This window comes from Barbus barbus (genome assembly GCF_936440315.1).
Source record: "Barbus barbus genome assembly, chromosome: 27".
Classification (NCBI taxonomy): domain Eukaryota; kingdom Metazoa; phylum Chordata; class Actinopteri; order Cypriniformes; family Cyprinidae; genus Barbus; species Barbus barbus.
The window spans coordinates 10,267,020-10,382,158 of NC_136755.1; the positions used below are offsets into that span (position 1 = coordinate 10,267,020).

Sequence of the window (115,139 nt, forward strand, 5' to 3'; positions counted from 1 at the left end):
ATGCACATTACAACAGTAAGAATATGTGAGTAAGTCTGAAAGTGAAACCTCACAACTTGCTCTTATTTAGGGGGGAGCAGGCTACCAGGAAGGCTTATATCTATAATTAGATATACATTTGTCTCAGTCTTTTTTTAATGTACTACCATTACACTGGTGGAGACTCATGCTAGTGGTAAGCATGTCTAAAAGCATTTTCACACTGACACACACACACACACACACTTCTACCTCCACATGCTCTTGTTCTTCTCGATTTCGACAAAACATTTTCATTTTTTGTTGTACTTTTCCACAAAGCATGATTCACCCACTGACGTCTCAAAACACTATGCCATCTCCCTGAATGTTCTGATGAAATGAAAGCAAGTAACTCTGTTAAACTGGAACTTTTTCATCAGAAAAAACAAACCACCTTCTGAGTTTTGAGGCTTTTAGTCATCTATATGCTAGTGCAGAGACCCTCAAACTTGGTTTCAGCTGAACACCTTTGATGTTAATTGCAATACCCCTCAGATTTTAAGTTAGTATTTCAAAAATGTAACAACACATTCGCATGTTCACAATTCTCTGATGTCAGGCACTGGTTACATCAGAATCAGAAATTGGCCAAGTATGTTTACACATACAAGGAATTTGTTGTAGTGACAGAAGCTCCACAGTGCAACAGAAAGACAGTAACAGGACAGGACACAGGTAATAGAACAAAATAACAAGAAATAGCCAATAACCAATGTACAAAGCAGCAAAAAAATAAAAAATAAAAAATACACAATATATAATATATAATATAGGCGACTACATACATAGTCGCCTATATTATATATTGTGTATTTTTTATTTTTTATTTTTTATATTACTATAGTACATGACATACTGTATGCAGGTAAACAAAAAGAAAACAAATCTTTAGTAAAAATCTTTATTGTTTTAATTTTAAATTTTTACAGTGTAATTGGTTAAATAATAACTTATCATCAGCTCACAAATCCCTAGCAATTTCCCCATGAATCACCATTTTGGGAAACACTGAGCTAGAATATTCGTATTGACAAAATGGCATATGCACAGACATTTTCTTCCAGTAAAACAGACTGAAAATATTCATGCCTCATCCTGCACTTAGGGGCGTATCCAAATTTGTGTCCAATCAGATTCTTTCTAGAATAATAATGCCCCACCTACCCATATTTGACTAGCAACGTCATCTCGCATACACTAAACACTACTGGCTTTTTTTCCTGATAGTTTCCAACTTACTGTTTCAAAAACAAATATGTCAATGCAAAGTGTATCACAGACAAAATGACCTTAAAGGGTTACTCCACCCCAAAATGAACATTTTGTCATTAATCACTTACCCCCATTTCGTTCCAAACCTGTAAAATCCCGTAAAAGGTTTGTGACTGTCCCATTGACTGTCAAGTAAATGACACTCTCAATGCCCAGAAAAGTATGAAAGACATCGACCAAAACCCCCCAAAACCAACGACTTTATTCAACAATTCGTCTCCTCTGGTTCAGTGTAGCGCCATTTTGGAGAATATCCGCTGGATGCAAGTAGTGTACGTTTTCTGTGTCAGCCGCACCGCACGGATACGTCTTTACATTTGTTTACGCTTTGATGTGAACGAAAACAGCGTATCTGGTATGCGGCTGACACAGAACAGCGTATGCTGCTTGCGTCCAGCAGATACTCTCCAAAATGGCGCTACGCTGAACCAGAGGAGACGAATTGTTGAATAAAGTCATTGTTTTTGTTTTCTTTGCGCAGAAAAAGTATTCATGTCGCTTCATTAAATTCTGATTGAACCCACTGATGGCAGATGAACTATTCTGACGATGCTTTTCATACTTTTCTTGGCATTGAGAGTGAAAGTTTCTTGGCAGTCAATGGGACAGTCACAAACCTCCTTTTTCATCCAAAGTATTTTACATTGCGTTCCAAAGACAAATGAAGCTTTTACGGGTTTGGGACGACATGGGGGTAAGTGATTAATGACAAAAGTTTCATTTTAGGGTGGAGTAACCCTTTAATATATGTTGCCATCTGCTTATTTAAAGTACTTAAAGCAAGTCAATATACAGAATGATAGTTTGCAAATGCAATGGAAGCGGGCCATTGATGTACATTTTGTGTAGAAACATATTTCTCTCAAACATTTACAAAGAAACGGCAAGCAATACATTGAGTTAATCATGCAAATTTGAAGTAGAGAACCCAAAACAATATTTTCTTGTAAAACATACTCCAATAATTTTTCTTAAACATATAACTTTTTTTTTTTACAGTCTACTAGTCAAAAATAATTTGGTTATCTCAACATCCTGTAGTTTGCTTTGATTAAACAAGCATTTTACTATACCTCTGAATAAATCTTCCCTAAACATCAGTCCTGTGATAGTCTACATGGCTAGATGACTTCATGTATACATTTGTGTATGATTCGTGTGACAACCACAAACAATAGCTATCCTGGACACTTAGGCATGCCTCATTTCACCTTCCCCATTGCCATCGCGACTCATCGCCTTCTCGGAGGGGCCACGCCGCCACGTCCATGTCACCCACCAACACAAACACACCTGCTGTTGCAGCCTGAAGGAGAAGGGTTAAATCCCCCCACCCTTGTACACACAAACAAACACAACACTCGTGCAAACGGTCCGCTCGCATACTCGCACACTCCCCCAACCCCAGTCCTACACCAACAGTCAGTTGTTAGTTAGGGGGAGGGGGTGTGAAGGGGAGAGGCTAGCGGAGGTCTTTGTGAGAGCGAGAAAGAGAGAGAGGAACAGAGCGTTCTATTTCTCATAGATGAGCAGCTGCTAGGCAGGTCTTGAAAGCAGAGAGACAGTGAGAGAGACCATTTGGTGCCTGAATGTGAGTGAGTGAGCGAGCAAGGGGAGAGAGAGAGACGCACACACTCAGCGTGAGCTTGTGGTTTAAGCAGACACTAGCCGTGCATTTAGGGAAACCCACTGTCTCAGCTCCCTGGGATAAAGGAGTGTTGTTTCTGGCCCTGCTCTTTTCCCCATTTTTATTCTGTTTTGTTTTATTCCCTCCATCCTTTCTCTTCTTCCTTTTGCCTGCGGAAAGAGCTGGACCGCAGTTACCTCCCTGATACACGCCGAGCCGGTAAGCGGGCATTCTAACTATTTCTGTTTCCTGTTTTTTGTGTGTGTCAGCCTTGTTGTATCTCATTTCTGCTTCATTCATTCTAATTGCTTGGGTAGAGAGAGAGGCTAGCGTGATACCTAGGTGATGCTGTACCGGCATCCGTCGCAGCCGGCTGGGTGCGGAAGAAGAAAAAGCGAGGGATTGGAGGAGAGAGGGAAAGGGGTGTTCTACTTTCTCAATCCCAAGATCGGTCAACTGGGGCTCGTGCTCTTTCACTGCAGCACATGGCAGCCTATACACACACACACTGACACAAACACACAACACTCCAGTAGCATCACACTTCCTGTAAAACTAACCGTCTGCTTTAGTGAAGCTAATTAACGCACCTATTAGCCTAATCAATACACATCCTTTCACATTAACTGAGGCCAGTGGTGCATAAGGAGGCGTTATGGGCAAATAGTCATGGGCGCATTTATAGGCGCACTCTACGAGCGTTTTCTTTCCCTTTAAGCGAAGTGATAGCTTGATCTTCATAGAAATGGCACTTTATTCCCCTGTGGCATTTGCACAGGCATTCGGTGCAAACCAGAAACCACACAGGGCTAATTAGGCTGCATGCGGTTGTATATGTGCATGCTTGTGCATTGTTGTAGCTAAAAACATGTAGCATGTGAAGGGCTGAGAGAAATGAATGAAACCATGAATGGAGAGACGAACCACTCCTTTTTTTCGATCCTCGCTCGCTCTCGTGTACATGGGAGAGGAAATTCACACCTGAGGGGGGAAGAGAGAGGTGGATGTATGAATGAAGCCCTAAAATATGGAGTCTGGTCATACATGTCAGGATATGCATGTTTTTGGTTGCCAGACCTCTGACATGTCGGGAATAAATTTACTGGTAATGAATTTGTGAGGGTGGTGAGCTTTCGTTTTTAGTCATTATATAAAATCACTGTTCCTGGCACAAGTACAAAAGACCGTAAGCATGTATTAAAAAGAACTTGAATCACACCAAATTTGACGTGTAACCTATTCAAAATTAATGCAAATAAATGCAGCTGACAGCAAATATATGAATATATATATTTTATTACTACTAGGAATGATCTAAAATGCTTTTTAAATAAAAAAAGTTTTGAATTTGACCATCAAATTATTATATACCTCATTAGTTGGTGTCAGCACCAAATACACATCAGTTTATCACAAATATATGCTTTACCTTTATATATAATCAATCTGAGGCTGAAAATGTATTTACTTGTCTGTTGCTAGGACACTCCCTTTGAACATTTTATACGAGGCCTCTGATTGGCTGCAGCCAATGATGCAAGTTTCTCACCCCAAATCTTTCCCATTCGCCCATGGAAACATGCCTGTCTGCATTTCTTCCTTTCCATCTCTCTACCTCCATGTCAGAGACCATCTGAACCTCTTCTCCATCATGCATCTCTCTATCTCTTCTTTGTTACAATCAGATAGCGCTGACTGTTTTCTCTTTGTTGTCTTCCTATTTCAGATAAATTGTATAAATCAAATCTACTGGCAGTAAGAAAGAAAAATCATTAAAGCTTAATACATTGTCTGTTCATTCTCAGCGTTCTGCTCTCTGATGATTTGTGATTTCTGGTCCTGTGCTGGTGGCAGTGACTCTGACCCCCACCTTCCACATGAGCATTATATATGTGCCGGACTGTAAGTGGGTCAGGGTAGAGAGTGTGGCATGTCATGTGTGTCTCAGGGAAGTGGCCTGAAGCTGGACAGTCATAGAGCGTGGGAATCAGGAGAGGAAGGGGCTGAAATGTCTTTGCTAACCTTGGGACAAGCTTCAACCATCACCGCTGCAGCTTGACCCATACATGCATTATAATGCATATGTATCAAGCTCAAGGGCTGAATAATAAGCAGAACACCGAGAACTTTCTTTTGTGGTATTTATAGGGGCAGTTCACCCAAAAATGAAAATTCTGACATTTATATCTTTACCCTCATGTCACTCCCAGGGGCGTTTCCAGCGTTTCATCAGTACTGTGGCACAGGCCCCCATATTTTCTGCCCATATTCTCAAATTTTCAAAATCTTATTAAATGCTGTTTTGGATACAAATGGATATAAATTGTCTATACCTGCAGTAAAGAATCATCTACAAGCTGTGCGGGCAATAAAGAGCTGATTCGTCAAACAATACATTTGCAAGTTTTGCTTTCTACAATGGAAAACAAAAAGATTTTGAGTAAATGAATGAATCCAAATGAATCACAAACAATTTCAGACCTTTATACAAACTTGTTTGGCCAATTTGAGTGAGTCATTTGCGAATCCGGCATTACTAGTTCTGATTCTAAATTGCTAAACACTATTATAATATTATAAGAAAAATTATTCTCAGGTCAGTATACAATAATCTTCATTGACATATAAAGATTTCTTAATATTTTCCTGGGGCACAGCAGTACTTTAAAAGGGTGTAGTGATGCACGTAGTCGCTCCAAATATTCATGACAATTTATTTTCTGCAAAACACGAGAAGATATTTTCAAAAACGTTGGAGCTCAGACAACCATTGACTTTCATTTATGGACGAAAACACATTTTTCAAAATATCTTCTTTGTGTCTATGAAATACATGACTTGAAAGGAACACCTTGGTCTGCTATCTTCAGCTTGGTGCCGCTTATCTCCATGAGAATGCTGACATCTTTTATAAGAGGCGTAATGGATTAAATTTGAAACATCAGTAAAACACGAGGCTAATTTTAAACGACCTGATAATACTAATGAATCAAATCTAACCAAATCCAGTCAACTGATAACCTGTGTGCTATGAAATTGCTGGATTAATGTCTACACCACTAACTTAAATTCAAAAGACATTTCAAATCAAAAGATGAGGGATTACAGAGCTATTGTAAAGTGTAAAGACACACATACTATTTTTAATAGCTTGTCTGATCCCCTCTTAAAATCCCACTATACTTTCACTTCAATGATTTACAGGAATAATATCACAATTTTTTCCAATGGCTCTTATGGCATATTAATGAAGTTTCAAAAGGAAGCTTAAAAATTTGTCCCACTTAACGAGGTCAGGCTTTTTATCAAACTTTCTTTAATGCCCATAATTAATTGAACAAATTTGCAACTTCATTTACCCTCAATCTGTTTAACTGTAGGGAACGTAATTGTGATTGATTTTGCCATTTTCACGATCAGTGTCTTGCTTCAAGTGCGTTTTGGCACTAATCCTTCAAATAAATTAAACTCCATTTTCTTAAGTACATACAAAAAGTAGCTACACAATATGTACATCGCTCAAAATGGCTGTCACAGGAAATGGTTACGGATACTATATTAGGTCGCGGTGACCTGTTTCCACATTTTGATTTCCTACAGGCCTGAAGCGAGGGCAACGGCTGAGACAGCGCTATGTGAGACGGTATGTCTATCTGCATCCATAGCATAAAGGCCAGACACTTTACACTACTGCAGACTCACAGATCTCTTTCAGAAGGGCATGGTGTGTCTAGATGACAGTGGATAGTCTCTGAGACCATTTTATGCTTTTGCATGCATTTTATGATCAGTGTATCACCAGATACGGAAATATGAGAGATTTGCAGAGGTATTGTATGTCCAAAACCGTCAAAATGTCCATTGTCCACAAACTTTTAAGTGGAACAATCTTGCATAAATTCTAATACTGAAAGCTTCAACTATGTAGCTTCATTTAACAAACAGAATAGCAAAAATGACTGTTTTCAGACAGGTTTTGCCAAAAGGCTCTACTGGCACATTGAGAACCAGACCGCTGGAGGATAAAAGCAAGACTGAAACTTTTTATTTGGCAGACAGGCTCTGTGAAGCAGAGGCAAAGTGAGTGATGTTGAAGCTGATACCTGGGTTCTCGTCTCCTCATATCGGTCTATCTGCCCTGCAAAATCAGACCAGCGAGAGCAGGAAAGTTGCTGCCAAACTTCCAATCAGAAGCTTGAGGAGCAAGTTAACACAAATCCAAATATCCTCACTCCAAAGACACAAGTTCATGTTGAAATTTCCATTAGTTATGGGTATCAAAAGCCTCCTTGTGAATGAGCTGTGCATCCAACCACACTGTTTTTTGGTGTAAATGTTTCTGTCACTTAGTAAAAGGCAAATAAAACGTGCACAGAGTACATCACATGCCCTCACTTTTGAAAAAACATGAACAAAACTACCCAAGATCAAAAATATATGACCTAGATGGCATAAAATGAGGTTTCACAAGGTCCAGGGGGCGTGGTTGGATCCAGATCCAACTCCTCCCACTTTACATTTACCTAAACCTACCCATCTCCACGCCCTGATCCCTAAACCCACCCCATCTCCACCCCTAAACCTACTAATATGATGTCACACTTGGATGTGGGCGGGGTTGGATGTCCACCTCAGGATGCAGCGAGCCCTACTTGCAAAAAGAAGAAGTGCATTTGTGTCAGTTAGGAAGGAGATGAGAGACACTGGCATCCAGAATTTTATTCTATATCCTGCAACGCTGAAGGTCATTCTCAATCAAGGTGAACCTAAATGCTAGTCCAAGGCTGTAGGTTTGCTTTCGACATTGGTGGGGACAACCCCCCGGTTATAATTCATATTATTAGCTCGCAGAGTTACTTTCTTTCTTTTTTCCTTTTTTTTTTTTTAAATAGTATGTTTAACAGACAATAATTACACAATTCTGATTTTGTGAACCAACACCATCAGCATGAGAGCGCTGGGAGTCTTAATCACACATCACTTTATTTTAAAATGAATCGAATTGGACCCAGGATGATTCTGAAAGAATACTCTGCTGTTGCTGTAGTGACGAAACTCGTGCGCATCTGATTGACACATAAACTGCAATATCAGTGTTGTTTTTTATTTTGTGGATATTTCAACAAACAGTTTGATTTGTACATTCAGTTGAACAACATTAATTTAAAGTTAAAGACTGTCCGCGGCGACTCAGGATGCTGTTCCAAATCCTGCTGCACCACAGAGTGCCACTTACATAGTTTACCAAAAAAAATTAAATTACATTATATTTTTCCCAAATTATTGTTGATGTTCATGACTTTATCCTAGGCTGAAAGATTGTGTATCATTCCGCACAACGTTTGTCTTTCTGTCCGTATGCTTTATATAGGGAGCTAATAAGGCATAGATCGTGCTTTCTCTTTCCGTTTGCTCTGTTTTGTCAAACAAACACCACTTCAAACTCATCGATGCAACTTTGTTCATTCCTGTAGTGGGCTTTTATATGAGCTGTTTTGGACTGCTGTCTCGAATTGGGAGCAATACCTGTGAGTTGTTCTAAACGCGGCTGCGCTTCTCGTCCGGTGTGTGACTACATTTACATTTACGCATTTACATTTTACATTTATGCATTTAGCAGACACTTTTATCCAAAGCGACTTACATTGCATTCAAGTTACAGTTTTTACATTTTATCAGCTCTTGCTTTCCCTGGGAATCGAACCCATGACCTTGGCGTTGCTAGCGCCATGCTCTACTATTTGAGCTGCAGGAAAGCGACTACATAACGCACATGGATTCAATGCGCGTCCTTGAGAGCGCGCAGTTTTCTAACGTATTTACTTTAAAGGTGCCATAGAATGCATTGATACAGTATTTTAAATTGTTCTCTGATATCTACACAAAGGTATGTGGCTTAGGTAAGGGCAAAAAATCTCCAGAAACAGTTTTACATGTCCATTTACAACCCTAGGATTTCTCCCCAGAATGAAACTCTGTTATTGGCTTATTTGGCAGGGTCATGAATAATAATGAGCTCTGTTCTGATTGGTTGTTTCACAGTGCTGCTCAATGTTGAGCTCTGCTCTGATTGGCTGTTTCACAGTACGGCTCATCAGCAAGAAGGAAGCACAGGGAGGAAAATATATATTTAAATACTTTCTCTCGCAGTTATATCGTCGGGTAATTATACTGTATATAAAACGCGGGCATCAGGGAGCCGTTATTAATATGCGAGGCATTGAAACTGCTTTTGAACGATCCATCGATCGCGTTATAGTTTCACTTGCAAGAGACGCGATCACACAAACTATGTTTACATTACGGAGCAACAGTACTTACCACACATTTCACAAGATCAGATGCTTGTCAGTGGTGCTCAGGATCTGTAAGTCATTCGCCATCATCCTCATCTCTCCTTACTGAGAGTGAAATCTTATGTACTGTAACAGGCTACCGCTAGCAAGGAGCTAACCATGTCCCTTTAGTGGCTCGCGTTATTTGCTTTCTGTGCCTTTCTGAATACAGACACCAACCCATCCCTGCACTTCACACCCCCTGCACGGCCTGGAACATAACATTAATTTTGTTATTTTCGCTGTTGTCCGCGCTTGTTTATTTACAATACCTGCAGAGCTTCTGATGGTTCGGCCGGCTTAGAACAAGGGCGGGTTTATGCAAATGTTGGGGGCGTAGTGATCCCGACTGTTGCGTCACAGTCGGTGTTATGTTCTGATTCGCCTGTTTTTCAGTGGTCTTTTTTAATCACGAGATTTACATATGAAGGAGGAAACTATGGTGTTTGAGGCTCACTGTATGTCATTTCCATGTACAGAACTGTTATTATTTAAATATGCCAGGGTAAAGACAGTTTTTCATTCTATGGCACCTTTAACTTGTTGGGTAATATAAATGATAAATGACGTTTCAGATGCGTCTGAAATGACAAAAGCAAATATTTAATTATTTGCTCAAAATGATTGCTAGGGACAGTTTGGTAGTGGCTGTATATTGGTAGGGACCCCTCCCCCCCATTCTATGCCCCTGCTATACTCCCCAGAAGAGGAAAGAGTTTTTCTCAGATCCCATTCATCCACCAACTCTCAGTGAACTCCAGCTGGACATTTGCTGTCTAATCAGAGAAGAGATGCTCTAAAAATGGTGGGGTGACTGTGTCTTTCACTGTTCACTTTAATGTTCACTTCTTAATTCATAGTTCATTGTGCATACAGTATCACTTACTGATTATGATGTTATTTTATTTATGTTTCTAGTTGTAGTCTTTCTCTCTCTCTCCCTTTTTTTATTTATTTATTTTATTATTATTTTTTTAAATAGAGATACTACCTAGTCAGTATGTGACTATGGGGCCAAATGTTGGTGCTACAGTAATGTGCAGGGTTTTGTTGACGCCACGGACCATATTAAGGGGTGCTGGCAGATCAAGGTTTATTCATGGTTTGATCTGCCATAGTTCATGGGAATGTGTTTATGTTTTTTTGAATGGTAACGGGGAGGGTGGTTTAATGGTAGACTCAACTGGTTTTATTCTCAAACTTTTATTTTGTCTTATTATGCAGTAATTCTGTTTGATACCTATGACTGACCTTAGTATTCGGAGTTGTAATATTAATGGCCTAAATGGCCCTCACAAACGTACAGGTTTCTGGATCTTTTGCGAAGAAGAAAGATTGATATAGTGTTAGTTCAAGAATCCCATTTGAAAGAGGAGGATATACACAGGTGTAATAATAAGTTTTATGAAGTGGTATCGCACTCATCTTCAGATACTAAAACCAAGGGTGTCCTAATATTGGTGCGGAATTTTAGACAAAGTTTGTGATACAGACGGCTAGAATAACACATAAAAACAATAGTGGAGAATAGGAATATTGTATTTCGTTCAGTTTATGCCCCTTGTACTCCTGACCTTACTTTTTCTTGGTTTTGTCAACCTATCTCTTGAAATTTTCAGATTTTGAAATTGTATTGGGTGCAGATACGAATTCTGTAATGTTGCATAACCTAGATAGATCTGGACCAAAGGAATCACACTCTCAAGGTTTTATTTTTCTGAATATGAATCTGTCATCTTCTCCTAAGTGTAATCTCTTTTCGCAAGGGTCTTTAGGCACGTTTTCATATTGTTTTATTTGGGTGTGCCCTTCTCTCTCATCTTTTTGGATTCAGCTCTCCCAGGACCTGTTATATTTGTTGGGTACTGAGATTTGTTTGACTCCACGCCATTTTTTCATCAATGACTTTTGGGACTTCACCTTGTCCGTCCAACAAAGATCTTTACTGTTAGCTGCTCTCACAGCATCAAAAAATTGCTAGTCAACCGTTGGAGTCCCCCTCACACAATGGACGGACGAACCTGGACTTTGTGTTTGTTGGACATTGTCTCGGTGTAACTCAATTTCTCATGTGCATGGATCTAATGTGGAAACTGTAAGTTTGTGTCATTCAGCGTTTGATGTTGTGTCATCTTTTCTGGAATCCATGTGAAAATTACTTTATTGTGGGTTAGGGTGGGTTCTGAATTTGTACAGTTGGTTTTTATTTGTTACTGCTGTTTCAGGAAGAAAATTTAATAAAGGTTGTTAACAAAAAAAATGTAATTCATTGGAAAAATCCAAAATCTAAAGCTTCATTTTGTGCTACAATTAATTCCACTCATCAAAGGGAATGAGCAAAACGATGAGAGATTCTCTGCGATCAAGACTTTTGTCTCCTGTCAGCCCTTGAGCAAAGGCACACAATGCTAATTTGCAATTGCCCTGTGCGCTATTCTCCGGTCTCAGCCTTTTTTCTTCCAGCATGGTGGATGGAGAGAGCATGGGGAAGGAGAATTGTTCCCTTCTTTCTCTCTCCTCTTCCCGCTTCCTACACTAGTATGTTTTGCTATTCACTAATATTAGTGTAGGTGACAAGGGGCCAATGATGGCCGAGCATCCTCAACCCTGTCAGCTGTAGCATTGGATTTCCATTGATTCGCTTAATTCGGTGCTGACGCTGCCATCTCCCATCAAACCCAGAGGCGAGCCCACTGTCAATACCCATTTCTCTTTGAGGACCTGCCATGCTAGGCTAATGCTATCTCCACACACTGTAGAAGCTATAATGATGCTCATTAAAAAAAGTTGGACATGTCATAGACAGGAAGCGAGAGGGATAGGCAGGGTGAAAAAGAAAGGAGAAATCATCACTATTATTGTTCCCTGACTTCCCTTGTGAAATAGAAATACACTTAAGCATACAGTACTTTTAATGGGATAATTAAATTAAAATTTCATTAACACTTTAGTATAGGGACCAATTCTTACTATGAACTAGTTGCTTGAATTAGCATGCCTATTATTAACATATTGGCTGTTTATTACTTATAAAGCACATATTCTGCATGACCATATTCTACATCTCTAATCCTACCCAACTACCTTACTAACTATTACTAAGCAGCAAATTAGGAGTTTATCCAAAATGTTTTACTGTTTTAATGCAAATTATATTAAATGCAACCAGCCTTAGAATGTTTTTCTCACCCACTCTAGGAGGGCTTAAGTATGTTTATATGTAATTTCATAATTCTTCTGTATATAAATATGGTAATGTTTACAGTTGAATGTACTGACAAGGATTTATGGTGAACTAAAATATACTTAATTGTCATTTCTATTGAAATTTGTATATTGTTTATTTAAATATATTTTAATTACACATTTGAAAAGATTAAGTTGCAATTAAGTACATTTAAAATATATTAACTTTAAATGTAATATTGATTATCACTGATCAAATGATAATTAAGTACTTTACATGGGCTTTAGCATGTTAGTCAACAAATCAAATTAAGTGTAGTTTTTGTACTTCAAAATATACATCAAAGTAAAACTTTTAAATTGACATTATTACACTTCTACACTTAGGTGGCCTATTATTTCATTAATATTCATTAATATATCTTTTTTCACAAGGGTTTCTCTGCCTGAGAATAAAGAGTTTAAGAAAACTTGACAATAAAACTGAAAAAGCTTTTTGCTCTTTGTTCATTTCTCTCCACTATCAATATACACTTTCTTTATTCTAATAAATATATCTGTTTTTAAGTGCTTTCAAAACATGTTTGTATGTTTTAAGAATGTTAAGGAGCCGTTTTTGATAGACAGGTAAAATAATGTGCACTAGTTTATCCCACACCCATATAATACCTTTATGAATTAAAGATGCCTCCTTCTAAAGGCACATTCTGATCAAGCGGGTGCCTCATTCAAAGTTAATAATGTGTTGGCTTGGAGGCTTTTAAAGTAGTTTGACTCTAATTTGCAAACAGCATTTTCACATACTTAAAACCTATTCACATTAAGCCTGAATGTTCATTGTGACAATATTTTGAAAAGAAAAATTGGACCTATTCACGTATTTACATTTATTCATTTGGTAGATGCTTTAATTCAGAGACTTACAAATGAGGAACATCAGAAGCAATTTATAGAGCCTACAATATTAGCAGAACACAATTCTCAACTAATGTGTTTTTTTATGTTTAATTTATGAGCATAAATTGTACCTTTTTGAGTACAACAGCTTGTCACTGCGGCAGTACCCTTAAAGACGCAATGTTGTGTCTTATTTAACCCTAAAAAGCTTGTAGTAGTTCCTCAAGATTACATTTTAAAGTACAAAAATACTCTTTTAAAGGGGTACAAAGTTGCTCCTTTAAGGGTACTACCCAGTGGCTAGTTGTTATACTCCTAATTTTGCACATCTATTTTCTGAGAGTGCAGTTTGTTTAAAAACTGAACAATAAAAGAGATTTCAGTTTTTCTGGTCATGTTTCATGAGCTGCTGTGTTGGTGACTCTTAAAAGGAGGTGTATTTTCATTTAAAAAAATGCTCTTTTAAACAGCATAGAGTCGATTCTCACTAATTTCTGTTTCAAAAAACAAAAATAAATACGGCGTTAGTGCAAATGGAACTATAAATGGGCTTTAAACGGGCCAAAACAACTTTAAAAGCCTTCTATAAAGAGTGGATGCAGAAGAAAACATCTGTTCCAGTTTCTCAGAGAGCTCTTTATTGTAATGCAAGTCCTTTAGATGAAGTCCTTTTGAAGTGACTGCGTCCTGCCGCAGCATTGTTAGGATGTTGCTGGCAAAGGTCAAAGTTCAGTAAGAAATGCTTGACCTTGTGCTTTGTTTACTGTGACATGAACATCAGTCAGACCTATATTGTACAAATCATTAAAACTTTATCCTTTGACATTTAAACACTCTTTTTCTTCTGTGGGTGGACAGGCTTGATCTATGCACTAGTTTGCTCTCAACGACATTTCTTGGTCCCTGGTGACCCTGGATAACCCTGTCCTCTGAATGGTCAATAAGTCTGAAGTTTCTCAACGCTGCAGTGAATTCAATTGCAGGTCATATTCTGCTGGAGTACACTGAAACTCCTCAGCATGCATCCAACACTTTAAATATTGCTAGTGACTTCTGAAGAAAAACATATTGTTATACACTACCGTTCAGGGGCGAAGTTTCGTGTTACATGTCCCCTACGTATTCTATACGCCCATATGTACCATTTATAGACTAATAACTACTAGTTCTAGACTAATGGTTATACTTTATTAGCATTCAATTAATCAAAAGTGACAGTAAAGACAATTTTAAGGTTACAAAAAATTACATTTCAAATATATGCACAAAACAACTATAGTATGATTGAGAAACTGTTTTTATTAATATTGTGAATCAGTTTTTAATTTAATATTTTAGTCAATTTGTTTGTAATTTCTTTTTGTCATTTTTAGTTGTATTATTATTATTATTCATTATTAATTAAAGAATTCATTAAAGTATTACTGACCCAAACATTTGAACGGTAGTGTAAACATTTTCATAATCAGTGTAATTATTTTTTAAAGTAAAGAGTAATTTCATTGGTAGATTCAATGACATATACATTGAGTTTACATTAATTAAGTGAAATGAACCTACGTATTTGTCTCTGCACATTAAGCTGTGTATTTTAACATCTAAAATGAACACACTTCAGTGGAACTACAGTAGAACTGATCCTGAGTCAGTTTACATCATGTTAGTGTGGTAAATGATCCCCAGATGTTATTCTAGATGAAGAAGGATCATATCAGTCATAAAGTCACTGCAGTGAGCAGATCGCTTTTTGTGCTGCATGATGCTGCACACTGCCTCAGTGACATTGCCGCATAATGCATTGAGCTAACTGTTATCATGCCTCCTTATTTGGAGGGTGATACTGGGTGTGTATGTGTGATGATAGATTGGTGGCTGGCCGTGCCACTCAAGAAATGAATCAGATTGTGACCTGTCGAATGTATCCCATGAATCCCTCCCCAGAGGTTTATCACTATATTGTCTGCCTGAATGACTGCTTTAAAACAAGCCACTGTAAGCAAGCACATCCATAACTCAATATTCAGATTTGTGGTCAAATTAATATAAGTTTCAGTGACCAGTTATTACACTGTGTAGGTAACAAATATTTAACAAAGACTCATATTTTGCCTAAAGAAAATAAGTACTGCTAGCCTATAGAACCAATATATACATTTTCTTCATTCTGACCAATTTCTTTCAAATTGTTTCATTAGTTCTATTATTCTCAATTTTTAATGAGAATTTTAAAATAGGTGCTTGTATAATGCGTATTTTTGCGTTAATGGGTTGCACTAATCTTGTTCTCAGAAATAAGAATATTTGTTTGTGCTTTTTTTATTACAGTAATGAGGATTTGATGAGGTTTGCATAGAGGTTATGAAAATAATGTCATTAATAGAAGAAAAGAAAAAAATCCTAAAAGGCTTAATTATCTCTTAAGCAAAATTTCAAAACATATATGGAGTGATTTTGGCAGGAAAAATGCAATAGCATGTTGATCGAATTCTGAGGCTTTTTTCTAAAATATGTTAATCTGACCATCTCTTTATTTCTCGTTCTTTCTCTCAGGTAGCGGTGGCTGATGCTGTGATACTGCAGGAGAAACATACAGGCTCTCATTTGATGCAGTGAAGTGCTCCGTGAGGAAAATCGCAACCAAAGGTATGGACCAAAAACAATGCATCCCTATTTGTCAAGCCATATGGCACCATGTGTGAGAAAAAGATGTGAAAATACAAGGCAAAAAAAAGGGTCTGAAAGCAACTGCATTCTGTCTGCCCACTTCGTGATGGCGCAGCTCTTCTCAACGGTTTCAGCACAAATAGCAGAGTCACAACTCCAATCAAAAATAGCCTATGAACAGATGCCATTCAGAAACATTTATAGATATTAGTTTCCATCTTTGAAGCCATGCTTATTTAGTGCAGTCTGCCATTCATCTCTTTATGCAGTAATGAAACCAACAGATATTTGAGACAAAATCTTTAGTGTTAAAGTTATGCAACATCCTGGATGTGGCATTACAATAAATATGCATTTCCTTGGTCAGGTCTGGACTAGTTGGAGCGGATCAGAAAAGGACAGTGTGATATCGCTGTGTAAGCACAAGTTTTTGCTGTAGTTTCTGTTTCAGACAGTTGCGATCCATTTTTGGTTGGCCCAACAAGCTGCCACCGGGGTCACTTCCTTATAACTAAGTACACTGGGACTCTGTTCTCAATATTTAGTTCTACAAAGTCTGCTTTAATGAATTTCCTTTTTTTCTTTCACTTTATCCCAAACAAAAAGTGTAATACCACAGATAATTTTAAACCAGAAAAGAGCAAAAACTACAAAAGATTAGGTACTTTCTTTTACTACAGAGCACAGATCGATGACTGTGCTATTCTATATTCAGCAGAGGATATGTTTTGTACACAGGAAACTGCAGCTAGAGAGCTCAAGCTATTGGTAAACCCCTGCACTAGTATAAGCCAGCAGTTCTCTAACCTCTCACCCTAACTAAACCAAGCATACATGTATAGTGGTACTACAGAGAAACAGTTTCACCAGGCTCTTTTAAATTAAGCCCTGCCTTTAAATAGCTGTCAGAAAAAGAGAAGTGTGAAAAGAGCAGAGCGATGTTGAACACAGAGCTGCAGAGGGGACCGTTGGTAAGGCTGAGAGGGTTCTTGTGGGGCTGTACGGCACCAGCCGCATTAAGACGAACGCTTCACAGCTGGGTTCAGGGACAGCTCTGGAGGAGGAGTACAGACTCGGATAGGAGTGGAAAACTGAGAGGACTAGCACAGTGAGGCTTTATTAAGGGAAGTCGGAAGAAGTAAGGCAAACATTTGCTGGCTGGTAAGTAAAGGACAGTCATATGTGTCAAGCTGTATGCTTTTTGTTGACGTGACAGATATGGAAGATTAATTATTGGTTGACAGTTTCAGTTTTTCATTCAGAGCTTTGGGGAGGCAAAAGATTGTTGGATCTGAGGTTTACATGAGAGCTTCTGTTGGAAAGAGGCACAAGGGATAACTATAGAATGATAGAACGATAAATAGATAGAACAATAGATAGAACGATAGAAAGAACGATAGATAGAACGATAGATAGAACGATAGATAGATAGACAGACAGACAGACAGACAGACAGAGACAGACAACAGATCCAGTCAGACAGACATTTTTCGTCAGACAGACTGTCAGACAGACAGACAGACAGACAGACAGACAGATTCAGTCAGTCAGACAGACAGACAAATAGAGACAAACAAACAGACAGACAGAAAGAATGTTATATACTTTAGACTAGGATTTGGCTGGTAGATGATGAAAGCCTCAGAGAGAGAGAGAGAGAGCGAGAGAGAGAGAGAGTACAGGCGGGAGAGGCAATGTGGTCCAGCCATGGAAACAGGGCTCTACTGGTGGTTGCCAGGAGACAGGCAGAGGGGGATATATTGCCTCTTAAGTGATAAACAGGCTGAGAGGAGCCATCTTTGCGTTGTGTGCCATAAGAAAAGGATATGGCTCGATATGAAAGATTTAAACGCCTAGATATGAAACAGACAGATTCTTATTTCGAACACTGCCATTATGCGCATTTGTATCTCTTGGGAAATGCCATGATAGGTTTTGTGTTATCATCAGTGCCACAATAATCCAGCTATTTTATTTCATGAATGTTTCTATATACTACTACGCTGTCCAGAATTATTCCTCTAATGCAAGCTATTACTTGCACCATTTGGTGTCCATTGCTAACTGCAGTTGATATGTAGTGCATGCAAACTGATTTAACAAACAAAACGGTTATGTTGACGGTACAACATTATATTCTGACCAAATGCAATGCAAAAAAGCAACTAGCAGCAAAGACATTTATTCTAAGCAAATCAGAGTTTTTGTCAATCATTTAGTTCTATTTATGTTATGTTGAGCTGGTTAGACCTGCCCATGATGAAATCTCATTGGTCCAAAATCCCACTTCACATAAGTGATTATCTATAAATGTGTCATCATGTCACATAGGATTTTCGCTTTCAGTATGGACAGTCAGATTTGCTATAAACGCTGAGTCACAGCTGGTTAGGACAGGCAGATCTCAGCTATGTGCTACTACACGGGGTTAATGTGAATTCATGTAATATTACCATGCCATTATATTAAGTTACTATACATCTCAAGTCACACCATGCTAGATCATCACCAAAAGGTGTTTGTTCCTGCTTGTGCGGTTTGTGTCATGATCTTTGAGTTATTTCTGCTCTTTTCCTGTATTATATTCAAATGCTGCATTGCAACAAACAACATAGTGGAGGATAAAGACTAACATAATATTCACATCTTTAAAGGCATGCATTAATTTTAGCACACTGCCGTAATGAAGAAAAGTAAGGAAAATTGATTTTAAAAAATAAAAAAATTTCTGTCCCCACAACAAACACTGTATTACAGCAGTGTTACAGCACTTTGTCAGAAGGATTATTTTGTTGAATCATTTCAGACACAAACAGCCATTTTATTACGGTCTACCCTATGAAAAAACTAGCAGCATTTTCCAGCTTTATGCAATACACAGTCCGTCTCTTACCACGGCATATGACAACATCCAGTGTTTTTGCAGTGAAAATACACACTGGCAGTCTAGGAGTCTTGCTAATGAGTATCATCTAGGTTGTATTTCTTTGTACTGTATGTATTTGTCTTCCTTGCCCAGGTTTGCCGGCCATGGGGAACCTCATTAAGGTCCTTGGCAAGGATTTAGAGAACTGTCCTCATTTTTTCCTGGATTTTGAAAGTAAGTTTTTCACTGGTGTATGGTGTGTGTACGTGTACTCGGATGTGTGTATGTGTGTGTGATTGGAGATGGAGGTATCAGGGTTGGAGCAGGTGTAGACATATCCTCTAGGTGGATTAAGACAGACTGAAGATTTTTTTGTTTGTTTTTGGAAGCTGTTTCTTTTTGCTCTCTTCGCGATTGTGTTCACTCGTTTCCGTTCATGTATAGAAAGAGTGCAGAAAGAGGGAGTTTCAGTGTGACCATGTGACCATATCAACATCACGCGAGAATCTCGACACCTAAAGTCCATCCCACACCCTACGTGCCCCGACCCCATCCCAGACTCCACACACATTCACATGAACACACACCCAACACCAGACACACATCTGCCAAATCTCCCATGACCCACACGCTTCTCCCTTCTCTCTGTTCCAGGGGGATCATGGGAAATCTCCTGAAAGTGCTGGCTTGCACCGAACTTGAGCATGGCCCAATCATTTTCCTTGACTTTGAACGTGAGACCATCAGCTTCTTATGTTTTGAGTTTGCTTTTCTTTCCCGTTTGATTACAGTTCCTCCTCATTCGCTGTCCTCTACATTTTCACTTCCTTTTCTCCGCCATCCCTCTGTTTGTGTATCAATGCCTGGCATTCAAGACTTTTTCGGTGACCTCGATTTGTGACATGACTTTTTTTGCGCTCCTCTCCAGGTCGGCTGTGATCCGCTGAATTAAAGGTCGTCGTACGAATGCCATGCTTTTTTTAGCAGTTAGAGTGGGATGGAAAGCATAATCACATAACACTTAACTTAACTTATCTTCTCTTTTTCGCCCAAACCTTTGCAGATTTGTAAAGTGTGTTGGCTCCATAATCTGTTCCTGTGTGTCCTATGCATCTGGATGTGTGTGTGCGTGTGTGAATGCATTATTAACCAGTCTGAGGATTTAAGGAAGTGGGAATGGAAGCTGCCTATTGAAAGGGGAGCTTCAATTTCCTTTTTCTCTGATGTCGTGTTCCCTTTTAACCCTTACCTAAGCATTTCTCTCCCTCCTGAGTAATCCTTCCTTTTATGACACCTCTAACAGCTACATGCCTAACATCTCCTTTTTATGGAGGAAATAAAACTCCTGTCCCTCAAGTGTGAGACCCTGGAAGACTTAGAGTGGTTGTTGTCTAGTCTATAACATAGGTTGTCTTTCCTCTAAGAATATTTCAATTGTTTGGAGACATTCTTGAAGTGACACAAGAAATACAGTGCAATGCATTTGTCTGTAATACATTATAGGGTCAATGACATAGGTTCATTTTCTTTCAAATATATTGATCTGAATACACCTCTTGTATGACGGACATATGTTCAATTTATAAATGTTTAAAAAAAATAAAAAAAATAAATTGTTTCTGAAAAAGTGTTATAATAATATTAATCATCTTTAATAAAATCATTAAGACAATTTTATTTAAAATGATTTTATATTATTAATAAAATATTGTATAATTGGTGTAAACAACATGTTGCCATAAGACAAGAAAACCATAAAAACAATAAATAATATCACAGCGATGACCCATGTAGACTTGCATAACATTTAAGTTCCTTAAAAATATCAGATAATTTGACATTTTAAAGGCAGAAAGATTGGTTGGCAACTACTAAAACTTAATTGTATTCAAGAAACACTCTTAAAAGATAAATAATAATAATACTGTTATATAAAAATATCTTTTACTTTCATTTTTTTTTAAAAATGATAATTATTACTCGCATTTAAGTTGTAAGAAAATATGTATATATATATAGATAACCTGGCATGTGTGTGTTTTTAAAAAGTCATCTTGACAATTCTTGTCATTGACCCTAAAGCAGAATTTGCATAATATAAAGAAGTAATATCAAAATGTTGAATACAACAAGCAAAAAAAAAAATAAAAAAATAAAAAAATAAAGGACAACAGCCACTCTCCCGATCTGTACTTTGTGATTTTGTGACAGCGAAACAATGATCACCTACGTTACACCGCACTGGTTTACATTTCCTCAGTTCTGAAATGGGGTTAGTGTGCCACTAATGGCGTTCATAAAAATTAAATATCTCAAATACAAGACACAGGCATAGAAACAGGCTTTGAGGCTCTGATACATGTGATTAACCAAAAGAAAAGGTGTGTGTGGTGCACAGTAAAAGTGTGCAAAAGGGAAAGCAAACAAACATTATATTGCTACTGTAGCATTGACGCCTGTCTTCAGACTCTGTTCTTTGAAGATCACAGGCAGGATGTGCAAACAGACCTGGAGGTGACATGACTGGGAGGAGCCATTGGCAATTACACTGAAGTGTAGAGTGTGTGTTTGCTTGTACTGAAGTATGCTTGCTCAGCTGATAGCACAAACAGCTATGTGTGTATTCAGTCAAACACTGACAGAGAAAATGCATCAAGGACCTATGATAGGGTTAACTGCTTCTATATACATTACAGGATAAAGAAGTGTGCTTGTAAATCAGGCTGAGATGCCCTGCTTCACAGGTCACTTACTGTACAGAGGCTTGAGAAATAGAAATCTGATCTGGCAATTAACAGCATTTCCCAAAATTCCTCCTGCTGCAGTTTTTACGCTGTGTACACCATACACAGTGTAAAAACAGATGTTATTTATTGGCATCTATGGTTCCATGAAGAACCTTTAACATACATGGAACTCTTCCATTCCACAAAAGGCTCTTTATAGTGGGAAAATATTTTTAAAGCATTCTTCACACTACATGAGCAGTCAAATTCGCAAAAAGTCAGTGAAATTGTGTGTGCAAAAACCAATCGTTTGTCCAATGTATGCACAGCTCTCACAGAAGTCACTTTCAATCCAAGCACCTTTCTGCTGTTCAGCGAGGCAAATTTGTGTGACCAATTTAGGAATACCTTTTCGTCTTTAGATGAAATTCACGATCAAATACATTCCAATTGAAATGGTTAGATTTCACCCACAAAAATTGTGAGCACACCTTAAAGGAATATTTCACCTTGCTGAAAATTTACTCAGAACATCCTAGATGTAGATGAGTGTGTTTCTTCATCAGAACGGATTTGGAGAAATGTAGAGTAATTCCATCAAATGCTCACCAATAAGTGAATGGGTGCCGTCAGATTGAGAGTCCAAACAGCTGATAAAAACATCACAATAATCCACAAGTAATCCACACCACTCCAGTCCATCAATTAACATTTTGTGAAGAGAAAAGCAGCGTTTGTAAGACACAAATCCATCATTAAAATGTTTAATAATCCACATAACCTTCCTTCAGTGAAAAAGCCTACATCAAAATCCACTGAGATATTTTAGTACTCTTATGGACTGCTATCATTTGGAAACAGTGCTTGATATTTCTCTCCTGATTCTGACGAGATTATACAGGAGAAAGCACTATTTTAAATCAAATCCATCTTAATGATTGATTTATTTCTCATAAACAAACAGCTTTTCACTTCATAAAACATTAATTGATGGACTGTAGTTGTGTGGATTACTGGGATTATTGTTATGTTTTTGTTGGCTGTTTGGACTCCTGTTTGGATGTATTGCATATCATGTGGTTAAAAACTAAAAGCTAGAGACGTCCACCAGAGGATGATATTCTGTTTGCTTTCCTGCCTGCTATCATCAGCTTATTAATCAAATGCCTGTTGCTTGCTGTGTTAGAAGCTGACACAACTCTTTAAACCCAGCCTCGCCAGCAACTCCATATGGAGCTGCCTCATTGGCCGTGGCCTTTCATCGACATTTCCCACCAGAGCTGTTAATATCAGCCCTAACAAATCCTGATACACACCGACACAACTCAAATCCTCCTCATGTACTTCCGACTCACAATAACACCATCATCATTACCAGATTAATCCATATAGATTTATGGTTCCTATCTTTCAAAGCTCGTTGGAAAGCGCTTTCCCCCTCCGGGTGCCAAAAGATGATGATAATCCAATGTTAGCACCAAATTAACTCACACCGTGAAGCTTTCTTGTAATTATTGGTCCAATTTTCTGATGTAACTGACTGGTTGAATGCAATCCAATTTATCCGAAACAAAACCCATCAGGACAAGAAGAAATTATATCAGTGTGATAGTGTGACAAAGGTGATCTATAACTCAGGTTGGCCGAGGAATTGAAAGAGGACTGTGTATATTTTGAGCATTTATGTATATCTGTCACATTCTGACCGACTCGATCTGACTTCTGCCCACAGATGCTCAGCCCACAGAGGCCGAGACAGCCGTGTGGAACCAGGTTAGTGCAGTGCTGGAAGAGGCCCATGGGATACTGGCAGAGTTACAGTCTTACAATGGAGCAGGACAAGAAATAAGAGAGGTGGGGCTATTTTTGCATTTATTAGTTGTGCTTACCTTTGCAAAACCTGCTGCTACAATGCTGGATTGCTCTAGGTGGTTGCTATGGAGTTTAAGGCTGTTGCTAGGGTGTTCTGAGTGAAAATATTGTCCTTTTTTTTTTTACTGTTTTATCATCTCCCAGGATAATATTGTAAGCCTGATTAGAAAAGAAACAGAACATGTCTTATCTAAAAACTGCATGTTTTGAGATATCGTGCATGTATAGTACAATTGTTGTGGGCAATGCCAATCACTAATGAAAAATTTGATAAATAGACAAAAACTGTCATTTGTGTGTGAATTTCAAAAAATCAAAAAAACAGTAATACTGAAATATCAATAAGAAATATATCTTATTTTAATATGCACTATCATTCAAGATTGTTTAAAATGTTTTTAAATGAAGTCTCTGATGCTCACAAAGGCTGCATTTATATGATCCAAAATACAGCGAAAACATTAATATTGTGAAATATTTTTACGGTTTAAAACAGCTGTTTTCGATTTGAATATATTTTAAAATGTAATTTATTGTTGTGATGCAAAGCTAAATTTTCAGCATCATTACTCCAGTCTTCAGTGTCACGTATATAAGATCTTTACTTCACCTTTGACCAATTTAATGCATTCTTGCTGAATAAAAGTATTCATTTCTTTCAAATATGTTTGCAACAGTAGTGTTTTTCACCCCTTTTTTTCAATTTAGTGAAAACTGTTTTTTGCCTGGGTTATTAGTACAAACCCCTAACTTCAGTAATAGTGTTGCTTACCATAAAAAGATCCACTGATATTTATTCATCCTGAGCCAGGAGTCAATTCGCCTGTTATAAAGCACCTAGGAATTATAAAGCATAAGGTTTGAGCAGTTTTCAATCATTCTGATCTATAAACAGCAAATGTGCAGTAGTTATTCAGCTGTGAATGTTTCACATTGCTGAATAAATCGCACAAATGTAACTTAATTTAAAGTCTACAGATGACCTTGAGTTTATAGTCAGTGTAAATGAAGGTTGTAATTTCAGTTGTTCTCGCTCGTCCTTCTCTCCAGGCGATACAGAACCCCAATGACCTCCAGCTGCAGGAGAAAGCTTGGAATGCAGTCTGCCCACTAGTGGCCAAGCTCAAGAGATTCTACGAATTTTCTCTCAGGCTAGGTAAGTGGGTGGCCATTGTTTTCCAATTCTCTTTTTTTATAGTCATGTAATGGGCCTTGCGTGCACGAGTTGTCCAACGCGCTGACCGTGCCTACAATGAGTGCTGCAAGCATCCGTTTCTGTCCTCCTCTGCAGCTGACCTCGTAAAGAGTTGGCATGGCAACCGCGGCAGCAGAGCGTAGAGGCTGCTGCGTTTCTGCCTCCCATGCGCGCTGACAATTCAGTATATGGTTTGCAAAAGTCGATCAGCTGCCTCTTTTTTCACAGCAGTGCTGACTAGTGAGAAACACAGATCACTGGCCAGACAGATAACATGCAGATAAGCTTTTCCCTGCCAATGTATGGCATCGCAGTGACTCATTAGAAAAAGAGGCCCCACCCTCCTCAACACATCCTGCTATCCGCAGTATCTGGTCCCTGGCTGATAGAGTCAGGTTTCTCAGTAGGCCTCCAGATAAAACATATCAGTTTCTTATTTATAGTAGGGCTGCTGCATATTTGATGAGAGGAAAGGATAGCTCCTCTGGAGACATGCTTAGGCATACTAATGACATTCAGGCACGGCTGAGCTCTGACGGTGAAGCTGTACATCTAGTCGCCAAGCAGGAAACAGCTTTAAACAGTACAGCACAGACCTGCAGCATGAATTCACTATGATATGTTAATGCAGTGATAATATTGATGAAACTGCATTGGCACTGCTCATGAAATGTCTCTCTGGAATACTTAATTCAATAATGCCATCGAGTGGTCATATATTTTTTGTATAATGATGATTACACTGGATATTTCACTGTCATTCATGACAATATCCTAATGCTGCTTTCATAGCTGTCATATATTGTAATACGGCCTAGGAGAATTTCAATGTTTATTGCAATTTTTGATAGATGACTAGAATTTCAGAAATATCTAGTTAAAGCAAGAAAACCATATAAAAATAACTGGGATAACGTACAGCCAGCTGGTCATTTTATTCCCTCTTAATACATTGGTTTGGAGTTTGGTTATTAAATGAGTTTTAAAAGCAGTCAGAAACATGCATTAATGATCACGGTCATATACTGCAGTTGGAAGTCAGTAATGCTTGCATCAGCTGCGGCTTCCAACGTTCTCCAGTATCCAGGCAACACTGACGGGATCACGGGTTCTTACGATAAATTGCAGCAATTAAAAAAATACAAAAGAGAGGCGTTAGAGGTAAATACAATGGTAACTGTTGTGCTGGTAACCATGGAGATCAAATACACATTGCAGTGCTGCGCTTTTGATACATTATGCAGGTATGCCGTGTGTATTTCAAATCAGATTAAAGGCCAGAGGTGTGGGGGGAGAAAACAGATGATAAAAGGCTTCGGAAATCTTGAGGGACAACAACAGCATTCACTGTGAATGAATTTAAAAAGATAAATTACAACAGAGAAATGACTTTCAACTGTAAATCTGTAATCAATCTGTGTTTGCAGAGAACGCCCTGCGCAGTCTTTTGGAGGCCCTCACTAGCCCACCTTACGCTCCCATGCAGCATCTGGAGAGAGAGCAGGCCCTCGCCAAACAGTTTGCAGAGATCCTACACTTCACTCTCAGCTTTGATGAGCTCAAGGTGAGCGTTTCTCACACATTACTCACTTTGATTTCATGTGGCATGAGCTCAGGTAAAATATTTAGATCTGCACTCAGTCAAGACTCTCACATTGAAGTTCTTAGAGAGTCACGTCGAGTAAAATGTCTATATGGCAACACTGTTAGCTGGTCTGCCTCTAAAGTGCACCCTTGAGAATGGACATCTAGGAAATAAATCTTCACAGCGAGAGGTGTGATTTGCCTCAACATTTCTCTCAAGTTGGTAGTCTCCATTATAATCTATACTGAAGGCGCTTTGACGTTTCTAAATCCTGTCTTTACTAGATGACAAACCCAGCCATACAGAATGACTTTAGTTACTATAGGAGGACCATCAGCAGGAATCGGCTGAACAACCAGCAGGTAAGTTCACAATTGATATTACTACACTGTAGAACCAATTTTTTACTCAGAAAATGCTAGCAAATTCCACAAACAGTACAAAGAAATGGCAAGTTAACACACTGAATTAAACATCAAATTCTGAAGCAGAAAACTGAAACAGTATTTCTTGTTTAGGAGCATTCACTCTGACAAAAGGAGTCATTCATTTTCAATTAAAGTTGGTTACTTCATTTGAATGAAAAGCTTGTTAAGAATGTGACAAAGTTCAAATGCAGACAGTGAAGCTCATGTGATCTGCCTCATGATGCAGTTTTATTGTGTAATGCACGTATTAGCAACCAATAGTTTGAGCTAATTATGATTAGTGTGCATGCCCCTAAAAGTAAACATACTAAAGTTATTATAATTGACTGAGCAGAGAGTGCATTTGTATGGGAAGGTTAATGTGTTACTTAAGGTTAAATCATCTGACACAACATTTTACATTTGCATTACAGTTAGAAGCTGAGAATGAAGTGAATAATGAAATGGCCAATCGGATGTCGCTCTTCTATGCTGAAGCCACACCCATGCTCAAAACTCTGAGCAATGCCACGACTAAGTTTGTGTCGGAGGTAATTCATGATTTCACTGAATCTTCTGTAAATACGGGATAGTTCATCCAAAAATACTTTTGTTCCAAACCTGTGTTTCTTTCTTCTGTTGAAGACAAAAAATATATATTTTAAAGAATATTGGTAACCAAACAGTTGACGGTAGCCATTGACTTCCATAGTATTTTTTTCCATACTAAAAGAAGTCAATGGCAAATGTTGACAGAATTTTCATTTTTGGATGAACTATCCATTTAATGAAGAGTAGCCTACATATAAACAAACATGTCAATGTCAGGGGAATATACAGAAAAAAAGGGGGATAAAATAGTTTGTATTGGTTTTTACTTTTAGATATTATATCCAAATACATTTTAATGTCAGTTTTAATTTATTCAGTATAGGTCTTTTTCCAACCTTTTGACTTCCTGTGAAATGGAGAAAACAGAAATGTTGTCGCCCTCTAGAGGCTCGGTGTTAATTTCTATGCATGTTGCAGAACAAGACTTTGCCAATTGAGGACACCACAGATTGCCTGAGCACTATGGCCTGCGTGTGCCGTGTCATGTTGGAGACTCCGTAAGTTCATCTGATTCAATAAAACATTGTGATTATCTGAACATTTATTAATGTCAATTATCCACAATACATTAAATTTTGCTTAAAGTGATAATTATTTCCTGTCCAAAGGGAGTACCGGTGCCGTTTTACTAACACAGACACCATGCTGTTCTGCATGCGTGTGATGGTGGGCGTCATCATCCTTTATGACCATGTTCATCCAGTGGGTGCCTTTGCCAAGACCTCCAAGATTGATGTAAGAACACTTTATTAGCTTCAGGTACACTGGACCCTAAACGTATTTAGACACTTCAGCCACACTTAAAATATATGAATGTCATTGGATTGGATTTTTAGCTAAATATTTCACATTATATAGTCACATTGTACTGTTTAAAAATATATCTAAATGTTAGTGGACCACATTCACAGTTAATGTGATGAAGTGTGAGAATTTGGAAGAAATTATGTCATATATTCACTTCACCGTGAGACTAATTGGTTTATAGTTAAACTGCAAAACTGGTTTGTAAAAATGATGCCTAGTATAATAAGTTTGCACATGCTTTTTTTTATCTGATAATGTCTAATGCAGTGAAATTAATACATTTAAATGTGGCTAAATTGTCTACAGGCAAATGCAACCGCTGCATGTTTTTGTGAATATTACATAACTGAACTGCTTTCTTAAATGTACAGTTCACCATGAAATAATTTACTCACCCTCATGTTGTTCCAAACCTGTATGACTATTTCTTCTGCAGAAATAAATGACAGATTATCCACTCTTTTCCATATAATGAAAGTGAATGGGGACTGCTTAAAATGGGTTCACTTTTACCAAAAATGATTCTGAAGAATGGCCATAGTTGTATTATAGCTTTTGTGTGATATACTGTAGTAAAAAAAGTTTAAAATAAATAAGAGTTTTTAAAATGTTTTTGAAATAAGTCTCTTATGCTCACCAAGACTGCATATATTTGCTCAAGGCTGCATTTATCTGATTACTGTAATATTATGTAAAAACAGTAAAAACAAAACAAAAACAGTAATATTGTAAAAAATATTACAATTTATTCCTGTGATGACAAAGTTGAATTTTCAGCATCATTATTCCAACCTTCAGTGTTACGTGATCAGAAATCCTTCTAATATGCTGATTTGCTGCTCTATTATCAGGGCTCAGTTATTAATAATGGTTCTTATTTTCAATGTTGAACAGTATTATTTGCAATGTAAGTCTTTTGTAACATCATAAATGTCTTTACATAAAAAGTAGTGTCTCATGCCATGGTTTCCACAACTATATTAAGCAGCATAACTGTTTTTAACATTGAAAATAAGAACCATTATTATTAGAGCATAAAAATGTCTGAAGGATAATGTAATACTGAAGACTGGAGAAATGATGCAGAAAATTCAGCTTTGGCATCACAGGAATGATAAATTACAATTGAACATATTAAAATAGAAAACAGTTGCTTTAAATTGTAGTAATATTTCACAATAGGACTAGTAAATAAATGCAGCATTGGTGAGTAGAAGAGACTATAACTTTTTTTTTTTTAAACTCCAGCAAAAAAAAAAAAAATTTGATTTCACAGTTCATCACACAAAAGCTATTGTGTGACTTATAGCACACAGGTCATGTGGCCTACTTTTATGGTGTTTATGTGTTATATGGGGCCTATTTGCTCTTTTATAGAAAAGAGAAGCCTGGGTGATTCTATCTAGTATCTCCACACACTGTAGTACTTCTAAATCTAGAGCAGTGCTAGAGGGGTTTGTAGTGGTTCACGTATGCTTTTTTTTGGGTGTGTGGGTGGGCGTCCATGATCACAGTCGGGGTGAGGGACAGAAAGGGGTGACCTTTCTTTTAAAGCTGTGTTTTTGCATGCATGTGTGTGTGCGTTTGCAGATGAAGGGCTGCATCAAGGTGTTGAAAGAACAGCCTTCGAACAGTGTGGAGGGACTGTTGAATGCACTGAGGTGAGTGTGCAGTACAACACTTCCCAACTGTACATGGATAAAAAACATAAATGCGCAGAACATGCATGAACTAAAAGCTTCTCTCTTTCATCCAGGTATACAACAAGACATTTAAATGATGACAGCACCTCTAAACAAATCAGGGCCCTGCTTCAATGAGAAAGAGTGACCGCAGAGAAAGAGACTGACTGTCAGAGAACAAACGACGGTGGCTGGCAAACCTCTGAAACCTGTTTGTTTACAAGAGCAAAATGCAACTTGATCTCAAATTAAATAAGATATTCTAGAAAAGAGAAAGGAATATGAAAAATAAATATATATATATATAGATTGTTGATGGTTCATCATCGTGTGTCATTTTATAAAAGCAGGAAAAATAGAGATATATATGTATATTAAAATTCAAAAAGCAAACAAAACTACTCGATTCAAATGTCTTACAAAAACATATTAAACTTTAGGAACTGAATTAAAACACGATAGTTAACAAAATGGTTCATATTCCAAGTTACGTCTGAGAGTATTTTTGCACACTTGAAAAGGAATCCCACTTCACAGGAAAGACTTTAACGCGGCTTGAAACCGTGTATAGTTCAGATCCATTTTCATGCGTTTAGACTCTTATTTGATTTGATTTGAACACCTTTGCCTCATTATCCTCGATATGCTCCATCCAATGCATTCTGGGAATCGTGGGTTTCCTGATAAAACTGCAGTCCATGGCATTTCCCCTTTGGCACAAAGTCTGTTACAGAACAAATGTAAAGATCACATACTTGAGACACATCTCAAACGCAAACTATAACCATCTAGCTGTATATATTCGGAAAGCACAGGATAGTTTTGTAAAGAAATGAAGCGTTTTGTTAGACTTCTTCACTAGTGCTGTACAGCAATACTCTACCGAGGTGACAACTGCGAACACGATCATTTGAAATGCCGGATAATGCTAACAGCTCGTCTGTGGAGGTTAAAGGACAGTTGTACATATGAGACGAACAATCCTTTAAATAGCTTGATTTTTTTTTCGCTCTTGTAAAGTTTGGATGCTAAACAGAGCAAGTAAGCCATGAAACTGTAATTCAGACGCAAACACACATTCTGCCCTGTGCCATAGCTGCCTGCTTCCCGTACCACTGCGTCTCATTTAGAGTCCACATATTACAAACACCATCTGTAGAAAGCGAGGAACAAATAAACCAAACCACAGCATTGTGGATTTGCTTTCCTCTGTATACAAAAGCAAATCATTGCCAAATGAGACTGCAACATTGCCTTTTAGATAAATAGAAGTGGTGCGCTGTGTGACGTTCGAGTGATTCGTTTTGTCATGAACACAATCTTAATCTTGAGATACATTATATACACTCAGAAAACGACAGACTTGAAGCTGCAAAACACGGTGTAAATAAGAGGAGTTTTCTTGTGGAATTTTATGAGGCCTAAACAAATGTTCAGTAGAGATTCTTTCTGTTAGAATTACAGAATTAATAAAAATGGGTTGAAAAACAAAAGAATGAATCAAAAAGATTAGCGCGACAAACGCAGTGCTGTATTTTGAGTGTCTCTCGCCATTAGTCGAACTTGATTTGATCTTCTAATACGTTTTGTATATGGAGTTCTGTTGCAAAACAAAAGCTCTGTATGAATATATAGATGGCATGCTGTAAAAGTTCAGACAAGACTGTAAATACGGTGTTTTTATTCATTTTTAATTGTTCGGTGAATCTGAATTGGGTATGTGTTGTCTCTAAAAACCATGCGTTTTGGCTTGGACCATCGGACTTGCCGTAGACATTTGTTCCAGATCTTCAACTTCATATCAGCGGGGAGTTCAAACAGGGCAGGGAGGAGGGTGGGGGGGCGGGCTGTCCATTTGCTTGTTATTTTGTACATTTTGTGCAAGAAATAAACTTGTCATTTACTACATTCAACATGGCGTTTTGTCATTGAGTTGAGCTACTCTCTCAGACTATGCTTCTCATAAAAGGTTGTTTCACCTTCAGCATCAAATGAAGCACAGAATGTATTTCCAAGGTTAAATGAGATAATGAAGCTTTGACTCAAACTGACTGAATGAGTTACTGTCCATGGTGCTGCTTTCTGAGCACACTACACTAAAGCGAATCGCTGCAAAGTCAGTCCATTTCATAACCAGTTCAGAGAATTAATGCAATCCAAAATTATCAATACAATCATGTCATGCATTTCTAACAAAGCACTTACACAAGCATTATATATTCATGCAGGATCAGATATATATTATTAATTCATCACCAGTTACATTTTGTGAAAGTACATGAACATTCAAATGTTTGGCGTCAGAAAGATTTCATTTAATAAAAAACAAATATACTTTTATTTAACAAGGATGCTTTAAACTCATCCAGTGTGACAGTCAAGACATTTTGGTATATAATGTTAAATGTTACATACAATACAAATGATTTCTATCTCAAATTCAATGCTGTTTTTTTCAATAATACCGAAAACAGTATAATAGTTTTCCCAAAATTATTAAACAGCACAACTGTTTTCAACCTTCATAATATTAAAAAAGAATTAAGCATAAATGCACTCCTAAGAGACTTATTTCAAAAACATGAAAAGAACATTACTGTTGCCAAACTTTTCAACAGTAGCGTATACTGAAAAACAAGCATAATATATTTTCACTCAAAAATCTGATTCAACAAACAAAAAATATTACAACAAAATTCATACGAATTATTTTAGGACCTAGATTATCATTTTGCACAGATTTGTGGAATCCACACTATTTCTTATGTAATTCAGCAAAAAGGACAAACCAAACAGATTTTTGCTATGATTATGCTAACAATAATGTATACAGGTAATGCTTTAGATTAGGGAACACTAACCAGTGGGTTTGTATATTAGTAGCCTATAAAGCACATATTACACATATACATAGGATGACCATATTTTAGATGCTTTAACACTACCCCATACCTAAACATAACCACTACAACAACTACTAAACTATAGTAGAAGCAGCAAATTAGGAGTTTAGATGGAAAAATGCAATGTGCAAGCTTTAAGTGTTTTCTCTACACCTGATTTTCAGTAGACGAAAAAAAGCTTCATGTAAAGGCTTTGTTCTTCTCTTGGACTAACTCTAGTATGTTGGTATTTTTGCAGTAGCAAGTATTTAATCCGTTACGCTATTTCCAAAAACATGATTTAATGCAGCACAAAATCTCAGCACAAACACTGTATTTAAGTTTTACATCTAACCACAAGGGGGCAGCAACGTACTAAAATTGAGCCGTCTTGTCTATATTCACGGCCGACAGTATCAAGGGGCCCTAAAATTTTTATAGCTTCATTTCAGCTCTTATTAAAACATTTACACCCACATATTTCAGGTGTACATAAATGTTACCAAGTCTTTACAGAAGCCCCAGTGAGTCTGAGGAAGGTCTGTCTGATATAAGTGCAGAGGAAGCTTTAGTAGTCCAGGACAAAAGAACAGCAGCAGATGAGAGACAATGTGTGCATAGTTATTATTGGAAAGCTATGAAAAGAGCTAAGACAAAGTGGACACATGATTCATACACAGGCCTTTGTAAAAATTCAGAAAAAAAACTCTGCTTTTCATACTGAAAATGCACCAAGTAACAGGTTGTGTTCATATTTGTGTTGTTGTGACACTAAACTAATTAAGTAATTAACCACTTGGTTCTTGAACACACCGTTAATGTAATTACAACTGAACAAACTAAAGCTCACTAGTCATTGGCACTGCATTATTCATGGGTGGATTAAATGTTTACCTTGTACCTTTGTACATTCAAGACTCTCATCCACCTGAAAATAATGATTTTATCAGTGACTGATTATCTTGTTATAAACCAAGCTGAGAGGTCTAGACACGTCCAGTGCTGACCCAGTACAGATGCAGGCAGTCCATCATCTCACATGTGTCCATTGAGACTCTATAGCTATATCACCCTTCCTGCAGATGATGCATGTTGGACTGGGATCTGCCTTTGGCTGCATTTTTGAGACATTTCCAGGATTAACTAGTCCGTTGGCAGGTTAACAAACCAGCCCAACATGAACCAGGCCGTTCCACCCCCGACATCAAGGGAAAAACAAGGAAGAGAGGGAAGTAAAGTGTGAGATTTTCTGTCTGGAGGGCATGGACCCTGTGACAGTTACCGGCTGTGTTTTATGACAGGGGCCCTTAAGGATTGATGGAAGCGTGCGTCTGTGTCATTTAACTGCGTTTGATTTGCCTGCTTTATCAGTACACTCCCATAACTCACAGTCTAGGTAACTAACAATGTAGTTGTTGTGCGTATCCTTTTTCTTTTGTTCGAGGGAAACCTTGGCACAGGACTGTAATAAAGTGCGGTTATATTTCCCAACGGTCATCACCTCCACCTGCCCTGTCCACACCCACTGTAACAACAGAGCGTTTACACAGCGTATCAGAGCCAAAACATTAACAGGTACGCTTGCTTGTGTCTATGAGGAAACAAGGTAAAAGTCATTTTAAAAATTGAAAAAATTATTAAGTAAAAACACACAGTAGCCTATATCTATCTATCTCTATATATCTATATCTATCTATATCTATCTATATATCTATATCTATCTATCTATATCTATATATATATATATCTATCTATCTATATATATGACACATACTGTCTATATAGAGAGTAGACACATTTGTATATATACTGTAATATAATATTAATATATAATGCGTAATTAAAATTGAAACATTTACAGTTAGACAAATTATGTATACATTTTATACAATAAAAACTTATATATTATATAAAATTATATAATTATTTTTGTATAAACGTGATTGTTTCAATTCTAATTAAAATTACATTTGTTTTTGCATTTCATTTAACAATTTAAAATGAATATTTAAACTTGCATAATTTCTACAAAATATTTGTAATTGTTACTCTAAATTTAAAAAGTACACACACACATAAATATAAACATATACAAGTTAAACATATACAAGTCAATACTTATAATACAAGTTATTATAATATATTATAATAAAATACATTTTGATGAAAGCATTTAATTTGATGTACGCATAATTTTTTAGCATTTAAAAAATTACAAAGATTTTTAATTGCATTGCCGATAAGCCTCGTTTCATTCAAACACACACACATTATTTATGGAAAAAAGCAGTCTGTACATTCTTAAAAAAATACTTCTTTTGCATTCTATGAAAAGTAAGTAATGTTCAGTTTTGGGTGAAACGTTCCATTAATTCCTGTGCATCTGTGACTGTTCAGATCTCATTCTAGTGTTAAAGCACAGGAACTCATACTGCAAACAGAATAGACAGGCTCTCCCTGAGGTGACGCTGCAAAACTTTAAGTCTACAACAAAGACAGTCTCTCTCAGGGCCAACACAAAACATTCGCACAACCTTAACTTCAGAATATGGAAAGATCATTCAGATCAAAACCCAGCGGACTGACTTGACAACTAGGCTACTTAACCTTAAGAGCTCTGCATGCACATTTCCTGCACTAATTTACAATAAAGACCATAACACCCATTTACACCTAAACCCAGAATTAAGAATATGTCTCCAGACTTGGTAAAGTCATTAACCTCACACCTAAGTTCTTTGTTACTTATATTAGAAGTTCACAGACACATACATGCTGTGAGAGCTAGAGTTTCATAAGTTACACAACATAAGGCGAGACAGCGTGCTTATAGAAGTCATCTTTATGAACTGAGGGGTTATATAGGATTTGTTCCGGCACTGAAGGAGTTAACCGTGCAGCAAACGGCTGAATGGCCCTCCCACCCGGGCTTATTTACATATGAGGCATTTGGCGGGAAAACCTCCTCTCTGCGCTCGGTCTTTGTGCCAAAGCCCCTCCCTCGTGGCGGGATCTGATGGCGGGAAAGCGAGCGCGCTAAACTGCAGCAGACCAGCTCTGGCCACGCCCATGCCTTGTCTCCCGCGGCAACCGGTGGCCAACGGCCCCGCTGTACCCAGGCAACCAGAGAAAACATTCAGCCTTGATCTAGAAACACACAGGCGCTAACATACACGGCTTGAGGAAGGAGATTGTGTTGAACAAACACACCCATATAAAGACTCGTACAGTAGACCGCGATGCCACACACAACACACAGCGCTGTAGGGGTTAAAGGGATATGTTTAACGTCCACATTGTTCTGTCCCTGATTTTGGCGCGAAACAGGGTGAAAAATAAAAGGTTATTTTAAAAGTGAGGACGAGAATAATTTTACTGCATATTGACCCATATATTGACCAAACTAAACAGACGGTGAGGGAAAAACTGTTCAGGTGATATCTTCAATCTAAAGGCTGTGAAAAACTGCTCTTCCCTCAACTATCTGCAAAGATAAGAGCTTTTTGGCGGGATTTAGCCTGTGTGCGCGCGCATAGTCTTTCATAAAACGAGTCATTCCAGTTTTGCAGTGCCTTTAAGCGGTGCAATTTATTAAAAATGTGGATGTGTTGTAATTTAAGGAAGTGCTTCTATAAAATGGTACTTTCAGAAATATGATCTACTGAAGCTCAAAGTTTTTAATTACATCCTATTTACACAATAGCATTAAACGAGTTGCTAGGAGATTTTCTGCAGAATAACTGCTGTTAAACATGAAAAATAGGTTAATAATGTGGGCTGATGGGTTTCAACGATGGAATATATCATTGGTTAAAACCCTGTAGTCAGTCTGTGTTTAAAGGTTTATAAAATCACTTAAAATCAGTTCACCTACTGAAAAAGAAAGGAATTTTAACATCCATTAAAAATATAGAGTTATTTTAAATATTTAAATGAGAAAACCGTACATATAAAATATTTAAATATAATATAAAATATATTTAATAACTACATTAGTTAGGCCTATGCTAAATGTCATGTAGTCTAAGTAATGTATTTTATTATACACAACCTGCACATACGAAAATATTTCTATATAATTATTTTTATAAATGTGTAAATGTTTCAATTGTAATTAATATATTTTTATATGCATGCATTTACATATTTTTTGTATTTAAAATGAATATTTAAACATTTAGTGATAATATATCATTGGTTACTACCTTGTAGCTCACAGTCAGCCTGTGTTTAAAGGTTTATAAATTATCATTAAAATTAATTCACCTATTGATAAAAGATTGGAATTTTTACTTCCAGAACCTGACTTGAACTCTTTACTTACTGATGATTGTGCAGTGATGTCACTTCCAGGTGGATGATGACATGATGTAGTACTTAGCTTTTGTTAACAGGATTTTATTAAAGACAAACAGGATTCAAAGTGATAGAGAACAAAGCAATTACATTAAGAAAGAAATACACCCTGGTGTTATCTGTTAAAGGGATTATTCACCCAAAATGAAGTTTCTGTCATTATTTAACGTCTATTCACACCAAGGATGATAAACATGATGCATAAGGTCTGTCTTTAGTATTGCATACCACTATAACGCTAACAAAAAGAAAATATTTCATTGTAATCACTTTCTATGAAACCATGATCCGCACTCGCAAAAGCCTTTTTTTACTCAAATTTTTTTTGCAGGCTAATGAACAATAAAAACATTGATAGCAGATCAGAATTCATCCTGCTTCATTCAATTGAAGCATCAGACATATGTAGCGTGTGCATATTATAAACAGTACATTAAGTGTGGAAACTAATACATCTTCATAGTCATCATTCTTGATGTGAACCAGGCACCAGCCTTTATTCTAATGTTATTACAAATCTTTTCAGCAGAACACAAATCATGCTTTGAAGAATAAATGTAAAGTATGAACAATAAAAGTGGATGGTGGAAAAAGAAAACGTAAAATTGGTGTGGACCAGCTTTTTTATTAACTGCATAACACCGGGACATGGAAACATACATTCAAACCAAAGTGCTACAATTAAACCAATGAGATGAAAGAAAAGTAATATACTTTTCATTTAGTAGACTATAAAAACACATACGATTGGGAACTGCAAACAAACTGCTTGGACTGCCTAAACAGTGTTGTGGTATGAAGTGAATGTGACTGGGCATAGAGTACTGCCATTCCTTCAGCTCTTTCCCACACTTTCTAGCCACAGGGCCAACAATCACACCAGACCAACCGCCACACCTCTACTCCACATTCAACACACACACACACACACACACCCACACACGTTGGTTTTTGTGGTTTATGGGGACTCTCCATAGGCCTAATAGTTTTTATACTGAACAAACTGTGTGTGCTATTGCCCTACACCAATCCTACACCTAAACTTAGCCCTCACAGGAGACTTTGTGCATTTTTAGATTTTCAAAAAAACACCATTTAGTATGTTTTTTAAGCCTTTTGAATTACGGGGACATAGGCAGTGTCCTCATAAACCACCTTCATATTGTAATACCTCTGTCATACCCACGTCATTATACAAATTTGTGTCCTCATAAACCACATAAACATGCACACACACGCACGCTCTGTCCTATTAAATGTTTATGCACTCAAAGTTCCAAAAGGGCCTTTTGCAGTGATGCCAAAAAAAGAACCATTTTTGTCTCCTGAAAGAGCCACTCAGTCAACAGCTCGTAAAATAACCATTTTTTTCTTAGTATGAAGATGATTTCAATAATCTATAAAAAAAAACCTTTTGTAGAACGGAAAGGTTCCACTGATGAACCATAAATTCCAATAAAAACCTTTATTTTTAAAGGTGATGCTATCAACCCAAATATGACCCTGGACCACAAAACCAGTCCATAAGGGTCAATTTTTTGAGATTGATATTTATACATCACATGAAAGCTGAATAAATAAGCTTTCCATTGATGTATGGTTTGTTCGGATAGGACAATATATGGCCGAGATACAACTACTTGTAAATTTGGAATCTGAGTGCAAAAAATCTAAATAGAGCAAATCGCCTTTAAAGTTGTCCAAATGAAGTCCTTAGCAATGCATATTACTAATCAAAAATTAAGTTTAGATATATTTACAGAAGTTTACTAAATATCTTCATGGAACATGATCTTTACTTAATATCCTATTGATTTTTGGCATAAAAGAAACATTGATAATTTTGACACATTCAATGTATTTTTGGCTATTGCTACAAATATACTCGTGCTACTTATGACTGGTTTTGTGGTCCAGTGTCACAAATGTCTTACACTGATAATAAAATGCATGCTTAATTTAAAAGCCTGGATAGGAGGACACTGTGTAACCCTAAATATGTGGAATAGTGATGCTCGCCTCAGCAATACATCACAAAAAAAGACAAGAGCAGAATACAAAGCACAGGGCATATTCCGGTTATGATATCCTAAGTGTTTATGATGCAAATTATTTGTAATACGTGCAGAAAGGCCAAGTTATACGCTGGGGAATTGGGGGAAAACCAGCTCTCTGTGATTCACAGTGGGCGTATCTTCCAGCTGAGAGCCTCTCATCCTGTCTCTGGGAAAGGGTTCAGTGGGCCACTGAGAAAACAGGAAGTTCTGGAAGAGAGGAGCTGCACTGCTCAAGGAAAGGAAAAAAAAGTGCAGGAAAAAACCCACTGCCCTCGGATTACATAACACGGCAGGAAATCTGCAGAGCTGTAACAGTCTACGCCAAAGTCACACGAAACCCAGCATCTGGATGCACGCGCACGCTCTTACACGACATGAATATGCAAATCGGCTTCCAAAAACTGTTTGGGTTCATACTGTTCCCCACCGAGACATTTTTTAAGTGTGCAAACACAAGGCAATTAAGCTCACTCAGAAAGGCATACACTTAAATGCATCTAAAACTGCACTCTTTGCCCTCAGTTTCCTCCGAATAGCAGCAGCATTCACAAAAAGACAGACACGCACACATAAAGCAGACAGCAGAACCTCAGACGTCTCCCTGCAGGCCTCTCACATCAGATCAGCGGCATGCGTCCTCTCTGACCTAGCTGGAGAATGAAGTATTCCACTTCGCATTGCCAACACGTGTCTGCTTCACCCAATCAGAGCGCAGAATGCTCTGACACCTCCAGAAAACACTTGCATTTATTTACACGTGACTTATTAAAGCAGGTTTCTGCACACCTCTAAGCTACTAAAAGCCATTACACCATCACAATTATCACAATTGCAACATGTACCAAAGTTTTAAAAGAGCTGCATAAATGTCTCTGGGATGCTTGATTCTGATTGGTCAATAGCATTCTGTAAAACTGCTTTATGTAATGACTGCTAAAATCACTACATGCTCTATTATTAAATAATTAAATATATATTTACAATACATTTAGTCAATTAGCAGATACTTTTACTTCACACCAAGCACGATAACTATAAAAGATAACGATAAAGATATAGTTCTAAAAATTGTTCTCAGTATTAAAGAATAGCAGAGTCCACACCACAGCTATAACAATAAAGGCACAGAGAAATAATATTGTTGGAATCACTTTCAGAATGATTTTTTTCAGCTGATGAACGATACAAACGTTGACACCCAATCAGAGTCAGATCCTGCTATCACGAATTCGAGAATTTGTAGCAGCAGATGAGCATGCGCTTACAGACGATATCGTTCGCTGGTGTGGACGCTAATATTGTTATCTTTAAAGTTACCGTTCTTGGTGTGAATGGGAATTTAAGGTCTGGGGTACAAAATGATTTCTGAAGGCTGGAGTAATGATGCTGAAAATTCGGTTTTGGCATCACAGGAATAAATAAGATTTTAATAAACATCCAAATAGAAAACTTATTTTAAATTGTAACACTTTTTTTTTTTTATTGTGAGAAAGAGACAGTAAGTGTGTGAGTGGGAGCTTGGGAAGAACAGAAGTGAAGACGCAGATTCAGTCTTGCAATGAAAAGAGCTAAGACGTTGAAACATCCAAGGCCGAGTTCAGTCTAGCATGGGCCTATTTACACCCACCGCTGCTGAAAAGACTCGTCCTCCAATTCTCTAAAGGCAAGAAGGAAGTGAGGTTTATCCTCAGTAACAGAGGAAGCAAGGAGTGAGATGTTGGGAAAAAAGAGAGATAAAAAGGACATATTCAAGAGCATCTTCAGTGTGAGAGTTGAGAATCTCTAATGCCTAGCCAGCTGGCAGTAAGTATGGATGAGAACATATGCATGCTGTGCATCCTGTCAAGCAAAACCAGATTGAGTCAGCAGTGTGTTTAACAGGTGGCTGCTTCCGGTAAGCCTGAGAGGGCTTCTGACAACAAACACAAGTCCAGAGATATCCTGCATTAGACCAGCAGGCTTCCTCAACCACATCAACTGACCAAAGGACACAAACAGTGGCCAGGAAAAGGAAAAAGTATGGAAGTTGTGGGAGAGTGACTGTGCTCGTAAAAAAGATTTTAACGTTACATAAACCAGCTTCTTGTTATTCTACTCCTGCCAAGGACTCAAAAAAAGAAATGTGTTCAGACAAAGCTACTGTTCATCATTAGTCACAGCTGCATGTAAACTAGTCCAGGGGTTTTCAAACATTTCATGCCATGGACACACAAACATGATGATCCCTCTGAGAAGGAATCCGTTCTTAAAACATGAAGGCAGCTATTTCATGTATAAAAAAAAATGAATAAATACATAAATAATAATGAAAAAAAAAAACAAGATGCAGAAATGTTATAAAATGCACAATAGAATAATACATTATTATTACAAATGTGATAAATTCCAGTCTTTATGAAGCAGAACGAAACAATAGAATAGAATTATTAATGAATAATTAAATAAGACACTGTAAATTGTATGTTGTTCGTATGTTTTTTTCCATGAATGTGTGTGTGTGTGTGTGTGTGTGTGTGTGTGTGTGTATGTACGTATATTATATTACAACTTAAAACTTAAGAAAAATAGTTTTTTAATTGTAATATTTCACAATATTACAGTTATTACTGTGTTTTTGATCAACTAAACTACTTAGTGACAGGATACAATTTTCCGGGGGAGGATTTCCCCCCTCTGGTCTATGCATCCCTGCCTCTGCTGAATTATTTTTATCCCGTGAACCCGTTCCGAAATCCCGATCTGAATCAAATTATTTGCGATACGCGATCCGATTGGAGCGCTTCGAAACAGTGGATCGAATAATTTTGCGATGCAATGGTACTGATTCGGAGTTTCAAAAAGCACCGTTGTGTTCTTTGCTTGCTTTCTCTATATAATTTATTCGTTGTTTGAATAACCGTGGAAATGAAATCATTACAATTAAAAGGCCAACTTACAATGTTTTTATTAAACTGTGATCACGTTAAATACAGTTTGTCATATTAAAAACATTTCATAAAAGGTTTTCAAAAGCAACCCCCCTCTGTTTTTTTTTTTTCACAAAATCGCACCCTGCTTAGTGAACAAAAGACTGTACAAACAAAACAATACAAATAAAAAATAATGAAATAAAATAAGCCCAAAAATAGTTATTTTATGTTTAAACCTGTGGATAGTCACTGCATAACACTTTTCTTGTCTTGGTGGGCACTTCTTGGCCAAAATAAGCTCCAATGTAGATCAAGCGATGTCAAAAGTCTAGCTGCATGCAACTATCATTTATCTCATCTCATCTCTCCTCATCTCATCTCAGATTATCTCAAATGTTTACAGGGTGTGTTCATTCCTGGGAAGTCAGTTGTTACTTTATGGTTGTAATGAGGTACATGCAAATCTGACCAGGGAAACGCCTAGGGGAGTTTCACCCGGCTCAACGATCCACACACTGCGGCCATAGAAACAAGACTGTAACGGTTTATGCTGAGGAAGTGCTGATGGAGGGAAAAACCACCCCAGACAAGAGACAGAGAAAAACCACTAGGTGTTTAGAAGGGAACATGCTGCTCCAAAACGATGACTAAGACTGTTCCCTGCGGTGCTGCTGGTAAAGGCTGTTATTGCCAACTTACAGTCTCTTATCGAACGGACCACGTTATGCCACACCAGTGTGTCCAATCCACTGTTATTGAGACATTACCAGGCAAGGTCCTTCCCTCACCACAGGAATGAGCTACAAGCTTCAAAAATATGAGTCTTTCTGCTTATTTTGAATGACATTCTCGCTGAGAGATGTGTGGAATTCAAGTTCAGATAAGAATACTCTGAGGCTTTCTGATAAAGATACCACAGGTTGGAAAAACAGGATCCATAGAGCATTTAGGGAATTGTAGAGTGAGGCGTTGCAGATGTAAATGTATTGTTAAGTGGCAGGACACTTATGGATCGAGTTCAAATGGGGGCACAAAGTAGCAGACAGGCCGGCAGCCAACTCAAACAAGGAAACGGGTCGTCCCAACCACCCTGCCAGCATCTGACCACCACATATGCACAAAGAGGAACCGAACAATGGTTTAAATGTATGCTTTATTGAGTTAAGTTACACAGTCCAGACAATACTGATCGGTTTCCCTCATTTGTCCAAACTGAACTCAAGACTCATTCGGCTGAGAAGCAACAATGTGATAAACATTCAAACCAGACTAAATAGCCATCAGGAATCCAGCTGAGAAAAATGTGAAGAAATGCCACAAATTACAACCTTGAGAGCATGAATGTGAAAAGATAGCGAACCTGGCCTTCACTAAAGTGTGGCATTAGTCCCATGTGTTTGGGTTAGGACTAAATCTGAGAGATATCTCTTAGTTCTCTAATGAAGATAACATGATGTCTTCTGCCAGGAAATGTGTTTTCCAGTTGACAGCACTGTTACGGTGTTAAAAACAAGTGCTAGTGCTGAAGTCATGGATATTTTGAATGTCAACATGGTCCTGTATTACGGGTTCTCAAATGAGTTTATGGTGAAAACGAGCGATTACAAACTGCAATGTTTGCATCAACACCTTGCCACAACTTTACTGCTACCCTTACTCTAACTTCTGGTAAATGTTATTCACACTTTCACACTATTCTGGGCAAAACCAAGGACTGATCCACTCTTCAGGATTCATTACGAGGGTTTATAGTCTGCGTTCACTATTCAACATTGCAGTTACATCTTGTCAGTTAACAAGAATTAAGTAGATGAAAAAAGTTTTTCACAAATGCTCACAGGTCTGTCTGTAGTAGTTATGTTGGTTGTGTGTTAAGTTACTATCAGTGTCTGTGCCTGACTGTCTGTGGCGTGTATATTAGCTGCATTTGTCAGGCTAGCTCCAGATGGTCTGGTGTTTTGTCTAAAGGGATTAGGATTATCTTGTAGACTCGCAAAACGAGTTTAAGAGCGAACATACGGTCTCCGACTACGCAGATACAATCCAAACTACTCAGACAAAGAGGGAGATTTAAAGACGACTAGACCACAATTCAGGCAAAACTACAAAACTTCTCTGCTCCCTATATAGACAGCAGCCTTCAAAAGCTCAAAGTATACTTATGTTTTTACTAGGGGTATAACGGTACACATTCATACAAAAAATAATCGGTATGGGTCTTTCAGTTTGGTATGAATGTGTACCGAATAAATACAGCATTGTTTTGATTACTGCATGAGTGGAACTTTATTGGAAACTTCCAGTTTTATATATTGTTACTTTTGATAAGAAACTAAAGTCTCCTCTTTCAAATTGTCCATTATTTCAGGAAAATCAAACAAATGCCGTTTTGGTGCTCTTTGATGTGGCGCGAAAGAACGCTGTATTAACTACTCCGTTCAAACGGCAGCGCAGAGCGTGATCATCCCTTCCTCTTTACTACTAGTTTTAATGCAAAATAAACATGAACGAACATCTCATGTCTCATGTAATCACTCAATCAGTACTTCGACTGTGGAAAGACGTCAACACAAAATGTCACGTAGCATTTCATTGACCTCAGGCAAGAGAAATGAAGTCTAGAGAAGAGCATTTCATTAAAATGAGACTATAGAGTCTATTATTATTATACTATATTATATTTTACTTTACCTGTTAGTGACGTGCTATTTAATGTGTTTAAATAAATCTGTTATGAAACCAGTTATGACAGCCACTGTGTAAATGAATATATTTCAACAACAAATAGTCATTTTATAATTTAGAAGTTAATTTAAAATCTGTATTACATGCAGTTTACATGTCTGCATGCAGTTTTTAAGTTTAATGTTGATTATTTTATTTAAAAATAAATTGTAATTGAATTTAAGTTTGGGTTCTGTTGTTAATTGTTTTTATCCCTAATAAAATGTTAATTACAATTGAATTTATTATAATTTTTTTTAGAAAGAGGAATTTCAGTAAACCACCGTTTAGTGAAAAAAAGCAGTTGTTTATTTTTTTTCCCCCTGCTGTACCGAATCCATATCAAAACTGATGTCAAAACCAAGATACATACCGAACCGTCATTCTTGTGTATCGTTACACCCCTAGTTTTTACAACAGCACTTGTGATGGAAATTTCATCATTAGCATAATACACTCACAGCCTAGTATTTCCAAAGGCCAAGATATACAACACTTTCCGCATTGTGCTTGGAACAGATATTGACCAAATCACACCAGAAAACAGCACATGTTCACAGACGATTTCAAAAAGAATTTTGGATTGAAATCAAACCATTCAGATGTTATACCATGGTATTCTTGTATAAATAAAGAAATAAATCCAATAAAAGCTATACACAACTGTCATTAATAACTACTGATTTTGACAGACACAAACATTCTTGACAATGCCCACACCTCTGAATGCAAACAGGCCACAGTACAGCAGGTTAAAAGGCATGTTATCAGCGTTACGGTTTATGCAATGCAATATATACACCTTAACTGACACTAATTCTCCACAGTGAGGGAAGCAGGCGAGCTTGAAGTGCAGTCTGCCGCATGGCTGTTACTAAATCCATCACAAAGCTGACCTCTGGTAAGGAATGGGTGTACAGACTGTTCCACTGCACTCCAGAACAACATGATTCCTTCTCTATGCTATCATTACTTCAAGAGAGAACATGAGACAGAGACAGAGAGCGGAGGGAGAACGAGAAAAGCTGAGAGAGAAGAGAGAATATGTCCTCCCCATTTAAGCTGATATTCAGGCAATGGAGGAGAAAGGTAAGAGGAGAGGAGACGGGAGGGGGAATAACAGAGAAAGTGAAGGAGAGAGGGAGATAAGACAACGAAAGGAAACTGAATCTTGCATGTCGGTTGGGTTTCGGAGGTTACCGGACCTTGATAGGGGGCCAGTGGAGGGAATGGACTGTGTCTAACCATGACCCTCGTTCACTCCACACAGATACACATCCTGATAAGTCCCTCAACAACGCAAAAACACACACAGGCTGAATCCAAATTCTCACACTTGCACCAAGAACAAGTACATACTATCATTCAAAAGTTTGAGGTCAGTAAGGTTCGTTTTCTTTTAAATAAATTTTCATTTTTATTCCGCAAGGATGCATTAAACTGACCAAAAGCAACAGTAAATACATTTATAATGTTACAAATGATTTTCATTTTAAATAAATGCTTCTAAACTTTAAATTCAAAGAATCCTGGGTAAAAACATTTTTAAAAATGAAAATAACGAGCATTTCTTGAGCAGCAAGTCAGCATATTAGAATGAAGGATTTCTGAAGGATCGTGTGACACTGAAGACTGGAGTAATGATGCTAAATTCATTTTAAAATATATATTTAAAAAAAGTTAAATCAAATAAATGCAGCCTTGGTGAGCATAAGAGATTTCTTAAAAAAAAAAAAAATCTTACTGACCAAAATCTTTAAAGGATTGGCGAAACCAAACTAAAGCCCGGCTCACACTGTGCGATTTTGGCCACGATTTGTTCGTCTGAGACCAATTTTGAAAATCCTAACATCCTAAAAGATTCCTATAATCCTAGGCTAAAATCGGTTGTCTAGATCGCTGGTTTGACATGTTCACCGACAGCCGATTAATGGCCGTTGCGATCAATTTTTTCCTCCGATTAAATTCTGGCAGTGTCAGAAGATTTCAGACACTTTCCTCAAGTTTCCTGCAGTGTGACAGCTCCTACGACGACCGTCAAACCAAGAACCAATAGGAGCACTGAACTTGACGCAATTAGCGCGACAACTTCAAACCATTCATTATTTGTAAAAAAACAATATATGTACAACGTAAAGTTTACTTAAAGTTTATTTATTAAGGGGCAGGATGTTTAAACTCGAATAACAAAATTACATCAAGTTCGCTCTGTAGAACTGGAAGTCCATAAATCCTCTTTTGCCCAGCCATGACTTGCTCCACACACGTCGTCTTTTTCGTTTTTTGTTTTTTTTTTAACATCAAGGCATGTAATTAATAAAACTAACGCTACACGTTGCTGGTGTTTGCTAGCTACCATTATAGCGAGAGAACGCGGGTCACGTATTGATGACGTAAAACTCCGGACAAGTCTTCTTGAGTACGTCCGTTTTTGTCGCGTCTTGACTGTCGTACAGTCTGACATTAAGACAACTGAGATCCTACAGTCTGACATGGGGATCATGTTCGTACAGTGTGACAAGCAGCAATCGCAAAAGATTATTAAAAATCGCACAGTGTGAGCCTGGCTTAACATGGTAAAGTATGTACTCAAATATGAAGTACTGAAACATACTACAATGTCATGCACATTGTGTACCAATATAGCACCAGAAAACCAATAATTTTGCATACTGTAAGGGGTTGTGAAATAAAATTCCAAAAATCCTATCCAAATCGGTACACCATTGTGCCACATGCAATGTGTTATCATCTGGGTCAAAATAAACCCTAATCTAACAGATACAGCTTGGCTGATATGGGCTTTTCATTGGTCGATATAGATACAGATATACTGAAATCAAAGTAGCTGTAAATATTCCCACAATGTAACAACAACAAATGAGACGCACAACCAAAATTAAACGAAAATAAATCTTTTACATAATATTTGCAATCAGGCATATAGATGCAGTAATCCAAAAAGGGGCAGATATTATATATTTTAAGTAATATGAATAATAAGCAATTTGGGATTGAGCCTTATGATTAAGCACACTTTCACAGTTCTTTTATAATCATGACTTTCTATGTATGGGCTCTAGACACGACTGAACATAACAGGATAATTAAGCAAACAAACTTGACCCAATTCTCCAGTTCTCAGCGTGGCTTAACTTGTGCTATTTAAGTATTACATCAGCTGGTTTTCATTTATTCAAGGAATGAATCAGCACTTGGGAGGGAGGGAAGGGGGAAGAAACAGAATCAATCTAACTGCATACTAAACTGGCTAATCATCCCAGTGTGAGGTAAACAAATGTTCTTGCATAACAAACAAACTGCATATTAAATAACACAAAAGCAAGAGAAGCGTTCAACAAAGGGTGAAAGCATTGTAGGGAAGACGTACTCACAATTGTATCTTTAAAAACTGTTCACTCAAGATTTACCGTTTCATGTTTTAAACCCGTATGACTTAAGATATATTCTGGCAATTACACGATAGGTTTGGACAAGCGACTGTAGCACAAATGTTGAATCAACCACTTTTATGCTTCTTTTTTGGAGTTTTTGTATCCTTGATTGAAGATTGCAAGCCTTGGTTCTAATTTATCGTCACTTCATGGAAATGAGCGACCAGCACATTCTTCAAAATGTCTCCTGTTGCATTGCACAGAAGAAAATCAAATGGGTTTGGAACAACAAAAGGATGAGTAAGTCAAACTACTAAAACAGTGTTAAGCCCTACCATTTCTTGAAATAAACATATGTCTTCAAAAACACAGTCAGACAACATGTTAGGTCAACAAATGCCAGCTGACTGCCGTTTGCCTTTGTTCACTTTCATCCTTGAGAACTCCCTGAGCTAAATGAGCCGTTATCTGTCAAGAGGAAGCTCAGCTGACCCACTAAGGCTTTCCCGTCAAGCCTTGGACTCTGGCAGAGCTAAAATAAAACTCAAAAATCACACACAAGAATGAGAGGCTGCCCGTCACCCCCTTATACCGGAATCACCGGCACCCGCACAGTTCAAATCAGTGACCCACATCAGTGCAAATGTGGGACAGCCACTTTCAGGCACTATGTAAACACTCTCCCTTCCAGCTATTGTATGCATGATGTATATTTAGCATGGACAGCGAGGCTAATGAGTGTTATGCTGTGAACTTGCTGAATTTCCACACTGGAGCACATACATCGACGTGGAGCAGGGATCAAAAGAGAGGGAGAAAGAAAAATGAGGTAGCTTGTGGCTCCCAGCCAAGGATTACGAAGTTGTGAGCCGGTATTAGCAGGTATTGGTGGCTCATCGCCCAAGCAACCCTGATGACTTCATGCTAAAAGTTTTTCTGACTCATTTGATTAGATAATAAAAACGGATCGGTTCAGATAAGTCAAAATTATTTAAAACACTCTTTAATTACATTTACATCATGTATGCAGTGATAGACAAATCATTCTGTTAAAGTCAAGAAATAAAAACACCTCAACCAAAATGCAAATGCAGTTGAGTCTTAAAATGTGATGGATTAATTCAAACTGATTCAGGTTTATGCTGTTACAAAAGAAGATATTTTGAGAAATGTTAATGCTGTTCTTTTCCATGCAAGCTCAAATGGGACAAAAACCCTGCAAAAGTAGCCAATAAGATTTGTGTCAAGTCTTCTAAAACCATATTATATAATTTAGTCATTTTATGGAAATGAGTAGCGTGGACATTCTTCAAAAATGTCTTATTTTGTGTTCCATGAAAGAATGCATGGTTTTTGAATGGCATGAGAGAGAATAAGTTTTTGGTTGGACGTCATCACAGAAAAAGGCACTGGGAATCCTAAGGAAAGAATGTCCACATCTGCTTGAAGTTCTGACCCAAACTGATCAGATGATTACATAAAGACTTCCAAATAAAGTCTGGCAACAGATTTAATAATCAAAAAATAACCTTCCGTTCTTGATCAGCAGAGAAAAATGTGATCGAGTAATCCAACATCAGCAGTGATGTATCTTGAGTTCAGTCAGAGCAGACAAAGAGGTTAGCACAGCTCACCGCAGTGTGGTTTAAAAGAGCAGTAGATGCGGTTAGATGTGGTTAAATGCACCGCTCAGACAAAAAAAGCAGCGGGGAAGACATCTGTCCAGCGCAAGAATCCAAATCCAGACATTAGCTGTACCTCCCTTGGTCTGTGGCAGATGGGAAAAACCATCAAATCTGGGTGTCCAAACATCACAGACCCTGAAGTGCATTCTGCTACTCCACAGGGAGAGTTGAGGTATCGCTGCAGCCCACTGCAAACCAATCAATCTGAAAGTACCTTCATATATTGATCTAAAAATACATTGTGGGCACTTCATTTCTTTGGTCCATCTGTGAGCTCAACCCCAACAGAGCTATAGTACAGGTACCTGCCTGTGACTGACATTTTGATGTTCGGTAGGGTTTGGGTCCTGATCTGAGGCTTGCTCGGCTTTTCTCCTCTTGCGGACTTGATAAAGATGATTTTTGGACTTCTGGTGTGCTGGAGAACACGATAGTTCAAATATTAATGTCTGTCTGTCTTAAAACATTTGAAAATGCATTGGTTTGACTAGAGCAAAAACTTACCCGTCCATTCCAAGTCGCCAATGATCACCTTATCGCACAGGTCACACATGTGGTGACTCCTTTTGTTGCGAGGCTCCACCCCCTCTGCTCTGATTGGCTGTGCAGACGGCTGCTCTCCCTGAAATGAGTTGGGGATAAGTAACTGACATGAAAAAACAAAAAAATCATAAGACATTATGATGGCTGAATGCAATTAAATGCATAATAAAACATGGTTGTGTGTTAATGACTTGTTACTAATGGTCCACCGATATATCGGCATTGGCCGATAAGTTTTTCTGTTTGGCTGATGTGTTAGAGACGGGACTTTTATTTTGATGGCCATGAGAACCGCAACACCTGAGCATGCAACGCTCACATTTTCCCTCTTGACTGTGTCACTGTTTAACAGTTCTGACAGATCTGTTAAAACAAAGGAATTAAAAGGTATACAAAAAATATTATGATGTATGCTTTTATATTATTAGTAATATAAAAAGGCAAACATTATAATACTTTCTCATTTAGGAGTCAGCAAGCAGTAAATACCTATTTATATAATTTAAACAAATCTTTGAATGTCTAATAAACATTTAATTTCCCAAAACTTGCAGACTCGAAAACTTGCAGAGTCGAATCCAGCTGTGAGATTGTGTGAAGTGTGCATGAGCATGTGACAGTTGAACGTGGACAGGATTTAGTTGTCATCTAAATGTTTATCTGACTTTTTAAAATTCATTTTCAAATGATTTCAAATTTCTTAAATTAAAATAAAAATGTTATATACAAAAATGTTATAAACATAAAAAATGTTAAAGCGGCCACCCTACTCTAAGAAATCGGTATCGGCAATAAAAAAAGAAGAAAAAAAAAAAAAAAAAAAAAAAAAGTATCGGTCAACCACTACTTGTTACTTTTAAAATGTCATTTAAAACAGCACTTTTGTTGGTCACCTCTCTTAAAAACGAAAGACGAAAATACCCCTAACTTCATAAAAAAGGCCACCAAAAAAAAAAAAAAAAAAAAAACCGCTGACAAGAAATAGGGCTGGGCGATATGAGCAAAAATTCCTATCTCTGTATTTTTTTGCTGATTTGCGGTATACATCTTGGTATTTTGTATTAGGATTAAACAAATAAGTGAATGTAAGCATGTAGGCATACATTATGTGAAAAAAGGGTTAAAATCACATTACATTCTAACACTGTAACATTGCAATCTAAAAACAAAAATAATTTTAAAGCAGAAATTAAATTTACTAAATGAAAATGATAAAAAAGCACAGATTAATTTTGATTACCCCATTACACTTTACAGTTAGTGCTATCATACACATACACTTACATGTAGGTTTAAAATTATACGTGTCACATTTTCCAGCTACAAATATTTCAGCAAAATGTATATTTTAGTCAGAGTTATTGCGCTTCTATTTCATTGTGCTCTGTCTATTTGGTGCACATGTGTGCGCCGGCGCTCATTCTAAATGAAGTCTGAAGTTTAGCAGAGAATCGCAAAGCAAAAGCTCATGCACTTCTAACAGCAAAATTGAAATATTTCCATGGCTTTCTAACATTTACAGATAGAGAATACACCTGTGAAATGTAAGTTATGCATTAAGGAAACAGCGCGAGTAGCATATCTGTCAGCGGAACATGCAGCCTTTCTGTCAGAGCATCTGACGAGGCGAGCCGCTTTAAAATGAAACTATAAACTATAGGCTTTTTTAAAAAATGTTATAGGGTTTTTAAAGCCCTTCATATAAAGCTTATCATGTGTTTAAATAACAAATTGTATTATGCACTTTCTCCGCAGCAGTTCAGTCTGCGTCCTCCCTAGATATTTTGTCAGATGCGCTCGTATCAAACTACTGTATATCAATATTAACTGTATTTCTTCATACCGTATCGCTTATAAAGAATATATCAATATATCGTACAAACTCGATATACCACCCAGACCTAACAGGAAACTAGCAACACAAACTATTATGCAGAACCACCATGGTTGGGTTCACAAGACAAATGATGATCAGAGGGGTGTAAAGGAGACATTATTTGCCAACAAAACAAGAAAGAAAACAAGTCAAACCTTTTGGAGGGAGTCCAGGATCTCTAAAGCAGGAGTAAGTACAGTAGTCTCCCAATTGGTCATGTCTGTCACATCCAGACCGTAAACTGGTGGCACACTGCAAGCAGGTCCTGAAGATTCAGAAGACAAATTGACAAAAGACGACACTGATGAGATAGCATCTTGATTAAACTTGCAGAATAATCATGGTGCAATCTAATGGTGTGAACACAGTGTACCCAGCTGATGCTCTTGACTAAATCTAATTGAGAAAAGTTAGTTAAATACAGTGGTGTGAAAAAGTGTTGGCCCCCTTCCTGATTTTTTATTTTTTTGCATGTTTGTCACACTTTAATGTTTCAGATCAAACTAATTTAAATATTAAATCAAAGATAACAAATAAACACAACATGCAGTTTTTATATGAAGGGTTTTTTTTAATGAAGGGAAAACAAAATCCAAACCTGCATGGCCCTGTGTGAAAACAAATGGTGAAAACATGGAACAGTGGTGAATCTTCCCAGGAGTGGCCGGCCAACCAAAATTACCCCAAGAGCACAGCAACGACTAATGTAAGAGGTCACAAAAGACCCCACAACAACATCTAAAGAACTGCAGGCCTCACTTGCCTCAGTTAAGGTCAGTGTTCATGACTCCACCATAAGAAAGAGACAAATGAGCCTTTATGTTCTTTTTGCTCAGCAAAAAGAACAAAGGCTCGTCTCAGTTTTGCCAGAAAACATCTTGATGATCCTCAAGACTTTTGGGAAAATACTCTGTGGACTGACGAGACAAAAGTTGAACTTTTTGGAAGGCGTCCCATTACATCTGGCATAAAAGTAACAGCATTTCAGAAAAAAAACATCATACCAACAGTAAAATATGGTGGTGGTAGTGTGATGGTCTGGGGCCGTTTTGCTGCTCCAGGACCTGGAAGACTTGCTGTGATAAATGGAACCATGAATTCAGCTGTCTACCAAAAAATCCTGAAGGACAATGTCCGGCCATCTGTTCGTGACCTCAAGCTGAAGCGAACTTGGGTTCTGCAGCAGGACAATGATCCAAAACACACCAGCAAATCCACCTCTGAATGGCTGAAGAAAAAAAAAAAAAAAAAAAGAAGACTTTGGAGTGACCTAGTCAAAGTCCTGACCTGAATCCTATTGAGATGCTGTGGCATGACCTTAAAAAAGGCGGTTCATGCTCGAAAACCCTCTAATGTGGCTGAATTACAACAATTCTGCAAAGATGAGTGGGCCAAAATTCCTCCACAGCGCTGTAACAGACTCATTGCAAGTTATCGCAAACGCTTGATTGCAGTTGTTGCTGCTAAGGGTGGCCAAACCAGTTATTAGGTTTAGGGGGCAAGCACTTTTTCACACAGGTCCATGTGGGTTTGGATTTTGTTTTCCCTTCATAATAAAAAACTTCATTCAAAAACTGCATGTTGTGTTTACTTGTGTTATCTTTTATTAATATTTAAATTTGTTTGATGATCTGAAACATTAAAGTGTGACAAACATGCAAAAAAATTTAAAATCAGGAAGGGGGCCAACACTTTTTCACACCACTGTATATCTGGTGGTATGGTGTGGTGCAGTGAATCAGTATGGAGAAGCGGGGAGGGCCTGCAGCAGCCTGAGCCTGCTGAATCACAGCCGCTCGATAATCTCAAACAGCATTCTGACACTGTCAGCAGAGATGACCTCACTCTACCTCGCTCAACGGTATTGATCCACGCATAATACAGCAGACGTGCACAGATAATGAGAGGCCCATACGTTAAACATGCAGAAGAAAGAAAAAACTGTCTCACAAACATAAAACAGAAAAGACTCAGTTTATAAGGGTGTTCTGGGGTCCATGTCTCTATGTTATTCTGGTCCCTAGATGATATTTTGGGATCTAGACAAAAGATTTTGATCCCACGGTAACAGTCAATCTCTTCCCGTAATTTGATGCATCATTCATGTCAGCAACAAAAATGGTGGAGGGCAAGTTAGGTCCCGAAGTTCAACATTTAGGGTTGTTGTTGGCTGTACAACCACCCAACCCAATGCTTGGATCAAAGCAACACAATGTGCTCGGAACTAGCTACAAAAACTCCTAAACAGGGATTCTGAAATGTTTAGAAATCTTAAAATACTTTTATCACATGCCTTTGAGATACAGTCATAGCATGCAAGTGGTAAAAATCGAAATTGCCGTCTGGAACACAGAAACAAACTTTTGCCAATTTAAAAATCCATCTAGGGTTAAAACTAATCTTTTTCTTCAAATGAGAGGTCATGACCTGCTGTCAAGCTTTACTCAAATCCTTCAACTTCTCTAATTAGACAATGGCCAGCAGTGTTGGTGAAGCTATTCTGAAACTGTAGCTTGATCAGCTACAAGCTACTCGTAAATTAAAGTAGTTAAACTACATTCAAGCTACCCTTCTGAAAAAGTAGCTAGCTACATTCATTATGTGTGTATGTCAAAGTATTACTTCATCAGCTAAAAAAGTAAATAGTGCATTTCTAGCCTTTTAAGTGGAGAAAACCACTTGCTCAGCAATTAACTAATGCAATTTGATTTGATCCAAGAAAGCTAACTTTGGTCATTGAAGTGCCACTATGACCGATTGCAGTGACTTGTCTCAGGGAGACTTAATTACATCCTGATGAAGACATGAACAGTTAAAATTTTCCTGCTGTAATAACCAGTTTCAAAGCAGCATCTCTGTCTGCCGTGATAATTTTAGAGCTGCTATTTTCAAACGCCGTCTATTTGAACTGTCAAACTACTTGAAATGACATCCTGTACTAATAAATGTTTGTTTTTCTTTGAGGAAATGTTAGTAAAGCTGACAAACACACACCGAATACGGAAGAGCTCTCAGATGTGTAGCCTGTTTATTAATTCTTATTACTGAATTGCACAATGGTGCTATAAAAATGGAGGGTTTGAAAAAACAAAGTCAGCAAAGTAACACTTAGCCCTTCCCTAACAAACATGATTTCTTATTACAGAAGTAAAGGAGAACTTAGAAGAGCCACCAAATCTTCAAAGATACTGCTGATAATATCATCCAGCCTTCACACCTGTTTGCCTGAGGTGAATGCTGCACAAGTCCAGCACTGTCACAAAGAGAAACATGCTTAAACACTTCTTAAAAATGCAAGAAGGCTCTTAGTTAATCATTACTATGCAAAAGTTTGCATAAGAATTTGCATAAAATGCAAAGTACACAAATGCTGAAGATCGTTTGTAACCGTAGTTTAAATGCTCATCACAGAAAATCAAATTCTTTGTCAAATAGTTCCTCAACATCTGGCAAAAAGGAACCAACAGTTTCTAATTTGACCCTTGGCCAACCACTGGACTGACTCTAAATGCAATTTATTTCCTTATCACCCTGTGTTTGTTCACAATTAGAGCAGACCCAGATGACACCAATAAGTCTTACATAATCCGGAAACACAACAATTACAGCATCCATAATATTAAACAAGACAATAATATATAGACAATAATATAATTATTATACCTAATTATTATAGAGAATAGGGCTGCACGATTATGACAAAAATCATAATTGTCAATTATTCCCTTGAGATTGTAATTGTGATTATTAATAACGATTATTTTGAACAGATTTATGCTATTGTTTGAAGCTGCATGCCATATTTTATATAAAATATATTTAAAAAAGGCTGAAAACACTTCATGAACTTTTATTGCTTTTCTATAGCATAACATTGGAGAGCAGAGGCACCTGATTTGGTAGCACTGAACAGGTAATATTACGTTGTGTCTCTTAGAAATGCACATTAGAACAGGAGCTTGAGTTCAGAGTAGCAGGAGCTTGAGTTGGGATGCAGATGTACATTTGACAGTACCTTTGTGAAAACTAACAGTCTCATCTTTTATACATAAAAGTTCAGCACCTCATTGTCATGGTAAAAAGTAGCCTAACTACATGGTTTCTATGGTGTTTGCATTGAAAAACAGTAGCCTAAAGACATTGTCAATTACAAATCCACATCAACTGATAGAATAATGAACAAAATAATGTAATTATATTCCATTACTCCTTTAAAATATTTAGTATATTAATAATATAATAATCAATATGAATATCCTACTTTTCTGCCACCGTACCATTGTAGTGTTACTACATTAAAACTATGGTAAACGTGGGTGATTTGTGGATTGAAATGTCTTCAAACTGGATCGTTGTTGCACTGTTTCTGCTGCTTTCTGCAGCGCCGATTTATTTGGCTTTAAACTATAGTTTAAATTAAAGAGACGTGATTTGTTTTGAAGAACTCTGAGCTGAACTCGAGTGCTTCTTACTGGATTCACAGCGTTGTTTAGCACGTGATCACGACTGGTCACTGTAATAAATGCATTCGCTCTAAGCTCGCGCTGCGCTGTTTTCTTTTGAGGCGAGCGGATAAAAGTTCAGTGTGGCGCGCAGTTCAAACGAGTACCGCTATTTTGTTCCGCTTTTGACACGTTTGGCGTTTAACATATCTATCATGCACAACAGAGTGACAACAACTATCGGTTAGACAAAATGTATTTTATCCAGTGTTTTTGAGTTTGTTAAACCCCGCAATACAAACACCTCTTAAGCACACAGAATAATGCAAGTGGGCATTTTTAATTGTTTACTTATTTTTGTAATCGCGGCCTTGAATGATTATGTAATCGTGGCATCCATAATCGTAAATCGCGATTAGAAATTCGATTAATTGTTCAGCCCTAATAGAAAATTATAAACCTAAATGACAACCAAATAATAAAATGTGAGCATAACATATCATGAAATGCATTAAAATGATGATTTAAAAATACCTCTAGCACCTGCTGTATCAAAATATAAATATATATATTAGAGCTGTCAACGTTAACGCATGGAATTAATCTAAAAATTTTAACACGTTAATTTTTTTTTTAATCAAAATTAATCGTTTGATAAGGTTTGACCCCAACTTCTTGCAGTCATCGCAGCGCAGAAGGTTATCTATCATTAAGTGCATTTACATACACCCTCTTAATGCGATTATGATGAGATTTTGGCAATATTACGATTAAACTTTACCTCATGTAAATGCAATACTTCGATCTAAATAGTGCGATTAAGCTCATAATCGCAGCAAGCATTATCATATTAACATAGGTGGCGTACGCCCATTTTAACCGAAATATACAGGCATGTAAACACCTTAATCGCAGTATTGCCGCTCTGAACAAAGTGTGCATGCGTGTGTGACATACATGAATGACGTGACGCGCACCTGTAATAATACAGAAATTAGAAACGATGGAGGGGAAGAAAGCATCACACTTCTGGGGAAAACACAACTTGCTGCCACCAGTCTCTGTTCCTTACCCTCATCCAGAAACAGCGAGTAGAACGTGACGGCAGCGTAGGCAAACACATTTTATTTGTATTTAGCCTTCATACAAACAAGAAATGTGAAATCACTGTCAAATAAACATCTCAGACTCATCTTCAAATAACTTCAAATTATAGGCTAATATACACTACCAGTCAAAAGTTTTTGAACAGTGAGATTTGTTTTTTTTAAGAATTCTCTGCTGCTTACCAAGCCTTCATTTATTTTATCCAAAATACAGCAAAAAGTGATATTTTGAAATATTTAACATTTAAAATAACTTTTCTATTTGAAAAGATTTTAAAATGCAAGTTATTCCTGTGATTTCAAAGCTGAGTGGTTGAGTAACTCAAATAACCACTCGTCACAACCAAGGTATGCAGAATACCATCTCTGAACACAACACGTCGAACCCTGAAGCAGATGGGCTACAGCAGCAGAAGACCACACCGGGCGCCGCTCCTGTCAGTTAAGAACAGGAAACGGAGGCTACAATTCACAAAGGCTCACCAAAATTGTACAATAAAATATTGGAAAAACGTTGCCTGGTCTGATGAGTCTTGATTTCTGCTGCAACATTCAGATGGTAGGGTCAGAATTTGGCGTAAAGAACATGAAAGCATGGATCCATCCTGCCTTGTCTCAACAGTTCAGGCTGGTGTAATGTGTGGGGGATATTTTCTTGGCACACTTTGGCTTGTCAGAAGTTTTAAATCATTGGTGTAACCGTAAGCCAATCACAATGTTTGGTTATGACGTATGTTATGCGCCGGCTCAGCCGCCTTGAACTTCTGCTGTAAACACGTATGCCGTGAAAACAAAACCTTCGAGCGAAATACCGGAGTGAAGATGGCTGTGAACGACTTTTGCAGATTGTGAAGTAAATCTACGCATCCACGGTACAATTAGTGCATCTAAACTAATATTTGACAGTAGAGACAAACAAGAAAATATTTGCAGCCAACTGTCAAAATTAGGATTAGTGCCGGGAATATATATGCCGGGAATATTCTCCACAACAGAGCGAATTAGACACTTTTTACACACTGCTGTGTGTACATAATGCCACAAAAGACTCAATAATATACTGTATGCATGTTTACATGCTCATGCACTACAAATCATCTTGCACTGTTCCCCAGCCAGCTGCTTAACTTACAATGTTTCTCTTTGCACATGTACAGTATTATGTGAAGCATTCGCATAGTTTTAGTTTGTATTTTTTTATTTATGTTTAGGTTAACATTTATATATATTATTTATATAGTCAAAATCTGTCAGTAGGTTAGTTTATGTATAGGTTTATATGTTTATATAGGTTTGTATTTATGTAGCACCGTGGCCATCTCGTTCCACTGTATGTCCCCACATGTAGCGGAATGACAAAGCTCAACTTGACTTGACTTGAATAGCCTCCCGTGTCTCCATGTCCACTGTTATTTTAGATTTACCTAACCTAAACTACAATCTTAAATTCGGCGCTTAGCGTCAACGCCACGGCTCTCAGCCCGCCCTCTGTTCGTTGGTTGGACCGGAGATAATCTGGGAGCTGGTTTGCTATATCAGGCCGAGTACAGAAGCGAAATGAAATTGAGCGGAAGTACGAAGTCTGACGCAGTCAGGCTAGGCAAAAGGGGGTCCAACCCAGTACTAGCAAGGTGTACCTAATAAAGTGGTCAGTGAGTTTATATATTTATGTATGTATGCATGTATGTTAGGGGTGGAATGGTTCAACTTTCACGGTTCGGTTTGTATAAGGGTTTTAGAGTCACGGTTTTGGTACAGTTTGGTATGTTTAGGAAAAAACTATACTGTCAAATAAAAATTAAGAAAATAAGAATAATCTAACTACAAGAAACAGCACAAATAAATACAATTAAGTAAAGACAGAAATAAAATAAACAGTGATTTTCAGGTTTTTTTTTTAGGTAGGTCTAGCATTAGTTTTTAGGTACAGAAATTGAATAAGGTAATCAAATGTAAAACAGCATTGCATACTTGACTGTATAAATTAAAGATGAATCTTTATTAAAGTTACAAAAGGTATTCAATCAAGAGCAGTGAGAGATTTTTGATTAATATTAAGAAAGTGCTGTCACTTTAAGAGAATGCACTGATACTGTGCGTTCAGCCGGCTATGTCTGCTATAGGATACTTACCAAGACATGAATGTGTCCATTCAAACACGATACTTCAGAGAGAGCTTCATATTTGCGCACATTCTGAGGCACGGGTTTGCGCGCTTTTGATGAGCGCACGTACAAATCTTCTCACTGCGCGCACAAGCTCGCATCCTCTGGCTCTTAAATGTTTAAACTGGCAAAGCTTACATGAGTTTAGTTTAAACACAGATATCAAATGTGCTGTTCAGGTCTCACCTGTGTGCGTGCGCTATTAGCACCAGAGTGATGACGGAATAAATGCTCATATTCCAGCATACGGCACTTGCATTGAACAAGAGTGAATGGTGTGTCCACTCCCCCCCCCAATCGCTGCTGTTGTAATGTACTGGGAAGCCAGAATTCGCATCCATCAACAATCATACATTACCTGTTTTTTTAACATGTTATTTGTAAACCAGTAGGTCAGTATGTTGTTGACATAAATAGTAATATAACAGGAATGTGCAAAAAAGTTGTAAAGGGTATTTAAATTCCACGAACCGTTCCACCCCTAATGTATCTATATGTATATCTAAAAAAAATGTATGGTACCATCTAAATCTAAAAATCTAAATATAATAAAATCTAAAAAAAAATACTTTCTCTCAGCAAAAAACTGAAAGTATGGATAAAGATGTTTCATGCTCCAAATGAGATCCAAACAGCATTATAGAACTAAATGCTTTTAATTTGCCCGTACATGTTTTACATTACCATCAAACACACAGGTGTTCCTTTCACACAAGCAACCCAGCGTCCCACTTAGCTGACGTAAACCATCTCTTTAGCCCAAACTAAACCTTGTTGTTTCTTGCTTGCAGTCGCTCCTAATCAAAGAAATTTCTGCAGTCTTTATGTCTGCTATTGTGCTTGTCAGAAAAGAGCGGCAGCAGGTGGGCCTGCACAAAGACACCTGGCCTACCTGAGCCATGTGGGGAGTGAAGGACTTTCTTTTTTTTTGTACCTTTATGTACCTCTCTCAGGGGTATAGAAATTAGAGGGAACAGGGCAACGATGGCCATCTGGGGGTAAACAGATGCTGAACGGAGGTCTCTCCCTCCCGCCCAAAATTAAAATCTCAGTGAAATCTAAGTAAAGTAATCTTGCCGGACCTGAATGGTGGAAAAGACGAGAGAACAAGGGTCTCTTACCACAGAGATCTCAAATATCTGTCTCAATGAGGCGGCGCCTCTCCAGCGCACCCACGGCAGACAGCCGCATGGCTGCCACTTTTAAAATGTGAAAAGACCCCCCCCCGCTCACCAACTGGCAGATCCTCTATAGTCTCCCAAGACATAGGCATCAGAAATGAAAACACCTGCTGCTGTTTGTGTGATAAGAGAGCTTAGGGCAGGAAAGGACAATGGAGTAGATATGGATTTCAGAACAGGACACCTGTTGAACAGCTGTAGGACTTTGTCAGTAAATTTTGGACACTCCGAACAGGAAGTGAGGGCTAAGAGATTGAGTGATCGACAGCTGTAACCATTAGACTTCCAGCTGTAGGTTGCAGCCACCAGGTCAACATCTCAACAGCTGTGTTTTTGTGTCTATCATCCCTTAATCTCATTTACTTATACATTACGTGGCCATCGTCAGTATTTCTCTGTACATCATCTCACAAGCACAACACATGTTTAATGCACACAAAGGCCCGTATGCAAGCGGCTAGCAGAAGTCTTCCAGCGGGAATGTATTTTGGGAGTATGGGGGCGTGTCCAGAGGTGTGCGGAGTGTAAGGGGACACTTTTCTATGTCGCACCTGTCGCGCATCCCACTCAGGTTTCCCCTATCATTGGCAAAAGGCAAGAGACTGTTATTTAACGCTCACGTTGCCTCCAGAGCCATCAACTGAGCAGTTGTCACAGTTACCCCCCAAGCTACTCGGCCCAATCTCCCTTGGGAAGCACAGACAGAAACGGTACTCAGGTTCGCCCTACTCCCAAATTCAGCTGTTACACTGTCAACAGTAGGGTTCAAATGGGCACAGCTCTACACAGAAGCATGCTGACTATTTGAGTTGGCAACTGGCTGCAAATCAATTGATGTTATTTAGGGTTGCATATCACAAGTATGACTTTTCCAAAGAATTTTTGACTGCTATGAGAGTAATGTTCCCTTCTTGGGCCAACAAGATCAACATAGCAAACTGGCCTATACATGTCAGTTTAAAGCTTAATCCAGAAATAACCAACAAATGAAATGAAAAAGGAAAGAGGAATTGTTGATCACCTTGTAGAGGCCAGGAGGACAATGAACCCAAGTTTGCCCTCAATGACCCCACAGTCCTTATCCCCAAGAGGCCACACCACAGACTCCAACCTCCTGCCACCAATCTGAATTCCTAGCTGTACACTAATGCCTGCAGGATTAGACCGGTCAGCTGAGGGCCCCATGAGGCCCTGGGATGTGTGGGGTGTGGAAGGAGGGATCAGTTAGGCCACTGACAGGCAGCCACAGGAGATTAACCAGACCAAAAGCAGGTCAGAGTCCAGCATAAACGGTGGGAGAGTAGTGGGGATAAATGCAAGGGGTTCAGCGAGGATGAAACAACCTTGAGTTGCAATGACTTGAGGCCCACTGGCCTGGTGAACCTTGTTAAGTAAGGCAACAGCAAAAGTTGACCCAAGAGTTTAGCTGCTTCTTAGAAATCTAATAGCAGTATTGTAGCACTCTCACTCCAGACTAGACTAGACTCGGACTCAAATCTGTCTCAAGTTCAAGACCATATTTTCAGGAGCATTTGGACCTTGGACTCAGAAGAAATTGTCTCGACTAGTTACAGAAAAAATTGTTTTGAACTTGAGATGGACTAGCTAACGAAGCAGTTAAAAGATGAAAGGTAGAGAGAAATTTTGCTTGCTACTTATGTAATTATTTTTTCATGTAAATAGGATGGCAAAACGAATAGTAAACTGCATAGATGGAGCAGAAGTGTACCGCACTACAGGAATGATCACTGATCAAAGCACCAGACCATCTGGTGAAGATGAGGCTCCTCCTCATATAACTCAAGGGATGAAGAGATGCCGTAGAGGAAGGCCACATTCACAGACATCTCACCTAAAGCCAGCTGCCCTTGTGTTTAGGGTCTGCCACATATGGCGGGACACAAAACTACTCTTAATGAGGGCTAGCCACTGTCTCTGCCTAATCTCATTAGGGCTAACAGGATTGCTGGTCGTTTCTGTAGGGATGGGGAGCAAGGGGGTAATCCAGTCAGGATCCTCAGAAACGGGGGTCAGAGTCCAAAGGGAATGCCAGGATAATGTTGTGAGGAGGCCAAAGACTCGTTCAGTGGCAATCCAAGGTAAATCGAAGACACTGATTTGGTCAATGCTGAAGGGCTAACAGGAAGCACGAGAGTACATCAGAGATGTATCAATATCCAATTTATGAACAAATCATTCTTTTAAGTCAAATCTCGTCAATGAATTGATTGGACCAATAAACAAAAATGGCCTGAGCAACCCGTTCACAAATTGGAATGTACAAGTTCTCAAGTTTAAGTCAAGATTTGGAACAACGTGACAAAATGATTATTTTTGGGTAAATTTTTTTTTGTATACTTGTATACAAAAAAAAATAAGCTTGTATACACAGAATAAGCTATTGCACTCTGTGTTATTTTTTACATTTTTTGTCTATGTATATATGCATCAGACAGACCACTGTGCCAGCATCTCACTCAATGAGCATAAAGTTAAAATTAGTTTATCTTTATAAACACCCCACCCTTGGGACCCTAACCCTAGCCGTTTCTGTATACACCAAGACAACCTGTGTGAGCGTCCCCTGTGCCACGTTTACACAACCTCCTTTTAACTTTACAGCTTTTATTATGTGAACAACTAACAGTGCTTCACTTGTATATTCTTCATTCTATAAAGCGCCCTTCACTTCCTTTCTCAAGATAAACTTCACACCCTGACATCACCAGCACACACATACACACACAGCTGTTCGTCCATTGAAGGGTTCGCTGATTCAGGCCGTTGTCTGTTAGGAAGTAAAAGTACAAACCGTTCAGACTGACCGTGTCTTGAAACACCCAAGCTTTACAAGCATTTGATCTTTTATCAACTCAAGGCCGGTAAATACTTAACCCTGAGCCTTGGAATTTTGAGGCTGTCTGTAAGGGAGGGGTAGCCTTCAAACACACACACACACACACAGTATTTCTACACAACCGTTTGTGTGTTTAATGGTCTGTGTGAAGTCCATCTCGTTAAAAACGGCTGTGATCACCTGACCATTGGACTGTACTGAAAGAAAACAAGAAAAGACACACATACACAGCTCCAGTAACCTCTGAGGGCGAATTAAGCCAATATACAATAGACAAGCCACGAGTGAAGCCAACATATAATGCACACCAATGAATTCAGAACTGAAATGAGTGAACTGCGGCTACAGTTCCCTTGAGAGAAAGTGTGATCCAAATTAAAGCCAGTGGCTTTGATGCACTCTGGACTAGCTCAGCTGTGGTGTTACTTAGCATCCAGTAGCAGAGACCGTACCTCACAGACCATTAAACTCTCAAACACAAGCAACATGGTGGAAAGGGGAAGAGAACTCACATTAAAGATTATGCATACATTTATTCCAGGGATATTATGGCTGGAAAAACCTGCAGTTTGGTATCTTGTGGGGATCAAATAAGCTGCCTTCTGAACTTGACCACTACACCACACCAGCACCCAAACTAAGAAAAGAGTGTATTCAGTGAGACTTACTTTTGAGGAATCGGTTGCGGACCCATTTGTTCTGTTTTCGGGCGTAGCGCCGGGTCACCTGTTTGAGAGACTCGATCCCTGTGAGAGGGGAGGAAATAAGATCAATATATGGTGGTCACACCAAATACTATGAAAGATGTTTGTGGGAGAAATCAAGTAAAAAATAAAAAATAAAAAAAACGATGGGTTTACTGACACAAGTTTAAGTGCTTAATAGCAAAACCTAGAGAATGAGGGGAAGAGGAAGCGGCAGCTCCATTAAAGCTCTCAGCCGCCCCCTCTCTCAATCCACTTCCCCTTCAGTATATCCTCTTACCACTGGTGCCAGAGCACATTGGACTGTGTCTGTGTACCAAGACTACACAATATGGTCAAATTTATGATTCAACAAATATTGGGATTTGAACTCTTACATTTAACAGGACACTTCAACCAAAAATACTCGCTCATCATTTTTGTCCTTTTGAGAGTCCATGCCAGCAAAACTTCACGCATCAAACAACAAAAACACCTTGTAAAAGTAATCATTTGAATCAAGTGGTTTAATTCCAAGTCTTCTGGAGAGACACAATTTTCTTTTTAAATTTTCTTTCGATTTATTTATTCACATATAAACACTTATCACCGCACATACATGGAGCACAATTGAGCTTCAGATACTTTTGAGCTTTTTGTACTTTTTGATGCATGAAAGGTTTGTTTGAATTGACATGAGGGTAGGGCTGTGCGATTAATCGAAATCAAATCGCAATCGTGATTTGAGATGTTGCAAAAGCCTGCGATGTGACAATATTGAGCTGAAGTTTAAAATCGCAAATCAAATCGCAATATCTGTCAAAAAAAATACAATAAAATAATAATAATAATAGAAAAAAACGCAATTACATATTTTCCCCAAATCGCACAGCCCTACATGAGGGTGAGTAAACGATCCCTTTTTTGTGTGAACTATCCTTTTAACATCTTGCACTGCTAGTGCAAAAGTTACTACCAGAGTATTATCAGGCAATATTAATACATTTGTATTTCTTTTAAAAACAGCATTGCTGGTCCAGATAAACCCTAAAGCCTTTATTTTGACAGACATCAGCACTTTTGTGTACAATTTTCTTATTGAGCTCCTCATTGCAAATTAAATATCCACCTCCTCTGTCTACACAACTATGGTGTCATCATGCTATGTTAAATTTTACAGTAATCTGTGGCACCAAAAGCTCTGAAATGATTGCATCAGGAGCCCCTCGTGTGTTTGAAGTATGTGCAGTAGACAACAGAACAGAGCGCCACCCCTTCAGTTTGAGGCACAGAGAAAATGCAGACTACATTAATTGTTTTCCATTTTAAAATATTGTAAGATGTCATATATTCCTGAGATGACAAAGCTAAAACTTCAGAATCATTACTCCGGTCTTCAGTTTCAGATAAACCTTCAGAAATCATTCTAATATGTGACCCTGGACCACAAAACCAGTCATAAGTAGCACGGGTATATTTCTAGCAATAGCCAAAAATACATTGTATGGGTCAATATTATTGATTTTTCTTTTACGCCAAAAATCATTAGGATATTAAGTAAAGATCATGTTCCATGAAGATATTTTGTAAATTTCCTACCGGAAATATCAAAACTTAATTTCTGATAAGTAATATGCATTGCTTTGGACTTCATATGGACTCAATATTTAGATTTTTTGGCACCCTCAGATTCCAGATTTCCAAATAGCTGTGTCTATATTGTCCTATCTGAACAAACCATACATCAATGGAAAGCTTATTTATTCAGCTTTCAGATTATGTATAAATCTCAATTTCGAAATATTGACCCTTATGACTGGTTTAGTGGTCCATGGTCACATATGCTGATTTGCTTCAAGAAACATTTCTATTTATTGTCAATGTTGAAAACAGTTGCTTAATATTTTTGTGAAAACCATAACTTTTTTTTTCTTTTTTAGAAGAATCCAAATGCAGGTCCAAATGCTCTCTCAGATCCCAGAGCAAACAACAAACAGTGCTAATATACACTAACTGTGTACTGTAGCACTATCATCATAATTCTAACCCAGGGATGTCCAAACTCGGTCCTGGAGGGCCGGTGTCCTGCAGAGTTTAGCTCTAACCCTAATTAAACACACCTGAAGCAGCTACTCGAGCTCTTACTCAGCATACTAGAAGCTTCCATGCAGGTGTGTTGAGGCAGGTTGGAGCTAAACTCTGCAGGACACCGGCCCTCCAGGACCGGGTTTGGACAGCCCTGATCTAACCTTTATCTCCACACCGAAACCTTATTTGGCCAGACAGGGGTTTATCTTGAATCTAAACTCTTAAAATACTGGTGTCTGGGTTCACAGACAGCAGCATCCCTACAAAACATTAATGCAATTCACAATCCATCATATAAACATCAGAGCAAACTAACCAATCCAATAGCAGCATTGCTGACTTTATGGCCTATTGACAAGTCCGTAATGCTCAGCACTCAACAAGCAATCCGCACTTATGAGCTCTCAGCAGACATGAGCAACGCTATGAGTGCTGCAACTTTCATGCTCAGCGTGCCGGTAATAGATCTTGACACCAATCCAACTGACTGACAAAAAGAGAGAGAGAGGCGTCTCCCTCTCTACAGCCCCTCAGCAGCTGTTAACAAAGACTGAGAACGTTCTGTCTTAAACACTGAATGTTTTAGACATCTGATCAGACTACAACACCACTGCAGATGTCAATCCCCTACTGAAAATCAGAAGACAATCCCTGTTTCCTAAATAACAGGACTGTCAATCTATTACCAGTTTTACGTGAGTTAGTTGTGCTGGTTAATCAAATAATTCACATATTGGTATTTAAAGAACAAGGTTTCAAACTGAAGATAAGTCAAAGACTTTGTGTCCCCTCTGTACTATTTTAATAGGTTTGTTTACACATGCATCAAACATGTTGGCATAATCATAAGTAATCATTACTGTATTGAGAATTAATCACCAGCTATTAATAATGGACACGCACAATAAATGTGCCTGATGGTGGTAGTGATATTTTTGTATTACAATGATCATTTTAATCCCTGATGGAACTAAAGAACTAAAAAAAATCTTGGGCGAGCATAAAAATGCTTTCAGAGACGTTTCATAACCGTTCTCATGCAGAAAAATTTCAAGAACATCAACATTCTCACTCTGTGTTCATTCTCAAGGCCTGAACTGACAGCTGTTTATAGTTTAACAACAAAACACTAAATACATTCAAGCTCAAGCAAAATGAGGTGAATGAATCCTTACCTTTAATCTTCAGTTTATCACGTTCTTCCTGACTGATGTTCTCACTTGCTGTCAGGTACTCGTGAAACTCTTTAAAGCCAATAGACTGGAATATGCCATGCTGATAGTCCTGACTGCAAACACGGAAGAGAAAACTAAATTCCTTATGTACACCAAATTACCATTATTCATGCACAAAACTGAAGAACAATACTAGATTTCTGCAAGTAAATGTAAGTTATTTTTGTCCACAACAGCACCACAATGATAGAATACTCAGGGTTTTTGCCAGGGAGTTGCTAAGAGGTTGCTAGAGTAATATACTGGTCAAAAGTTCCATATTTAAGAATTATTATTTTGAAGTCAAATTTTATTTTTCAGGATTTTTTTTTTTTTTTTTTTTTTTTTTAAGCCATAAAAAAAGTTTACACTACCATTCACTGGTTTGGGCTCATTAGGATTTTTTGTTGTTGTTTGCAAGAAGTCTCTTATGCTGATCAAGGTTGCATTTATTTGATCAAAAATACAGTAAAACAGTAATATTGTGAAATTCTATTACAATTTAAAATAACCATTTTCTATTTGAATATATTTTAAAAGTGCAATTTACTCCTGTGATGACAAAGCTGAATTTTCAGCATTATTACTCCAGTCTTCAGTGTCACATGATCCTTCAAAAATCATTCTAATATGCTGATTTGCTTCAAGAAACATTTCTCAGTGTCAATTTTGAAAACAGCTGCTTAATAAACAGCATTTATTTGAAACTGAAATTCTCTTGCAATGTAAAAATCATTACTGTCACTTTTGATCAATTTAACATCCTTACACTTTTTTTTTTTTTTTTTTTTTTACAAAAATAAATAAATAAATTACTGGCCCAAAACCTTTGATCAGTAGTGTAAATAATGTGGTGCTATACAATGCGTGTACAAAAATACATAGAAAATAAATAATAATAAAAAAATTCTGCCCACAGTTTAAGCAGTAGGAAAGTCAAATAATTTAATAAAAAAAAAAAAAAAAGAAAACATGCAAAAACTGCAATTTAATTATATTTAATTAAATCCCAAGAATCGATTAGTCTAGCCTCTTTTCAGTTAATGGACGCAACATTGAAGGGCACCTCCCATCCAATATATCGCAATAAGCATTGTGCTTCGGTACTTTTAATATGAAAAAAGTCTCAGATTTCAAATTCTGTCCATTGTATTGCAGTATTCAATAAATGCCATTTTGGCGCTGTGACAGATCGCTGTAGCACCTCAACAGACGCAGTAGTGAACTGATCATCTCCTCCACATTAATACCAGTTTCAGCACAAAATAAACATGACTAAACATCCGAAGGTAAGTTAAAAGAAAGAGTACAACTTTACAATCTGCATCCTGTCTCATGTAATTGCTCAATCAGTGTTTCAGCCACGCAAAGGCGTCAATATAACAGCTTGTAAACAATGTCAAGTAATGTCACATTTACCTCAGAAAAAAACATTCAGATTCAGTGAGCATAAGCTCATTAGTCAGCAAGAAAAATAAACTGCAGAGAGGGGCATTTTGCTAAATATATGCACCATATAAAATATACATTATAATTTTTACTGTTCTTCAATGTTTAATTTTATTACAGCTACTATTTAAATGTTTATTTATGAATTGAAGTAGAAATATTATGTAATGGTAACTTTTATTCTAAAAACTTCATTTTACATAATGTAATTTATGCAGTTGTATAGCCTAAAAAAAATAAAAAATCAGTCAGTTTTAACCTTGAATATTATAGTAACGTAGTACTATCTGACTCTCCTATATTTTACAGCATTATTTCAGATAATTTTTTTCCTTGAGAAAATTGGGAATCGAATCAAATCATGAAATTTGTGTCAAAACCCAGCCCTTTATATATCATATGGAACTTGGAAAAATATTCTGAGAGCACAAGCAATCGGTCAACGCATCAACCAGCTCAGATGAAACTACATACTTTAAAGTGTTCTTTAAATAGGGCTTTCATGTTTTCAGTGACAGATTGTGTACTTTTTCCACAACAGCTAACATTTTGCTGACAAATGCATTTCATTATACAAATATACCCAACACTACTGTAATTAAACTGTGACTAAATGACATTTCTTTTTTGAACATTTCTTATCTATGTTATTGCTTAGTTACAGAACAATATTAGAGCATAAGGCCTTCTGAGCGAACTCAAGGGTGAAATCACATCCAATGTTTAATGGGACCCAATTTTAGATGGAAACGCGGTCACTGGGTGCATCAGAACACCAGCCCCCGGGGTAAAATTGAGTCGTCATACAGCTCACAAAACAGAGATCAGCCGGTCACAGGGACACAGACAGTCCAGACAGGCCGAGGGGGAGGGGGTCTATTGACAGGACAGAGCGAGAGAGAACGGAAAGGAGAGACATGCATAGTCTGACCTTGCTGCCTTGTGACTACCCCCTGTGTAAGGTGAGAGGCCTGGCGGATGGGCAGCAGATGCAGACAAAAAGAAGAGGACAAGGTGGAGGAAGAGAGTGGGATGATGTGAGGAAAGAGGAGAAAAGCGCTTGGGTGGCAAGATTGCCAACGAAGATGTCTGAGAGGGAGGTGGGGTGCGATCGGCTGGATGGAGCGCCGTGCGTTTGGCCGTCGATCAGAAGAAGCCACACCCAAACTGCTGTGTCATCAACATCCACACACACAGACACACCGCAGTGTAGTCCGTCCGCCAATATCCCTGTACACTAGAGCATGTGACAGCACTAACAATCAATAATTAATCACCTTTTCTAACAAATATTGTTAGTGCATCAGTAAATACAGGCGAAAGCACAGGACACAGCATCATGGGCTTCGCTGATGTTCTGATCGCTCCAAGATCCAAAGATTACAGCATAATCTGCTGTGTCATATCTATATCCTGATTGGCAAATGCACTAACAGTCTGCTGTGTCATACATCTATATCCTGATTGGCAAATGCACTAACAGTCTGCTGTGTCATATATCTATATCCTGATTGGCAAATGCACTAACAGGCACTGCTCCACTGCACGATGCTCATCTTTGCAAAAATCACCGCTTCTAATCTACAGGGTCGTTGGTGGATGCTGCGGCAATTCTACATGGTTGCTAGAGGGTGTTGGGTGGTTGCTGGGGCATTTTTATGTGACTCCTACACTGTTATGAAGGGTTGGCCAGTAGGGCTGCGTGATTAATCGAAATTGTGATTTGAGACGTTGCGATTTGCTAATCGCAAAGCCTGCGATGCGGACGCGATATAACTGCGTTCCAAAGCATATGCATGACTGCCAGCCTTGAGTGGCGGTCTTACTAACCAATAGAGTGAGTGCACCTCCGTTCTCCCCCCAATCAGCACTGCTCTAGCCAACTGCGTAAACGCCTACCATTAAAAAAGGGTCAGATCGATAGTTAGGCAAATTAAAACTAAAGAAAAAAACGTATGTAACTTCATGCGTCACAACACATATCAAGAGCTCCCTTATCGGTTCTGCTTTCAGTACTGGAGAATAAAAGATACATTTTTAGATGTTTTTATTAGTAGGCTACATGAACCTTATCTTACACATTTTATTTCCCAACAGATTAATTTGAAATAAGTTTATAATGCATGTTTGCTAATTCAGAAGACCGCACACACAGCCCGTGTCTCTGAATGCTTCTCATACTCGCTCCGCTTTGCCCCACGTTGCACGTCTCACGGATGAGCCGTTTACACGCAGCCTGTCTCGTAATGCTCTTTTATACTCACGGTCTCGTGCCCAGTTCTGCTCCGCAAGTCTCACGAGCACATCTGGCAATACGGACGAGGCCTGACGCACGCGCGCAACCTGTCAACTCGCGCCTGGCTCTGCGTTTAAAGCGAATGTAAATTAAGTCTAAGTGCTTGCCAATTTCACTTGGATGAAGTGAAACATTCAGCACATTTCCCACTTGTTCTTAAAATTCCAAATACTTAATGAATAAATCAGCCCGTGTAACATACTAATACTTTAATAATTGACTAAAGAAATACAGTTGTTTATTTATAAAAAATAAACAAATCTATCCTGTGAAATTCAATAATTCTGTAAATGTAGTAATACCATTATAATCTTCCCTGCAGAAAAAAACAACAACAGTAGAACCCCCTCCCAAATCACAATAGAACATTTTATGGATTTAAGGGTTATAATGGGAATTGTGTTGGTTTTAATGTAAACTATAATGGTGTCTATTGGTATTTGATGCATTCTATTGGTGGGATGTAATCTAGCAGATGGCAACCAATAGAACAACAGTAATTCCTATTGGAATAATGCCCAAAACAAAAAGGTGATGAAAACAAATTCTGTGATGTTTCTGTTGTTTTGTTTTTTTCCAGCAGGGTAACGATACTCATACTGTGCTGCACATTAGTGACAATATTGAGCTGAAGCTTGACTTTGCAAATTTAAAATCGCAAATGTCAAAAAAAAAAAAAAAACACGCAATTAGATATTTGATTGTTAGTGTATGAGTGGTTGCATGGTCATATATATGTGAAGGTTGCCAGGGGGTTTCTATGCTATTCCTAGGCTGTCATGGGTGGTTGCCAGGGTGTTTTCATGTGATTCCCCGGCTGTTATGAGTGGTTGCTAGGGAGTTTCCATGTTATTGCTAAGCTGTTATGAGCAGTTGCATGGGCATATATATGTAAGTGTGTTATGAGTGGTTGCTAGGGCATTTCCATGCGATTCCTAGGCTATGAATGGTTGCCAAGGTGTTTCCATGTGATTATAAGGGTGTTATGAGTGGTTGCATGTGCATATCTAGTGGCTCGTTTCTACTGAGCGGTACGGTACAGTACGGTATGCAATTATGTCCGTTTCCATTGTCAAAAGTTGTGAATGGTACCAAAATAGCGAACCGTAGCGTACCCTTTCGTTGGGGTAGCTAGCACAGCAAAGAGTACCAAAAGGGTGGAGCTAAACTCACTGCAGAAGTTGATTGGTTTACTAGAATAGTCACTTGTGCGTGATACAAGGGGATAAAGCTTCTCCTTCACTCGTTCCACTCTGCTGTGTTCTGCTTATTACATCAGAGTGCGCAAACACAAACAAGCAAAAAATATAACAGTGTAGTTTATACTTTTATATTTTCACACAGACAATAACCGTTTCTCAGTGTGTTCTTGTCGACTTGTGAAACATCATTGCCCAAAAACATCATTTCAAAATACTGTTATTCTGTCATGAAATGTAGTTAAGAGTTTTTCAGGTGAGAATGTAGTTGTTTAAAACTCAAATCTGCGGTTTACTTATAAAGATAGCGCTTATTTGAAAATTTGCTATGCTGATTTCGAAGCTCCAGGCGATCACCGGGTGCTCCGTGCTCATGTATCCGCCTCGAGCAGCCAGACGTTTGAATGCGAATTGTTTGCTTTTGTCTTTATTTCCTCTTATATAAGCCTCTTATACTTTTATAATGGCTATTATTGTTAATAAAAACTGACATAAAAGAGGCAGAGTTGTGCTTATTGTCGATCGCTACTTTCCGGCATACACCACGCCTCAAGTAAAGGGTACTGTTGGTAGTGGAAACGCAAGCCTGATCAGGGTTACCCGTACTGAACCGTACCGCTCAGTGGAAACGAGGCAGAAGTGAGGGTGTTATGAGTGGTTGCTAGAGCTTTTCCATGTGATTCCTAGGCTGTTGATAGTGGTTACCTGGGTGTTTCCATGTGATTGTTAGGATGTTATGAGTGGTTGCATGGGCATATCTAAGTGAGGGTGTTATGAGTGGTTACCAGAGTTATAGGAGTGTGTGTGTATATGCATGCATGTATGCATATATATATATATATATATATATATATATACATATATATACACACACATACAAACACACGTTGAGATCATATGATTATAACTCAGATTATGTTGAGTTAGTCTTCATAAATATGGGACAATGTAAAAATCTATTTATTAGACAATAGGCCCTGAATCACAGTCTATTGCTAATGTCACAGTCACATCAAATGTTATGCAGCAGTACAGACCAATAAATTTCCCTGTGAATTCAAAGTCATACACGTGTTAATGCAACCTCATATAACTCCATGTACTCTGACATTACTAAAAACACATCGGAGTCATTCGACCGGCTCAGTCACTGAAATTTACGTCAGTTATTGAAAACGTTTCACTTGTCAAAGCCCTGGATTCCCACCATGACTTAAGAGAAGAACCCCCTCCTGACAAGAACAGCAGGTGATAAACTTGCTAGAACTTGTTAACTTAAAAGGTCCGATCTGCAGAACAGGTTCAGCCAGTGAAACTTCGCTTTCTTGTATTTCTTTGACAGTTGAAAAAAGAAAAGACAGCTGTGCAGCTTTTGTGTCAGGCAGCTTGTGTGAGAAGTTTCACATGGTTCATTCAGAGGCAATACAAGCATTATGAATACAAAAATCTGACCTAGTTCCAAAACTAAATAGAGGATCTCAAAAATAGAGGTGCACAGCCGTTTATTTACTGATATTTTTCACCAGTTACAAGTAAAATTAAGTTATTATAGATACTGATGAACGCATACAGCCAAACAAAAATTACGACAGCCTATTTTAAAATTGCTTGTTTGTTATGGCACATTTGTGTCATTGTTCTGTGAAGTGCATGCAGGACAATATTCAAGTTAGCATGTTATGTGTTGTCAGGAAATTAAGTGTTCATTTCCATAAATTATTAATTGTTGTGAATCAGAACATTTTTAGAAAAATTCTGTGAAATCTACCTGTTCTCTTTGATGATCTTCTCATTAAAGCGTTGATGAAAATCTTTGAGCTCATTAATCAGCCCAAGTGACAACATCTGATCCACGCGCTTGTCCAACCTCTCATCTAGAGCTACAGAAGAGGATGAACGAGGAAATTAAATAATAGATACTGCAGACATGTTACCGTACCTACAATGAAGTATCTACAATGAAGCTACCATTCGTTTTGCAGTGCAGCCAGAAGATGCAAGGGTCCTGGAAACGCAAGGGACCCCCAAGACAATCTCCTCCGTCCTGTCCTCGCTGCTCCTCCAAAAGCTGACTGTGTGGAACGCCAGTGTCCATAAAAACCTGCAGACTCCTGTAAATCAATCCTGACCATCAGCTTAGTCAAAATATCATATAACTTCAGTTAAATTAACAATGCATTTCTCAAATACATTTGAAAGATTTCCACAAGCCAAATAATCTCTCAATTTAACAAATTATTTGAAAAGAACACCACATACCAAACAGGAACATGATGAACTTCTGACAAACAACAAAGGATGAACAATGAAGTTTAAGGTTCGCCACGCTGCAGAGGTGTATGGGATTTCATCAAGCTTGTCAGTTCCTCAAAAGGAGCTGATATCAGGAGACATCAGCACTGTGAACTGTGAGAGAGGAGCTCTTTCACCACAGCAACAATGCAGACGCAGTGGCACACAGGCTGGCATCAATTAAGCGAGCACAGTGCTCATAAGAGGTGCTAATCAGCCCCTTGACACCAATCAAACACCAATTGAGGCATGTGAAAACACGCGTGTAACACGCTTGGAAGCCACAGCCATCAGCAGTTCTCCCACACAAGAGGAAAAAAATAAAAAGATGCAAAAATAGATGCCTATCAAATGCCAAAATTTACCATGGCAAGACAATACGAAAATAGAAAATAAGTATGTTTATGTATACAGAGCTGGAGTCAAGACTAGATGTTCCTTGACAAAGACCACTGCCAGGCCCCCTAAAACCAAGATCCAAAATGCAGACTTAATCCCAAGAGCCAGGCCTGAAGGGCCAAGACCCAAATTGCCCATTTTAATGAATTTAAACCCTGAATTTATTGCAGCATTACTTTCTAACACTGAACTACTTTGTATACTATTTTCAGAGCCATTCAATTATAGCAAATACTTTTAAATTATACCATTCTGATCAGTGGTAGAGGTAGAAATAATCACTCAGTGGAAATACACTGTCGTTTTTCCTGTGACTGGTAATTAAGCTTTGTCTCAATGTTTTGTGCTACCACTGAAGTAATTACCTTGCAATCTTGCGTGCATCGTGAGGGTGCAATATGGCTGCCATGTCAGGATCCACCTCTTTCAACCGTCTGTGAAGCTCAGGACCACCCAGTTTCTCAAGATCCGCCTTTAATTCAGAAGTCACACCCTTTTCTGACTCCGTGTCACTCCCCTGTTGTAGGTCAGACAGAGGAGGACTCGATTAGAATAGATCTGCCAATAGATGCACAGAAAGCCTTGTATTACTCAGACTTAATAGCTGTTTCAAATTGTAGTGAGCTGCCATGTTGCCTACTGCCTTTTAAGGCAGCATTCAAAACATCACAAAATGTCATAAGAGACCGATTTAGAAAGCTCGACAAAAGGCAGCAACACTGTTTGCCACACAAATAGTGAGACTTACAATTGGTTTCAATTGTTTTCAATTAGCATGTTGCTAAGCTAACAGCATGATATTTTAATAAAGAGTACTCCAAAACGTTTAGATCAATATCATAAAAATGCATTCTGGGATTGTCTTCTCTTAAGTTATCTTAAAAGGCAAAATAATTAGGATTCCTACCATATGGAACGGGATTTCTGATAAAGGCATGCATATGGCATGAAACAGAAATTTACCATTTCTATTTAAATTAATGTTATTGATCTTATTGTGAATGATTCAATAATTGAATATGTAATTTTTAATCAAAATAAATCAAAATTTGGTATTCGGGTGAAATATGTAGAACTTCTCCAATCAGTTCAGTAGCCTGTCACTGCAGGACACAAGATCCAGGGGGCGTGGTTGGATCTACATCTAGGGGGTGGAGGCTGGTAGGTTTAGAGATCAGGGGGTGGAGGCTGGTAGGTTTAGAGATCAGGGGGTGGAGATGGGTAGGTTTAGGTATATGTAAGGTGGGAGGAGTTGGATCTGGATCCAACCACAAACCCTGGATCTTGTGTTCTGCAGTGAGGACCATCTCAATCAGTTCATTAAAATCCCATCCTTTTTTACATTTGACTTCAAGTTCAAGTCTACATCTGCCTTCATGCAATCAACCAATACACATTTCCCACACAATTTTTTTGTCCTTTTTCGATAATATGTCTCACTTGTATGTCACACTAAAGAAGAAAAGATCTATCGCTACTTTCGTTACATTGTCACTTCAAAATGCTGCCCACGTAGGCTGCTCACTAGATTTTGGAACAGAGCAATTGTTTATACTCATAAAGCATTAAAATTCATATTTACCACAGTGTCCATGAGCACTTTCCATAAAATGGACTCAATGTAGTAGTTTGTGCCCCCAACAATGATGGGCAGCTTTCTCCGAAGATGCATATCCTCTATGTATGATATTAAGGAAGTCAAACTCCCAGACAAGGAATGAATTTTTCAAATTAATGACAGTAGAGTTACAAGCAATACATAAATTATTCACAATGATCATGTGAAACCATATTGGGTTAGACTGCAAAGTGCTCCACTGCTACAGTGCTTGACTGAAATGCAATATCATATTCCTAGATCTATAGCCGCTCTAGCAATAATGCATGTAATGTCCAGGCCTGGTGCCGTGAGAGGGCAGCTGATTCAACATGACTGCTTGGATTCTGCTAAAGATTGTAATAAAACGGCATCAAAGGCTGCCTCCATGGAGCAATTCGATAACTGCTTCAATAAGAGAAGGCGCATCAACACTCCCCCTCGATCAAGACGGACAAACACACACTCCCGGACACACTTCCTGGTCACATGCATCAAAATCAAAGCAGCCTGGCCGCACGCTGTCCACCCCACCCACATCAGTCTGGGATCCCTTGGGAGGGAGGTGGAGAAAACGAAAGAGAGGAGGAGAGAAGAGCAAGAAGCAGGAAAGGGGTGGGGACGAGATTGCGAGAGAGTATTTAAGCATTTCTGAACGGTTATGACAGAAGATTATGAGAAAAACAACTAGATTAACAACAAGATTATTTCTCTTAATATCCTATCTTGCTTATTAATTTTGTAAGAGAAATTACACAGCGTGCTTTCTCGTAGTTATCACTGCTCTTCAGTGTGGAAGCGAGACTAGAAAGCTCATCACCCGCCACTCCTCAGTTCTTGTGCGAGGTGTCTGCGGCAGCGCTCCTCAAGACACTGCGAGAGCTGCCCCACCTCCTCACAGCATCTCCCTCAGCTATTAATATCCTCCTCATCTATCAGCAAACATCTGCAGCAGGCGGGCGGGGAAAACGAGGACAGCGACGCTCTCCGTCTCTGGTACACGCATTTCCAGTTATGCCCTTGCATTTAATGAAAGAGCATGCCGAGGGAGTACAACCCAGCGCCCACTCATAAAATGCCACAGCCATTCATGTGGCTCGCTGGAAAATGCCACATTCCACAAAAGACGAGAAATTAAAAGATTGGGATTTGCATTCAAACAAGGCACAGTCTCACAAAAGCAGTGTCACTGATGTCAGCGAGGCGATGACATTTTAAAAGAACAATTACTCAGAACGATCATTAAGAAGTTTGCAGATGATATCTTAAAAGGCTGAGTAATGGCCCATTAATTTCATCTGCAGAGACAATATATAAAGCATTTATATTTAGAAGAGCCTGTCAACGAAACTTCAACTAAATGAATCTCTGCAACTGTTAATTATGGGGAGTATAGATTGGGCAAGAGTGGCCGACTAGTCACCCAGTTAACTAGTCACAAGGTTCCAGTCTATGGAGGAGACTAAGGAGCAATTGGCTCCTCAAATTACAGAATAATCATAAAATAACTCGCTGTTCAGCATTAGTTTTCGTAATATTGACACTGGTGACAAGAATTATAAAATTTCCATGGTATCAAAAATGTATATTAAAGTCCTTAAGGCAAAAATAACAAGTTAATTAGTTATATATAACTAGATAAAGTTACCATCCTTAGAGTGAACAAGCCTTTTGTCACAAGCAACGTTTGAAAATGCTGTCTAAATCTTGTGACTAACTCATTAAAAAAAAAAAAACTGTTTATAAGAGTCACTTGCTCATGAATCAAGCGCCGACATGGAAAAAAATGACTTAATTTAATTCGACCTGGAGTAGTCTGGAATTTCACTACGAAGGGTAGGCCATTTCAGAAAGGATATGAGAGACAGAGCCTTGTTCCTGAAGTCCACCACAGTGTATCCACTAACCAATGGATCCACAAAGCTGATCATGTGATGGCGACACTGGGCTTGCTCCTCCTCTGTAACCTTATTGGTGATGATGTCCAGCTCTTTGTAAACCTGCAGTGAGAAACCAACAAGATCGTTTAAGCAAAGCAGCAGCAAGAAGAAATTTATGTACAGTTAAGTACGAAGGAAGGTAGTAAATGTTGCATGCTTCATATACCACATTAGTTTTTTTCGCTTGGTTCATCATGACACGATAACTACATGAATCCTTAAAGAGAACCCTTTCAAAAACAGTCCAGTGAGACAGGCAAAACAGGTCACAAGCACTTTTTCGCTCTGTCCTACATAACTATTGTAATGATTCTTCATGAGGATTGTAGTGTTTGTGTGACTACTGTGTAGCAGCAGAAAGACATTTGTGTGCACCTCAACAGAAACTTCTATTATCTTTGATGAACCTCAATGAAAACATTGGATTCCAGTATATGAATGAACAAGTTCTGAATTTTCAACCCTAGTTACGTAGCATCAGTCTATAAGTAGACACCATAAAGCGGTGTGGTCATTCAAGGAACTTGTCAGGGGTGTCAGCAGGGTTTCATGATCAAGGGCATGCATGCACCGCTGTGGCTAAATTCAGAATAGCTTACCATAACTCCTCTGCCCTTGCGTGCCGATTTCGGCAAGTTAGGAAGAAGTGCTACTGAATTATTGAGATCTTTTCCCCTGTGCTCTCCACAGGACATCCCTGCCAGTGAAATCTTGGTGAGGTGAATGGGGAGAACAACATATGAGAAGAGACAGGAATTCAGCCCATTCTCTCCAGAGCAGAATGGTAAACACTAATAAAGGGGCATGATTAAAACACACAGAAGGTCTTAACAATTGCCTCAGAACTTGGCATGGAACTGCCATTCTGTTTTTACTACCCAAGTAAAACGCCTGCTTTTTAGAGCCAGCCCTCTTGAACGCAATATTTCGAATTTACAGGCCTCGAACTCTGTGAAAACTTGGAATCAATAACAGCTGTTTTTCGATCTTGAAATAAAACTAAAACACAGAGTTGGGTCACTAAGCTTGTTAAGATAGACTAACAAAGCAGGGAGTTTACCAACAACCATATAAGCTTTCATAAATGCGGAGCCTGAGTACAAAACACATTTTTGGTCACTAACACTGTTGCCACAAACAATGTGGTGAAACTAAAGTTCATCAGGTCAGGACAAGTAGCGGAATACGTTTATATGTAAACGTAGGTGTTCATTTGTTAATCTGCCTTGCTATTTTCCATCAACCGCCTGGATGGACAATCATTCGCATCAAATCCTCATGAGTTTCCTATGAAAAGAGCATTTTAAGACCACTAGAAAAACAACAACTGAATGTTGAGACTGCAGATACTCAGCTAATAATGTTGCATTATGAGGGATCGATATAGCAAAGCACATGGCCTGAGAGACCAGCATGCTGGGAGCTCCACAGATCTGTAGCGAGGGCATTTCAGGTTAGGTGACAGACAAACAAATGAGGGTGGTGACAAGTTCTACAGATAGCGGAAACAGCGCCTGATATGGTGGATGGATCTTTAAAATAATAATTAAAAAGACAAAAGAACGATAATTGTGCTACTGAACAAAGTAATTGTTCAATAAAGTCATTATTTTTGTTTTCTTGTGCACAAAAAGTATTTTCGCAGCTTGGTTTGAACTGATGTCACATGGACTTATTTTAATTATGTCCCTACTACGTTTCTGGGCCTTGAACATATCAGTTGCACTGCTGTCTATGGAGGGTCAGATAGCTTTCAGATTTAATGCAAAATATCTTAATTTGTGTTCCAAAGATGAACGAAGATCTTACAGGTTTAGAACGACATGAGAGTGAGTAATTAATGACAGAATTTTTGGGTGAATTATCCCTTTTATGTAAAGCATCAACAGAGATATAGATGAAAATCTACCCCAAAGTGCCATTTTAACAGTAGGCAGACCGAGTTAGGATTTCTCAACAGATATCTTCTTGCTTTCAGCAAAATATGTCAAATGTTTAGCATGAATATGCACCAAATTATAAAGTTTCAGAATGTAATTTGAAACTGCAGTTATCACGAGTAAAACCAATCGATTTGATTCAGTTTTGTCTATTGCCTCATTTAAGTGGCTCTGACTGTATATTATTTATATGATCACAACTGTTTTTCACAACTTGAATTGTACTCCAATTTCCCACATTATTTTCTACATGAGGAAATATAATTGCATTCAAAAATTATACTGACAAGGACCTAAAGTATAGATGCAATAAAGGGAGGTTGGATATAGGCTACATACAGGATGCAACATGTTCCATCGACGTTAGATCTGAGAGAAAAACAAAGTTTGACCACTAAAACACCACATAACCAAAAACCAAGAACTACCACAGAAAAAAAAGTGTGTGCATGTGCTCTTCCGTTCTTCCGAGAGTTGTATAGGGCCCCTAGCATGTATGAGCTACCCTCCAGGATAAGACTAAAATTACAAAAGAGACACAAGAAAAAGGGGGTGGGAGGTGCATGTGTGTGGCAAAGTATGACAGAAGGCCCTGTGAATGCAGAGCCAGGTCATGTGGCTCTCATTTGGGGCCACATTTCTTAAGTGCTGCAGGCATTAGTGGGTTTTATTCCCAACACCCGTTTGTTACCCTCTTTCATTAGGCTCCATACCAGCCTCTCACTGATACAGAGCCCACCCTGTGCTCCAGGCTTCAAATGACCAGTGCACCCCTTCCCCAGAGTTTATTTAATTTTTATTCGCTCTAGTAGTTTAATAGAAGGCATATTGAATCTGGCACAAATGCAGTCATGCCTGTGGGGGACGGACGTTCAATGTGTCATGCTGGTGTATAACATGCTGTCAATCATTTTACAGCATGTTATACACTGAATTTCATCCACTGAATTTGTGGATAGCCAATTTAAAATGTCAAAATACAACATATAAAAGGCTGTTTTATGGGGAAACATATGTAACTGGTCATCGTTTAATGAAAGTCGTCACAACCTTGCTTGTTAGGAAATTGATGGCAAGTTTCTTGCAAAGAAACTAACCTCCTTCTGAACCAGAATTTCAAATATTAAATGTTTTCCAAAAAATGTCCATTGTTTGTTTGTGACAAATTTTAATGGAAGTACAGTTCATTCGATGTGTTGTTTTGTTGCGTACCTTGGTTTCAATCATTTTACAGAAGGAAAACTGGAATTGGAATATTCTGTTCACAAAATATGTAGAGAAACACTTCAATATAATGAAGATTGTTACGTACGGAACATAAAATTAACAAATAAAATTATTGCCAACATTTAACAAACACTGGCACAAACTTTGACAAAATTTCTCACAAACACAGATTTCAAAGATTTCAACAGTGAACAAACTGTACTTCAGTTCCTCTCAGGCTCATTTTTGTTTGCATCAAATGTTAACTATCTAGTAGTGTTGTCACGGTACCAAAATTTCTGTATTCGGTACCGATAACAGTGAAAATCCACGGTTCTCGGTACCAATTTCAGTACCAAAGAAAAACAAAAACATGCTAATTAAAAATACACTATTTTTATTAATAAAGTCCTAACAAAAATAAAAATATGAAGCTTCACCCAAATTTAATTAGTCTCTTAATTAATTAAATTTAAACATTAAATTTTTTGGTTAATAAAGGGGCTTTACAATTCAAATTAAAACATGGAAAAAATATTGTGAGATTATTTCTTAAAAATAAAGTTTTATTAATTTCATTCAACAGTAGTAGTAGTACTGTACAGACAGAATATGCAGGATTCATTTTTTAATCGATTTTTGCGGCTTAATATTTACAGATACTAGTCCTTATGGCGGTTTGATTTAAGTGTAATGACCTACTTTTGATTAAATCTTCTAAACTTTGACAAATTCCGTGACATTCCGTGTTAAACTGTAAATTCCGTTTTTATAACTGGATTCCGAGATTCCGTCTGCGTTTTCTGTATCGCGGAATTCATAGGGCTGTACGGGTCAAGAACCAGGTTGACCGGGTACTCGGTACCACAGGTAATTGAAAAAACCTGGTACAGTGACATTTTCATTTTTTTAGTATCGACTTGGTACCGAAGTACCAGGTCTTTTGACAACACTACTATCTAGTTTCCTGGCTTTCATCTCACATACATGTTTAATTTGATTAAGCCATTGAAGATTCTTTTTTACGATTAGCCTCTCTCACGTTTGCCTCGTTTTGTCTGGTTGACGTCGCAGTGTTGAAGTCCTGCTGTTTGGTATCATGCAGTTCCATTATTTGAATGGCAGGCATCTAATCCCATGCAGCTGCCTATGTGTGCCTGTGTGTGTGTGTGGACGTGTTCTAGAGAGCCAGTGTCTAATTGAAACTCATTATTAATGAGGACAACTGGTCCACAGGGGGGGGTTGAAAGAGAGGAGTGGAAACAGGAACAGAACAAATGCGGACTCATTTCACATCCACAATTTCACATTTTCTAATTGTAAAAAAGACAATAACAGCATTTATGAGGTAGTAACAGTTGCGGCAGGGTGAGAGAATCTAAGCGCTCAGCATACACAAGAACCGAGCAAGACACGGCGACCGAATCATCATAAGTCTGTGTGTCGACCACAGCCCAACGGGGTGGGAACTATTTTTCTTTGTGTGAGACTGTGTGAATGAAAGTGTGTATATATGAGACCCAAAGTAAGAGAAAGACAGAAAGTAAAGGGAAAAGGGGGTGAATGAGCAAAAAGGGTGTAGTGAATCCAGTGACCCAAACCGCAAACACTCAGACGAGTCCCCAGACAATGGCTTTAGTGCTGAGCTGTTAGAGCCGGCCGCGGCTGATCCACAGCACCTCAGGCCACTCACGAGACAGCTGCTCCCCACTATTCATTCAGGGGGAGGGCCATCAAGTGGGAGGAATGAAGAGAAGAGACAGCACGACCAACAGCAAGACTTACGCAAGTCATGACAATTGACTAAGTATCAAACAACATTTTTGATGATGATAAAAGCTGGAATCCAGAATCACATACTGTTTGAGTAAGTACCTCACTTGATGAACCTACTTTGTGAACATTAAAAAAAAATCAAAAGTAAGGCAGATCACAATATGAGTATTTAAAGGATTAGTTCACTTTTAAAAAAACTTTTGCTGATAATTTACTCACCCCCATGTCATCCAAGATGTCCATGTCTTTCTTCAGTCGAAAAGAAATTAAGGTTTTTGATGAAAACATTTCTCCATAAAATGGACTTCATTGGGACCCAAACAGTTCAAGGTCCAAATGACAGTTTCAGTGCAGCTTCAAAGGGCTTTAAACGATACCAGACGATGAATAAGGGTCTTATCTAGCGAAACGATCGGTCATTTCAAAAATAAATAAAAAAAAGTTTAAGTTTTATAAGCACAAATGCTCGCCTTGCTCTGCTCTGTGATGCGCGTTCATGACGTCACGTAATACGCAATGATGTTGAAAAGGTCACGGTTGACTTAGGCGGAAGTACCGAGTCAGTGTTTACAAATGTGCGGAAGGAGGACCATATACACATATTCAAATGTCTTTGTGTCAGTTTATTGTTTAAAATGCCCATTTTGTGTGCGTATCCTGGGTGTTTTAATATTAAAAAGCCTACTGACTCGGTACTTCCGCCTAAGTCAACCGCGACCTTTTCCACGTCATTGCGTATTACGTGACGTCACGAACGCGCATCACAGAGCAGAGCAAGGCGAGCATTTGTGCTTATAAAACTTCAACTTTTTTATTTATTTTTGAAATGACCGATCGTTTCGCTAGATAAGACCCTTATTCATCGTCTGGTATCGTTTAAATCCCTTTGAAGCTGCACTGAAACTGTCATTTGGACCTTGAACCGTTTGGGTCCCAATGAAGTCCATTTTATGGAGAAATGTTTTCATCAAAAAACTTAATTTATTTTCGACTGAAGAAAGAAAGACATGGACAACTAGGATGACATGGGGGTGAGTAAATTATCAGCAAAAGTTTTTTTAAAAGTGAACTAATCCTTTAAGCACAAAAGACTGCTATTTAAACAAGTAGTCTACTTGTTCTGTATGTCTCTTTGTGTTTTCAGCGTCTGCTGTCCCACTACATGTGGACATGAACTTCATCTCCGGAGCTGCTCTAAGCGTCACTTCATTTCATCTGACACAAAATTGACATCATATAAAATTGTCAATTATTATACTGAAAAAGCTTTAAGAATTTATAAGACATGCTTTTCCATTATTAAAACTTAATTGAACCATTAAAATCTAGATAAATTCAAACAGAATTTGGGGAAAATAAAATGAGATTTGGGAAAAATTAAAACATTTCATAGGACCTTGACAGTGTAATAAGTTGTTGTTAATTTATTTGTTTCATGATTTCAATTAATTAGACAAGCTTTCACATTACTTAAAATGTAACCATTAAAAATGGAATTGAGAAAAAAAAAAAATTAAATTGGGGGGGATTGAATTTGGGACGTACTAGTGTTGTCAAAAATATCGATATTTCGATAAATATCGATACTGAAATATCTGAACGGTACCAATATTAATTTCCCGAAGTATCGATACACCGATACTAGCCGAGCTGTCACTTTCACTTCTCTCCAAAGGCGCGTGGACCAGCACCACATGTGACCGCACTCGTCTCCTTCGCTCTGGTTAAATAGCAAAAGTGAAGTGAATAGAAAGATGACTGCTCTGGTTGTTAAAGAACACAGCAGGAGCGCTATCTGTAAGGGATCTGTGATCTCCGCGATGCAGAGAACGCGCACGGAATCCAGTCATAAAAACGGAATTTACAGTTTAACACGGAATGTCACAGAATTTGTCAAAGTTTGGATGAATTAATCAAAAGTAGGTCATTACACTTAAATCAAATCGCGATATGGACTAGTATCTGTAAATATTAAGCTGCAAAAGTGGATTTAAATATGAATCCTGCATGTTCTGCGCATCTCTGTGTGAATGTGCTGCACCTGCGGTTGTGTTTACTAATGTGGCGCTCGCGGTGATTTCAGCGTCTGCCATCTCAATGAGGGCATAAATACATCAACAATATCTCCAGAACTGATCTGAAAGGCACTTTACCAGCATTTTACCATTTAATTTGAGTAAAACTAGCATCATATCATACACACACAGAACTTTAGAAGTATTCACGGCAACCCGTCAAAATAAAGGTTCGGTTTAACTTAGCCTATTAAAGACCGTGTGCCAGAAATAGGCTATATTACTATTATTTAGTAGAATGTACATAATACTACTACTTACTACTACTGTTCATTTTTTTAAAGAAATAATCACAAAAATATTTTAATTTTAATAGTAAATCCCCTTCATTTGCCAAAAAGTAAATGTTTAATTTTCATTAATTCAAATATAAATTAATTAAAATTGTTTTATGCCTTCATCTGATATCCAGTAAAATTTAAATACACAACACAGAATTTCTGAGGGGGAAAACACATTTCATAAGGCTACTGTAAGAATAAATAAAAATAGTTTGTATGCATTCAAATAATAGACATGCTAAAACACAGAATTTGGTAACAATAAAACATAAGGTGAGAAAAAAATAAAACATTTCATACGGCCCTAAACGTGTCATTTTTGTTACACTTTTAATAAATTAAATGTTAAATTGTATAATTTTCATGATTTTAATGAATTAGACATGTTTTTAGATTAATAGCATTTAATTTGACCATTAAAAAAAAAAAAGAGTCCAGAAAAATTAAAACTGAAAAAAACGGAATCCAGAAAAATTAAAATGGAAAATATTAAATGTAGAAAAAAATAAAACGGAATTTGGGGAAAAATAAAACGGATTTCATAGGGCCCTATATCTGGAAATATTTTGGTTATGAAGCAAATGAGAATATCAACAAATAGAACTTTGGATTTTAATTAGTACATGTATTAGTAAACGTTAGTTTCAATTAACATTTTTTTGTTCATGTAAAATATACCGCATGTTCTCGACTTGTTACATTTATCTTTAAATTAAAAAAATTACCCCCTTAATATTGTGGCAGTTTTTTTCACCGTGGTATCGAAAATGGTATCGAGTATCGATATTTTTCAAGGTATCGTATCGAAGTTAGAAATTCCAGTATCGTGACAACACTAGGACGTACTACATTCGTCATGTTGTAATTGTCATGTGACCTACAGAATCAGTTGCGTCACATCACTTGCCATTGACAAATCCTCTCTCATAGCATCATGGGATTGTGAAGTGTCCTTTGGATGCACATTCATCTGAAGTAGTATGGCATCTGAGTACTTCATTTTCTGAATAGTATGAATTTGGACTACTTTTTTCAAATACTGTTTTGTTTTTTTGCCAACTATACAGATGATATTCAGATGAAACTAAAGTCATCCATGTTGAACTGAATTTGCCTAAAAGCCCAAGAGGTAGTGGTGATGTTTAATGCCTAATGAAATAAGAATCTACAATACATAATAAAATAATAAAAAAATAAAATTGAACATTTTCGGAAACTATAAGCTAAGCTAGCAGTCTAATCGGCAAACAGTGTGCTGAGCTACTATGCAAATCAGTTAAATACAAGCTACCTAAATACACAAAGAATGAGAAATCTACATGTCTTTGGTTATATAGTGTCATATATGCTGTAACATCTACTTTACAAGACTAGTAAACAAAGTCTGGAATGTACCATGTTTCATCTGGTTTATCTTCTAGGTGAAAACTGTAAGATCAAGCATTTAGGAAAGTAATAGCACACCTCTCCTCAACAAGAGGCTTTTTTTACAAATCTGTGACACATTGATGGCAATAAGAATAAATGAGAAGCCTGCTTCTGTATCAGACGTGGAAACTGCAAACTGAGTTATCTCCAACACTATACCTCCCACTACACATCTTTAACGCCCCAATAGTACAGTCATTCAAGCTGCCCCACTCTCCTGTGTCTTTCCAAACCGTTCCTCCTCTCCTTCAGGAATGGTTCAGTGAAGCCAAGCTAATAAATAATTCACGATGTCGCTCTTTCCCCTCGCTTTAGCGCTATCGTGCAGTCATCATTTGTGGAGGCTTTCTGAATCCCGCCGCACTCAACACCCCACCCACAATTAACCCATTTCCGCACCTCCTTTTAGGCTTTTCTAGGAGGACAGAACAGGGCGCCAGAAGAGATGAGCAATGGAGAATAAATGAGACACATCACTTCTATTTCTCGCTTCAGTCTGCACCGAGAGAGCAGCACGGGAGTTAAACTGGATATCAGGCCGATCTTGAGCTCTGTCGAGGTTTCTCAGACGCCAGGATGAATGCGGACGTCACAGCGGGCATGTGCTGTGCCGCCAGTTCTAGGCGGCCAGACAGACTGACACAATTGGATTTTCATTCATTCAGCTCAAATTGAATTTAGCTGCTGATGTGTTTGGCAAAAGGGGGGAAATGGTTCCTTCCAAAAGCATTTAGCGCCTGAGCAAACGCAGACAAACTGACTCGGCCCTTCAAAGCAAGAAAGGCCACATTAACCCTTCCCTTATCATCTATATCCTTAAATTAGGTTACAAAATCATTTGACAGGTGTTTACAGTAATAGTTCTGCCAAAAATGACAATGCTGTCATTATATATTCATGTCTTTTCAAACCTGAATGCTGTTGATTTTTGGCTGTTGAACCCATAATTCTTTTGTAAAGAATCAAGATTTGGTTCATCTCATTCCGTCCTACAGGCAGAAACTTAAATCTGCAAAGCCTGTATTAAGATCTGTTAAAAGATGGACTAATGAAACAGAGTGGGACTTACAAGCCTGTTTCTCTCTCACTGATTGGACTGTTTTTGAAGCCGCTGCCATTGATCTGGACGAGCTCACAGAGACTGTAACATTTATATCAGTTTCTGTGAGGCTGTGTGCATTCCTAACAGGACTCATCTAATCTACAACAATGACAAACCATGGATCACTGCAGAACTAAGACAGCTCCGTCAGGCCAAAGAAGATGCTTACAGAAACGGGGATAAAGTATTGTATAAACAGGCCAAATACTAACTGGAAAAGGAGATCAGAGTGGCAAAGAGGAATTATTCTGACAAGCTAAGGAAAAAAATATCTTCCAGTGATCCTGCTTCAGTTTGGAAAGGTATGAAGGATATCACCAGTTACAAGACACCATCCCCCAGCACTCTGGAGAATCAACAACTGGCAGACGATTTGAACGAGTTTTATTGTCGTTTTGAAAAATCACCCCACACCCGCCCTGAACACCTCTCCACACAACCATTCACACCTCCAGCAACCCTCCTCTCCCCCACACCTACAATTCAAATCAGCAAAGATGATGTTTGCCAGGTCTTCAGAAAGAACAAAAGGAGGAAAGCACCAGGCCAAGACGGTGTGACACCAGCCTGTCTGAAATCCTGTGCTGACCAGCTGGCCCCATCTTCACACAGATCTTCAATAGATCACTGGAGCTGTGTGGAGTCCCCTCATGCTTCAAACGCTCCACCATCATAACCGTCCCAAAGAAACATTGTAGGACAACATTACTGGACTTAATGACTACAGACCTGTGGCTCTTACGTCTGTAGACATGAAATAATTTGAAAGACTGGTTTTGGCTTATCTGAAGGACATCACTGGTCCCTTACTGGACCCCCTGCAGTTTGCCTACAGAGCAAACAGGTCTGTGGATGATGCAGTCAACATGGGACTGCACTTCATCCTGCAGCATCTGGACAGACCAGGAACTTATGTGAGGATGCTGTTTGTGGACTTCAGCTCCGCTTTTAATGCTTTTTTCACGGAAACCCTTCAGAATAAACTAACCCAGCTCTCCGTCCCCATTTCTGTCTGTCAGTGGATCACCAACTTCCTGACAGACAGACAGCAGCTACTAAGGCTGGGTAAATTCGCATCCAGCACTCGTACCATCAGCACTGGAGCTCCTCAGGGCTGCGTACTCTTCCCACTGCTCTTCTCCCGCTACACCAACGACTGAACCTCTAAAGTCCCCTCTGTCAAGCTCCTGAAATTTGCAGACGACACCACACTGATCGGCCTCATCTAGGACGGTGACGAGTCTGCTTACAGACAGGAGGTTAAGGAGCTGGCTGTCTGGTGCAGTCTTAACAACCTGGAGCTTAACACGCTCAAAACTGTGGAGATGATCATGGACTTCAGGAGGAACCCCCCTGCTCTCCCCCCACTCACCATCATGAACAGCACTGTGACTGCAGTGGAGTCATTCAGATTCCTGGGCACCACCATCTCTCAGGACCTGAAGTGGGACATTCACAGACTCCATTGTCAGAAAGGCCCAGCAGAGGTTGTACTTCCTTCGCCAGCTGAGGAAGTTCAACCTGCCACAGGAGCTGCTGAAACAGTTCTACTCTGCCATCATTGAATCCATCCTCTGCACTTCAATAACTGTCTGGTTCAGCTCAGCTACCAAATCTGACCTCAGAAGACTACGGAGAGTAGTCCAGACTGCTGAGCGAATCATTGGTATAACCCTCCCCACTCTCCAAGAACTGTACTTATCCAAAGTGACCAAAAGGGCTGGTAAAATCACTCTGGACCCCTAACATCCAGCACACTCCCTCTTTGGACTGTTACCATCTGGTCGACGCTACAGAGCTCTGAGCACCAGAATGACCAGACACAGAAACAGTTTCTTCCCTCAGGCAATCCATCTCATGAACACTCAGCAATAAACGTGGAACACACAACTATAATAAATTATCCATTCACCACACTCACTTATTTTATTTTTATTTTCTCATTTCTAATTTGCACATACTTGACCTGTACATACATAGTTGTCTATATTATATATTGTGTTTTTGCTGCTTTGTACATTGCCTATTTGGATATTTGTATATTATTCTTTAATTATCTGTGTCCTGTCCTGTTGCTGTCTTTCTGTTGCACTGGGGAGCTTCTGTCACTACAACAAATTCCTTGTGTGTGTAAACATACTTGGCCAATAAAGCTCATTCTGATTTGTTTGTAATTATTTACTATTTGAAGTCATGCTTTTATGGTGAACCTGGTCACTAAGGACTTATGTCGAATGGAAAAGAGCTGCATGAACAGAAGAAATATAAAGCATATAAATATATGGCAGCTACAAGAGCCAATAACTAAACTTGTTTTGGTATTTTGCCTAAATTATTAAAATATGAAATAGTAAAAATCTAAATTAATTTTTTTACATTTGAATAAAATTAAATAAATGAAAATCTTAAAATGTAACAACAAATTAACAACAAAAAATGTTTAAGTACTAAAATTGAAATGAAATAGAAATATAAAAAAGAAAAAAACATGGAACAAGCAAATACAATTACTAAAATGAAAAATACATTGAAAATATTTAATTTCAGTAAGCACTAATACCATACAAATAATACTAAAACAATTCTGGTAACAATATATAAATTCATTCTCACATATAGTTTTAAAATTAGATTAGGTACAAGGGAAATACATTTAAATAAAAATTATAATGCCTGGTTGAATTATTCTATTAAAAATAAATCTCATATTAATGCAAAATTAAAATCCATCAATTAATTGACAGATGAGCCACATTGTGGCAACTGTATGACTAAACCTCTGGGAATGGATTCATTTGCAAAGCAGCCTGATTGCAATAATTGCTGGGTACATTTACATGGCAAGGCCCCTGTGGGTTTCCAGTGCTGTCCATGCAGTTTTCAGACAGCAGGTTCTGTCTGCTTTGAGGCCTGATCCATTAATCCAGCATGCAGGGAGATGTTAGTGCGAACAAGTGCTCAAACAGGTGCAACACCTTATCAAAGAGCTCAGAAAAAAAAGGAGCAGAAATTAAACAAATGCTTTAAAGGACTGCGTCCAGCAGAGTATTCAAATCAGGTTGATAAGTGATTCTCTTTGAATTACCGTTGTCCCGTGAAACAGGAGAGCACAGATGAGTCTAGGCCTGTCATTTGCCATGTGGGGAAGTTAGTGGAAGAGAGAGGCAGAAACTCTGTTGTGTTTCTGAGGCAGAGACTCTTGTTGTCACTCTGTTGTGCATGATAGATGTTAAACGCCAAACGTGTTAAAAGTGGAACAAAATAGCGGTACTCGTTTGAACTGCGCGCCACACTGAACTTTTATCCGCTCGCCTCAAAAGAAAACAGCGCAGCGCGAGCTTAGAGCGAATGCATTTATTACAGTGACCAGTCGCGATCACGTGCTAAACAACGCTGTGAAATCCAGTAAGAAGCACTCGAGTTCAGCTCAGAGTTCTCCAGAAAAAATCACGTCTCTTTAATTTAAACTATAGTTTAAAGCCAAATAAATCGGAGCTGTTTTTCTCATCAACACTGATGAAGAAACAACGATCTAGTTAGAAGACGTTTCAATCCACACATCACCCACATTTACCATAGTTTTACTGTAGTAACACTAACGGTAACAATGGTAAGGTGGCAGAAAAGTAGGATATTCATATTGAGTATAATTATATTCAGGGCTCTGAACCGGTTCAAGGAACAAAAACCGGAAACTAACGAAATTGACTGGAACAGAACCGGAAACAGAAACGAAATCTAATTTTATAGTTCCAAACAGAATCGAAAATTTGAAATGGCCATTAACTGATTAATAACGTTATTTTATCGTACCATTTAATATTTGAAATTTGCTGTCAACCAATCAGGAATTCAAGTAGTACAGACTGCAAATGTGATTCTGACGCATCCAGCGAGTGAAATGCCTGCCCGCGCTCAGCTGTGAACTCTAGACGCAATGGCAATGAATTCTGCTACCATCTGTTTTAATGGGAGGTAGCTAAATCTGACAGGGTGCACAAGTCATCAGAACACCGGTGCTAGAGTTTATCTGACGACAGTGGAAGATGGATTCAACAGATCTTACGCACCTGCGGCGCTTCTGTGAACGCAGAAAACACAATAAAACTATAGGCTTACATAAAAAGGAATATATATATGCCTATAAATATATTTCACATAAATCACTGACAGATTAACAAAACGAAAGAAAAAATTATATATGCTGAGTTAGGCCTAAGGTTCATTGTGACGCATTCCAACGTTCTCGGAAAGGAAAACAAGAAGGCAAAAAGTAGTTTTCTTTATTTTGCAAAAGCTTGCTGACATTTGAGGCTCAATGCTATAGAAAAGCAATAAAAGTTCAGGAAGAGTGTTTTCAGCCTTTTTTTAAATATAAATTTTATATAAAAATATGGCATGCAGCTTCAAAAAATGGCATAAATCTGTTCAAAATAATCGTTATTAATAATCGCAATTACAATCAAGGGAATAATCGACAATTATGATTTTTGTCATAATCGTGCAGCCCTAGGGCAAATGTTTGCGGGACTTTAAGCCAGGCTCACACTGTGCGATTTTTTAAAAGTCCTTTAGGATTGTACTTGTCAGACTGTACGAACATGATGATCATGTCACACTATGGGATCTCCGTTGTCATTAAAGTCCGTGTAAAGTGATATTAAAATATGTGTTATTAACCACCCAGCCAAATTTGAATGAAAAAAAAAAAAAAAAAAAACGCCAAGTAACTAAAATAAGTTTTTAAAATCTTTGAAAAATAAGCAGGACTCTCTGCTCTCAAACGCTGGGGGCGTGTCCGCTGTTGGCGCTGAAACCACGCCCACTCGTGGGAAAGCGGCCGTCTCTCTCAACTGTCAAATACCGCTACAACCATCTCTGCCTAGAATCTGTATATCTAACATCACAGACATTCAAAAAGACAAACTAAGAACTTGACCTCTCAACGTAGATATTATAGTGTTAGGGGCGGGGCCACGCTCGGTGGCTCCATTACATCATCAAGCCCCTGTTTTAGCCCCGCCCAAAAAAACCTGAACACAGAATTGGTGAAAAACTGTTTAATGGTTTAACTCCACAATTCAGTACTACATAGTTCAGAGTCTTTGTAATGTGTTTCAGCAATACATTTCTAACATTTGCAATGTGTTTAGAAACAATTCTCAGAATTCTCTTTACACGGACTTTAATGTCAGACTGTACGATGGTCAAGACGAGTTAAAGACGGGGTGCGCGCAAGAAAACTTGCATGCGGGACCGAAATGTTGGCTATCATGAAAAGTATATGAACAGCGGCAATACCGGCGTATTTAAGAAGAATAGTGTATGCAGCTCTACACATCCACATGAAAACAGCGGTGCAACCAGTGTTTAAATAGAAGAGGCAACATATCAGATGAATTCCGTAAGCGGAGGACAGGAGCGCCAGAGTTTATGGCTGATAGAATAATTCTCTAGCATTAATTCTGCTCATAGCTTGTCTTGAAAAACGGAGACAGTTTGACATTCATCATAGGGGTAGTCACACTGCAGGACTGTGCGCCGAATCTCCTGGCACTGCCAGAATTTCATCAGAGGTGAAATTTGATCGCAACAGCCATTAACCGGCTGTCGGTGAACATGTCAAACCAGCGATCAAAGACTACAGATTTTAGCCTAGGATTATAGGAATCTTTTAGGATTTTCAAACTTGGTCTCAGACGACCAAATCGTGGCCAAAATCACACAGTGTGAGCCGGGCTTTACTGATAATGAAACGTTTACAAAAGAAATAGAATTAAAATAAAAAATCTTATCAAAAAGCAAAATCAGGGTAAAAATCTCCTTCAGTGCATATCAATGTCAGTCTATTACAGTTTACAAGTTATGAGAAATTACTCACACATTACCTGGGGTCAAGGGCCAAAGATTTTGGGGAATTATGCTGAGAGTAGGGCTGGGCGATAAATCGATTTTATTGATTAACTCGAATGTGTAGTTTACGTCGATTTGTTTGAATGAAAATCGGTTTTCTCTTTAACATCCGCCGACACTCCCTTTTGGGCTCCCGTAGTTTGAATGGGCTCAGCCCTCACCCGCGCGTTTGCCATATAGGGTTTGGCCGATAGATGATGTCATCGTCCATCGCCGATGGCTCATAGACATCATGATTTTAAAGGCCTAACGTTACTTTGTTTTTGTACGCGTACAGTCGAATGCGAAGCCTTTCAAAGTATACTCCATTTGAAGTTGTACGTGAACGCAGGCGGTCGGCGCACGCTCTCTAGAAAGCTTCAACCATGTTCAGTGTCTGCTCTATTTTTCCCCATTAAGTCATGACTGAGAACAAAAATTTAACTCTTTTAAACCAAACCTGAGCTGTCTCATACCCTCTCGCTGACAAGCGCTCGTCAATGTGAGCGTCTGTTGTTGCAGTCTCAGCTATTTTGATGTCCGTCTCTTTAGTTTCGTTTTCAACTGTGAAACAATGGCCCGTAACAGTGTTGCCACCATGTGGAAAAACTGATTACTGTTAAATAACTTCAGTGCGCATCACTGCATCCCAATACTGTGTACGGTAAGAAAATTACGTGTACTACGGAACTCCTTAAAGGGAATAAATACGAGATGGGAGGAAAATATATTTCAATACTTTCTCTCACAGTTTTATCAATGGGTAATTGTATATAAAATTGTCGGCATCAAGAATTATGCCTGGCATTGAAACTGCTTTTGAATGCATGATAGCTTTTTAGTTTCACTTTCACGATCGCATGTACCGTTTATGCTATGGAGTGGCAGTACTTACCACACATTTTACAAGATCAGATGTTTGTCAGTGGTGCTGAGGATCCGCAAACCATTCGTAATCGTCCCGCCAAAAAACAACCAACAGTCACTGATATTTAATGCTGTGTTTGCACTTTATCAGACCTACCTCCTATCTACTGAATAGCAAGATGTTAAACTTGTGTTCAAAGAAAACTTATCAAAAAGGGTCACATAATTTTATGTTTTATTACGTTATGTTAAGTTACATTTACACTTTTTTTTCACATCTTGTCTTTTTGGCTTGTTGTCTCGGATTCCACTTAATCTATTTATATCGTAAATCTGATTTTTTGTAAAAAATCTGGGATTTTTTTCTTAGGCCATATCGCCCAGCCCTAGCTGACAGTAAAAATCCAATTATTAGAAATAAATCCGACACAAATCACTTCAAGTTTTATATTTAAAAATCAACAAACAACAAATAAAATGACGTTTTGTTTGCATAATCACTAAAACAATAACATGACCAATGATGTTCGGATTTTAAATGACAACTTGACTGACAACAATTTAATAGCATGTTCAAAAATCGAATGTAAATGTTCAAATAAAGCTTTGAAAAAGTTTCATAAAAATGTAAACCTCGCATTTCAGCCTTTAAATAAAGAAAAGAATTAAGTCAAAATGATAATTGATTAGTAAATGATTATATGTATTTTATCTGCTCCATAAATCATTCTAGATAACTTATCTGAATTGTTTAAATGTGTAGAATCCACATAAGCTTGTTTTTCATCAACCGGTCAACATTTACAGCAGGGCATGCAAATTCGGTCCGTTTTTGGCCAGACAGAAACTGCACACAAGCTGAATGTAAATATAAGTCTCTGTAAATCCACTCTCTGACAGCAGGTGGCGCTTAAGGAAAAGCTGAATACAGCCGATTCCTGTGAACTCCGTGGACAAAGCAGTATTGCAATTAAGAACACCTCCTTTAGGTCTTACATGGAGCGAAGATGAAAGAAAAATGCCATCGAATAGTTTCTGAAGCTTTTCCACCCTATTTTCACTCAAAACGACACTACTCTGCTGCTGTGCGCTCGTGAGACTGTTACTTAAAACCGCGCTTTATGCTGGACAGTGTTTATGTATCATGAGTTGTTCAAATCGTGGTAATTGAATACGGTTTTAATGATAATTCAAAAATGAAACTGTAATACTAACCGTGGGGAATTTGATCATGATTTATCGTCAAACCGGTAATCGCTACATCCCTAGAATGTACCGTTAAAGAGTACATTTATTGATATATAGTTATTCATTAAAACATTCATACTGAATATATTTTTGTTTCTCTAACAATTTTCCCATTCCGGTGTCAAAAATCAGAGTGAAACAAAAGCCCAAACATCTGGTCTCAGAAAACATTTGTTTGGTACTCTCAGTAAGATAATTTGTGCTGTCAACTGACTTAAGAATGAGAGTTTTGCATTGTACCAATATATAATCTCCCTATTATTAACTATAACATCACCGCTTTATGGAGACCCAATTGCTGCCCCGTGTTATTAGTTACCATTCATTATAACTGGGCTACTGTCATTTAGCCGGTCATTATAGCTCCAACATGACGGCGTGGGTGTTTGTACAGGTTTGTCCGGGGTATCTCGTTTTTCTGTAATCCATGTTACCATGATACCCTTAAACCCTTAGGATTGCTTTTACACTGATGAAAAGCTGACACCAGCAAAGAGTAGCACGAATCGGTTCAACATCAGTGAACCCATACACCCACTAAAGTCCATTAATAACCGTCTGCGTTAAGGTCTCTTGGTCCTTCAGTCTTGTGAATGGCCTATGAAAAAGGCTACTGGGATCTTGAAAACCTCGTGTGAAAGGCAGGATGTCCCAAGCATCTAAAATCCCTTCTTACTTTTCTCTGGTTACAGCCTTAGTGACCTCAGCTGGGGTTCCCATGAGCGGTTGGTCGACCCGAGGCCCATTGAAGCCTGGCCTCTTTGACCTTTCATGTCACTGCTCGCTCCAACAGCAAGAATTTGGGTACCATACTTCAACAAACCATTATTCAAATATTCAATCCTAACCTGACCACAACAACAATCAGTCGCTCTCTCGGCTTAGTCCCATTCTAACCCTCCATACAGTACTGTCATTCAAAATGTAAATAGTGTCCTGTGTAAGTCACATGGCTGTTGAATGTCCAATGAAAGCTACTCAGCATAATAGGCATGGAGGCACCAATTCAGCACGTCAATAGCGGCTTCCCAGTAGCCTGCCTAGAACAGAACTCAACAAAAAAAAACATCCCACTCTTGCACAAACATGCATTTACTATCTATGAACAAATGCAATACTCTTCAATACTCTACAGATACACGAAGCACACATTTACTGCTGCTGGGTCAATCCAAAGCTCATTGTGCCTCTCTCATGGAGCGTTACATCAGCAAGGGGTCTTGGAGGAGCCAGCTTGCAGCTCAGTGTGTGAGCAGTGGAAGGGACTGCAGTGCAGCACAAGGGGAGGAATTTTATTAGCGTAACCCAATTAACTGCACCAGGTGACAGCCATGCCACTCTCAACAGAGCAATACATCCTCAAGGAGGCCGCATAAGGGAAGGACAACTAAAGGTTCAAATTTTCTATGGAAAATATGAGTAACGCTTGCCTTTGTAAAAGTCGCCAAGGTGCATTTCTAGAGCATTCAAAATAAGTGTGATTATCAAATAAAGGTGCTGTACATTTTAGAGTGAAGCACAACACTGTGTTTGTTTATCCGTTCATGATCCAGTGTTTTCAGTATTCACAGTTACTCATTGCTGCATGTGGTTTTTGAGTTTTTTATAATGTGTTTTTGAGCTCAAATCATCTTCCCAAACTTGGAATTAGAAGCAGTGTTTCCCCTGCCATTATCTTAGGAGATACAATTTCTTATATTACAATTTTCTTTTTCTTAATTTCTTAAATACAATCTTTATTTTACAGTAAAATATTACAATAGTAATGTTCCCGATCCTGTCTTTTATTTTTATTTAGTAGTTATTATTATTAATCATCATCATCCTTATTATGTTATTATTATTTAGTCATATTGATATCACAAAAGTTTGAGCCATATTGTGCAGCCCTACAAATAAGCACAGCAAAACTAGACAGAGAAACTGAAAAAAAATTTAACCCCAAATCTTGGAGCCCTATCCAAAACTCTATGATATTCTTGTCTCTAGATATGGCTTCTGTCTCTCCCTGAAATTTAAGATTATTTAGCATCCAACCAGGCAAAAGTCACAAGTCAAATCACATCTCTCTTCAACAAGCCACACAATTTGAGGTATCATTTATGTCCATAGCCCAAACGTGCAGGACACACACAGAAATGTAATATTAAGGATTAGGGAGTGTGCAATAACAGTAAAAATGCTTGCCTTGGCAAACACAACTAATAAAGCAGTTATGGAATAGCCAAAAAAAAAAAAAGGCTAGACAACTATACAAAAATGCTAGTCAAATTTCTGAGGATAGACATCAAATTTCTAAGAAAAGCTATGTGCTGGATTTATAAAGATTTTGTAATTAGCTGAGAAAATTATCATAATGTTAAACATACGTCTGAGTTCTTAAATCTCACGTCCTGACACACTTTCAAGCCATAAAATACTCGAACTACACCCAGTTCAGCTTTGGGAATGGGCCAAATTTCCACATCCTGAATGAGACTTTAATGTACAATTAAACTGACCCAAATTCAACAGCAGAAAAGGCCCTTTCTACAGAGAATAATAGACAAGCCTATATGCAAATGCAGGACCAAACCTTCACTAAGCCCACCCCCTGAGTTCCCAGGCCTTGCTTCCCAGGGACCTGAAAGCACAAAAGGGGTCCATGCAGCCAAAGCCTTTTCATCTGTTACTGACACAGACTTGGTAGAGAACGCAGCACCTCAGCTATTTCACCTGATCATAGCTGCAAAGCGCTGGATGATCTGGTATTAAAACACAAGTTGACAAACTGACAGAGTAAAGCCTCGTTCCAATTCTCAATATTTGCAAGAACAATACAACCAGACAAGTCTGATTAAACCAAAATATATTTGCATACACAAAGTAAAGCTACAGTGTGCAAGTAGTAGGGATGCAACGATTATAGATTTTGCTGGTACGATTATTGTCTGATGAATAATCACGGTTTTACGATTATGACGATTATTAGGCATTTATTAATTTCCCAACATTAATAATGTATAAAATCACATGAACACTCTTTAGATGTTAAAGTGTTATTTATTGCTGGCTTTTGAAACAGAAATAACACAGTAACCAACAATACAGCACAAAATAATAATAAACAAACAACAAACAAAAGTCCATCTCTCCCATTAGAATTAAAAAAGGTGACCGCTGCTCTGTAAACATCCATGACAGTATTTCTCTTTTGAAAATAATGAACGAAAGAACAATAGGTAAGTAAGTCCCATTTGTTAACATTAGTTAAAGCAGGTTAACATTAACTAAAAATGTACAATAGCTAATTGTTGCAATGGTTAATATTCTTTGTTAATGTTGATTAATAAAAAATACAACTATGTTAGTTAATGTTAGCTCCATTGAATTATATTAAGACAACTTTTGATTTTATAATGTATTATTAAAATTTGAAATTAAGATAGCATTATTAATAAATGCAGTCATTGTTTTTTTCATGTTAACTAATGGAACTTGTGTTACTGAACAATAATAACGAATCAGTCGTTGATATATAGATAGGCCCACTGTTCTCTATTATAGATCAGTGGATGGGCCATGTTTTAGCTTAGAAAACATAATAGCTCATTAAGTCTTTAAGTAAGAGTTATTTGATGCTATTGTGAAGACTAAAGCGAATATAAATATCTAAATGACTGAGTGTGAAACATTATTTACAGTTTTAGGAAAGTAGTGCAGCTGATTTGTTTACTGGGTTACCGGGGGTAACGGCAGCGGCAGCGCCCTCTAGTGGCGAATGTGCGTCATTCAGCGCGTCTTCACTTTAACTCGCTCCGCTTTTCTTCTCATCTGTGCTCATTTAAATTAAAACGTTGCCTTTTTAAAGTTCTAAAGTAATCATATCAGGCTGCATCGCAATTTTTCCATAAATAAGCAGAATAAATACGTTTGTTATAGGCTACTGTATAAGTTAGGCTGTTTTGTATTTTGTTTTGTATTCTCACTTGTGCTCCTAAATACATTTTCCAGTTCGCACACATCTATTTTTAGTCGCAAATGCGAGTGAAATGCTCGCACTGTTGAGCCCTGCACACTACTATCGACAGGCATTTCTCTGGTGGAAATAAAGCTTCGCTGTTTAGTCCCTCTGTCACTAATATAATTAGTGTACGTTAGTAGCCTCAGTGTCTCTGATAAGCACGTAATTTGAAGCTGGTGCACCACTAGTGCGACTTTGTTTTCATTTTGCACAAGCTGCCACAGTTCAGTTGCGTGCAACAAACACTCGGTTTTGCGAAACCTTTACGATTAATTAACCGTGACGTTTTAAAGCGCGGTTAATCGCGGAACCGGTTAATCGCTGCATCCCTAGCAAGTAGTGCATGTCCAACACATTTGAAAAATTGTGAGCTTCTACTCACACTGAGGAACTAACAAGCCACTGTCATATTCAAATCTGATTCAATCCTCATATTTCACATAATACAAATGTAGATTGTTATCCCACACTAGTACACAGTAACTGTATGCAGTTTTGTATATTTTTATTCATTTTTGGAGATCCCTACAGTTAAATGAGAGGAATTCACTGTTGTAATTACAGTGGATAGCTGTACACAGGCATTTGTTGTTAACAAAGTGAATTTTGCACCCTCTCACTAAACATACTCCCAGAATGGACGTTTGGGGGAGGAGCATGGAAAAAATCATCAGAACGATTCTCTGGTACAGCCCAAAAATGAAGCTTTTTTTAAGCATAAGAAATTTAAGCTTAAGAAACAACATTTATGTTCCTGTCAGATTTTGTTGCTGATTTGAAATGCGTTGAGTGTGGTGAGCGTTTCATTATGTTCTTGATTTTTTCTCAGGATTTCCTCATTCAAGTAGATCAATAATTCAATCAATAATTTCTGTACTTGAATACCTAAACCTACCTGAAAAGCTTTAAAGTCCCCCTGTGGTGAAAATCAAGTTATGTTGTTTATATATCTATGTGGTGTTTTTAATATGCTTTTAGACAAACCATGTGCCAATCCATTAAATCAACACCATTGCGGAGTATTTTCTCCTTAAAACTGCAGTTTCCCAATGGCAGTCACAGAAATTTGGTTTGAAACGGCCCTCGGTTTGCTACGTCACAGACCAATAACGTCAAGGGATAGATTCCTATCACTAGCATGAAAAATATACCAATACCAGCAAAAAAACTAAAATAATTTAGAGCAAAAATCCCATGACGCTGTGATTTAGTGTGAATTTAGAACCGCTAACTTGCATTATAACCCACGGCAATAGTGGAAAAGTAGCTCGGAGTCAGACCCACCTCTCCCGCATCAGCACTTCACACGCATTTGCTCGCGGGCGCGAATTAAGAATCACAAACGGCTGCATTCAGTCTTAACGGCATTTTAGGACACAACATCGTCAAGTAAGTAACTTTAACGAATGTTACAGTATTCATTGTAGTTGTCTGCTAGTAAAAACAGTTTTATCAGTCATCATCCCTGTATGCCATTGTTTTGCGTTTACTACAGTTCAGTGGATCAGGAGGCGCTGGCTGGGGTGACTGGGTGGAGGCGGGGCTAATATTCATAAATCCACGTATAGTAAATGAGGCAAGGGTGTACAGTTACATTCAAGCTATTTTAAGGCATGTGAAAATTATTTTCACAAGAAAAAACATTTAAATGTGTAATTTTGATAATCAAAGATAAGTTTTAAGGGATAAAATATTTGACTACTGGGGGACTTTAACTCTTTCCCCGCCATTGACGAGATATCTAGTCAAAGGAGAGTTTTTACGGCAATCCGTGTTCAAGGTGTATTACGGTAAGGAAAGCCCTAGCGTATGTCCTGAATGAGTTATTTGAGAATTTGTGCACACAACTTTTATTAACTAAACACTAACGCAAACTAGTCTAACAAACAAACATACAATCACTCATACATGGGAAAAGGGCAAGTGATGGATGAAACCATCAGGAAATCAGAGAATGAAGCTATGAAAAGAGTCCGTTAACCACCTGAATAAAACCATCAGCGCCATTTATAACGGGGTCTGTAGCTTATACTAAACCTCTGTTTCGTTTAGTTAAATGTACGATATTTGCAATGCCTTTGGTCGATGAACGAGTGACCGGATGCAGTCTCGGATGAAAGTTCTGATGGTTTGAAGGTTTGGTGGTGTTGGAGATCTTCAAGTTCTTCCGGGTTTGAAGGGTGATGAACTCCAAAAGATGTTATTCTGGCTCGGTGGTAATTGGGAGGTGCGGGGGGCAGGGTTAGGGATGTTCCCGAAGTGTGAATCCGTATTCGGAAAGGCACGAAAAATGAACAACGCGTTCAACAGAGCCATTAAAGGGACACGGTTAGCTGCTTACAGTACATAAAATTTAACTTACCACGTAAAGGGAGTAAGGAGAGATGGCGGAGGAAAATGGCGAATGATTTGCAGATCCTGAACACCACTGACAAACATCTAATCTTGAAAAATTTGTGGCAAGTACTGCCTCTCTGTAGTATAGAGTATGTGTGATCACGAGTCTCGAAAGTGAAATTAAAAAAAGAGAGCGTGCATTCAAATTTCGATTTCAATGCCCCGCATATTAACCTGTTAGCCTGCACCAGAGCGACCTCGCACTGAACGATCTTTGTTTGCATGTGTCATTGTTTTCTAATAGAATAAATGAAACGGGACAAAGTTAATCTTGACAAACTTTATATCATTCTGAGGGTCTAAGCCTCAAGCATCGACGACAGATCGCTGTTTTTCGATGGAAAGCTTATAAGGAATGAGTGGCACAAATTTGCTACATTTGTGTAAGCAGTACACATCCAAACACGCAGAGTAAAAAAGCCGTACGTACCTTTATCATTGTAATAACGAGCCACAAACGCGTCCACTGCTGAAATCCCAGTTTAGTTAGAGAGGTAAGGGTCCACAGAAAAACATCCCAGCGAGCACTTTTAGTCCAGCGAAACAATAACGTTGTAATAAGGATGAATATTCCTTTGTTTACATTTCATTTCTTCAGAGAGTTATTGTTCGCGTCCGTTATGGAATAAATTACGCTCAAAAACAGCGTCTTGGTGGTAAAAAAACAAAACGATGTTGTAGAATACGGTCTTACAAATATAATGAGACCGTCTACGGAAAAAAAAGTCTCAGAAAAGCGGAATATAGATTATTTGAATTTGGCGCTCCCTCCAGCCGGCAGTGACGCTTCTGTGACGCACGCTGTCATCTGAGCGGGGCACAATTTAGCGATCTGCTTTATCCATAAAAAACTGTTTTTTTTTTCTTCTACATTTTTTATATGTGTGTGTGTGTGTATTGTGTGGGGAATGTGGCCGTGTCTGCATGATTATAATCTGTATGGACGCACATCAGCGTGTTTATTAGCGACTCTATGACGGCTATCATTGTGATTCATTGATCAGCTATTATTGATTATATGGCCCATCTGTTTGATTATAATCTGAATGGAAGCACATCAGCGTGTGTTTACTGACTCTATGACCATGTCTGGCAATATCACTTCACGTCTGGCAGTGATATTTATCATTGTAATAACGAATAACGAACAATACTTCAGTATACATACTATATACAAAGCATTTTTTTCTATTTTTTTTCCTTTTTTATTACTCAAATAATTATTTTTGTATTTTTTAGTGCTCAAATAAATCTGTCTATTATTTTATAATTGAAAAACTATGCAGGAACATGTACAATGACTAAAATAGCTTGTATAATTCTGTAATCCATTTGGTGGTTATTTTTCCTCAAACAGGGGGGTGGGGGGACCATAAATAGTTTCAGAAAAAATATTGCAGGAATCTCATTTTTCATGGTATCTTCTTCAAATTTGAAATATGAACACATGAGACATGTGGCTTTCGATCCATTACTTTTCTGGATTGCTCCAGGACTTATTTCATGTATTTGTATATGAAATAAAAAAACATTCAGTGTGGAAAAATATTTTTCAAGGGACGTCAGTGTCTATAACTTTTTATCTTTTTGAGCATTATCAACTCTGGATGATAGATAGTAAAGCCCAGAGTCTCTTCTTTCAAAAGATACCTAATTTGTTTGTGTAAGCACACTTTGTCACAAACTGTTACCATTTTAATTCAGGTAGGTTATTTTCACCTGCGAGGCCACAAATGGGGTTGAAGGTTAACAGGTTAATAGCGGCTCCCTGATGCCCACAATTTACCAATTTTATCACGATGCCACCAGCTCAACATCGTGATGTTTGTCAGCCATCAGCGATGGACGACGTCATTGTTTATCGGCCCAACCCTATTACATAGACCTAATCAAAATAAAAAAAAATATTTATTCATTTACTTGTAATTAGATTATATTACATTTTAAAATGTTCATAATCAGATTACAGTTACATCTCAATATGGCACACAATAATCCCAAATTTTGAACAAATTAGGTCAGAAGTAATTAAGAAGTTGTCAAAATACATTACTTAAAATGAATAATCCAATAGATTGTTACCAACTACGATTTTCATTTAAGGACATATTTCACTATATTGCTACTAACATATGATTTCTGCTCTTTTTTAAGGGCTCTAAAAATAACAAAAGATATTTTGCCTATATGCTGCCTTTGAGTTCACAGTGAACAACCTGGCAGCAGCACTGAGCATGCAACCAACAAAGATGGCAGACTTTCTAATCGTGTACTTCTCTAGGTATCTGCGCCAGTTAGTAAATGTCACTGGGATTCACAGGAATGCTAATGGACAGCTTTCTCCAAATATTTTAAAGACCTTGATATAGAGTTGGCACCAGATGGTGGACAGGATTTTTTTAAGACACCATTCATACTGTTATGCAACATGTCCTATTGTTCTCATGCTTAAAATGTCTCCAGCTTTGCTCAGAAATATTCATATATAACCAATCAAATACTTAAGAATTACAAGCTAACTATTGCACATGGTGACTTCTATCTGTTTAATGAACCCCATCAAAAATAATCAAGTCAGAAAACTGAGCAAATGATCATCTTTAGGTTATCTATGCATGCAAGGCCAATTACCAAATCAACTATATAACCAGTTATTATACGCTGCTTGTCATAAACCTGGTGTTAGTGGCAGAGATCAGTGGACACGACTTTAATCTTGGCTTTATGTCAAATTAATGCATTATGATCGCGTGGAGCATTGTCAAAAATGGCGACCAGTGGTGGACACGAGGAAATAAAATAACTAAAACCTCAAACGTATACGATGCGCTATGCAAAACATTTAAACAACGTTTGCTCCAAACTATTTTCGGGGCAAAAACGAAATACGTGTCATATTTTGGAGTCCAAATGCTTATGGCCTACTGATGTTCTAGTCAATGCGATAGAAAACTTGCTGCATTTAATTCTACACTAAAACAAATCTTACTGCCAAATCATCCTGTTCCAGTATAAAGCATTAATTATTTAACTGTTTTAAAATGACCTGTCATATATGAATCGCAATGACCTTTCACGTGCTTCCCTGTTTGACAGATCGCTTAACTCACCTGCATGGAATCGGCGCTTAGAATTTCCCCATTAAGCCTTTTCCCGATCTCGATAGCCAGTTTGGATTTGCCAGTTCCCGTAGCTCCTAAAATCACCACTAAAGACGGGCTGATGCCTTTCTGGAGCACACGCGTGGCGGCCGCCATGACAGCTACCTCTCAGGGCTGTAGAATGATCTGAGCATGCGCGGTGATTTCTCAATGGAGGCTGGAAATGTTTCCCAGCAACTAAAACTGTTTCCATAGGAACGGGATTGAAGGATTAAATTTTAGCAGGTACGGTGAGGTCAGGGTGTTTCATTCAGAAATAGGACAAAAGTTCAACCATCGAACAAAAAGTGCTTGGAAAACAGGAATTATTATTATTAATATGTATGGAAAATAAAATGGAACAAACATGGAAGAATCTAGAGATTTTCATCACTAATACATTCATACAAAATCCTGTTAGCTCTAATAACATTGTGCTAGCAGTGCTGAGTAGTAAATTAATTTATTCATTTACTTCATAAACAGGTTACAGTTACTTTTTATGGTTTACATAACTACATATTTTCCACACAATGGCATTAAATTATTCATAATTTATTGATTCTCCCTAATTACTCTTTTTTTATATATATATTTTAATATGTCAATATGGTACAGAATAATCCCAAATTGGGCTTAAAATAAATGAGTTAGGTCAAAAGAAATCAAAAAGTAGTCTAAAAACATTATTTAAAAGGTTTAAAATTAACTATAATATTTGTTGTGTAATTTGTAATCAGTAACAGCCTACAATTTGCAAGTAGTCTACCCAGCACTGAGTGCTAGTTACAATATGCTGAAACTAGCCTGTCTGTATCCTTAAATGCAAAAATGAGAGCTTTGAGATTCACTCACATGTCTGATGAGTTAGCACACAGAGCTGGGCAGTAATTGATTACATGTGATCTGGATTGCGTAATCAGATTCCAGAAATCAAGTACTCGTAATTAGAGTATATTACATTTTATAATGCATTCATACTCAGATTACAGCTACTTTTTATGGATTACATGATTATTCACACAATGGTAGTAAATCATTCATAATTTATTGATTGACACCTGATTCTTCTTTTTTCTCTTTTAAATTTTCCTCTCTAAAAATCATACCGCTTAGCTTTCACTATATAAACAATATAAAGTGGTTGTGTAAATGTCATGTGATTAAATTTGCAAACCATGCTTCTAAATGTGGGTGAAAAAGCAGACTCCTTTGACATGACATATTTACTTGAAATATTATCTCAGAGGAAGTTAGTATTTCAATAATTTAACAAAACATTTGCATGTTTACAGTTCGAAATGATCACATCGAATGCAGGTAAACAAATGAAATATTTCTGTTTTTAGTTTTCAAATGTTTAATGGACATTTTTATGATTTAATTAATTATTAATTTTTTATCAGCTCACAAAACCACTGCAGTTTTTCAATTAAACCCAGTTTGGGAAATCCTGGTTTTTATGATATAAAAAAAAGGGTTATATTGTTTTCTCTTTGCCTTTTTATATCAATGTGGTAAGTTTAAAACAAGTTAGATCAAAAAGGTCATTTAAAAGTAACCTAAAAAATACTCAGAATACCTTACCTAAACTAGCTACAGTATTCAATAATGTAATCTGTAATCAGTAATGGACTACAATTTGTAATTACTACAAGTAACAGCACTGTTTTTAGTCGTTTAATTGTTTTGCTTTGACAACACTGTTGACTTTAGCAGGTCGACTTGTGCACCTTCCGGAAGAACACAGGTATGAATAGCTCTCTTCCGTCTCCATGGCAACTGAGCGTTCTGCTCCAAGGAAAAGAGAGATGATCGTTGCCATGGCAAAGAAGGCCACTACGACGTGTCAACTAAAAGTGGCTCTCGCTAATGAAACGATCAAATCGAGTTCACACACACTCGTACAGGTGTTGATGGAGTGAAATAGCTCTTATGCCACGCATAGTAAAACCTTGCCCTATTTTCTGGCATAACTGAGCCAGGATAATACTGTTTAAACAGTTATGGTGCATTTCATAACCAGTCATTGCCCATCTAATCCAGATATTACTTAAGAACTGTCAAAAATCTTAAAAGGGACAATTCACCCAAATGTGATGCTATTGTTTTCTAACAGCAGATCAATACAGCATGACCTCGTAGCTGAATTAAAAGAACAAAAAAATGTAAAACTGCAGCGAAGAAACTGAAGGAAAGTGGAGTAGATTGCATGATTTTCTTTTACATTTTAGATATATTATTATGTGTTGAATTTAAGTTTTTAAAAAGACACTGCAGAGCTCGAGGTCATATCATGACAGCGTATGAAGAAAATGTGCTCAAAGCTCAAAGACTAGTGTGACCATGGCTTCAGTCACTATTCACTTTCATTGCATCTGAATGGTAACTGAAGCACCTCCTGTTACGTTCCAAAGAAGTCAGTCTTGTTTGGAACAACATGAGGATGAGTAAATGATGACTGAATATTTATTTACTTAAAATAATTATCTTTTGTTCTGTTAAAACATTTAATTTTCATGGCTTCAGGTGTATGTGGAAATAAATGCTAATTAACAGAAAGAAAGACAATCATGCTGACATAATTTGAACTGAATTTATTTTGTTTATCCAATTTTGAGTTTATGTATATAGGCTTATGAGGTACAGAACACAAAGTGCTTAGACAATGCTGCTGCCATTCTCCTCCCATTATGACACCTGATAACAAGGGACAAAAGTGAAAGAAAACAATAACAACGGGTTACTGATGGCTTATGCATATTTTACCCTTTTGGCCAATTTAAAAGCTGAATGTGCAAACAAGTCACATCAACAATTGAATCAAGTCATTTATTGCTGTGAGCACATGGCCTTTATTTTTATATATTTTTTTTTTTACAAATAATTGCATTACAAATGACCATGTGCATAAACTTCGAATTACCATAGACATATTTGGAGATAAGTAAGCATACGCCACCAGTACAACTTTATATTTAAATAGAAATCAAACAATGATACAATTAATTCTGTAAGAAAATATAATTAGTACAAAATTCTTTCAACAATTTTTTTCTACCACAAAAACAATAAGCCAAAGAAACTTCCGAACACAAGGGAATAGGCAGTGAATACAGCATAAAGTGGCTAGTGATGAAAATGAAATGTTGATAGTGTTGTTTTATTTAACTTTTTGAAATTTGAATTTTTACTTTTCTTAACAAAAATAGAAACTTTGAGATACTCTTAGGGAAGGCAGGTGGGCCAACCAAGTTTTAGGACAAATGACAAAAAAAATAGAAAATAAAGTCTATTAACAGTGCTGATTTTCATATTCAAAACAAGCATATTTTTTTACACAATGTCCTGTACACCACTACAATTATATACATATGTCCAAACAATATGCCAGTTTATATACACTGCAAAGCTGTGATGGACACTGTCCTGAATGTTCAAGATAACAATCTACAATAACTGAAAACAAAAAAAACAAATAGAACAATGTAACAAAGGAACAGTGATGCAACTTCCTGTCTGTTAAACTTACACGGTTATCATGTGGCAATGGGGGCACATAGCTCTCCTTAAATTTAGGTTAATTTAGATAAAGCACTATTAACGGAGAAGTCCCATTGATCAAAGACCCTTAAATATATTTACCCAGATAGATTCAAGATTCTGTCACAAAAAAGGGCTTGTTGATTTAGAAGATCAATTACACATGCATATAAATTGCTACATTTCAAATAATGCCTTAATTGGCATGCTTATTCAATTAAATAATATTTCCCTGCCCAAATACTATAGCTTTCACAAAAGAATTTAAGCTAACACACATTCATGGTTTAAATCTTCAAATTTCAAATGGAAACCAGAAATAAATGACCCTCTTTGGAAAATGTTTGAACCAGTTCCACAGCTTCCACAAGTACATCTCCCCTTGTTGCAAAGGCAAGTGTGCAAAGAACAAAAATTGAAGAACTAATCTCAAAATATAGAGTCCGTTCCATTAAATATCCCACTTTTGAAAAAAAAAAAAAAAAAAACACACGGATCTACACAGTTCCTATTGAAAATATGGCTGGACTTATTATGACTGGTTTATGCACGTTTCAGTTCAGCAAGTCTCCGCAGTAACTGCTGTTGCCTGTTTTTCAGCTGCTTCTTCTCCTGGGCCTTCTGTTTGTCTCTGACATGAAGCTTACGCAGGTATTCTGTGGCCTTGGTCAAGATCACAACTTTAGGCGTCTTTGGACAGTCAACCAGGCCTGGGATCTCATCCCGTAGGGCCAGAAATCGGGAGCGTAGGTCATTGCGTCTTTTCCGCTCCAAGAAGTTGTGTGTCTTACGCTTGTCTGTGTCTTCACAGTCCGAACTCTGAGGGCTGGATGATTGGAATTTGAGGTGGTAGGATGTGTGTGTTGGAGAAGCGGCGACAGTCTGAGATGGGGTAGGGACTGAGGGGGAAGGTAAGGGGGGTTTTCTTTCTGGGGTTTGGGGTATGGAACACAATTGTGGCTGCATGGTCTCTTGCCTGATCTTCTTGCGAGGCGTCTCCTCTTCAGGATAGCTGTCGGGAGAGCGGGCAGCGTAGTTGTGCTGTTGCTGGTGAATGGAGATGTGGAAACGCTTCATGCAAGGGTCATAGGGGTCTGCATGAACCGTGATGGTCACCGGTTTGCGGGCGTTCACCAAGCGTGACTTGTTCTGCTTATGTTCCACCGTCACAACATCAATCTCTTCGTCATCTGAAAGAACAACAGAAAGAAATGTAGATTGACTGTAGACATGCATCATGTGTAACACCACTTCCTACCAAGAACAATACCATATTATTCACCCATCCTAGCATGTTAGAAACTCCATTCAGAATGTAAAATCTAATTAGATTGGTCCCAAAATTACAAGATGAATCTTAGGTTTCTATTAGTTCCCTATTCTCAACAAGAGGAAAGTAAATGAGGCTTTGAACTGCAATAATGAACTTGGAGTCACCTCTGATTTGCATTTTGATAAGATAAGCATCTGATCTAAGTTCCCTCTACTCTGATTTCACTATGCAATTTACTTTGATCACAGAGACAATGCACAGTTTGTCACAAAACCAGAAATTCACTATTAAACATATTTAAACCAAAAAATAATAATAATCAATGAAAAGTCAATGGGATCTCCTGTTGTTTTCATCAACACTATAAAAAAATATCTTCTGTATTCTGCAGAAGAAAGAAAATCTAACAGGTTTGGAATGACATGAACAAATGATACAGAATTGTCATTTTGGGTAAAAGTTGCAAGTGCCCTTGCAATGCCAGTGGCAGCTTCAGATACTAACTGTTTATTCATGGACAACTGAGTGGCCCTGAACACTTTAGGATTCAAGCATCCTTATTATTGGTTTCTGCTGCTGGCAGCCTGGCACCACCCACAAGTAAAACAATTCCTCCTTTTTTCACTTGAGGAATGTGGAAGCTCACCACACTATAACGTGAAACACACAACTATAATACACTATCCATTCACCACACTCACTAATTTTATTTTATTTTCTCATTTCTAATTTGCACATACTTGACCTGTACAAACATAGTTGTCTATATTATATATTGTGTTTTTGCGGCGTTGTACATTACCTATTTGGATATTTGTATATTATTCTTTTATTATCTGTCTTGTTGTCTTTCTGTTGCACTGTGGAGCTTTTGTCACTACAACAAATTCCTTGTGTGTGTAAACATACTTGGCCAATAAAGCTCATTCTGATTCTGATTCTTCTTCTATTACACACATATTAAGCAGAAATCTAGATGAAATGCCAACCTAAATGCCATGGCACCAATGCAACTTTTCTATTCAGGTATGCCAGGTTTTGGCTTAGTTCTACTTAACGCACAAATGAATGGTAACTACTGCACTGCATGATCCTAGACACTGAGATCCGTCAAAAGGAGGCGTCAACATATCTTGCACTGCACAGTTAAGCAAATAAGTGAGTTTTAGCAATCCTTCGCGTTCAAAGTCAACAGGCTCGTGCTTACCAGAGGAGTCGGTGCGAGATTCTGACCCGGATGACACCTGTTTCTTGCAGCTGCTGCTCAGAGGGAAGGTAAGGACAGCTGGATCCACGCAATCTGTCGCCAAGCTGTTGTCCGCAGGGACGCATTGCGCCTTGCTGGAGAGTTTCGACTGTGCCGAGCAAGACAAGCGCTCGCTGACAACTTTCTCCAGCTGCTGACTGGCGGAGAAACTGCTCCACATACAGTCCTGAATAATGATGGAGCTCAGGTTCTCCAGACTCTCCTCCGCATTCAGTTTGCACGGTCCCTCCTGCTCGTCGTCCTGCCCCAAGAACTGGGACATCCACTCTAGTCTGTCCCCTGGAGATGGAGCGGTCCCTTCCAGCGTCCTGACAGGCGACATGGGCGGGGTTGGCACGAGCTCGAATTTCTTCCAAATGTCCTCACTTGGTGCGGTCGATTTGAAAAAGAAGTCCTCGTCCAAGTTGAGGTCGTCGTAGAAATAGTGCTGATATTGGTCGTATTCCTCCATCTCCCACTTCTTATTTCGCGATGCGTTTGCACTGATTCCTGGCATTGGTGGCTTCCTCAGATCAAGATCTGAAAACCACAATTGATCCGCTTTTAAAAACAATCCGACCTTATGGTGCTCTCCTAGAAATAATGAACTTAAAGCACTTCATTTTTACTTTCAATGAGCTTCGGGTTTTATATCATTACAGTTCAATGTTTTTTTGTACCCTTGCAAGCATTTAAATAATAAAATGAATATACATTTATCTTAAATAAAATTAATTATTAATTATTAAAATACGCATGCAAATGTATTACTAAAGACGCCTAACAGATATTTGGTCTGCATGCACGTCCAATAACGTTACAGGACAAAACTTGAAGTTTCGCAACATACTTCTATTACTATTACACAACATGCTTCATGTAACTGTATATACTACTACGAGTGAATACTGTCTCCAAGAATTGCTCTATTCGTCGTAAAACGCCTTACATTCCCCCCAAAAAACCGATTAAGATAAACCAAAAAATGAGCCGCTCCTTGCTTAAACACTTACCGTAACACAGAGCCAGGAGCCAGTATGCTGCATGTCATTTGAGACGCGAAAATAAGGTGTTGCGGTTCACCGGTGAGCTCCAGCTAAATGCTTTGCACAAAAAGCTTTCATGTCAACAAGTTAAGAAAGCGTCATCAGCTGCGTGTTGAATAATCCTGTCTTGTGTTGGGTTTCTCAAGTGTGGTTTTGTATTATCCGGCTGTTGTTTATAAGTTGAGTTGCGAGGATGTTTGCTAATTTGCAGTCCGCTTCTTCATGAGAGCTTCGCTTGTCTCTGCGTGCTTTATAGCGCCTGTGTGACCCCTCCTCAAGCCGCGGCTCGCGCTCATATGGACACCTGAACCGAGTACCGCACTATATTACCCACCCAGCCAAAGTAGTGGGAAGATTTGCATAGAAGGCGGTTCGTAATGCGCTGACCACGCCCACCGCTTAAAGCGACAGGGTCTGCTACAGAGGTTAGAGTGTTTGGATAAGATTCAGAGAATGTGTTTTATATATTTTGCTGTTTCAGACACTTTTAAGATGATATACTCTTTATCAGCTCAACTACCAATAGAAATATGCAAGATTTAAATATGAAAATGCATTCTCTATTATACCATTGTCAGAAAATAACTGGGCTCATTCAAACATGCCACATAAATTAACATAAATGTTCCAGATTTTTTAAATATCAGTTATTTAAAGCTTAGATTGCTGTTTTATAATATCCTGCTCATTATTTGATGAGCAATATATATATATATATATATATATATATATATATATATATATATATACATACACACACACACATCAAATTATCATTATAAAATATAATGATAATATATTATTAAATATATTTTGGTATTTGTTTGTAGTATAAGAAAAAATATTTGCGAAGGTGTGTAGTTTTGAAGTACTTTTCAAGTAAATTCATCTTGTTTTAGGGATATTTAGATGTTTGTATTGATATATTTATATTCAGAAATACTGTTGTTTTTTGAAATAATAATTTAGCAAATAATACAAAGAAAAACCGAAATATATTTAAATTATATTTTATAATGATAATTTGATATTTATTTAATATAAAAAACTGTTTACCGATATTGTTGTAATAAATAAAATAATCATATACAAATATCTTGTTTTAACAATGTTTATAAATAAATAAATAAACAAATGAATAAATTAATGAATGAATGGGAATTAGTTTTTGACTTTTTGGTTGGAAAAATTGTTTTATAAAAAAAAAATGCCAAGAAAGCTAATTCCAGGGAGCAAATTTTGTCCAAAAATAAAAATTTTATGATAATAATAACATCTTACAGTGCAAAATGCTAGCAAATCATTGTGCATTTGATCTGAGAAAAGTGAATCATTAGACAAGATCTTGTTTTGTTTTTGTCTCAGACACAACAGCAAACGCTGTATTCATGTTGAACTAAACATTGTTGTATTATTATTAGTCATATCCAGCCTATACATCTTATCTGTGTTAATTTAGCTCAAGATAATAATTAGTGCCAGACAGCTTAATGAATTGCTGGCAGTGCACAAGCTGTACTTGTGACAATACTGTTTCTTATGGCTATGCCACGTGTCCTCTTTTCCAACAATGTCCCATGTAGTAAA

General features: G+C 37.9%; 3 protein-coding genes across 7 annotated transcripts; 1 reads left to right on the forward strand and 2 right to left on the reverse strand.

The window, feature by feature from the left end:
* Positions 1-2,724: 2,724 nt before the first annotated feature.
* LOC306846879 (CYFIP-related Rac1 interactor A-like) lies at positions 2,725-31,665 on the forward strand. Of its 5 annotated transcripts, none has more exons than XM_079380562.1 (12): positions 2,725-3,139; positions 15,889-15,981; positions 19,022-19,102; positions 23,327-23,448; positions 24,517-24,622; positions 26,089-26,225; positions 26,531-26,608; positions 27,088-27,204; positions 27,683-27,762; positions 27,874-28,000; positions 29,663-29,733; positions 29,829-30,137. In XM_079380562.1, exons 3-12 carry the CDS (start codon positions 19,033-19,035, stop codon positions 29,890-29,892), a joined length of 972 nt encoding a protein of 323 aa, XP_079236688.1. In that variant the 5' UTR covers positions 2,725-3,139; positions 15,889-15,981; positions 19,022-19,032; the 3' UTR covers positions 29,893-30,137. The 5 variants fall into 5 exon arrangements, with proteins under 5 accessions (XP_079236688.1, XP_079236686.1, XP_079236687.1 ...); XM_079380560.1 differs by lacking the exon at positions 2,725-3,139 and adding an exon at positions 19,523-19,602 and having other exon boundaries at positions 15,950-15,981; XM_079380559.1 differs by lacking the exons at positions 2,725-3,139; positions 15,889-15,981 and adding exons at positions 16,946-17,163; positions 19,523-19,602.
* A 17,394-nt stretch (positions 31,666-49,059) lies between these two features.
* On the reverse strand, positions 49,060-106,585 carry trit1 (tRNA isopentenyltransferase 1). The gene is made up of 11 exons (XM_079380900.1): positions 106,415-106,585; positions 78,981-79,149; positions 77,135-77,229; positions 75,918-76,069; positions 74,830-74,972; positions 74,630-74,741; positions 67,879-67,991; positions 64,601-64,678; positions 52,337-52,446; positions 50,267-50,384; positions 49,060-50,180 (listed from the first exon to the last, which is right to left on the reverse strand). Exons 1-11 carry the CDS (start codon positions 106,559-106,561, stop codon positions 50,053-50,055), a joined length of 1,365 nt encoding a protein of 454 aa, XP_079237026.1. The 5' UTR covers positions 106,562-106,585; the 3' UTR covers positions 49,060-50,052.
* Positions 106,586-109,026: 2,441 nt separating this feature from the next.
* LOC306847711 (protein L-Myc-1b-like) lies at positions 109,027-113,897 on the reverse strand. Its single transcript, XM_079381833.1, has 3 exons — positions 113,520-113,897; positions 112,468-113,046; positions 109,027-111,177 (listed from the first exon to the last, which is right to left on the reverse strand). The coding sequence occupies exons 2-3, from the start codon at positions 113,021-113,023 to the stop codon at positions 110,531-110,533; spliced, it is 1,203 nt and encodes a 400-aa protein (XP_079237959.1). The 5' UTR covers positions 113,024-113,046; positions 113,520-113,897; the 3' UTR covers positions 109,027-110,530.
* Positions 113,898-115,139: the final 1,242 nt, after the last annotated feature.

Bases quoted from the DNA above. Each gene is read 5' to 3' on its own strand.
- LOC306846879 (XM_079380560.1), top strand. From the start codon at position 19,530: ATGGGAAATCTCCTGAAAGTGCTGGCTTGCACCGAACTTGAGCATGGC. The intron at 24,623-26,088 runs GTAAGTGGGTGG...CTGTGTTTGCAG, and splicing joins CGAATTTTCTCTCAGGCTAG to AGAACGCCCTGCGCAGTCTT. The intron at 26,226-26,530 runs GTGAGCGTTTCT...TGTCTTTACTAG, and splicing joins TCAGCTTTGATGAGCTCAAG to ATGACAAACCCAGCCATACA.
- trit1 (XM_079380900.1), bottom strand. From the start codon at position 106,561: ATGGCGGCCGCCACGCGTGTGCTCCAGAAAGGCATCAGCCCGTCTTTA. The intron at 74,742-74,829 runs GTAGCTTCATTG...CCTCTTCTGTAG, and splicing joins GCTGCACTGCAAAACGAATG to CTCTAGATGAGAGGTTGGAC. The intron at 50,385-52,336 runs GTTTGACTTGTT...AACTCATTTCAG, and splicing joins TCCTGGACTCCCTCCAAAAG to GGAGAGCAGCCGTCTGCACA.
- LOC306847711 (XM_079381833.1), bottom strand. From the start codon at position 113,023: ATGCCAGGAATCAGTGCAAACGCATCGCGAAATAAGAAGTGGGAGATG. The intron at 111,178-112,467 runs GTAAGCACGAGC...TTGTTCTTTCAG, and splicing joins ATCTCGCACCGACTCCTCTG to ATGACGAAGAGATTGATGTT.